Consider the following 144,179-nt stretch of genomic DNA (forward strand, 5'->3'; position numbering starts at 1 on the left):
TTTTTATCAAGAAAGGGCAAAACAAATTTGTTTAGTCTTTCAAGTTAGTATGTTTGGTCTTTCCTCCCAACCTATGAGTCAGTTCTAATTTTTCACTCTAAATTTAGTGAAATTCAGTCAAAGTTTGTTACTATTCCCCGCCTTATTAAATACTTCATCATAGGATCTTCTTCTTGTGTTTTCTGACCATTAAATTTCACCAGAGCAAACCCACAATTTGCTTCAAAACCATTGCAAGAGTTTACCAGCCTTGAACTCTTGATCATTTGTTTCAGATTTTTATCCTAACCACACATTTCTGGGTAAGTGAGCATACATATCCATGCTTTTCTGCAACATTATGGTAACAGTCTTGGTCAAGTTGTTTTCAAAGGGGGTGGGGAAGCTGTATTTTTAGTATTAGAGTGACCCCTGGGTCCTGGGTAAAATGCAGATTGCAGAAAAGAAGACATGACCAATCCAGGAACTTTGGCTGTTGGCCCGTAAATATATCTTGATAGGTTTCTGGCTGAATTTCCACAGAGATTCTTAGCACAATAAAACTGACAACCATGAGCTTTTCTCAAATGTTTACACTGTAATTTCTTAACAACGTGTGAACACAATTGAAGCATTTAGAAATAATCTTTGGATTCTTGAAATTCACAAACATTTGTCTGACCTTGAAAAATGCTATAGGCAAGGAATTTGGAATTCCTAATCTGGAATAATTGAATTAAATGAGATAATGTATGTGAAAATGCCCTGTAACTTGTAACCGCCATACTGAAGTCAGTCATTGGTATTTGTAATTTGATAATTTTCTTTTGCTCCCATGAAGTAAGGTTCAGGTTAGGTCAGTGTTATTTGGTATAAGTATGTATCAGAATGAAACATAAATTGAATGGGGTTCAGAATAATTGATTCTATTCTTGCTTCTGTATACCAGTTGTCTGTTAGTTTTGCCTGTGCAGTATTCCTTTTAGCGGACTTCTGGGGAAAGTTCCTTTTAGTTTTTTTTTCTTTCAGGAATTATCTATTCCTCACCTGAGTCCATGCTTTTTTGGTGAGGCTGACTCTATTATCCTACTCCAGGGATGACCAGCTGTCTTAATCTGACCAATCAGAATTCACTATGATTGTTCATGGGTGGGCATGTGAATAATGCTAGCTTAACTACAATCATCTATGAGACTTTTGCTAGGACTACTGGGAGGAATAATCTTATAGCTTCTAATAGTTGTGTTTTCTATCTTGTGGGGACAGCCTGCCTAAGAATGACGCCAACATGGAGAAAAGCAAAGGGATAGAGAAAAGAGACACATTCCTGATGACGAAGGCCAAGCTCAAAGTCAGTCCAGTTGAACTTCCCAGCTATGTGATCCAATAAACATCTCCACCTTTTTGTCTGTTTAATTATTTTCATAGAAGTTTCTGTTATTAGCAACTGAGCATTCTGGTTTATTCCATTCTGTCATTCATTGACTGGCTAAGTAGTTGTGCTGCCTGGGGCTTGCCACCTAACTTTTCTCAGATTCAGTTTTTTCATCTGTAAAACTAAACTATATTATTTAGAATTCAAACAGAAAGCAGATGGCACACTGAAATTAGAATATTTCAGAGAGTGTTTTTTTATAAAGATATGGGAATTGGGTAGTATTAGATGAGCTGTTATCATCCTAGGTCCAAAGGGATGAGAAGTAGAGGCATCGCTGGAACCTGAACAGAGAGAGTCTTGCAGAGGAGGATACCTTGAAGAAGCAGTGAGTTGTATCAGGGGCAAACTGAACAGGAGGGAGCCAGGGAAATAAAAGTTCACTGGACTCATTCTCTTTCCTTCCGTTTATTTCCTGCCAGGGCTTCCCAGTTGCTGATCCCAGCAGGAAGACTGAGGGTAAGGGGGCCTATTGATGTGGTCCATAGAGCTCATCCCATGGAGGCAGAGAGCAGGGTGGGGAAGGGTGGAGAGTGGATCTGGAGGAGTGAATAGAAGGTAACTGACATGGCAGGTAATCTTGCCTTGTTTTCTAGTTCTAAAATTAAATGAAAGTCAATGAATAAACTAGAATGAGGCAACTTTGGGATCAGTTTGGATTTATGTACATATATATGTGAGAGAAGAGGAGGAAAATCTTAAAATTTGTTGTTTCTTCCTGCACATTTAACATTCCAGTTCATTAAGAACACAAATAATTTGGTCAATGCCATTTTATTGTTTCTAATGACATGGAAAAATGGGTTAGCTAATTTACTAGTTGAATTAGATAATGCATTTGTTCAAATTGTTCTTGAAAATTTCTTTCAATAATTAGAGTGGGACTTTAAGTGTCAATTTTGAAAATGGATAAAAAGTACTTTTCTTTTGTATGCAGTGGAGTTATATGGCTTTCATTTACTCAACTGCATGTGCTTGGAAAAAAAAAGCAGAAAACAGACAAAAAGTGTATTTTTACAATATAGCCACTAAATGCAGGACTGGTGTTTCATCTGGTTTCTCAACTGAAGAAACAGCAATTTGTTTCAGCTGGAAGAAAAGCTGACCTGTGAGGCTTATTGCAAGACAGTAAAGTATGTACAAAACCATATATATCATTCTGTGTGGGCAAGTTAAAGAATGTTTAAGAGTAACTTTTTCTCTACACATTTTTTTTTCCCCACTGACTTAATTGCTGAGTAAGATGTGACTCCACTGTATGGCACAAGAGAATGCTCAGGGAGAAAATAATTTTCCCTAATGATATGAAGGTCTTATAAATTTAGAAAATTCCTGTTCAATTCCTGTTCTTTTATTAGAACTGTGTCCTTATAAATGTATGCGTGTTAGGCAATGGAGAAAGGCCACCTTCCTCCTTGGTGGTAATGATGGTCTGTGTCTCTAGTTAAAGGAATAGAATAGGCTGCTCCAGTCTTGGGATTGTTTTCCTGTGCCCTGCTCTCCAGGGAGGCCAACATGTGGTCAATGGCAGAAGTGCCCACTCAATTTGCGTGTACCTTGTGCATGAGTCTAACCCCAGTTCCACAGCCCCCTGAGAACTTTGTCTTGGCCACTGTGAGGTGCATATTGTGCAGTGTCTCAAGATTTTATTCAATCCCAAAGGATTTCACCATGAGAGTTTAACCCGTAGCAGTAAAAGTAGACTTCCCGGAAAAGAACACAAACTCAGGGCCTTGATTGGCTTCATGAATTTAAATTAGAAATCTTACCAACGTGAATAAGATATATTTTCATATAACTTTTTTTTATTGGCTGCCCAAGGAATACTAGCCAACACGTAAAGGTAGACAATTCGTAATCTGGAGGACTTACTATAAGCTATTTCTATAGAGTGATAGAACAGTGTAACACTTGCCACACTTATTTCTGTTTGCATTGGTGCGCTGCAGTCTTTGTGTACAATGGAAGAGTTCAAAGATATGGGATTTAACCCAGAAAAAAAATCCAACTTGTATCACTTGTGAGAAGCATGAAATTTGGTTTCACCCTAAAAATAGTCGTTTTAATTTTTTGGTTTTTATTATGAACTAGGCACTGTGGGAGATACGTAGTACACGTTGTCACATTTACATTTTTAGTCACACAACACTACATGGCGGGGATTAATATCCTTTTTTATAGCTGGAGAATCTCTTTCTCTCTTGCTTTTCTTATCCTTCCTATACATAATTTGTTATAAATTTGAACTATTCTTTTTCCTAAGTCTCCTACAGATTTGTCCATTTCTTTCCTGATCCACGAAGTGATCCATCCCTCTCCTGGATAGTCAACAGTCCCCTAACTAATATCTCTGTATCTACTTTTGGCTCCTCTAATACAGGCTTTGCTCTGCAGCTAGACTTTGCTTTAAAAACACAAATCTAATTATGTCTTCGCTCCTTAAAGCCTTGGATGGCTTCCTGTTGTCCTTAGAATAAAGTCCACGTTCCTAGAACACAGTTCATGGGTCCCTCCTAGATCTGCCCCTTGACCTAGGCTTCAGCTCATTCTTGCCCCATCTTCTCCCTTCTCTCTCCAGTCCAGCCACAACAGACTTTATCAGTTCCTTGAACACACCATGATCCTTCACTGTCTTGCCCTCTGTTTTCCTTTGTCTAGAATGCTTTTTCCTGTAATTTCCTCAGCTTTCTTCCACTTAGCCCTTAGAATTTTAGCTTACATGTCAGTTCCCGGGACAGTGGGTTCCCTTGTTTTATGCTCCCACAGGGCCCATCCTTCCCCTTTTAAGATGCTCTTCAGAATTGCAATTACTTGTTCAAATAGGTGCCTTCTCCTCTAAAATATAATCTTAATGAAATCAATGACTTTACCTGTCTTGTTTATCAAGGTATTTTCATCTTGTAATGCAGAATCTGGCGCTGAGTAAGCATTCAATAAACATTTGTTTAATACACAAAAGTTTTTAAGAAAACAGAAAACCTGAGTGGTTAAATCATCTGCCGGAAGTCACACAAGTTAATGTGGCAGCACCTGGATTAGAACCCATGTGTGTTTGACGATGTAACCTCTGCTTTCCCTCCATTGTACTGCTGCCCAGTGGAAGGGCCTGTGTGGTTAGGAAGGTCCATTTATATTGTTTTCCTATTTTCTTCCTTAGGAACAGTATTTTGGATTTAGTTTTAAATATTGAAATATTCTAAGTTCTTTGCAATAATACAACATATGTTTTAAAATGGTATTTTGAAAACTATACATGACTGCTTAGTGATGTATCTGCATATCTTGAAAAAGATATATAATCTATAACCCTCCTGTGAAAATTATCATAAACTAATTTTAATTTTTATCTTGAATTTTATGTTAAAATTTAAAGTAATTTTTTATTGTCTCCTAATCTTTCTTAAGTAAAGTTTTCCCTGAAAGATTGCTTTCAAATCACAGTTTTACTTGGGTGTTTACTTTTGCATATGCAATACCAAGAAGAGAGAGGTAGGTTGCTGCCATATAGCTATGTTTGTTTACGTCAATAAAGGAAAGAGGAGAAATTAATTTATTGGGAAGCATTTGGCATGTGGAAGGTGAATCTGGTTTATGTTTGTCAGTAGCTAGTTAATCTGTGAAGTTTATTAATTCCCCGTCCAAACGGTGGTGAGTAATAGAAGTGCAACTGTTGGCCTTGGCTCTGTTTAGCTTATTTCTGCTGATATTTATAAACACCTCTTTAGTTGTTAGTCATTTACAAAGATTACAGCTTGACTGAAACCAAAGATAATGAGGGATGTAGAAACATCCTTTCATTCCTCTTTTCAGACCTTATTTTTCCAGGCATCCCTAATGAGATGAGACTAACTGAAGACATGGAAACAAATATCTATGGCTGGCTAGTGGTGGGAAAGTAGGCATTTAAATTTGTTTTAAATTTTAGGGAGTAGTTGACATTTGGTATGTGCTGTCCAGCAGGTACCTACTTCTAACTGGTGCCAGTTCAGCTCTGGAGGGAGGTTTGGGGACAGAGGGGCTTTCTGGAATCCAATAAACCTGGCTTTCTTATTGGTGAAAGTTTGAAAAACAGTAGCTGTGGAGACCTTTCTTTTCCACTATAATTTGAATATTAGTGGAATTTATTTATTTTTCTTGTTACCTGAATCCATTTTGTAACTTTCCCTGGACATTCCCATGATTTCTAAATGAATTTAGGCAGCTATGGTGTAGCATTTGTGGTGTCTATTGTGTAACAGTAATAGTGACAATCTTTGAAGGTTGGTTGGTTTGTTTGTTGTTTGAGAGTTAAGAATATTCAGGCCAACCAAGCCACTCCTCTTAGTTTGCTCATAAAACTGACCAGTGATGGTTGCATTTAGTCTGTGAATATGCATGAGCTTAGAGCTGTCCTCAATCTCTCCCTGACTCCTCTGAAAGAATTTCTTAGATAATGACTACAGAACTAGGCATTTGGGAAATACAGCAATGTTTCAAATGACGCGTGAGTATAGAAGAAAGTTCTCTGTTGTAGTTCACCAGAAAGATGAACTTGGTTTTGAGTATTAGCAATGGAATATTGAACTTTTGAGATACTCTGTAAGATTCTCCAAGACAAAATAACTTTGTAATATGTATTTGTTTCTTTTACTAATATAAGTCTTTTGCAGTTTTAGAACTAAAAGGAATATTCTTTGGGGAAAAAAATCACTGGAAGTGACATTTTCACTAGGCACTCAAGAGTTACTCTTTGTTTTCAAATAAATAAAAATGCTGCATGTGATGCTTTTTACAGAGACTCTAGGTATGTTGCACAAGTCAGTTCTCAAAAAATGAAACTCTATTGTTTGGTGAAGCAAGGTGAAAATTCTAAGTTGTGAATCCCAATGCCTGGAACAAACTCCCAACTGTGTATATACTGAATGGAGATTCTTAATTCGTTTGGTGGAAAAAATGATTTTACTCATAACAATAATCAGATAAGTGCTACCTGCAATAGACAACTTTGTTTTTGAACCAGATCTGCCACTTGTGGAAATCAGACAATGAAGAGGCAGAAGAACAAGGTGGGTGTGTGAGTTGACAGGAAAAAGGATAATGGAAGGAATAAAGTTGTTCATTTCTCATCTTTTGTGATAACTGCTATTGACAACTTCTCTCAGTATACTCTCCCGTGGATTTAGAAATGAGGAGTTTGCATGCTACTATCTCTGGGGCAACAACTTATTGCTTACTACCACCATTAGAAACAAGATCTAAAATTCTTGAGCTGAAGTGGCAAGAAAAGTCACCACTAGATTCCTCATCATTGTTTAGATCTTGATTATATAGCATACTTTCTGCCATAGCCTCTGTAAATGCCTCACGGGTTGCAAATTTATTTGAACCCAAGGCAGATGCTTTATCAATAAGTCATTCATTCCTGCCTAAATGCTTTTGGGTGACAGATCAGAGGGGGCCCTTTATGAAATCAAAAGCAGTGCTTTCACCAAATCCTAATGGTCAGCTTACATTTAATTATAAACGGGACAGTGCCTTGAATTTTCCCCCACCATTCCATTACATCTTAATTGGTAAAAAGCAAAATGAATTTGGGATACGTGAGGCCAGCCTTTGGATGAGTCACTGCAAAAACAGCAGACGGTGATCAGGATCATCTGATATTGAAGACATTTTTGGTATCACTCATGCTGTAATACATTAATTAATTGATTCATTTCTTAATTTATTATGTTTAAATATATATTGTAAACACCTTTTCTTGATACAGCATTGCAGGATTTATTCCATGGAATACAAATAAGTAGAAAGCATATTTTCACCTTAATGGGCTCTGTAGTCTTCTTGAGAAAAGAGGACATATGATGAGAAAAAACACTTCATAGAATATCTTCTTAATGATCACAGATGATTTTAGATTTGAAAGAAACTTTGTGACCTTTCCAATCAAGGTCGTCTGCAATGTCTTTCATGGAACAGTGGTACACGTAAACATTCACATAAGTGACCCCCACTGAATCAAGTCTCCAACTGTAAGGATGCCCTCTGTTCTCCTCTAAAACATAGGTATGGGAGCCCCCAGCTTGCTGAACAGTCACCCCGGGTTGGAGATGGGGCTCTGCAGCTAGCCCATCAGAGCTCCCTCCAGGTGATGCTCACCAAGAGAGTTTTGATTTATCCTCATACTGGTTAATGCCCATGGTGCTTGCTATTATAATTGTATAATATAATGAAATACTATGTAAATCAATGACATATGAGTCTGATAAGAGAGCTATTTAATAAAAATGAAAATTGAATACTTTGGTAAGAGCCTTGAGTCTACAAATATTACTATCGAATTAGGAATGATCTACCAAATGGAAACAATTAAAAAAATTAAAATTTAGGAGTATGTACTCAGATTTCTTTTCCACTGTCTTTATATTAGTTTACTTTAAAGAAACTGAATCTAGAAATGATAGATGATGTATAATAAGTCCGATTTTTTTTTTTAAAAGGAGGGGATGTTGGAAACTCCACTCATTGGGTGAATTCAAAGTACAAGCTATGGCCACATATGAAGGGAAGCATTTATTTCTCATTTGGTGGTTGGGATTATTGTGTTTGAAGAACTTTTTCAATTAACAAAGAAACTACTGGTGCTCGTGCTGATCACTTTGGTTAAGAGGGGTTCTACCACTGACTGTAGCTTCCTCTGGGATAATCATAATGTACATTTGCATAGTTAAGGTTCTGATAACTTCTATAGAAAAGAAACTCAAGTTTGTTTGACTCAGTGTTTTACAAACCCTCTGGAATTCACAACTCTTTTCTGATTCACATTTTGGGGAATTTTAATTCCAAAATAAAGTTGTCAGTTCTCTACTATTCTGTACTATTTGTGAAACCTCAGCAGTGTTAAAAACTATGCTATGCCCTGTGAGGAAGACAAAGATGAATCAGACATAACCTTATCTCTCAGGAAGTTTACTATCTAATATGGAAAAAACACACATATACAATTAATTGTAATATGCTGAGGCTGATACAAATATGGTAAGATAGATATAAAAATATTAATTTTATATGTGAAGAAACTGGGCTACAGAGAGGTTTAAATATCTTACCCAAAGTTGGGCAGCATGGGCTAGAAGCCTGGTACATCTGACTCCAAATCTAATATTCTTTTCAGTTTAACAGCATCATATAAAGTCTGACATAAATATAAAGTCTGACAAATATAAAGTAAGCTTTCATAGTTTTCAGCTAACTTGGTTATTTTTAACTCCAAATTGAATTATAAAAATAATTTTATCACCAACTTGGATCCCCAATTTTGTTTTCTCAAATATGGAATAATAACATACAAGAAGTGCTATACCCTTTTTTAGTATGCTTCATTTTAAGTATATTTTATTGCTTTATTTATTTATTAAGTAATGCTTTATTTTTTAGCATTATTCTTCAGTAAGCCACTCAACCCACCCTGCCACCCACCACATTGGGATGGAATTTTTTTTCCTGGAGTGAGGGCCAGTTTTTTGAGGTCTTACTGAAATATACAGCATGCCACATATGACTAAGACAGCTAAAGCCTCCTCTGTCATGTTATAATATCAAGGAGTAGCACAAGTGGGTTTTTATTGAAAAAACATATTTCTGGAAAACCTTTTAATAGTTTGTTCCAATTTACTAGATTAAAAGACCAGAGAAGAGAATACAGATAGTTTTTTAAAAAAAATTCCTATCTATATACATTTAGAGAATATACTTTATTGAAATAGTATTCTTAGATAAACTTATAATAGTTATGCATTGAAATGGTTAATCTTGGACAATAAACTTATACAATGTCACAATATCAGCTTTTCCTTTTTTCTTACCATGGTAGAATTTCCTTACTAGAGACAGAAAGAGAATAATTTAAGAAAAATAAAAACATCTAAAACATTGTTTGCAGCAGATACTAAGGTCATTATTTCTTTATATAACACAATATAGATGTTTAAAGGACAAATATAATAATGTACATTTAAAATCGATGTTTTCATTTTATAAAATTGGAGGATACCAAGTCTGCTTAAAGTTTTGAAATGACACACTTGAATTTTTCATTATTTCATAACTTTCCCTTTGGCCTTTTCTCTGTTTATCTGACAATGCTTCTTTATTTTGCAGATCTGTTTGGTTTTAAAATATAATCCCAGGGCCTTAAGCATATCTCCTTGTTTCCTGGAAGTGAAATCCGAGAAATTCCTGAATAACTGAGCAGTTTTAGAATTAGTAGGAATGGCATGTCAAAAGCATGGATATGAGTAAGCTTGTCCAGAGAGCATCTGAAAGCTGAATGTTCCTAATAGCCCACTTTGCCTGGAGCACTGGGTATGTGGTTGGGGTATGTAGAATAATTTAGAGTCAGATTGTGAAGGGGCTTATGTGACATATTAATGAATTTGGATTTTATCCTTAAGGAATGGTGAACTTTGAAGGAGATGTGAAGTTAGAGAAATTTTTAGGAAAAATATGAAAGCAAAAGATTTTTTTCTTATATCTATCTGACAGGCAAGCATGGTCTAACATATTAGCTACAGACTATGAATTTTTTAGTGTAAACCAGACATCTAAACTACCATTGCCTTAGGTGTAACTATTGTGCCTGCTAAGAATAAGAAAGAAGAAAAGAAAACTGTGTCTAGTTCTCGTATTTTAATTGTTCATTTTCAAATGAAGCAGCTGCTTTAAGTGGTAGGTTTGTAGGGTTATTTCACTGAAGCAGATTTCCATGCCCTTAGACGATCTTTCTCCTCGCAAAGATTTCCGTTGCTTTCTCTACCTGAGGGCCCAAGACAGTATTGAGAAGATTGAGAAAAGACGGATTTTAAACAAGCTCTTAAGTGGGTTTGAAACATAATGCAACCTGGAAAAGGCAAACCCAGGGAGAGACCAGGAGGCTGCTGACAGTGCAAGGATGGAGGGCCATGGAGGCCAGACTAAGAAATTCACTAAAGGGAGGTGCCATGGAGAAGTTCAAAAGATGTTTTCGTAGAATTGGCAGATTTGGATGATTGTAAGGGAGAGGGAGAAAAAAAATGATTCCAGTTTGTGATTTGGGCAAGAAACCGGATGGTGAGAGGAGAGCACTAGACAGATCAAAGGGAAGTGAGGTCAATGGGTTGGAAGTGGACTGCTTGGGTTTCTGTTACCAGACTAAGGAGTTTAAAACATTTCTGTCATTCAAAGTGAGTTTGAAGCTTTCAAATGGAGAAAATCTCTCCCTTTATCAAAATTATGGGTCCAGCAAGGTCTATAATTCCTGCTTTCTGCTAAAGTTGCCTAATATGAGTTTTAGTGTTCATGCAAACCAATGAGGGAATGCTCACCCTTCCACCCTTATTTGGCCAGGGTGAAACAACCCAGGAGTATACTTGTGTTTTTTTAATGTATTTGGTTTTGTATGGGTATTTATTGCTTTGGTAGCCTAGCATCATTATGTTAAGATTTTAATATATGTAGTATTATATAAGAGATGTGGTTACCCAATAGGTATATTCAAATCCATGTACTAATAAGCTTATATGCTGCATTTTTACCAAAGAAAGTAATTATGTATCTAATTCTGTCTTTCTTACAAAGTCAAATGCCTGTTCCTCACTGTAAGAAATGTTTGTCTGAAGGACGTTGAAGACATGTATATGTATATATAGTTGGTTGTGAATGATATAAAAAATGAAGTTAGTAAATATCCATTATATTTTCTGCCAGAATTCTGACATTCATTGTAAATTGGGCAATGTTATTATACATTATTATTGAAATGAAATGAAATGTAAAATGAATGAGTTATATTTTATAAAGTATGATCACTTTGTGGGTGATATATTTGTAACAGTATTTTATTATGTGTTTCCTGATGTGAGGGAAATATAAATTGTGATATAGTATTCTGAGGTGATTTAGATTTCAGAAGGATAAATGAAATGGAACTTTAGATTGAGATGAATACATTAAATTGTTTGGGTTTACATTTGATTTTGCCTTATGTATAGACTTCATAATAGGGTTTCAAATACATAAAAGGGAATTCGTTCAATAAGCTAGAGTTAGAAATTCATTTTAAATATTTAATGATTTAATTAAGTTTTATTACTGTGATGCTCTTTGCTTTGCCGATTAAAAATTGACAAGGGTCTCATCTGTTTTTTTTCCTTTTTGGATAGTATCTTGGTTAGATTTGTTTGTTCCGTATAAACAGTGATAAATACTAATTTCTTAAAATAATTTTTTTTCACATCTACTGAAATTGCCAAGAAAAAAGATAGCAAGTAATTGTGAAGCATTAAAATCAACAGAATTTACTCGTTGCATTACTCTTTTTATTCAAAGACTGATGTACTGTGTCTCTAGAGAAAATTCGATTTGCTTTACTCCGGTTTTCTCTCTGTATAATAGTCTTTGCCAGAGTAAAGAAACTTTCCTGTCCTACCACTCAGGCTAGGTGCAAATGATGCTCATGACTACCCTGAATCTTGGGGCATGGATGGGAGTGAGGCAAAATGTTGGTCAAGCAAACTGAGAAAGAGTGAGGACTGAATTACCTGAATTATACCACTATCATCGATGTGTTTACTGTGAGGGTTTTGTAGGAAGTGGAGGTACTCCAAGTTTATACTTCAGGATTATACAGATACTCCTAGTGTATTGGTTATGGAAATACCATAGAAAATAGAGGAAGACTTTGGCCATATGCATTTCTATGGTCTCTCATATTCGTATTCCACCTATATTAATTGACATAAGAATCTATGCCCATGTAGCTCTGGATAACTTGATGGCTAGAGAAATTCAACTGACAAGATGAGGGAAAAGGAAGGGAAATTAGGTTGTAATATTTATCCAACAGGCAGCCATTGACCCTGGGTAGCAGACTTTCCTGATAACCTCCCTGCCCTTTGCCCCAGTGGTGCTCAACTGTATAAGTTACCTTCAAATGTGCTTCTGAAGGAAAAATAAAATATGTTTTAGAGATAATACATGTAGATAGTTGTCTATAAGATAGATAGATAGCCTCTTTCTTTTTAGAAAAACAAATGTAATTAACCAAATTCACACTCACTTTTGTCAAACTTTTCAAGATACAGACTACAGGCTGCCAGTAGGTACGAAGTTATGCTGAAAACAGTCTTGTATCCTATTGAAAGTAGGAATGTTATTACCAAAGATGAGAACTGAACTTCCCATTATGTTAGTCACCAGCCACAAGTGGTTATTAACATTTACGTTTAAATTAATTAAAGTCAAATAAATAGAAATCATATCCCTTCGATAGGGATGTAGGTAGTTTAGTTTGTGGCTGCCATATTGAACAGTGCAGAAACATTTCCATCATTACAGAAAGTTCTATTGTACAGCACTGGGTTAGAAAGTATATGTGGTTACGGTACCTAAGAAACAGTATCTTTACAATAGGTACTACTAGGCTTAGTAACAAACTCCATAGTTTCAGTTCTCATGAGTATTTCTTTTTTTTTTTTAATTAATTAATTTATTTTTTGTGAGGAAGATCAGCCCTGAGCTAACATCCATGCTAATCCTCCTCTTTTTGCTGAGGAAGACCGGCTCTGAGCTAACATCTATTGCCGATCCTCCTCCTTTTTTTTTTTTCCCCCAAAGCCCCAGTACGTCATAGCTACACATCCTTCTAGTTGCTGTATGTGGGACGCGGCCTCAGCATGGCCCGAGAAGCGGTGGGTTGGTGCGGGCCCGGGATCCGAACCCGGGCCGCCAGTAGCAGAGGGCATGCACTTAACCGCTAAGCCACGGGGTGGCCCTGATGAGTAGTTCTCGTTCATTTACACTCTAATGTGGGTGTTCCCAGTTGTCAGGGAGTTTTTCTCTATGTGGTGAAGATCCAGTTTCTTCCATCTTGTGATTCTGCCATGCTCCAAATCCTTGGAGTCCTGCTTCCAGCTGCTGGAAGGGGAAAGAAAGAGTGGAGAAGCTGCACTGGCTTCTTAACCATCTTGACCTGAAAGTTATAAAATCAACTTTGCCTCATAATCCATGGGTGAGAATTAGTCATATGTCCCACCTAGATGTAAGGCTTTCCAGTAGCAACTCTATCTTATGGAAAGAGAAGCCATTGACAAACTGCCACAGACAGTTTCTCTGCAGTTGAAAAACTCTGCAAAACAAATATGAATTTAATGTGGAAAAATAACTAACAGTCAAGGGACAGTTTTGTTAATTGTTAAGCTAATTGCATTTCTTCACCTTTAGCATAAATATATTATTGTTTTCTACCTTTTATAGGAATTGTTTTTCACACTGTAATTTTATAATCTCTAAGAACCAATTAATATCTTTATCTACATGTTTATGCAATGAAACTCTTTGTGCTTTGCAAATTAAGAACAACCCAATAAGACAACCTAATTTTTACTTTCTTTATTTAAATAAAAATGATTATATATTTTTATGTAGGCTTTTTATTTTATAGACAAAATCGTGATACTCTTTGTTCCTAGAAATTTTCTCTTGTGGGTTTAAGTATGATTTAATTTAGAAGAATAGAATTTATATAAAATTAGGATTACATGTATTACATGGAGTGAAGTACACTTGAAAAGAAGCCTCTCCTTGTTATATACAAAGAGTTGTTGGCAGAGCTCTCATAGAATTCTCTTGTAAATCAACTCTCGAATTAAAAGATCAAACCCAGGTGATCCGTACTCAAAATCTGCATTACATGCATGTGAATATCATAATTGGATATCCAGTGCATAGACATACAAGCATACTTTCCCTTATTGACCTTGGCACTTAGGAACACAAAAAAAGATAGTTCAAGGTTATGACTATGTCTAAATTCATTTTGACCTTTTCTTCTATTTCTTTCTATATATCTCTATCTCTATATCTCTACTTCTACCTCTCTATCTATCTATCTATCTATCTATCTATCTATCTATCTATCTACGTGTCTACCTATGTATTTATCATCTATCTACCTCTGTCCATTGGTAATCTTCACTTTGCACAGTAGCGTGGGGTTGTAAAAATGACCTTGCAAACTGAAAATGCACAAAGCAATTTAAATAATCAATAGGGAAAATTATGTTTCTTCAGTGACCTTTACAAATTTTTGTTAAAAACATTAAAAACTCTCTTACTTTCAGTCATAAATGTATAGGGAAATGAAAAAGCAGTAAAACTATTTATTCAGTATTTTATAATTTAAAACAGAAATATTGAGCATTAAAGTATTTTATTTCCTTGTATAAACCTATCAAGAGTAGTTTGAACCATGCTTGCCTTCTTTTCATCAAATAACTTACGATATGGAGCGAATGTCTTCTAGGCTGTGGCAAATTGCCATCCTCCTTTCTAAGTTTGGATCACCTTTTTTACCCTTTGTGCTTTCAATGTCGTGAAATATTACTGAGAGTTCTTTTAATGTGAAATGTATTATTTACTGAAGTCACTTCCTCTGGGACATCTTCATCCTCTTCATCACAACCACTTTCCTCATTTATGTTAGTAAGTTCTCTTTCACTAAGTTTTTATGGCTGCATGTCCAGAGTCTCTCGAATGGTGGCAGAGTCAACATTCCCACGGTCAGCTGTTTATGTAAGATTCTAATTTAACTTCCAGTGTTAGCACTTTTCATTTCTTTGCTGTACTTTCATCTTTGTTGGCCATTTTCCTCTGGATTACTCATTTTTGTAAAATATTATGTGGGATTTTCACTGGGAGACAAGGGGGCAACACGACAACGTGCTTTTCTGTCTGTGCGTGCACTGAATAACAAACGCCTGGTGACTAATCACCAACAGACTTTGAAGGAAGTGTCATGATTGGTCACTGAATAGGATGCACATCTATTCTTTACACAGTGATTTGTGGAGTGAAGAGGTAGCAGCAAAGTTTATACTCCAAATGGTTACTCCACTTTGATATATTGTGGTAACTGAAATTCGAACCATGTTGTTGGAGACTGGTATTATTTCACTAACCCACGGTAACTGAGATTTGTGTCTATTGGAATCATGCAGACAAGGATTGCTTCTGTGTGTGCTTTCCTTTTATGGAATCTCTCTGGCCCTCAGATCATTTCCCATTCTCTGCTATCATTGCTACTGCTACATCGCATATAAAACGAACCCCCTGGAATGCTTTATTTACTCTCCTGCAATGTGTTTATGACATAGGTGGGGCAAGTTTAAAGATAATAAGCATCATCATTGAGAGAAATCCATAAAACATTTACCTTTGGAAATTGGATGTTGCACTGAATTAGCACAGGCTAAAGAACACTGCATGCTGCAGGCAGAGGCGCACCCAAGTGAATCTATGCAATCTGTTGATGTGACAGCATTCTAATTTAAGAGTAAAATGTTCATTACTTGAGATAGAAAGTATAAATTGAAACTAGTTAATTACTGGGTTTGAAAAAGAGCAATGCTGATATTTACAAATAAATTAGAGGTGACTGGTGCACATTCAAAGCAAACTAAAACAATTTTAAACTATGCTTTAATGGATAAGATTTTTCTTTGGGTTATCTACAGGAGAATCTAGATTCATGCTTTTCAAACTTTAAAAATGCATTCGAATTCCACTGGGGGTTTTTGTTAAAACACAGATTCTGTGGTGGGATGGGGTCTGAGATTTTGTATTTTTAATTAACTCCCAGGAAATGCTAATGCTGCTGACCCAACATTGAGTTTGGTCAGCTACTAGATTCTGCTGTATAGATTTAGAAGCCAATGGCTTGAGCAAATAAAACTCTACCTTGTTTAAAATTGCTGTATTTGACTATTCTCCACTTCCATGAAAATGGAAAATATGCACTTGTTAAAACAACTTTGGACCTTCCCTATCTCTCAAACTTCTGCCTTGTGTTTGCCTTTCCTTTCTTTCAGCACCCTCTGAGAGACTCATCTTTCTTTACTCCTACGTCATCACCTTCCATTCACTCACCAGCTCACGAAATCTGGCTTTAATCTGGATCTAAACTGTCTGACAAAGACATTCTAAATGCAAATAGAGATCTCTGTGTAGTCAACTTTATGATGAGTGTATAACATCTGGTAATGTTGAACTGCTCTCATGAAATTCTTCCCTTCCTTGGTTTCTGGGACATCTCTTCTCTTGTTTCTTCTCCAACTTTTCTGATGCCACCTTCTCTGTCTCCTGCACAGGCTCCTCTGTTTGTCCAGCCTCTTCAATGTTAGTCTCCCTAGGGATCCATTTTTCTTCGCTTCTAACTGACTCGCTGTTCCCCACTCATCAATTCCTCCATGGCTCCAGTAACCATGTATATTTCAGTGGCTCCCAAATTTCAATCTTTCTACCTCTGAGACTGGCATAGTTCCACTCCCATAGTGACCTTGGGCAAGTTTGTTAAATATTCTGACCCTCACTTTCTACTTCACAATGTTCTTGTGGGGATTTAATGATTCACTACTTGTAAACTGCCTGGAAGAGTACAAAATGTAGGCTATTATGCATTTGTTGGAATTTTGATCCACAAAGAGGAATTTTTGTTTTTTTACACTGTATGCCACATAATTTAGGTAGATACTTAAGTGCTTTGAATAATGATCACGAAATTCCTCTGATAATAGTTCCCATTTCTCTGCATTGCAGAGGAGCAGGTTACAGTAAATATATCAATTTGAATTTCTCTAGGATGAGACCTTCTGTTTTGACTCTAATGCACTTAGTAATAGTTGATTTAATAGATGCATCCAACATATGAATATGACATATTTTTGGTCATATTTTTGGTGGTGGACATCTCTCTCCATTGAAAGCCATGCTAAGTTCAACTGTCAGTTTTTATCAAGGACTACATTATATGTCAAAATTTGTTATTATAGATGGAATTTTTGGAATTATCCACATTTAGAAAATAGTGTAACTAATTTTGAGTTTGCGATTGATAAAAATATTATTATAATGAAATATTATTGTAAGACATAGCCTGAAGAATCTTAGCATGAGAAATGAGCTTGATAACCAATTTATAAATAAATGATGCATTTAGTACATTTAATTCAACACACATTTATTAAATATTTATGAAGAGTCACTATTTGAATTTAAGTCTTACTGGCCTCAAATTATTCATGAGAAGGAGAAAAATATGTGAATAAATAATTATAGTCAGATGTGTTAATTTCCATGGTAAATGTTAGTAAAACATGCTATAGTAACCCAAAGGAGAAAACAGCTAATCTAGAAAACAGCTAGTCTAGAAAAGTCATAAGAATTTTCAAAAAGGAAGTGGACTTGGATCTGGAGGAGATCTCCGGGAGTGGAAGAGGAGGGACTTCAGGTTTGGAGAGGGGCATATACAAAGACATTAAACCCAAAAGAGGCCTGGGGGTCTGTGGAAAGGTGACAAATTCTATAGGTTCACTCTGTAATCTTTGTGAGGGCCAGACAAAAGCAACAACAAAGGTCTAGCCTGTGGCCCACACCCTTTCTCTTCCTACCTTCAGTTTGGTGCCTACTGTGAGTGGCCTTCCAGGCAGAAGTGTGGACACCTGAGCCTAGAGGTGAATACCCGACTGCCCATCTGCTCTAAGGATAAGCCTCCTCACACTGGTCTTGGAAAAGAGCTTAGGGCCAGTTAGGCAGGGAATTCCAGGGTTCCAGGTCTAGAAGGGTGAAGATATAGGCCCTGAGGAGGAACATTCCCTTGGTCCTATGGAAGAAGGCCAGAGGAGGGCTTTCTACATCCATGTCTGGGGCAGAAGTCTCATGCCAGGTCTAAGGATGGAGCACAAGTTTCTTATTTCTCATAAATAGGTTTCTTGGAGGTAGTTGGGGATGGAAGATGAAGCTGAATGTTTGGATTAGATTTTTTTTTTTTTTTTTTTAGTGAGGAAGATTAGCCCTGAGCTAACATCTGTTGCCAATCTTCCTCTTTTTGCTGAGGAAGATTGGCCCTGGGCTAACATCCATGCCCATCTTCCTCTACTTTATATGTGGGATGCCTGCCACAGCATGGGTTGATAAGTGGTGCGTAGGTCCGTGCCTGGGATCCGAACCTGTGAACCCCAGGCCACCGAAGCAGAACATGCAAACTTAACCCCTACACCACCAGGCCAGCCCCTGGATTAGATTTTTACAAATATAATGGCCATTGTCTCTGACTATATAATTAGTGTAATCTAATTTTACCGTGTAGGATCAAAAAGTTAAACTAGAAGAATTATACTCCTCAGTTTATGACTGAATGAATTATTGATTAGTAATGTTATTCATTTTCAAAGAATTAGAATGCCAGGAACTCTACTTAAGCCAGAAGTTATGTTATATGTAATTAAATCTTTTTTCCCTCCAAATTTGGTTGTTGCTAGCACTTCTAATTTTATGGTAATTCAAAAAAATAAGCATAGCCTATTAGATGTTGGTAATATCAACAAATGAAAGAACTGTGATTATGTTGGGCCTTTTAATTGTGATTAGCTTTTATTATAACTTATAGGTACTGATTTAATCTGTAGGTGTAACATAACAGTGCTTACATTATCTAAACACTAAACTTCATACCCACGAGTGAGGCCTCTCAAATACCTAGCTAAAACTCTCCATCAGGGTAGAAAGTTGTAAAGATTTATATAGCCTCAGAATAATCACATTCCAAGAGTTTTCATTTTTTTTCCCCAACTGCACTGTTTCTTTTAGTAACTATAATTTATGTGTCAAAGTATTCTTCATCATAGAACAAGACTCAAATTTACAATAAATCTGCCAGATTTGCTAAGAAATCCTGTGGCTACTAATGACACCACAGGGAAATAAAATGAAAAAAAAAAAAAGATAAAAAAAGAAAAGTAGGTAAAGCAGGAACTAGAGAAAAAGAAGAAAGGAGAAAAAAAATGGATAAAAAAGTTGTATCCATTGGATAGTGTCAGGTGGTAGGGTGATAACTACTCCTGTTGCCCTGTAATGAACAGTCACCGTATGTGTATACCTCTAATGCATTTCACAGATGGGCAGAATATTAAAGACTAAGATACAAATTTTTCTATAAAGCTTCTACTTTCCAGGGATAGTGGGCATTAAGAAATTAAAAATTAGTGATGTATTTGTATAATTTCACTCATATGTGGAAGATAAACAAAATCATGCCATTTGCAACAACATGGATGGACCTTGAGGGTATTATGCTAAGCGACATAAGCCAGACAGAGAAAGACAAATGCTGTATGATTTCACTCTTATGTGGAAGATAAACAAAACACATGGATGAGGAGAACAGATTGGTGATTGCCGGAGGGGAAGGGGATGGAGGGAGGGTGAAAGGGGTAAAAGGGCACATGCGTATGCTGATGGATAAAAACTAGACTATTGGTGGTGAACACGATGCAGTCTGTACAGAAGCTGAAATATAATAATGTACACCTGAAATTATACAATGTTATGAGATAATATGACCTCAATAAAATAATTTAAAAATATTAGTGATATATTGACAAGTAAAGTTTTGAAAAATGTAAAAACCTGAAATATGAAAACCATGCCAAAACCCTTCTTGCTCCCTTGAACTTCGCTACCAAATTATGAACGTGATAAGGAGTTCTAAACTCTACTTGGGACTAATCAACATTGCTTTTTCAGGCTCCTTTCTCATTAATCTCAGGTGACTATGATAATGGCATACTACTATTGTGCGCCAGCAAGCTCTCATTTCACATGCCCTAAAAATAGGAGGAGGAGGAGGAGGGGAGGTGGAAGGGGGAGGAGAAAAAGAAACAACCTTCTTATGATGACTGTAACTCAAAATGTTGTTTGTTATCTTTATTTTCTTTGGTTTCTTATAACTCATTTATTTTGCTAGAGAAAATTTAATGTAGAAAAGATACATTGGGTGTGGCAGGAAAAAAGTCACTTTTCTCAGCAAAAGACATTTTACTCTCAGGGCATGGTTCTAGAATAATCAAGTTTATTAAAAAGCAGGCAGCTGGACCACCCTATAAAAACAAAATGAAGTAAACAGTCCGGTTGATCAGTAGAGATTCAAAATCTTTAGTGTTAGGTGGATGAAACAGTCAGATGCCTTATAAGAAGCAACTTTGTTAAATTGTCCAGATATGTTGGCATTGTGTAGATCAAGTCTTAGTTCTCTGAAGATTAAATTAGGTGACATCAGATTTTTCTGCTAAATTGATGAATACAACTCAAATGACTAGCTGAAACATTAAAAATTTAACTAAAAAAGTACTGATTTGGCTTTTAAAATACATCAAAAGTTTAAATTATTTTCTATCGGGGTCAATTTATTTTTGATTGGTTGGGAGATTTTATGTAAAAGCTTAAAAACATGTTTAGAGGAAAAAAAAAAGCTACCAGAACAGCATAGATTTCTCTATCAAAATAATATTTTATCATTATAGAGTTCTCTGCATCTTTCAAAAGTTTCCATATATATTTTGACATTTAATTCTCCAAACAACTTTTTTGAGAAATGCAGAGAAATTATTACATTTTTCCAATTTAGAGATGAAGAACATGAGTCCCAGAGAGGTTAATTGACTAGCCTAGAGTGGCAGATTGATACAATAATGCCCTCTAAATTGTTCACATCTCCCTGTGTCTATTTTTCTGTGTTGTCCCCTCCCACACTGACTGAGTTTACTCTTAGGATTGCTTTTGGTCAATGGAACCATAACAAATATGGTGCAAACAGAGGCTTGGTTAAGTGCCTGTGCATTACACTTGCCCTTTCTTCCTGCTGGGAATCATTCTGCCACCAGGTGAAAAGGCCTAGCCTGGCCTCCTGGAAGCCCTGCTGAGGCCTCAGACATGTGGGTGGGGTCATCCTAGATCAACCAGCCCCCATGAGACAGCCAAAGGAGAGACCAGCCAGAGAACCCACAGAATCATGAACTAATCATTGATTGCTATTTTAAGCCCCTACCTTTTGGGGGGATTTGTTAAGCAGCAAACACTAATTTGTAAACCTAGAGCCAGAAGGTGGTAGGGCAGGATCAAAACCCAGATCTTCAGGATCCAATTTCAGCACTCCACTGGGGAATGGAAAAGTGGATATTTTATCTAGAAGTTGAAAAAAAATTGATCTAAAGGAGTTTAAAAATTGAAAAGGGAGAAATCAAATCCTTTTATAGTGATTATCAGAGGCCTTACTTTTAGTTTATTTTTACAAAATTCTTTTATCTTTTTAACTAAATAGCTGTTATCTATAGACCTTTTTTTCTACTTTTATATTTGTTCTGTGGTCTCTTGCATCATAGTATGTAGCTTTTATTATAGGTTAAATTTTCTAGTAAAAATGTAAAATAAAACGTTCAGGTTTATTCATTTATTATCGTGACATATTTATAATTCACGGTATATATATTTTACCTAATACAGGCCTATGGAGTTGAATAAAATAACCAAGGTAGTATAACGTAACATTTTTTATTTTCAAACTTCCCTCTGCAGTGTTTTTGCGCACTGAGATCAGTAGTTTACAACTGCTTAAAAATAAAACAAGTTATTTTTGCTGTTGTTGTTCTACATGACATCAAAATATTGTGCAAAGTATCCCATATGAAAACAAACATCCATTTTTTCAATACTTGTTGTCTTAGTAGTTGCTTTGGTGAATTTCCCTCAACTCTTTATCAAGTTTCTTCTGGTTTTGTACCAAGACTGATCATTTTCAGGTGCAAAATGATTTTTAAAAAACTAAGATTTCATTTGAATGGGAATCGAGAAGGGGGTAAAACAATGGCTTTTCAAGGGAGGCTGGCAGCAACTTTGAAGTCCAGAGCTGTAGCCATGGCTTCCTAATGCCCCACTGGAAAAGAAAATCCCGCAGAAAAGTAAACATTTTGACAAGAATCTAGACATCAATTGGAGCTTATCCAGTATTAAACAGAAACACATGCTTTGTTCAAGGCATTTGCAGAAACAAAACCATCCTGCCTTCTTTAATTATTTTTTTTTTAAGTTCAGTCTTCTATTTATGCTATGTCATGGCTCAAGAAGGCCATGGAAGTGGAAACAAAGGCAAATTCTTTCAACTAAAAGCTGAAACACTCCCACTCTTCCCTTCCCTGTGCCTTATCCATGACCTCAAGGCCTGTTCTCCCACCTTGCTCTACCTAACCCCTCCGCCTGTTACTGTCAACGTGCTTTGGCCAAGTGTTAATTATAAGTGCCAATAAAAAGGAAGCTGAACATACCCCCCTTCCTTTGAGAAATATGCTGAGAGTCACCTTTCTTTTTGGTTTAATTTTCCACCTTATCTGAGCTGTACCTCCTGGTGCTGGTGTTCCCTATGATATGGAAGCTTTCCATTCTGGAAATGGGAGTACACTTTCTCCTCTAAACTAAAAGTTTGAAAAGTTACCTCCTATAGCAGAACCAGGAGAGGGTGTACATGCTTCTTCTGGACCATACAAGCCCCAAATTTGAGGACTATGATATATTAAGTAGCAAAGACAACAGTGACACAAAACCAGAGAGTCAGGGGGCTTTGTCAATCCAGTGGGATACACTAGCATCAAATGAAAATAAATGTGCCCCAAACCCAGAATATTTTTGTTTGTTTTTCATAGGAGTGGTGCAACTGGTTAATTAACTAAAATTTTTACTTTTCAACTCATTATAGTCATATGAATTTGATGCCTTTCTAGTTCTATTAAAAACACAAAGTTGGAGTATTTGTAGAGTGTAGGTACAATGAAGCCTTGACAGTGTTTTGGCCAAATTTCTTTAAAGATCATTTATTTTCTAATTATTGTAAGTTTTTTACATATTAAATTTCTGAGTAAGGCAGTTTAACATATTAAATTTCATAATTACCTGTTTATAAAATTTAAAGGCAGTAAAATGGGGGAACATCTGTATTTAATATTTCTTTAAAATCACAGTTGTAACTGCTGTTTCCAAGGCCACCCACCTAAGGTGTAGGGAGGCACAATACGGTCATAAAAATGACTCTAGACCCAAGTGGTAATTCCATGGTTTGTGCTCGCCAATTGGCTCCTTGGAAGGAGCTTGAGTTCCTTTCCCCCTTCTTCTGGGAATTTTTCTCTCAGACAAAAGCAGAAGTAAGAGGGGGCTCACAAATATTTTCCCACCAAGAGCACCTTTTGCTGCTTAGAACTGGCCTGTGTTGCTTCTCCATAGCTATGCCATAAGTATTGCTATTGCTGGCATCATCTTTTGCATCTCACTGGCCACAGTGGAAATCCTACCCCGTCGTTACAGAAGGGCTGTGGGCTGACACGCTCCTGCATCATGCTACCTGAGGTTAGACTACATCATTTCCCTGATCCTGGGTTGGCGGGGGCCCTTTTTCTCACAGCATCCTTAGGGCCACATCTCACCAATCACCATTCCTCAGAAAAGTTAAAACTTCCCTCTCCGTCTGTATGTCAAACTCCTTTCAGTTGGACTTCAGATTAAATCCTCACACCATCCGTGTCCCAATTCATTTATTATCATAACACATTAGTCACATAGCAAGTTAATGAAAGCTTTACCCCAAATTAAAAAATTAATTAAAATATTGGATCATATAGACAAGTCGTTACCAAACTAAGGTATCCTGGGGTACATGAAGATTCCCAAGGGGTAGGCTCACGTGGAGAGTTTTAAGGGAAACAATTTTCAGATTCTCAACATCCATATGTTCTCTTTTCTAAATTTTTCTTGCTGAGAAAGCATTTGTATTTGAAGACTCAAATACAGGTCTTCTTTCCCACTTCCCTTGCAGAATTGCCCTTATCCTGTTTTACAAAGACAGGCGTGCCTTTCACTCATCCGGAATCTTATTATTGTGCAGTGCCCCAGGGTGTACAGACCTCTGGGATGCCAGACAAAAAGACCATTTGAAATACTGTTGTCGACTAAGCCTTCTTTGATCAAGGCACCATGAGCTCATGGTAAGTCTTCATGTCTTTCTGCCTTATATTTATTTCTGTTAAATGTATAGCGAGAAGAGTTGCATGTTGCAACATTCTGAATTCATGTATATTGTGGAACAGAATGGCAAGACTGGACAATTTTCATTCAACACCCTTGACTTCTTTGGCTATGCATGTGCCTGTGAACATCTATTTCAAATGGAAGAGGCAGTGTATTCATAATATAGTGATTATAACCATGAACTCTGGAGTCATGTAGATCTTATTAAACAAAATAAATGCTTAACAAATGTTTGTTTCGTGTATAAACACACTTACACATTTCCTTATTGTGAAGTTACAACAGGTGAGAATCCTCAGGCAAAACCAGCTATCCAGCTGTGTAATAAAGAACCGTATTCAAAGAGAAGTCTGGCCTTTGCCCTTGTCTCCCGGGAGGTAATCTCTAAGCTCTTAGAATGTTCTATCTGAGAAACGTTGACAAAAGTTGTCAAAAGTTGACATTGAGAAAAGTGCTTTTGTTTACCTGGAAGGCTTGGGCCAGCCAGAGAGTAACAATGTGATTTAGAGTGAAAGCTTGGATCGTGCAGTATTAGCTGGATCTCTGGAGGGGCTGAAGACTGAGATCAGCTGTATGGGCAGTCCATCTTGCCTGGGTGATGGAGCCGCAATAAAATCTCTGGATATTGAGGCTTGAGTCAGCTCCTGTGTTCAGAAATACTCTACGCATATTGTCACACATCAATGCTGGCAAAGTAAAGCTGTCCATGACTCTCTGGAGAGAGGACAGTCAGAAGGTCCACATTTCGTACTTTCTTTGACTCTGCCCTACGTGCCTTTTCCCTTGGCTGATTTTAGTCTGTATCTTTTAGCTAAACTATAACCTTGAGTATAACAGCTTTCAGTGAGTTCTTTGAGTCCTTCCAGGTAATTATTGAACCCAAGAGTGCTCTTGGGGATCTCTGAGCTTGAATTGCTGTCAGAATTGGGTGTGGTCTTGTGGACTGTTCTCGCTAAACTTTGCATCTGCAAAAGAACTTTTTCTTTGTATCTGTAAGGCTTGATGTTTTCATGTTGGTCAACTTGGATTTTGTGAAAATTTTTCTAGGGACTCAGCAATTAACTCTTATTTTCCAAATAGAGACACATATGGAGGAAAATTACTTAACCTGACTGATAATCAAGAAAGAACCTGAAAATACTCGTACATTGTTGTGGAGTCCGTTAGGGAGTTTGCAGTCTTAGAACCTACCTCACTGTGTGGATGTTGGTCCTTATGCAACTGTCTTAGGCCGTGGCTTCCAATCAGCACTACGGGGCACTTGGTATGGATAAGGAATTGGATTACCTTAGACAAGTCAGTCTCCTCACTGGGTGCTATGGTCTGAATGTTTGTTTCCCACAAAATTCGTATGTTGAAAACCTAATGCCCAAGGTGATAGTATTAGGAGGAGCCACCTTTTGGAAGTGATTAGGTCATGAGGGCAGAGCCCTTATGAATGGGATCAATGCCTTTATAAAAGAGGCCCCAGAGAGCTGGCTCATCCCTTCCATCATGTGGGGATACAAACAAGAAGTCTGTGATCCAGAAGAAGGCCCTCACCCAACCACGCTGGCACCCTGATCTTGGACTTCCAGGCTCCAGAACTGTGAGAAATAAATGTTTCTTGTTTATAAGTCACTCAGCCTGTGGTATTTGTTATGGCAGCCTGAACGAACTAAGACATTGGGCAAGATTAAGTGGGAAAAAGTTTATCAATTTCTCTTTCCCTTCCAAAATAATGAAGGTGGTACAGGCAGGATAGATATCCAAGTCCAAATTAAGTGGCATATGGGTGGTATTCCACAGAACTGTAAAGTTCCTTTTCTAATTCTCTGACATGCTCCAACATGTGTCTACACACTCATTTTTCCTACCTATTTGCACTTACTAGGGACTCACTAAGTTGGGGATTGTGACGGTTAACTTATGTGTCAGCGTGGCTTGGCTATGGCGCCCAGTTGTTTGGTCAAACACCAGTCTAGATGGTGCTGGGAAGGTATGTTTTTAGATGTAATTAACATTTAAATCAATAGATTTTAAGTAAAGCAGATTACCCTCTATAATGTGGGTACTCTCTATAATGTGGGCTTCATCCAATCAGTTGAATGCCTTAAGACCAAAGACTGAGGTTTCCAGAAGCAAAAGCAATTCAGCCTCAAGACTGCAACATAAAAACCCTGTCTGAATTTCCAGCCTGTAGATTTCAGACTCAAGACTGCAACATCAGCTGTTTCCTGAATCTCCAGCCTGTCAGTCTAGTCTACAGATTTTGGACTTCCCAACCCCCACAACCACATGAGCAAATTCTTTAAAATACATTTTCTCTCTCTCTCTCTCTTTCTCTCTGTCTGTCTGTCTGTCTCTCTCTGAATATCTTACTGGTTCTGTTTCTCTGGAGAACCCTGACTAATATAGGGGTGGAGGCCCCTAAGCATCATCTCCAGGTTATTGTTGAAGGTGAGCTGGATCTAGCCTACTGCACTACTGGAATAAAGGAAACAATAAAAACAGAATGTTTTGAGTAGAGACGACATATAGAATGCTTTTCCACTTCCCTCAACATCCCTTGTCTATTCCTGTCATTCTGCTTGTGTGAAGATAATTTATCAGGAATATGTTGTCCCCAATATATTCTCAATAGATTGTTTCCCAATGTTCTGGAAAGGATATATTCTGATAACAGTATCCACTGAAGATGGCAACTTAGAAAACCTGCTGAGAACTTCTAGCCAAAACCTACGAACTGCAATAGCAAACTACTATGAATTACTCATCATCTTCCATATGATAAACACAGTTCATGCATTATTTCATTTGGTCCCCATCACAAAAATGCACAGTAGCTATTACTTCTCCCATTTTAATGATGAGGAAACTGAGGTTCAGAAGCTTAAGAAATTGTGACACTTACGCAAATAGTATGAATCAAAGCAGGATCCACAGCCATGATATCAGATTCCAAAGTCCATGCTGTCTCCTGCCTACTATGTCATGCTGCATCTCATGTTAAAAGATTCTTTCTAGTCAAGGCTTGCTGGAGGGAAGAGTTATTGGCCCAGCGCTGAGTGGGATGCATAGATGGTAAAACTAGTGGCCACCTCACTAAAGAAGTTTTGTCTTGACAAATGAAATAAGATTGCCATGCAAGAGATAAACTTTGCACAGGCCAAAGAGGACATAAGCTGCCACCAGAAGTCTGGGTGGTCACACCTAGGGAGTCATACAGGTAAATCATGAATTATGACTACCAATTCGCAAGAGCATGATGGGGCAGCAGAGATGGAGCAACTTGACTCTGAGGCCAGACACTGTAGTCCAGTCTGAGTTCTAACATAACTGCTTTTTGATTTGGGAAACTCATTTTCCCTTCCTTAGGCCTAAATTTTCCCATCTATAAAAGGAAATTAAATTAGAAAATTCTTAACATTTCCAAAGATTGTGCAAATCTCTATGAACATGACCCCAAGCTGAGTTTTTGTTTGTGGCTTTCTCAAAAAGAAAAATACAGATTTGTTGTGCAGGTTTCCTGTTTGAATAATTTACACTCCTCATTATCTGCTCTATCTAGGTGTAGAAAAAAATCCTTAGTAGAAATAATAACTCTACTGTTATGGAATACTATTTCGTCTCTTTGGTCTTTCATTTAAAAGCCTGAGCTGTAGTCAGTGTACTGTGGTGAGAGAAATTATTTCAACGTGTTGGTATATCACCTTGAAGAAGTTTACCAGCTTAAAAATGGGTCTTGAAGTGTACAGAAAAGGCATAATTTGCATACTTTTGTTTCTTGCAACAATGTTTTTCCAAAAAACACATCTGTCCCGTCTCTATTTGCCTGAAGCAATATAGAATGCATACTCTCTTAGAAAGAGAAGATTAATAATGCATTAGGGAACTTTTATCTGGAATAGCAGTTCAGATTTAGTACAGTCATCATCTAATCCAAGATATTAATATAATTTTGGGACCATACTCCCCAAGAGGGTGGAATTCCCATATAAATTGCCGTCAACATGAATTCTCTGCTTCAATTTGACAATCACTCATTTAATATATGCTATGAGCAAGGACCATGCTAGATGAGAGATATAAAGAAAAACAACTTCTCTGAGATTTGGTTTCCTCATCTCTGACATGCTTATAATTATAATATTTACCTCAAAAAAGAATTAAATAAGACAGTGTATGTAAAATGCCAGTTTCTGTCATGGTGGAGATAATAAATAGTAACTTCGATGCAGCTGGTATAGCCCTTGTCAACCTGAAGAAACTGAATTTAAGTAGTGGAAATTGGCACTGTCCAAACAATTAAGCATAATATAAGCCAGAATGTGGTCAGTGAGATAAAAATGGCAAGAACAAAATTGGGAAACATCGAGAAGGAAGACAGTACTTTTGTCTAGAGAAATTAGGTAAAAATTCATCAAGGAGGTGACATTTCTTTTGGACCTTAGAGATTAGGTTTTTATATGCAGTGTAAGGACACTTGATTTGTAGACTGTCCTTAAAATATCAGCCATGATCAGGATCATATAGCTAAGAAGTTGAACTTCTATGGTAAAGAATCATAATCTATTGTAAGAAGAAGTTTCAAGTGGCAGAGTTCAGACCCTTGTCTCTAGTTTGTCTTATTCAGTACTTTTGTCAATAACTTGATTATCACATTATCAGATGACATTAAAGTAGAAGGGATAGTGTATGTTGAATAACAGAATGCAAATCCAATGGGTTCGATCTAATAAGATGATGTTTAAAAGCAACACATTTACAGTTCTCTAATTAGGTCCAAATAATCAGGCACAAGAGTTTGGGTGAAAAAAAACTCAATGATTTTGGTCAACTTGTATGTTGTGTGTGAGGTAGCATTTAAAAATTCATTGAGATTTTACTCTGTAGTAGTAAGGTTATTTCAGTCGATAAACATCTAATGAAGGCCTGCTGTATGCAAAGAACGTACAGTAGTAAAGAGTACCCACATGGACATTGGAATCTCAGGACTCCAATTTTCATTTCATAACTGTGAAATAAATTTCACAGTTAAACGTTGTACTACAATTGTGACAAATGTCAAGAGGGAAAAGTACAGGGTGCCATGTGTGCACATAACAAGGGACCTGAGCTTGTGTCAGGGTCAGATATTTCCTTGAGAATGTGATTTTTACTGAGATCTGAAAGATTACCGGTAATTAACCAGAGAAAAGAGAGAGAGAGCATCTTCCAGGCAGAGGAAACAGCATTTATAAATGCCTTTAGTCAAAAATGAGAATATAGAGTGAGAAGAGAAGACACACCAAGATTAAGCCTTAAAGGAATTTAGTTCAATTGGTAAGACTTGTGATGGCTAGACAACTAATGTAAGGTGGAGTGGAGTCAGTGCTGTGGAAGAGATAAGAATAAAGTTTTGCACAGAATAGGAGATATTTCTGTTTGCCTGGGGAATTAGGTAAAGATTCATCAAGAAGAGGACATTGCGGGTGGGTCTTTAAAGAAAGAAGTGATTTTGGGAGGTAGGGTAAGGGTGTCCTCAATATACAAAGACTTGTTAGAGGAGAAGACAGCAATAGTTTAAATTAAACAGAGAGACAGAGGGGAAAATCAGGAGGATGTAGGATCATGGGAATTAAAGGAAGACAGGATTACAAAAAGAGAAAGTCACAATTTGGAATGATTTGACAGCATTCAAATAAGATGAAAACTGAACAATATCCACTGTGTTTATTGAACTTGAAGTTATCAGTGAACTTGGCATGAGTATATTGAGCTCTGAGTATAAAGTGAGGAAATGGAGATAGTAGGTAGATAGCAGGAGAGAGCAGACAGAAAACTCAAATTTGTGGGATTCTAATGGCGGGATCCTTGTGGTGTTCATTTTTTGTATTTTTGGAAGGAAGTGTAGTGCGATACTCATGTGGTAGTTACACAAAAGTTAATTTCAGTCGGTGAATGAATGAATATTTGGGAAAAGAAAGGTTAATTGTACTAGAAATAGGACAAGACTTTGGGGAAAAAGAGTTAAGATTATACTCTGGCTCTAGCAAATTACTAACTTTGTGACCTTGGGCAAGTCATTTAACCACTCTGAGCCCTAGTTTCCTCACTTATAAAATAAGGATAATAATTGATCTAATTTCCCTAGGGAGTTGGTGAGAGTGTGAAAGTTAAGAAACTTGACATGAATGCACTTTATAGACTATGGGATGCTTATCTAACAAAAAGTAATATTTTAATATTAGAAGGATTAGAAGCTATATCAGAGACTGACTAGGTGCCCTGCTCATTTCCTCTTCTTCTTGGACTACATTTCCCAGTGACACTTGCAGTGAGATGGCCATGTAGTTGAGTTTGAGGCAATGACATGTGACCAGAGGTGATGTGTGCCACTTCCAGGCCTCAACTATTGAAACCTTCCACAAGGGCTTAACATGCTCCTTCTGCTTCTGCTGGCTTAATGCAGATGGGTGTGGAGATCTTGCAATATATATGCTGATGGATGTACAAATTGTTAACACCAATTTGGAAAATAATTTGACATGCATTAGCTTCAAAATTTGAACATTCTCATACCCCTTAGTCCTGCTAGGTTTATTTACTCTAGAGAAACTTGCAAATATGCATTGGGAGACATAACCCCAAACTGAAAACTGTCCAAATGTCCATCCATATGAAAGCCAAATACCCTTCAACAGAAGAAAACAATTTATATTCACAAAAAGATTAAATAACAGTGAAAATTAATCACTATAACTACATGAAACTACATAAATGAAAGTCGGAAATATAATGGTAAATGAAAAAAACAAGTCACAAGGGAAAATATATGTTGTGATAAAGTTATAAAAAAACTAAAAAAAAAAAGAAAGAGATGAAAAGGCAGGACTGAGTAATATGTTTTTCAAGTGCTGCAAGCATTTGTGATTTTTTTTTTTAAAGACAAAGGGAATTGTATAAGTAATCTATTGCCAGAACAATACTGCAAACTACCACCTCAAAATTCAGTGGCTTTAAGAAAGAAATATGTATTATTTGTCTAGCTCACAAGTCTGCTGCATTCATCTGATCTTGCCAGTGCTCAGCTGATCTTGCCTCGGCTTGCTCATGCTTCCATGGGAGCTACAGGTTACCCAGGTGGTTCTGGCAATCTTGGCTGACACATGTTATCAGCTTGGCTATTGACTGATCTAGGATGGCCAGGATCTAGTGTGAACAGCTCTGCTTCACATGTCTCTCACCATCCAGTGGGTTAGCCTGACCATGTTCTCATGGCAAGGTCCAGAGGGAAAGAACAAGCAAGCACCAACCTGCAAAGGGGCAAGGAGGAATATGTGTGTGCTCTCGAAGCTCTACTTGCCTCTCATTGGCTTACATCCTATTGGCAAAAGCAAGTCATATGACTAAGGCTGGGATCAGAATGGGAAGGCACCATAATGTTTAAGGTCAAAGGCCATGGAGGACATTAATCAGAGCTATTAATGCAATTAATTTGCCACAGGAACACTCATAACAGAATTCAGGATCACAATGACACCTGTCAGGAAGGCAGCGGGTGGAAAGGAGAAGGAACACACAGAGCTGCCAGGTTATTGTAATGTTCTAGTTCCTAAATGAGGTAGCAATTTTATTAGTCTTCACTTTGTAGTTATGCTTTCTAACCTGCATATATTACATATATTCTTTTGTAAGCACCAAATGCTATATATTTTTTTAAATATTGGAGGGAAAAAACCTTTAAATGTAAAAAACCTGAAGGGCCAATTTGGGAAGTCTAATGAAAGATAGGGCCTCTGGATTCTCTTTTTGAGTTTCTGCAAAATTAGATATTAATTGTCATTTTTTCATAGAAGATTGTGACTTTGACAAAGAAATCACTTATTAAAAGAAGTTGAAGGGCGAGCTTTGCCAAGCTGGTGAGAATAATTCTCTCTTTCTTCTAGAGACTGCAGATCAAATTTCAACAACGTAGAAAACGGTCATTTATTCTGCTTCCTTTTCCTCTCTTGTATTCTGTTTGTTTTATTCCTGGAACAAAGATACCACAGCTTGTCTTCGAAAGACTTCCACTGAGTTTGAAAGAGTGTAGAATTTGAAACATGCTCTAGTTCAGATAAAACTCCTGATTTTTTTCAAAGTGCTCCTCAATTGGACCCAGATCCCAGGCCTCCAGGGTTTAATTCATTCATCTCTAGCTGGGACTATGGTTTTTTCGCCCCTTTCCAGAAGACTGGGAGATTCACTTTAAAAAGACGCTGCTGTTGCTTTTTTCACATCATAAAAGAATTAATGTTCGCACAGCCCTTTGAAGATGTGGTGTCATGCATGTGCCTATTATTAATAATAAACTACAGATCTACTTCACACCATCTGAGGAACAGGGCTGTGCCACCATGAAAGGACTTTTATTTCAACCAGTTCTCCATTAAGCTTCGCCCAGATCCAGCTCGGCTTCCGACTGAGGTTAGTCCCAGAACACGGGGAAAGAAAGGAGGCAGCTGGTGGGACACAAAACAACATATACCACCCAATACATTAAAAAAATAAAAGTTAAAAGGAGGTTTTTATAACCGTTAGAGATCCGTGCCACCCACTGCAAGCCTTTTAGCTAGAACGTGGGTTTGGGACAGCACCTACTGAAGACAGGACGGAAAGGAGTGCATCTTTGATTCTTTACGCATCTGAAGAAGGTAAACATTTCCGGGGTTCCTGAGCCTGCACAGACAGGAAGGAAGGCGCTGATCACAATCTGCTGTTAGTCTTTCCTTTTCTATTTGCTTAGTGCTTTGAGCTGTTCTTTCTCTTTTTCTTTTCTGAAACCACTAATATCGTTCTTCCAGTAGCTTTTTGCGTTTACAAGCTACCTTTATGTGCCTGGGTTTGAGGAGATGGATGTAAAATAGGCTCCTGTAAATAACAGCCCAGTAAAGACTTCAGGACGGGTCCCATTTGGAGAGACAAGTGCAAACACACAGAGTTGAAATGTAAATGGCTTCTGTGGGCTCCACTGACAACGGCCCACCCGCTGACAACAGCAGCCCGAGAAGGAGCTGCGTTTGAGAGCTGGGTCTATTATTTTCCTTTAAAAAAATCTCTGCACCTGTCTTTGGCGGCAAGATTCTCAACTCATTCCCCTCGTTTCAGCCTTCCCTCGGCTCTGCTTGCTTTGGAGCTGGTTGCTCAAAATGGACTCCAACCTTATTTCTGAATTACAAGGGTTTGCAGAAGGGAAAGCCTTTCTTGTTCCATTTCAGGCCGCAACACTGAAGGTGTTGTAGATGGAAAAGGGAGCTGGGGAGAGAAAGAGAGAAAAAGAGAGAGAAGGAGAGAGAAAAAAGAGGCCAAAATACAAAAGTCAAGGAAATCAAGACCATGCTGTGCAAAATTGTTACAGCTGTTTCTGTTTTTATTGGCTGTTTCTTTTGGCCTCACGTTCTCAGCAACTGTGGTTCATATGAGCAGGAAGGCATACAGCATGGCCCAGCTCCACGGTGGGGGGAGAAGGCAGGACACGGCAAGGAAGGAGAGAGGGAGGGCAGGAGGTGGGTGAGGAGGTTCTGAACTGTGTACAGCGCTTGAAGGGGAGACACATCAAAGCATTTCTTTTTGATAGTTTTGTGGAAGCTTAGCAATAGAATTCAGGTGCACTTAATGGAAAGCTCCTAAAAGCATCCGTCTCCCTGGCTGGATCAGATTAGTGGTCCAGTTAAGGCATTGTACTACCCCTTGGAAATGATGTTCTGATAGCTCCGAGGAAATCAAGTGTCAGGACGCATCCCTTTCCCTCTCTCTCCCGGACTGTGATTCACCTAAACCATGGCACAGGGCTAAACATATGGAGAGTGCATATTTTCCCTGGGGACTCTATTTCTCGTGGTTACAAATGGAATGAGCTATATGCCTGCTCACTGACCCTATGAGGATATTGGCAGCTGGGATACAGCGCCCTAGGGCTTGGAGTAAGCTGCTCCCCCACCTTGATCGCCCTGCCTAGCAGCTGGAAGGTGAGCCAGAAAAGGGCACGTGAAAAAACCCACGACGGCTCGCTCTCTCTTGCTTAAAGCTGCCTATTAAATTGGTGATTTAAATGACATTTTTAAGCTTTATAAAATTGCTTAAACTGGAGTTCTTGAATTTGATACTTTCTTGACTACACTTGCCCTAACACACACACACTCTTAATCAAATTAATTCTAAAAACCCTAAGGAAATATTATTCTAAAAGCGAATATTGTGTCCCCCAGTGAGGGTAAGTGGGGAGGAGAACCAGGAGGTAAGGAATGTAGCAAGAGGAAAAAAGTATTATATTTGGCTTTCAATTATAACAAAAGGGAAAATACAATGAAATGTTGATTTAAAAAAAAACTCTACATTTGGTGAAAAACATTGCATACTCTCACGTTAAAAAAGAAAAAATCTGAGCCAATGAGCCCAGCTGTGGAATCAAAGGCAAATCCGGAGGCCAGTGCCCATGCGTGAGTTCTGCTTAGGAGGTGTACTTGGGTTTTCTGAACTGGACTTCTGACTAGGCCATAGGAGGGCAAATCACAACCTATACGCTTCAGTGTTCTCATCTAAAAATGGAGCTGGACTTGGGAAGATGGACTAATTAAATGTTACAAGCACTTTGAGACTATAAAACCCCAGGTAATTGCAAACATTAAATCTAATCACACAATTAGGCATTGAAGGTTGTGTCTTGGTCATTTTGTTTTCTGAATGCAGAAGGGACTTCTTCAAAGCTTGTTCTATTTATTTTCCCAAGGAAGTCATCGAATGACCTGAAGAAACGGTGATTTGGACTAATGCTCTTGCGAACAATTATATATTTTGAGATGTACGATGTTTTTCCTGAATTTTCTAATATCATTTCTTCTATTCATTATGTTACTTTTTTCCTGTGTGTTAATAGTGGCTGACATTACATCATTATTATCAAATATTAAATTTGTTTAAAACTTTTCAACTGGAGCAGAGTGTAGTAAATGTAGAGTGAGGCTGTCTGTTTTTGAAAGGGGGCTCACTAAACGGGAAACGAGTGATTTCACGAATTAGCATGAATTTCATGAATTAATTAGAGGAAGCTATTCTCTAGTTATAGAGATTGAAATTGTTTTTCGTGAAAGACACTAGTGAAAAAAAATACCAAATTTCATATTTAGTGCTGATACTTAAAGTTGGGATAATGAGTAGTTCATTCCCACCTCAGCCTCTGATTCAATGTAAGGGTCGGCAAAATTTTTCTCCCTCGGGCTTTGGTCACAAAATGGGTTGATAGCACCTGACCACAAATGGAGTAATTATGATGAGGTTTGGAAGCACATAGGAGTTGTATTCTTTGAGAATATTTTCCCCTTGTGCATCTGTTAACTATTTTTACGGCTTTGAGATACCATTAATCAGTGGCATCTTTTACAAATGAAGAGTAGATTTTTGCATATTGAGGTTCAGCCAGGCACCGCCATTAGTTGGCGGACATTGAAGCTCACTTGCAAAAACATGTTTCTGCTATTATCCTTACAGAAGGCTGTGTGTTCACACACATGCACAATTATGAGACTGAACACTCCCTTCTTGTTTGGGTGGCTCTTTGATCTTTTGTTGTTTTGCTGCTTGCATCCATATGGAAATGCTACCAACCAGTGGGCGATTCCTTTCCATTATAATTCCTCATCCAGAGTCTCCCCTGTTGTTTCTTATTTATGTTGGGCTCCAGATTGATGCCAACATTTCAAAGGAGCACACCTCATCGGGTTCAAAAGCTCAATTTGCTTTAAGTAGCCATCAAAGCTTACACTTAGATTTAAGTACCTGTTTATACCCAAGTTTTTTTGACATGCAGTGACAACTTGGGCATCTCAAGAGAAACACAGTTTTCTTCTGAGACTAGGGAGACCTATGGGATGAGGTAGGTAGGTCATAAATGCTGTCAGAATTAAGCTTCTTTTCAGTGCTGTGCTTTCTGCTGATTTCCATTTTGGTCTTTACCAACTAAGAGTATATACAATACACACCCAGGCACGACCTCATCCAAAGAAAATTTATTGAAAATTTTCAAACCCTAAAAAAAGCTCAATTTGTAGATGGCAATTTATATACATTCCTAAATTTTCTTCCTATCCATAGTACTCAATAACTCTAGTCCTGGAAATCCCCCCTTTTATTATACTGGAAAATACCAAAGATGTGAGGGCATAGAAGTATGTGCTTACTAAGGAAGCTTTCTTTTTTAAGAGCCTTCTGAAGCTCCTCCCTAGGAGAGATTAAAGTCAGTGCTTTCCCACTTCCCAAGTCTATCTCCACACATCAAACAAATGAAAATCCTTCCAAACTCATCTCCCTTCATGCCCACACTCAAATATGCTGTTTTATGTGGGTCGACCAAAGTCTTTTTCTGATTTTCCTCCCCATCTGTTCTTTGAATAAACATGCATCCTAAAGAGAAGGAAGACTTAAAGGATCAAATTTGGTTCCTGTATTTGGAAATGTTTTCAAAAGACCACACCGCACTTGGCTATTCGGTCAAATTAGGTTCCGTTTGCTTCTAATAGCACTTAATTACCTCCCACATGCCCTCAGACTCTTTCACTCCTAAGTCTGCACAACTTAGCTATTATGATGTCCAAAAAAGTTTTTTAAAAAAATTGTGTGAGCTGGTGGAACTGCTGCCCTTGGCTATGTCTCCACCAGACCAAGACCACCAGTGTTTTCATGTGACCAAATTCGTTATCCTGGGTGTCTGGAACTGTAGAAACTAAATAACCAGAGACATAACCAGTTGGTTTTTAACTTTTTAAGTTGTTGTTTGGTTGCCGTAGACACAGTGCCTCAATTTCTTTCTTTTGTAAGTGAATTAATATGCTCATGGGATATAAAAGCTCACTTGAATGGAAAACAATGTGCACTGTTGAATCTCTGAGAGAAAGGACAATCCAAAGTATGAAAAGTTCAGAACAAATTATCTTACTATATCTTCAAGGTGCGATTTAGTTATCCTGATTAATTAGCTTTTATTTTTCCTTCTCCAAATTAAAAGGGAGGGGAGGGCGGAGGAAAGAACTTGTGTGGAATGTAATACATGTTTTCGGTTTTCAGTATTTCCAGCTTACAACCTCTGAATAGGTTGAGAATATGTTTGTTAATCTGAATTGAATTCCAGTGGCATAACGTACAAAGACTGGTTATTTTCATTATCGCAATTTAGTTTAAATCTAGGGTTGGTAAGTCTTTTTTTTTTTAAGTGCCAGATAGTGAATGATTTAGGCTTCCTGGGCCCGGAGCAAAGTCGAAGATATGAGGTAGGTACTTAGATGACAAGAGAGAAAATTCTTGCTCTGCTGCAGTCTTTTTTGTGTGCGTCTGGGCCCTCTTGGGTGGTGGGCACACTTTGCACACAGCTGCTGTCAGCTGGAGACATTCTCTGGTTCTGGGGGGTGCCCAGTGGGCTGGCAGGAGTGTGTGGAGCACAGGTGGTGAGAATGAGTGGCCACAAGCCTGAGGGCAGGCACTGTAAGCAGAAGGAGGCACTGGGGTTGAGGGGTAACCCTAGCTTAGCCTCTGTGGCTCACAAGGTTAGCACGTGGGAATCATACCCGAGGGCTGTACAAAAAACAGGCTTTGGTCCCCTGGCTGTAGTTTGCCAACTTCTGGTTAAATAAATACCTAGATACTGATGACTCCCAAATTTATATCTCTTGTCTGAACTCCAGCTAGCTGTTGTACATTTCCTCTTAGCTCCTTGGCAGGCACTTTAAAGAAAAGACGTTCCAAACTAAACTCATTGTTACCTTCTTCCCCTGTGCCCTATTTCTGTCAATAGCCCCGCTAATCACCCAGTTGCCCAAGTCAAAAACCTCGTGTTCATTTTCGACTCCTTCTTGCTTTCATCCTCCTTTTCCTTTTGCTGTCTAGTTACTGGACTGGAAGCATTGTAAAGGCATGAACAGATCTTGCTTATATTTATATTTCTAACTCTCTGTAGAGTGCCTGACACATAGTAGGCTTCTAAAAATTGGTTCTTGAATTAATCTATCAATCACCAAGCTCAGTCGATTCTTCTTGATTATTTTATTCCTGTCAAAATTCTTCAGTGGCTTTTCATTGAATAGAGAATAAATATAAAACATTTAGCAGACCATGCAAAACTCTTCCTGTTTTGACTTTGCCTACCCTGAGACTGACCATATAGAATTATATTACATGAACCAACATCTCTCACACTTCATGTCTCTACTCAGGCAGTGCCTTCTGCGTGAAGCACCTTTTCCCACTCTTTTATATGGTAACCCCCGCTAGTCCTTCCAGATCTGACCCAGTTATCATCTGCAGGAAAGCTCCCCAGATACCTCCCTGCTCATTAGGGGTTTGCTCTCATAGTACCAGGATTCCCCTCTTTCACAACACTTCATCAGTGCTCAGAGTATTTGCTAAATGCCTTTAGCCCTCACTACATTATATACAGGCAGCCCTGGTGGTCTAATGGTTAGACCACCAGGTGGTCTAATTCCATGCTCTCACTGCCCAGGTTTGTTTCTTGATCAGGGAACCACACCACATGTCAGTTGGCTGTCATACCGTGGGGGCTGCGTGCTGCTGGGATGCTGAAAGCTGCACTACCAATATTTCAAATACCAGCAGGGTCACCCACGGTGGACAGGTTTCAGCGGAGCTTCCAGACTAAGACAGACTGGGAAGAAGGACCTGGCCACCCACTTCCGAAAAAACTGGGCTTGAAAACCCTATGAATAGTCTGGAGCATTGTCTGATTTGGCGCCGGAAGGTGAGAGGATGGCCTAGAAAGACCAGGCAGGGTTCAGCTCTGCTATACACAGGGTCGCTAGGAGTTGTAATTGACTTGATGACACTAACAACAAAAGATTATATACAGCATAAAGGAAAGACTTTATTTGTTTATGTTTCCTCATTTCTTAGTTTGGCACTTGGAACAGGGCAGACAAGAAATGATCAGCCAACTGAACTAAACACCACCCCTCAGTGGATTTGAGAAACCTCATAACTCTTTCTACATCCATGCAGATCCAAGAAGGCCTTTTCTAGGCTCCACTGGGCCTTTCCCCAACCTTCTATTTGTCTGAAGCCAGAGGGAGTAGACTACAATTAGTCTGCGTCAGGGATTGCTTTGTGTGCTGAAAGGCACAGGGCTCCAAAGGGAAAGGGCCTGGCAGGAGGGGAAGAGGAGAAAATGCTTTGAAGCCCCGAGGCATGGTCTTTGGCATCGAAATCCCCCTGGCTCTGGGTTTGTATCGCACACAAGGCAAGGCAATTGCACTCATAAGTTACCTAGATAGAAAGCAGCTGAGCCGGACTGAAGCCAGCCATCTGGGGACACCACTGAGGTGTACATTTTGTCTTATGGTCACAGCCGGGATGCTCAAACAACTCCAGAGAAGGTTATAAGAAACTTGAGATCTTTCTTTATATATTTAAAATAAGTCCAGATTGCTCATTGTAATCAGTGATTATAATACCCTGTCTGTGCATGTCCATATCAAAATAAAACAATCAAACAACAACAACAAAATCAAGCAATATACTATTTAATTTCTTTCTTTCCCTTCTGAAGTCTAGGTAGGTGAAGAATTACAAACAGGCAAATGTATAAAGGATAAACAATCATATTACTGTATTAATTTAGAAAATATAAAACTAGGCCTGGAGGCAATGACATCAGGAGAGAATATAATCCAGTCATGTGTCGCTTAATGACGGGATATGCTCTGAGAAATGCATCATTAAGTGATTTCATCGTCGTGTGAGTGTCACATAGTGTACTTACACAAACCTAGATGGTACAGCCTCCTACACACCTAGGCTATATGGTACAAATCTTATGGGACCACGTCATATATGCAGTCTATTGTTGACAAAAATGTCATTATGCAGCTCATGACTGTGTTAACTAATTAATATTTGGATGTAAGCATTATGTTGTTTAATGCATATAATTAAGCATCATTAAAAAGCTAACATGCACTGATAATTGGCATATCACGAAGGAAGAGAGATAGAGGGAAGATTATAGACTTTCAGAGGAAGTTGCTTTTTTGAATTTAATAAGGAATATAATAAAGTACTTGAGGACATTGTATTCAGACTTTCCAGGTATACTCTTTCTTTAACCTTGAATGCCTGGAAGTTAGATGAATTTGGATTATTACTATAAAGGAAGAAAAACTACAAAATTGGGTGCTTGGAGAATGCCTACTTCACTCCCTTCCCCCCTACATTTCTTTCACCCCAGTAAAAAAGGAATGAAAAATTTCCAAAAGTTCCAACTTACAAATTATTTAGAAATAGGCTATGCTTTTTAGTAACCAAGAACCACCCCCTACCCCCGCAATAATGTAATTAATTTACCAAACCTGTGACTCAATAACTTCTTTAGGGAGAAAACTTCCTATTCTTTCCTATCTTCCTGTTTTCTGAAAAAGAAAATAATTCATCATGCTTTGATCTATAATAAACTACAAGAGAATATAATAATTTTTGTCATGAAAATGTTGATTTGGGGGGAAAGTGGGAAATTTCTGTTCCTTTTTTCTTGCCTTTTTTTTTTTTTTTACATTAGGGAAGAAACTGTCAGAAATAAATGAACCACAAAATTGTCTGTGGACAAATCAGACCACTGGAATTAATGAATTCTCTCCAAGTAAACTTTCTCGGAGGCCAGGTTTAGGCTTTGGGAAAAAAAAGTATAGGCTTGCAGGGCTTTAAAGATGAAATGTTTCCTCTGCGTGGTAATGCAGAAAAAGATTTACCCCACAAAATTTCCCCCGAGTCCTCACTAATAAGATCAAGTCAGCTGAAAATCACTTTGCTCAGCATAGACTGTGACTCCTGAAAGGCTTATTGAAATTAATCAGTACATCGCTGTCTTGCACCGTCTTGGTGTTTCACATCTGAGAATGTTCATTAGGACTAAGTGAGGAAGAGATGGTTTCCCAGACACAGGGTGCTGGCAGTCTTGGCAGGTGCCACTTACTTGCAAGGCGGGCTGACACAGGCTTAAAGCAGCTCATCTTAAAGATTCAGTATGTTGCTGTAGCTGACGTACGCGATGAATGGGGCTGACAAACCTCTGTGTTATCTACTTTCTTCATTCTGGATTATTCTGCTCTGGAGTATTTCAGGCAGGCTTCCAAGCCAGCATAAAAGACTGAATGACCACACCACCAGGCAGAAATTAAAGGGAGCAGCCAGGAGTAACGTATCACGTGCTGGACGCTACACAAACCACTGGCAAAACAGTATATCCCTTTGGGAAGACCCCGAGGGTTCTCTCTAAGCCTGGTGTTTTCACAGCTTCCTTTGAGACTCCATCAAAATGACCTTGTCCTTTTATTTCAGGCGTGTCATTTTTCTCATCTATTAAAGGGTTATCTTTTAAAAGGTTGAGACTGTCTCTGGATTTCTTCAGCCTCGCCATAGAACTTTGTTCAGTGCTATAAAGAAAGGAGATACGAAATAGAATTTGACGGGCTGGCCCTGTGGCCTAGCGGTTAAGTTCGGTGAGCTCCACTTTGGCGGCCTGGGTTCGGTTCCCAGGTGTGGACCTGCACTACTTGTCGGTGGCCATGCTGTGGCAGTGACCCACATACAAAATAGAGGAAAATTGGCACAGATGCCAGCTCAGGGCGAATCTTCCTCAGCAAAAAAAAAAAAAAATAGAATTTGAGAAATTGGATTGTAAAATGAATGACTGAAATAATACGTAAACTCTTGCCCTAGAGCAAGATAGTCCTAAATGTTTCTTTCACTTTTGACATTTAAATAAAATACTTAAGATCACTTTGCATGTTTATGTGTAAGTTTTCCTTTATTTGATTACCATATTAAAAATTTTTTTTCTGGCATCTCTGGTTTCTAACTCTTTCCTCCTCTTTTCCTAGTTGAGTCAATAAATTCATAGTGAGGCTTTATGTCTCCATCCAGAAAAATTTATCCAATTCTAAAGCTTCGGCCTCACTTGCTAATTCCTAAGCTTTTGCTATTTTCTGTTGTAGTCTGGATCTACTACTTAAACATGATGTGGCTTAAGGATAAAGCTATTGTGTTCACCAAATTTCATTTTATTTTCCTCTTTCTTGGGAACACAGCAAATCACACTTCCTAATCCCTCTGAGTTGGGTGGTGGCAGTTGATGGATTCTGGCTAATGAAATGTGAAAGGAAGGAACACGGGTCAGTTCCAGGCTGAGACTGTGAAAAGCCCCTGCAGTGTTCTTTGGTCAATTTCTTCCCCTCCCATGGAGAATGTGGAGGCCTCACATTGAGACAGAATAGCCTCAAGATCAAAGCCACTTGGATCACGGTGTCACTATGTGGAGGACACCTGCCATGGAGGATGACCTGGACCCACTGCCAGACTTGTGTTTTGTTAAACTGCTAAGACTATGGGGTGGTTGTTATGCAGCATAGGCGCAGATTATTCTAGCTGACACTGAAATGATGCAGTAGGAGTGATTGTTCTATTGCCCTGTGAGTTCCTTCTGTTTCATCACTGGTGATAATGTGCACTGTAAACAACAGTCTTGAGCTGAGGATCCTACATTTTTTGAATGGTAGCCTTCTGAATTATTATTAGTGTGCTAGTCCCATTCAATCAAAGGGTAAAATAGTGAGATAAGATATGCACCAACGACAAGATGCCACAGTGGAAAAAATAAGTATGTTGAAGTAAGTTAGCCCTGGATAAGATTCCCAATCTGCCTCTCATTATCTCTATTCATCTGAGATTTGTACTTTACTTTCCGTATCTCAGTTACCTCATAATTAAAATGAGAATAATAATTTTTGCTTTATAGAATTGGTGGGAGGATGTGTTGGCATATGCTTAGTTCATAATAAAACTCATTGGATTTTGGTTTTACCACCAGTAATATGTGACCTTGAGAAAGACATGTGACCTTTGTAAGCATGAGTGGGTTTTTTTTTTTTTTTAATGTTTAAAAGTAGAAGCAATATGTGTCTTGAGGGGTTGTGGTAAGGATTGAGGAAAATGTATATGTTCTTTGGTGTCTGGCACGTGCTAGATGCTCAATAAATGACGATTCCTACCATGACTCGATGAGCAGACTCATTGGGATTTATCCTCCATAGCAGTAACTCCAAGGGTTGGGTCTTATACTTTGATCTACGGCATGAAGAGTTTCCTTTACCCGAGACTCCATATAGAGCCAAACAGTTCCTTTTTTGCTGTTTTTTTATTAGTGTGGTGGTGCAGATTAATGAAATGAAACTATTCTTTGCTGTGCTTAAGCCCTATCATTCAATGTGTTTATAGACAGCTCTTCAAGTCCATTTTTGGATTCCACATGGAGAGAAATAGACTTCAAGTATGCTGTCATCCTGGGATTATTACATCATAAAGACAAAACCTAGTTTCGATTTTCCTGGAATTTTCGAGAAAGCATACACACACTTGAACCCTGTACTTTCACTTGTTAGTTTTTTAAATCATCCTAATCTGTTTTTACTAAAAAACACACAATGGAAAGGTAAGATGAAGAGAGAGTTTGCTTTCTCACGTCTGCTGACAGCCTTTCTCATCCTGATTTGCTCCCTATTTTTGACAGTTGTGTTCATTTGAGAAGGGGAAGCACAAATATCAAGCTAGCATCTTGCATACAGTATCTTGCAATAACTCACAGTACAATAAACTGCTGCTAATTAAGGATCTCAAAGCAGAGATATCTGGTTTTATGATGTACTGTATACAACTAATTAAAAAAAGAAATCTTTATTGCCTCTTATATCCATCCAGCCCTTTCATATTTATGTCTTTTAGCATTTTTTTCTTCAAATTTTGTCAGTGATATTGGCCCACATTGACTTGTGCTCTAGATGGATTAAGATGTGACTGGATTCTCTTAAATTTCTAAACTACATTTTTTGCCAGCTTTTTACATTTTCGGCCTTCCACTTTTCAGAAGCCCCAACACCCTCCAGCTGTTTTGGTCCATCCGCCAGCAATCTGTTAAAAGAAATCATTTTAGATTTGTAATAACTTTATTATACATGAAATAACTGCATGAATTTGAGCAAGTCACTTACCTCTTGGTGTATTTCCTCATCTGTAAAATAATGACATTTGATGAGATGACATACTATAAATCTTTTAAGGGTGAGGATTCTGTGGCAAACCAGAAGTGATGTCAAGAGCATTAGGTCTTTCAAATAGAAGACTGGAGGGAGGGGATGCGGAATTTAACCAAAATAATTAATTTCTAACAGTAAACTGTGTTATAAGCGTCCACAAATGTTTGTTGAACACATCCCATATGCATGGCACTATGCATTATGGTGAAACACAAAAAATGAAGCAGACATTGTTTTTGCCCTGGAGGGGTTTTCAATTCAGTAGTGGAGACATGTATATGACTAACTTCATGTCATAGAATTTAATTAAATTAATTAATGTTATAATGGAGTCACAATCGGCACAACGGCTGGTTTATGTCCATTTTGCTTAGCTAGAATTTGGTAAATAATTACAGCTCCTTACTGAATCAAAAATAGGATCACTTTTGAAAGTGAAAACAATTCTTGAAACAGTTGCCCACATTCTATTTAGAGATTTGAGGTCTACTTGTGTATTGCAAAGAAAATGTTTCACATGTTAAAATCTGGAAACACGTTAAAATCCAACACATCTTCCATTTTGAATTTCCAGGAAGCAAAAGGATGGACTCAAGATAAAAGGAGACAATTTAGTGGCTTAAAATGGCCATTTCATTTTGCTCACAATTGTGTGTGGGTCAGGGATTTAAGAAAGATCCAGCTGGGGAGTTCATCTCCAATCCACATGAGATCATCTTGGGTTGGAGGATTCACTTCCATGATAATTCTTCATACACGTATCTGGGACCTCTGTGTTCCTTGGTCTATATTTCTCGACATAGTGTCTCATTTTCCAAGGCCTCTCCATGTGGTTTAGGTTCCTCATGGCAAGGTGGTCTCATGGTATTCTCACTTTTTACCTAATGGCTGGATTCTAAGACTGCAGAACAGAAGTACCCATCCTCTTTAAGACTAGGCCCAAGCACTGGCTTAAGATCACTTCTGTCATATCCCATTGGCCAAAGCTGTCAGAGGGAATACTCGTCTTGATGGAAAGAGTATCACAGAATTGAAGCCGTCTTTAATCTACCACACACTCTGGGGCACGTGGTCTAGTATAAAATAATAATGCCTTGCTTTTTCATTTGCTCAACTTTTTTTATGAGTAGGAAATAAATAAATGGTTAATCCAACCAACTTTCTTAAGAGGGGACTACTGGCATTTTGAGTGAGACAATTATTTGTGTGGGTGTGTGCTAAAAGTTACAAGTTATTTAGTATCCCTGATGAGCACCTACTAAATGTCATTTGTGACTTACTCTTGTCTTTGGACAATAACACATAATCTAAAACATTTCAAAACTCTCTGTGGTAGAGTGGACAGTACTTCTCGCAGATGAAAACCACAGGGCTAATGTCTTAAGATGGTAGATCTCCTAGTGGGGTGTTGATGAGATTATGATTTGGCCTGATTGATATTTGTTTCTGTTCTATTCCAATCCACACAATTCAAAGTTTTTACTGAATACCTATATCTTCTGTGTTTCTATCAATGCGAGTTGCTGCAGAGCTATAGGAATATATACCATGCACCCTGTCCTCCAGCAATAATGTCCAACATTATTGGAGACATATTAGTATTCAATCTTCAATACAAAAATATGTCATGCTACTTTCAATAAGAAAAAGGCATTTATTTATTATAGAACATTAGAAAATATAGAAAACTAAAGAAAACACACATACTTTGAATCACATAATTCCGGTGTATCACTGTTGACATTTTGATGAATATCATGCCAATTATTAATATGTATATCTATATGGAAAGATTTTACATATATGTATAAATAAATATATATATAATAGATAATATATATGGTACTTTATAATACTCTCTATATAATATTATATATAGTTCTTTTTATAATATGCTTTTGATAATTCTTAACACTAAGAAAACAATATAAAACATTAATTAAATGAAAAACAGAATCAAAGGGTAAAAGTGTGTATGGGGATGTTGTCTGGAGGCATTGGGGAAGGCTTCACGTGGTAATTGAAGCTTCACCAGGAGCTTGAAGAATGGGTAGATTTAGGATTAACAAGGTCCTAATCAATAACTCCATGATAAGAGTGAGCGTAATATAATTGGAAGACAATCTAGTTTGTGTTATTTTTTTCTAACTTTGGTAAATATGATGTTTTGATTAGGTTTTACTGTACAAAGCTTTGAATTTGAAAGTGGTAATGCATTCAAGAGATATGGGGAAATTGGGAGCAAGCATTTTTTTTTTTAATTGGTAAGTTGTTTTATTTTATTTATTTATTTTTGTTTGTTTTTTATTGTGGTAACATTGTTTTATAATATTATATAAATTTCAGGTGTACATCATTGTATTCCACTTTCTGTATAGAGTACATCATGTTCACCACCCAAAGACTAATTACAATCCATCACCACACACATGTGCCTAATCATCCCTTTTGCCCTCTTCCTCCTCATTTCTCCTCTGGTAACCACCAATCCAATCTCTGTCTCTATGTGATTGTTTTTATCTTCTACTTATGAGTGAGATCATATGGTATTTGACCTTCTCCCTCTGACTTATTTCACTTAGCATAATACCCTCAATGTCCATCCATGTTGCCACAAATGGCTGGATTTCACTGTTTCTTATGGCTGAGTAGTAATTCATTGTATATATACCACATCTTCTTTAGCCATTCGTCCCTTAATGGGCACCTAGGTTGCTTCCAAGTCTTGGCTATTGTGAATAATGCTGCAATGAACACAGGGGTGCATGTATCTTTATGCATTCATGTTTTCATGCTCTTTGGACAAATACCCAGCAGTAGAATAACTGGATCATATGGTAGTTCTATTCTTAATTTTTTGAGGAATCTCCATGCTGTTCTCCATAGTGTCTGCACCAGTTTGCACTCCCACCAGCAGTGTATGAGAGTTCCCTTCTCTCTACATACCCTCCAACAGTTGTTTCCTGTCTTGTTAATTACAGACATTCTGATGGCATGAGGTGGTATCCCATTGTAGTTTTGATTTGCATTTCCCTGCAGGCATTGGTTTTTAAAATGATCTCTTAATGATGTCATTAAAATCCGAATAGTGTTCTAAATAAACCAACAGATGGATTCAGTGATAGCTGTGATGTACTGTTCTTGCATGGAATGGTGTATGGGGATTTCAGGATTTGGTGAATGGGGAAATAACAAAAGACACCCTCTTAAAAAACATCCAGAATTCACAGTGAGACCAGCTCTAGAATTTCTATTTTATTTTTGCTGAGGAAGATTTGCCCTGAGCTAACATCTGTTGTCAATTTTCTTTTATTTTGTATGTGGGCTGCCACCACAGCATGGCCACTGACAAGTGGTGTATGTTCGTACCCTGGAACTGAACCTGGGCTGCTGAAGCGGAGCACACTGAACTTAACCACTATGCCATCGGGGCTGGCCCTAGAATTTCTATTTTTTACCTAAAGTGAAAGGAATGAAACAAAGCCTTCTCTTTTTGTGTTCAATTTACTATTATCATGATAAAGAAGATTAGATAGTTATCAACAACTACCTAGGCAAAAAATATTATATTTAAGCAATATGAATGCATTTACTAATATTACTTAATATATCAATAACAGAATGACTAATATACTAGTAAAATAATGCAAATGAATATAAGTTATATGAGAGCAGAAACTTTATTTTGTTCTTTTCTTCTGTTTAACCACTCAACAGTAAGCAGCATATAATAATGCTGAATGACTGATTGAGTGAATGAAAGTCTCCACATTAGGAAGAATGTACTTCCTTATGAAACATGGGAAAATAAATAAATGTCATGAGCAAAAATAAGGAATTTCTTCTATGGCAAATATGAATTTTTCATATAAAAACTGGCCAGTAATGCTGTTTTTATACTATTACAACTTGATTGAGTGTAATCTACCCAACAGCAAATCCAGAAAATCTTTGTGTAAGCAAAAGGACCTGGAGATTCTTGCCTGCATCTGTCTAGCTAATTAGCTATAGCTAATTTAGCTATAAATGATTTAAGACAATGTATTAAAAATGACTGAAGGATTATTTGGTTACAATTTAAATGTGTGTGATTGTTATTAAAATTCTTGCAATTATATAAAGAAGAAAAACAGAATATGGTGGAGAGAGAAACAGAATACATTATTTTGAACAGCACCTTGTATAGGGTAAATTAGATAATAAGCACTATATAAACACTTATTGTTATTGAATGAACAAATAGTTTGTATTATATCATAATGAAGATGAGTCCATAGGAAAAAGGCTACTGAAGGTGGTTTCTAAAAGAAATAAGCATATTAAAATAGTAGTTTTAGTTCATACTTATCAACTTTTTTTACGCATAATGATAAATAGACTAATGAATTTGGCCAAATGAAAATAATATTTCTTGGTTAATTGGTAATTCTAACGCCTCACTTGAAAAAGTCAATATTGCAAGTAACATTGTTATTCTACATGGTAGGAACCATGAATAGAGCCACTATTTAGGCACTGCAGTGGGTACATCTGAGTGGTCAGAAGAGTCAGTTGAGAAAGTTGTTAAACGTCAGATTCCTGGACCTCCACACTAAATGATTCCCATTCAGCAAGTCTGGGGTCAGGTTCCTGAACCCGCATTTCAGGTGTCTGCTGTGGAGTTGAGCTGCAGTCTACATTTTGAAAAACAGTTCTTGGAATTCCTGCTGCTATGTCTTGCTCAGAAGATTCAGTTCGTTAGTAATTAATGGACCTGATGTACCTTTCCCGGGGTCATTTTTGTTGCACCTTCTGGGCGTTCTTTTGGGGCTTGCCTTCCAAGTAGATCAAATTCTCCTATAATATGCTTTGACTCTCTGAAATAACTACCCTCACTCACTCAGGATTTATGTTCACAAGTAAGACTGGTCTGAAAATTTTTTTCTTGTGTAATCTTTATTGGGTTTTAATGACCATGTTAAACATGTCTTTCTTGCCTTACTATGCTATGGAACAGATTAAGCAGCATTATAATCAACTGCTTTTAAAAGTTTGTAAAATACCCCTATGAATCCATGTGGACCTGGTGCATTTTATAAGGAGGAGACTAGATCTTTGAGGATTTCCTCTATTTCTTTTATTTGTATTTGAACTGTTGGGCTATTTTATCACTTCTAGAGTATATTTTACATTTTTAGAAAATTGCATATTTCATCCATGTTTTCAAATTTTTCTGTCTGTGTAGCATTCAGCAAACTAGTGTTATATGCTTCTTTGAATTTCATCCATATTTATGAATAGTCCCCTTTCTTATTTGGTGTAATTTTGATTTCTCTCTCTTTTCCCTTCAATTAGCTTATAAGCGAGCCACGGAGAAAATGGCAGCAAACAATTTAAAGAGAATAATTTTTAAAATGAGAAAATTTAAAGCAGTTTTCCTCAGAAGATGAGGAACGTATATACCAACACATATACAAGTACATATGAATCTGCCATTTTCTATTTCAATTAATCTGGTAGTGTCCTTTACAAATGAGTTCTAATGCATTTATACTATATGTATTGTAAATATGCAATTCTATTTTACTAATAGTGTATGTTGATCATAGACTATTTAGTTTTAATTTTTGACATTGATGTGTCAATGTTGATTACGTTATGAATATCAGTTTCTATATCTATCCATACATTTAATAGGACTAAACTTTTTTGGTCATGTTTTTTTTTTTTTTTAAAGATTTTATTTATTTAATTTTTTCCCCCCAAAGCCCCAGCAGATAGCTGCATGTCATAGCTGCACATCCCTCTAGTTGCTGTATGTGGGACTCGGCCTCAGGATGGACGGAGAAGTGGTGCCTCGATGCGCACCCGGGATCCGAACCCGGGCCACCAGCATTGCAGCGCGCGCACTTAACCACCAAGCCACAGGGCCGGCCCTGGTCATGTTTTTTGAATGCTTACAGATTTGTAAAATTCTCCTAAGCATCTAACCAAGGGCTGAGATCAGGAAATATGGCAGGATGAGAGATAGGAAAGCAATGGTTTGTGTTCAATTCATGTTATTGTCAGATTGGTCATTTGTCCTCACTAAATCCTCCCTAAATCTTAAATTTGACTGTTATTAGTCATCATTTTGTTGACTTATCTGAAAAAGTAGGAGAAATAATGTAATATTTAGTATCTTAATTATATTGGATAGTATTAATCACATTTTACCTATTTCATTCTAATAGGTATGGTTCTGTTAATCTTATGGAGGGTACGAATTTGGAGAAAGAAGTTACTTGAACTTGGTCTTTTCTGTGTATAAGTGAAATTTTCTCTTCTACAAACTCATTTGTAGCACTAGAGAGGTGGTTTCCTATCTGTAGGTAAGTGATGGGTTGAAGGCAGAATTCTAATAACTTTTTCAACACGTGTTGACACTTGTAGTCTTTTCTTTCCCTTGGCAGGGGGGCAATGGTGACTCTAGTTATGTCCAGAATTGCTATGAAAATGCCCATGGTAGTAATAGGTGCCAGGTGCACTGCTAGTGTTCAATAACTAATGGATAATGATTGGATATATTCACACCTTGAAAATGAGGTGATGAATTTTTGAATTTTCTTGTAGAGTTCAGCACAATGAGAATCCCCATGGAGATCCACAGGGTGAAGATCTGTCCCATTGATAAGAGGTGATGACAGAGGGCTCTGTTTCAATATGTTTTGTGCGGGAAATCACAGCTTTGGTCTGCTGAAGCTGGTGAGTTTTCATCAGTTATACACCAGTGGCGTTAGAGACTTGTGGAATCTGTCATTCTGAAAGGATTCTGAAAGCCAGAGAGTGACTCTTATTCCAGGTGACAGCGGCATCCCCTAGCATTGACAATTAAATGTATGAAGTGAGAACTTCTCTTAAAACAATAAAACAAACAAACACAATTTTGAGGGCAACGAGAAGGTGGTGGTGTTTTTCAGGTTGAGGATGGAAAGAAAGAGCTTTCGATCTCACCTATAGCAACTTGTATTACTACACAAAGCATAGACAGATAAAATCAGTGTTCAGGGTGGATTTAATGCTATTCAAATTCTTTCATAATTTCAGATTCTTCTAAAAAATCTTCTACTAGACAGTTGGAATTGGAGGCCAGACTGGTGTCGAAAGGCAATTGTTCCCCTACAAGAAAAGGTGGAATTGTAAATATATTAGCACCGCAGTGGGAATCTCTATTGGAGAGCTTTATTAAAAGTGAACCTGATTTCGTAGTTTTGAATTTCACCATGAAGACTGTGAAGTCTATTAATATTTAGTGGGCCTCATCCAATATTATGTGTGAAAAGTGAAGGCAACTCCATTGGTTTTGGGTTTTCCCACTTGTACACTAAAGGGCAGCTCATTTCTGTAGAGTAAGGAGAGGACAGATGGAACCAGTCCACCTGCCCAATTCCTCGCAGAGTCATCTCGCTTAGGTCAGAGAGCCATGGTAACTAAACCCTTCCTACGCTCACTAAGTGAGTCACCACTTGGCTGTGCATTCCCGGCCAGCTCCTGAGGTCCTGCCTGACGTAAACGTCTGTTCTCTATGCATTGGGAGAAAGAACAGGGTCAGCAGAGTGGTCTCACTCTAGGTCATGCTGACCTGTGGTCCTAAGATACAGACATCGGGCTTTTTAAAAATAATTATTTCCCTTCTAATCTTTTCCTCATATATATTTTTGTCTTCTCTCATTTGCCCCCGTTCCCTTCACTGTTCTGGAAACAGCTGCTTTCCTGAACCCGTTGTTGGGGTAAGCTTTGCTTTCACAGGCCATATCTGTTTTAGGGATTGTAGAGTACTCTTTGAAAATGTTTTTAGGTATTTTGGGATGCTTTAGTTATTTTGCCAGCAAGATTTCAGCCCTTAAATATGATATTTCAGGTAGCCTTATGAAAATGCTGTTTCACTCCTGTGTTGCAAGGCTGTGGGTTTATAGCAGTCCTAAATATTTAGATAGACCATGAAAAAGTAGTCAATTAAGACAAGAGTGATGTGTCTTAATGACAACGCTCATTCAATTATTGGGTCTCCATTTCCTTTCTCTAGGACGTGAGTAGATTTTTTTATTTAACTTGGTTGATTTCTGGTCCTCTGAAGATAGTGTCTGTGATTAAACCACATCCTCTCTCTCCCAGACCCTAGTATCTACCTCTAATTTGTTCCTGGTGAACAACAGCAAGTTCACAGCCTAGGTAGCTTTTTACTTCCTTCATTTTTCAAAGCTGCCTTATCTTTCCTTTCTGTGTGTCTTAAGGTTTTTTGGGGGCATGTATTTGAGGATTTTAAGGGTTTTGCCTTAAGATCCTTGGATTGGAGTCTTTGATTTAAGTTCCTGCGGAGGACCACCCAGGAGTCAGCGGTTTTGCCTCTCTGCCCTGCCCTGTCTGCAGGATCATTTAGTGGGGAGACCAGGCCCATCCTTGCCCCTGGAAGGACTGCTGAGACAGCTTATGTATAAGTGTGCATGCTCACGGAGGCACCTTGGGGCTTCCTGGGGGCCTAAAACTCCAGAGTTTACTTTTGGGGTTTAGAAAAGTACTCTGAGATTCTACGTTATATTACCCATTTGCAAAATACTGACCAGTTGGAAAATACAGAAATCAATCAAGTTTGTAAATAAATGGAGAATGAGATCACGTGACTATGTCATCCTCTTCCTTATTAGTTTTCAGATGTTACCGTGGAGGCTTGGAATAGGATTGCCTAAGTGTGGAGGCGTTAGGCCTTTAGGTTGTCCAGGCAGCTTAGTTAAGGGGCTTTTCTGAGCAAGAGTGCTAAGATTTCAAACAATTCCTTTCTTTTTGACCTAATGATCAACGTTGATCTTTTTCAATTCTAAAAGTTTTACCTATGGATGTACAGTCCAGGGCCCATAATATGTGATGGACCTGAGGGGGAGATGAACCTGAGGGGGAGATGAATCTGAGCTACCAGAGTTCTGAGACAGAACTGGAGGGACTGATGCTGCAGATGTGGTCACCCTGACGACCACTGCTTGAGCCAAGCACTTGTCACTGTGTGTCTGCGTATGAAAGAACCCAGGAAACAAAACTTGCATTCAGCGACATGGCCTCTATTAGGCTGTTGGATCCTTCCTTTTATTTACATGCACATGGGCCTCAGGTGGTCATAAACATGTGCTACTCGGTTAGAGAACAGATGTTTTTAGATGAGGTAACCTGAATGTCACCCAGCTGAGATTGTTTTGGGTGTGTTACAACACGGATTTCGTACAGTAAGCTTTCCTAGGAACCAGTATCGGTTTAGTATATAGTTAGAAACAAAAGGAAAGCAAGGAAATTAGAGAGGAACTGCCAACGTAGGAATTCAAATGACTGCTCTGACGAGGAACCTCATTTCCAGAGAACTGAGGGAAGAGGAAGCACAATGTTGAAAGGATTTGACAATCCTCAGAGCACTCTCCAAACAAAAACAGCTCAGGAAAATTGAGACAAAGAAAATGAAAGGAACTGAGGAATATAAACCATTTCCCATTGCCTCATTATGGAATTATGAAAGATTTAGAATGTAGGCAAACCAGACCACTGTAGTTCAGAAAAGCCACTATGTCTCCTTCGAAGGAACACTGCCCTTTTTCTCTTTGGGTTTCTTTATTTGTAATTAGTCTTTGAGATTTTAACATTTATTGTCCACATGATTATAATCTTTTTTGGGGCACCAAAATCATGAGACCTGTCTACTTTCAGACTCACACAGCAAGATTATTTCTTAGAATTCATTTCTCCAAACGTATATCACGGACAGTAATTTGCACACGTTTCAACTGAGAGTTTTGTAGCTGTGGTTCCTGTCAGTGGGATGGCATTCGTTGTTAGGCTGGTTCAGCATTATATTGATTAGTTCTTCCTTCCATACACCAAGGACTCTGGTTTTTCTTTGCAGAATATATCTTGAGTCGGTGTTAAACTTTCAGCGTTAAATCTACTATAGACCTCTCTTTTGTATTGCTGAAGGGAATTTTCAACTTACCCAGCATTCTCGTATCTAACAAATTACATTTTGTGTTCCCAAATGCCTTGTATGGTTGGCATTGTTTATTTTGGCTTGGGAGTCCTAGGGACCTGTAGATCTTACATTTCTCCTAGAAGCCATGCAGTAGATTTCCAAAATGTCCATTGCATTGAAAGATGATTTACATTCTCCACAGAGTTTATAATTTAAGAGGTTGTGATCTTCTCTTTCCAGATATGCTAATACAGTCATAAAAATCTCTCATATAACTATTTGTACCTCTCCTCTTACCATTGCCTTCCTTGGCCTACTGATTAAAAATAATTAAGATTTTTTTAAAAGTCACTTGGATAAATCTAACTAGCAGGCAGCAGACAGAGAAACTGGAGCTAGCATATCATTTTTAAGTTAAAATGTCCTACTTTTTGTAATATTTTCATTTTAAAATGTGGAAATGGATGACATTTGGCTGTCAGAGATAACATTTCTGACACATTTTGCATTTCTACCCTTGTGGTCTTAAAGTTTTGGTTATGAAGTTGACTTAAAGTATCTTAGAGCATTAGTACAGGATTTATAAAAGTTATTTCTTTCACTATATGTATTTAAGATTTTTGCTGCTAGATATACTAAACTCATAAAAGGGTTTCTATAATCTAAATCACCAAACTTACTTCAGTTTTATCTATTCTTTGAAATATACTGCATTAAATACTGTGAGATTGTGCTAAACTTTTACTTTATGTAGTACTGCAGAGTAAATCACCACATCTACATCCCTTCCCATCCCCTCTTTCCTCCAAAAAAACAGTCACAAGACCCTTCAAACAGTATGCGTTCTATAAGCACGAGGATTGTACAATGTGATGAAGTGCTGTTGAGCTGCTTGGCCACTCCATCCCATTCCTGAGAACTCCTCTTTATCCTGCCCTGCTGGGGTGGCTGTCTGGAAGGGTGACCAACTATCGTGGTTTGTCTTGGACTGTCCCAGTTTTAGCACTCATAGTCTCATGTCCCAAGAAACACCTCAGTTCTAGGCAACAAGGACAACTGGTCACCCTACCCTGCAGCCATGTTCTGGTTCATGAGCCTCCCCTAAGGCCATGACTGATCCAGCGGGTGGTGTACATCCTTGTCAAGTTGGACCAATCCCTTCTCTGTCCTTGGGCTTCCGAATGCTGAACTGAGAGAAACATACTGAGACTAGGAGTTGTTTGCAGCATAATTAGGTTAAATGCAATCTTTTAGAGCAGGTCAATGACGATTGTACTTTAAAATCACCTGGGACTCCTAAAACATACTGCTGAGTGGGCCTTTGCCCCCAAAACTCTGATTTAATTGGGGGATGGAGCCTGGGTATGGTACTCTAAAAAAACTTATCTGGTGGTTGCAGGATGTGGCCAGGGTCCAATCCATTGCTCTAGAAGGAAGACATACTAACTCACAAACTCTTGGTATTGAGGCTTCTGGAATTGCCTTGATTTCTGCCATTTCTGAAGCTTACTTGTTCAACACTTTCTTGGATTCCATAAGATACTCCAGTATCTCTCTAGTAAGTCAATTTTTTAAAAAATCTACTTTAAATTCTTTCCTATTTTTTGCAACCAAAAGAAACACAAATATTATACAAACATAGTCAATTTGTCTCAGTTTTCTGCTTCGGATAAGGCAGATGGCGAAATAGATTGAAGCAGGGTACAGTAACGAAGGAGAGGCTTGTGCTCAGGCCCCAAGGCGTAATAGTCTTGTAGCTAAGGCCGGAGCCTCAGTATGGCATGTACTAAACACTCAAGCAGCGTTAATTGAATTAATTAATTAACTATTGCCTTCCATAGTTCCTTGCATCAAAATCTATATGATTTAGAATCACGTTCTAGGAAAAATTTCCACCCTAGGTGAACTAATATGCTTTACATTTTAAGAATAAAATATTAAAACAATTGTTGCACTCTATTTTCTTTTATTTTGCCTTGGTTGCCAGGAAACTTAGAACCAAAATTATGCTCAATTAGTAAGAATATTATTCGATGTTTAAAGCATTTTTATTTTTTTTTTCTTCTCCACAGTTTACAATTTTTTAAATTCAAATTGGCTTATTTTATGAGTCCTGTATATTAAGCTCTTTTAAAGTTTCTTTTGACTAAAGATGTTACAGACTATGAAGAATAAAAAATACAAGGGTGAACTGTTCATAAGATGAAAGCCACTTTACTAGTTATTAATACTTATATGACATGGCTTTCAGAAATTAAAGACCTTCTTTTAAATTACAAATGCTGATAAATAAGTGCTATGGTAATAAATTTGGGGAAAAAGATCACTAGGCAAACTGGTAAATATTTTCAAAACACGTTTCATGCAAAAAGTTAATATTTTTAATATATAAAGAAGTTTTATAAACAAAGATATAAAAAGATAAAGACAAAACCAATAAACATCGGGCAAAAATGATGTGTCACAAAATGAGAAAGATTAATAATCATATCAAAACTTGTTCAGCATTACTAGTAGTCAAAATAAAGCAAATTAAGACAAGAATGAAGTATTTTTGTTTGTTTTGTTTGTTTTTCAAATAGACAAAGATTTTTAAAATATCCAAGGTTGGCAAGAATTTTATATAAAAATGTAGAACTATTGGCTGGGATTAATAAATAGAAATGGAACAATATTTCTAGAGGACAAATTGGTAATATAGATTAAAGTATTTGTACACTTCCACCACTCTAAAAAGTTAGTGCACATACATCATATATATTATGAATGTTATGTATAAATTAAAAATAAATACATATGATATATTTACACTGTGTGTGCAACACTCACACAATTAATCAAAATTTTACTAGGTCATTGATCTTTGCTACCTTTTTAGGTGATTTTTATTTACCTTTCTGTAATTCCTATATTTCTTTAATAAATGTGTTGTTAAAAAAAGCAATAAAATTATATCTAAAAAAAGGAAACCAAATGTGTAAAAAGGCATTCTCTGGATTCCGTACTATTTTTTTTGTGTGTGTGCGAGGAAGATCAGCCCTGAGCTAACATCCATGCCAATCCTCCTCTTTTTGCTGAGGAAGACTGGCCCTGGGCTAACATCTGTGCCCATCTTCCTCCAGTTTATATGGGACACTGCCACAGCATGGCCTGACAAGCAGTGCATCAGTGCATGCCTGGGATCTGAACCCGGGCCACCAGCAGTGGAGCGTGCACACTTAACCACTACGCCACGGGGCCGGCCCCTCCATACTGTTCTGAAGAGTTCACTACAGTCTTTACAGTTGTATTAGTCATTTCCCACGGATATAATGTAGTTGAGAAATGGGTTATGTGTATGCAGCTACCATCCTATGACAGAGGCTGGACAGTCTTTGCCAGACTCTGAATTTATTATTAGCAGTTGAAATTTATCCATGAATTGAGAGGGAAAGAATGCACGAGGAAAGAAACCTAACAAAATCATAAATTGTGAACTTTTAAATTCTTTGCATAAGTACGGATATGTGATTTGGTTATAAACATCATAGACAATCATAAATTTATTTTTTAACTTGTTTGTTAGAATTAATATGTTTTTAATACCATTCCAGAAAATTAGGATACAGACCCTAATTATGAGAACTCACAGAAAATCTCCTTTGTGGATTACAAGTCATGATCAAAGCCTTTATGTGAATAGTTACATTTTGAAATAGAAGGCTTTATTTAAAAGTTGGGAATATATTGATCATTCTTTTTTTTTTTTTTTTGAGGAAGATCAGCACTGAGCTAACATCCATGCCAATCCTCCTCTTTTTGCTGAGGAAGACTGGCCATGAGCTAACATCTGTGCCCATCTTCCTCCACTTTATGTGGGACGCTGCCACAGCATGGCCTGACAAACGGTGTGTCAGTGCGCGCCTGGGATCCGAAACCAGGCCGCCAGCAGCGGATTGTGCCCCTTAACCACTACGCCACAGGGCCGGCCCCGGGAATATATTGATCATTCTTATTTCACTGTGAGAGTTGTCTGTCCTTTAGATTAAATATATTTATATACATGTGACTAACAGTACACATAAAACCACATTTTGTAATGATTTAATAGGAAATTTTTGCAATATTTATTAATTTTGGTACATTATTAAATGCTAGGTCTGGGGCTAGGTGCTTTACATACCATGAAACGTTCTCTTATCAACCATCTCTTACCAACTACACAACACAAGGTGTGTAGCATCATTCCCATTACAGAGACGATGAAAATAAATAGTGTGCTTACAAACGAAGTTTTTTTTTTTCTGAGGAAGATTTGCCCTGAACTAACATCCGCTGCCAATCTTCCTCTTTTTGTATGTGGGCTACCACCACAGCATGGCCACTGACAGATGAGTGGTGTAGGTCCACACCCAGGAACTGAAACTAGGCTGCCAAAGTGGAGTGTGCCAAACTTAACCACTACACCACTCGGGCTGGCCCTCAAATGAAGTATCTTGTGTCATCACATTTATTTTAAAAATATATAATTGGAATCTAGAATCTTCTATGATTGTCTTATACACTTATTTGGTCCAATAGATTCTTTCTCGCAGGATATGCATTTTAGGTGATCATAAACTCTATGTATGTGTTAATATATTTTAGTGTAAGTAGAATGTGAGGTTACTGCTTTTGAGTTGTTTGCTCATAATTTTGGAATGTGTACTACTGCAAATTTATTGCAACTATCAACAAAAAAATTAGTGACCTATCTGAAGAACTCCATTGAGCATGGAACGTGGTGGTTCAGACTCACTATTTTAAAACATCAAATATAACACAGGGGAAAGTAAACTATAAAACAATAAATTACCCACGTGTTATGTTTTTTAAAATATTAATAGTAATATGAGTTATTATTCTATTTTGTTTTACTAGAACTTGCATTTCCAAAAACCTCCCCCAAGAATTTTGATGCAGCCAGTCTATGTTATGCTTTTTTGAAATCCCTAAAGTGTTCCATGATTAAATAAGTTTGGAAAGTGCTAGATTAAGTTAAATTAAACAAGTTATTTTGTGTGGGACTTCATAGAATTTTTAAATGGCCAATATACTTTGCAAATCTCTGAAACTATAGAATGCACTATTTATCAAATGTATTCAACCACAGAATCCTATTTAAAGGGAACATACCAGGGGACTTGTGTCCTGTGAAACACTCTGAGAAAGTGTTTATGACAGCTGGACCTGTATTGCTAGAGTGGAAATAATGAAAATGGCTTTATTTTTGGCAACCAGAAAGCACCCTCCGGTGACACCACCATCCCCAAATGGGGAACTATTTCTTAGCAATAGCTATTATACATAACGAGCAGTACTCATATCCCTGTTGGTTTCTATCTCAGTTTATGATTTGAATTTAAGGGCCATTTGAATGAAGTCTATTAGCATGTGTATAATGACGATTGTTAAACAAAACAAAATAATACATCATCTAACACAGTTCTTAAGCCTATAGTGGATTAACATATCTCGCTAAAAATTATTACCTTATAACATCTTTATTGAGTAGCAACAGATATGTTTTTAATCAAAATTCAGCATCAAAAGGGACAAGCACAGAGGATTTTTAAGGCAGTGAAACCAATCTGTATGATACTATAATGGTAGATGCGTGTCATCATACATTTGTCAAAGCCTATAGAAAATACAACTCCAAGAGTGAACCCTAATGAACACTGTGAACTTGGAGTTATAGTGATGTGTCATTTTAGGTTCATTGATTGTAACAAATGTACCACTCTGGTGGGGGATGTTGATGGGGGGGAGGCTGTGCGTGTGTGGGAGCAGTGGTATATGTACCTTCCAATCAATTTTGCTGTGAACCTAAAACTCTCTTAAAAATGGTCTATTTAAAAAAAGGTGACAAGTATGTACATTTTCAAAACATGAAGAACCTCTTACTTCTCTCCCTTCTAATGGGGGCATAAGGTGAATGAAGATGAAGGAACAGTGTAGGTGGGGAATCTAATGGATTTATAGAAACTTTATGTTCTAAGCACGTTTCACATAAAAATAGGTCAGTAAAAATGTTGCACATGGATGGACAACAACAACACTGCTGATACTAGATGTCTCAATGTCCAGAACTTTTTCAGATGCCTTTCTTTTTTCATATAGTTGTTACCTATTGATGGGAAAATCAGTTTTTGTTTCAGAAAGGAGCAAATATGCAAAAAAAATCCCTAGAATATTACTGGTATCCAAATTTGACATTTCTTGAAATTAAAATTCATCTTAATACATTCAAAGCTTTTATTTAAGAGTACAACTTTTCCATATAGCTCTTGAGTTAATAATAGAAATGGGGAGGGGAGAGGATAACTTGGAGGACATGATGATGAGTTTAAATGAAAGATAATTTAAGGAAGACTGTGGACCAAGCACATGAAAACAAGAAAAGATTTTAGCATTCTACTTGATTGAGTCATTCCAGATTCAAGTCTTATGTATAAATGTTGGCATCTTGGGGATGGGTGGTCATCTGTTTTTAGTTAATTTCAAGCTATAAGGTGTTTGGTCTCCTAAGGACATATTATTTCCATTCTTTAAATTCTAGCACTTGTACTAAACTCAGGGAAATTACCAAATGACCAGGCAGAAAAAGAGATACTGCAAAGCCTTCCTAACTCAGCCACGGAAGTCCATCACCTTAAGCCTTCTTAACACCTAGGTTCTTCATGAGGAGGTCAATGTACTGGGGTGCAACAGACAAACAGAAAAGCATTACTCCAATCAGTTACCCTGCCTCTTCCCCGCGTTCCGAGGATGGTGCCCTTATGATCTGAGGATCCTTTCTTGGGTTGGCTTGGCCAGTGATGCATGTGATGATAATGACTTAAATATGATTTTGGCTTACTGCCACTAGGCCCTCATCTGAGAAGCTTGCTTGAGACCTGATTTCACTTTAACCAAAGTATCATGCAAAGGAGGCACGCTGCTGTGAGCCTCGTTGGAGACCATTACTATTCTTTGCATTTGTCTTCAGTAGCAGGCTTTTTACAGGCTTGTTTCTCCCTAGATTCTCATTGCTTTTTCACTCTAATTGTGACCTCCGGCTCTGATGCTTATACCACATTTGCTCAAGTGTTTCTATATAATTCTTAATAAAACAAAATTTAGCATAACTCCAAGGCATCTTTTTTCTTTTTTTGGTTAACAATAGCCGGTAAAAGCAAGATTAATTTTGTTTTCTTTTTAAATGAAGCTTTCAATAATTATTCATCTTTAATTTTTCTTTCATTACTTTATCCCTTAAGATAAGAAAAACACAATAAAAGTTGTAAAGACATCCTTTATGCAATGAGAAAAATATTTAGTAGTAAGTTTAGGAATATTAATCAATAACCACAGATTTGTGAGAAAATTAGTGAATTTCCCCAGTATTAACTGGCTGATTAATTCAGTAGCTTGAAATGATGGCACCTTTGAATGCCAGTATTGGGTTGGGCTGTCTTGAGAATCAGAGGTGCTTTCTTTCCGGCTCAGTGGTTCACAGGGAAAGTCCTATTGGCATGTGGGTAGGAAGAGACTTCTTTGGCGGAATGTCTAGTTACTGCAGAATTTTTAATGTGCAATTTTTGTATGCAATTAGCTCTCTCCAGGCATTGTGATGACTAGAAACCCGCTCCTTTCCACACGTTTCCTGATGACCCCTAGGAGACACGCTGCCGCTCCAGCCGAGAAACTTTGCTCTAGTAGGGTTATAGTAACCTAATTTATAAGAGAGTTAACTCCGAAAACATAGTTGTATAAACTGGTGAATATTTGATGAATCAGAACACATCATTGCCTATCCTTTAACTAAGCAATTTACTATACTTTGTTTCTGGGTGCCAGTGATGATTATATTTTGTCCTAATGAAAACCAAACCAATTTCCCTCTCCACATGGTCCCTTCATCACCCCACTGAAAGTCATGCTGATGTAAGGAAGGTTGCTGAGAGTCCTTTAAACGTTTTTTTTTTTTTAATAATTTTATTTATTTATTTTTCCCCCAAAGCCCCAGTAGATAGTTGTATGTCATAGCTGCACATCCTTCTAGTTGCTTTTAAACGTTTTTAACATTAAAATCTCTAGAAAATCTGCTAGAAAAATCTATTTTACTTTTTTAATATTATATATGAGAAAGCAATTGGCTTATTTTTTAACAAATGTAATAATTTTAGTATAAAAATCACAAATATTATAAAAGAATAACTATTATTAAGATCAAAATTTTAATAAGGAGATTAAATCTAAGTAAAAGAGTAAGATGGCACATTATCTTAAAAAAAAAAGTGAGTGTTATAGGAGACACAGCTCCTAAGCCTGGTGCTGCTTATAAATAAGTTCTTGGGTGACCTGGATTTTATCACCACCTCATCAGCCCTCAGTTTTCTCATCTATAAAATGAAGGATTTACATGTTATCAGTTAGACCTAAATTTCAATCTTCCTGTAACGTCCAGTTAATCTGTAGAAAAACAAATAAATAGCAGCAATATCTAGTCTGGAATTATAGGTTACAACTGTCAAGGAATGAGACTTGGTTCAGGAAAAATGGCCAACTGACTTTTGTTTTCATAATACTACAGCCATATTAAGGAAAAGCTAATTTACATAATGTTAACTCCTATCGAAATTCTGGGCAAGGTAGCAATGACATCATTCTTATTTGGGGGTCAAATTTCTTGAGAAAGTTATGCTATGATCATACGGATTACTGTGGATTTATTCAGCCCTTTTTTTATGTGTTAAATTGTGGTTCATGGTACAGAAAATCGCATGAAGTCTAGACATTATTTAATTGCACAGGCAGCCAAATCGTGCTAGGGGCCCCTTTTGTTGCTTTTCAATTGTGTTTGGAGGTGACAATTCAAAATGGAAGACAAGTGAAGTATTGTATAAACCCTTATCTTTTTTGTTCCCCTAGTAGAATGGATTAATAATTCTTATCCCAGGAAAGGCTGAAAAATTTAGCACCTGCCAACAGTGTGTTTATGCTGATTTTCTTCACTTGAATATTCCTGATATGGTTAATGAATTCCAGGGATAAAGATCTTTTTCACTGATTGACCTAAGGTATGTCAAGTTCCAAAGAAACAATGGTTAAATTAACTTATTTACTTCACTCATTCATCCCCTATACCTTTTGAGATTCTACTTTATACCAGCCACTGTGTTAGAGGATTAAAAAAAAATGTGAACTGGACTACCCTTAAGGGTGGAACAGTGGACAGGGAGAAACAGACATTCAAGCAAGTGATGGCAATTCAATATAATTGTTATGATGGAGGAAAGTGCAGTAGTAGAATGGAAAATGGTATACTAGAGTTCATCTGGATGATCAGGAAATATCTCATGGAGAAGATAGTTCAGACTTCAGGGAAAATCAGAAGATGCGCTGGAATTTGATCTCCCTGAAGGCATGGAGGATGGGAGAGCCTGTGGTATGTGAGACACTGGAAGCCTTTGGGGACTTGTAGCTTTGTTGCAATAGGGGAAGTTGAGACCGAGCAGGCCACAGAAGTCAGGCCATGAATATTTTTGCATTTCACGCTGAAATGCTGAGATTCAATCATATTGCCCTTGCTTCCCAATACAGAGTTAATTTAACCTTGGAGTTAAATGTGAACACATCATTGGATACTTGGGGATGCTGGGTATCAAAGCATCATTGTCTCTGAACAGCAATCAAACTCATCTTAAGCAATTTGAAATTTTTATTATTTGACACAAATATATATATTAAGAACTAGAAAACAAACTTGTCATAAATTTTAGAGATTAAACAGGAGATTTCAAAGAAATTTCTCTAATGAAGGTGAAGTTTATAGCTACATGCCCAGAGCTGAGAGGGTTCGCCTTTGCTCTCCTTTGGCATTAAGGCCTCTTTAGCACAAGGGCTTATGAAAGTTTCCTGCACAGTGATGCATTAGTGGCTTTCAAAAACAAATAATGAAAAAAAAAAATAGATAAAGCTATTATTTACAATGAAATGGAATTTAACTTTTTTCTTGTAACAATAAGAAATATTTCTAGCAAAATAATTAAGCTTTGTTGTTGATATTGAAAGCCTTGTTCATGATAATACTGTGCTTATCAAGCTTAAGGAGTCGAATAAAGGGGTTCTTTGTCATAGGAGACACTCTAGTAGCATTTGGCATTGCTCTTTAGAACTTGAGAATTAAGGCAGTGTGGAAGGCAGACATATGCCTCCATACAGATCTTCCAGTCAGCATGAGGAGTTAATGACCAAGATCTAGGCAGTTTTGTCACGCTGAAAAATGCCATTTTATATTTCAGCACTATTAGAAAATGGCAAGCAGTTAAACAAACATTATCTTAACATGAAGCCAAGAGAGAGATATAGCAATAATGATTATTTTCTCTTGAGTTTTTCTTATTCATGGACTTTGGACATTATGGACTTTATTTAATTTTTTTGGGATGTGATTGATAATCTTTTTATTTAAAAAATGATTACCTCAAAGGAATTCAGTAACAAATGTCACACGTTAAACTGAGTTTCTAATTACTTAGCTTAATTGAAAATAGTGATAACACGAAGGGGAATGTAAAATCATTTCACTCAGTATCATTTCAACAAACTGGTAAGGAAAAACATTTTGTAATTTTTTAAAATCAAATGTTTAAAGTTCCAGTCACCTTAAGAGAAGCCAGAAAGCCTTTGTTTATTTCTAAAGGTAGACACAAAAAAGATGCTAATGAAAATTCTGCTGTCTGTTCCTACTTCTCACGCTTGAAATCTCTTTGACTCCAGCAAAGGTGCTTGGCTTCTCAGCCTCTTTTCTCCATTTGTGGAAAGGATATCGAAGTTTACCTTTTTAGTCTATGATTAAATAAGATAACGTCTGCTGACTAGAACATTTTATGCAAACGTAAGGTGGCATTATTATTCTGTTGGTTAGTGACCATAAACAGTCTCTCACAGATTATGGTAATTTTCCGTCCTTTTTGTGGAATTTAAATGACCAGTTTTGTGCAGGCAAGCTCATCATGCTTTAGATGGATTCTTCCACATCTTGAAATTGAATTTTAATTCATAGTTTTTGAAGTTTTCATGTTGTCTTTTTATGATTTTGTGGTTGCCGTATTCTCACAATTCAGAAAATTAATGTCATAAGATAAAAATAAAAGTAATACAAGTGTATTGCAACTACATGTCCCCCCAAGTTAAAAAATATAGGAGAGAAAGAGAGAGCAGCCGTATCATTACTATCCAGATGTAACTGCTGTTAGCTGCTTGTTATATTTCCACCAGTCTATCCTCCTATTTATTGTAATAGTGTATTCATAGAATTTTTCATGGAATATTATAGCTTAAGAATTTTTCTAGGTAGTGCTACCTTCCTGCTCCATCCCTATCATCTAAATCAGGGGTCAGCAAACCTTCTCTGTAAAGGGCCAGATAGTAAATATTTTAGGCTTACAGGTCATAGGGTCTCTGTCACATCTACTCAACTCTGCCATAGTAGCAGCCACAGACAATACGTGAATGAGTAAGTGCTGCTATGTTCCTATAAAAGTTTATTAACAAACACAAGTTAAGAGTAAGATTTGGCCCCTGGGCCCACAGTTTGCTAACCCCTGATCTCAATGATTACAAGTTATTTTATTATTTAACCATGGAATTATTGTACTTTTCTATAGTTGTTTTATATTTCTTTCTTCCTCAATTGGAATTTGTCTTAAATCCTCATATTTAACATTGACCTTAATTTTTTTCCCATAGTTTCCGTCTAAGAACATTGTTGAAGTAAAAATTGTATTGGTAGTTATACCTTATTTTTTGTCTACTTCTGAGAACAATGTATTTTTTTTAATTGAATAAATTTGATATGTAACCTTGTGTAAGTTTAAGGCATACAATGTATTACTTTGATATATTTATATATTGTAATATGATTGCCATTGTAGCAATATTTATCACATTACATAATTATAGCACAATATTATTGTCTATGTTGTGTCTATACTGTGCATTAGATCTCTATGGCTTTTTTACTACTCGTTACAAGTTTGTAGCCTTAAATATCATCAATCTTATCTCCCCTCCATCCCCTCGGTAACCACCATTTTACTATCTCTTTTTTTACCTTTGATATTTTTAGCTTCCACATATAAATGATATTATACAATACTTGTCTTTCTCTATCTGACTTACGTTGCTTAGCATAATGTGCTCAAGTTCCACCCATGTTGTCACAAATGGCAGGATATCCTCCTTTCTCACAGCTGAATAATATTCCATTGTGTATATGTATCACATTTTTTTAATCTATTCATCCATTGATGGGCATTTGGGTTGTTTTCGGATCTTGGCTATTGTGAACAATGCTGTGATAAACATGGGGGTACATATATCTCATTGAAATCCTGTTTTCATTTTCTTAGGGTACATACCCAGAAGTGAAATTGCTGGATTGGATGGCAGGTTCATTTTTAATTTTTTAAGGAACCTCCATGTTGTTTTCCATAGTGGTTGGACCAATTTGCATATCCCGCCAACAATGGAGAACAGTGTATTTTGAGGAGGCTAGAATTCAGATCACCAATTTACTTTTCAAATATTTCTAACTTCTGACATAAATTAAATGAATAAAATGTCACATTTGAGAAATTTTAGTTGATTTACTCACTGCTGATATACTCTTCACTTGAAAAAATCATTCAAAAAATCATTGTTAATAGTCATATGTGCACATGGGGCAAAATTCTGAAATATACAAAAGGACAAATGATAACAATAAATCTCCTCACACCCTGCTCCTCAATCACCAGTCCCCTTTCCCAAAAAGCACCACTTTTATCCATTTCTTGGACGTCCTTTTAGCTATAGTTTATGCATATCTAAGTTTGGTAGAGAATCTTGATGAACAATACTATTTCTTTAATGATTATTGGTCTTACTATTTTTACAGGTTTTTTTAGCACAATATTTGGCATTTAAAAAATTTTCAGAAATATATACAATTTATTAGGACTTCAAATTTATTTATATTTGTAGTTTATAGTATTCAAAATATTTAAAATCTTATTTGTTTATAAATACTTTCCCTTTTTTATTCTACATTGTGTTTATCTGCAACTGGAATTAATAAGGTTAATAAGTAGAAAACCTCTGTTTTGTGTTTGTGTGTGTGTGTGTTGATGATTCTTGTTTTCATTGATGTTTTTTGCTTTTTATTGTCTTGTTTTAATTAGATCTGTAAGTCTCTGTCTCGTGAGGCTGTAACAAATTGTTTTTTTACTAAATTACTCATAGTAAGTTTTATTTCTCCCATCTTGTTTGGCGTTTTCTATTGAGCATGGTTCTTTATTCTTTGTTTTTGCCCTCATTTCCTTCATTCTGTTGGATACATTAAACGTTCTTTTATTGGTTTGAAAGTTATATATTCTGCTCTTTGTCTTCTAGTGCGTGTACATAACTTATTAAAGCTCATTCTGAATTTCTTAAACTTAGTAATCTATATTTTTCCCCCCAAGTAAAACATATCCCTACACATATGCCCAGCTCATTCTGCTTTTTCCCATTACTCCCAATATTCATATTTCTAGAACTTATTTTTGGATTGTTAACAACACACTTTTGTTGTTGTTTTTCCTTGCTTATTTTGACAACTCCACTAAGTTATTTACTTAACCGTATTTTTCATGTGAGTCGTAGCATTCTCTTTGTTTTCAGAAATAGGCTGAATCCTCTGAAGCCTTGTATACTTGTTTTACCCCATCATTTAAATGATATTTAGCTGTTTATACAATTCTGGGTTTGAAGCTTTTATCCCTCATTACTTTGAATATATTAATCTAATGTCTCCTATGACCTGGGTTGCTTTTAAAACCTGATTTTCAGTCTAATTTTGTCCTTTGTAGATGCTCTGATCTTAGTCTCTGGAAGGTTTTAGAATTTTTTATTCACCCTTGTTTTCTTAAAATTTTCTGAAATGTTCCTAGTTGTGGGATGTTTTTCCCTATTATTTATTTATTTGATGGTATTCTGTGAACACTTTTAATAAAAGGATAATGTTATCATAAATCTGGGAAAATCTTATTCCTTAATTCTTTAAATATGTCCCCCCTTTATATTATTTTGTTTTTATTTGGGAATTTCTATTATGTGACTGCACTTCTCCTTCTATATTCTTGTATCTTAACTTTTATTTCAGAAATCCTATCCTTTTATTCTTTCTGGGTGCCTTTTTGAGTTACCCTACCTGACCTTCCAGCTTTCTAACATTTTTCTTTGCCAATATTCATTCTGTTATTGAAACCACTTATAGAGTTCTTTATTTGAATTATTTCATTTTTCATACCCAGTATCTCCATTTGGTTTTCCAAAGGATGACCCATTTCTGTATCTTATCTCCAATATCTTCCCTTATGTCTTCGAGGACATTTGTTACTCTTATTTTAAATGCTTCTGTCTAGTCTACTAATTCTGCTTTGTCTGTTGTACTTTTTAAATTTTATTCAATTTTTAAAATAGCAGTTAGGTTTAAATGTCTCATCATTTTTTTTCCTCATGAGATCCTTTCCCTGGGGTATAGTAATGTGTTCTTGGGAAAAAATATTGGCAAAACACTAGATTGTATCCCTCCTGGAATATTTCCGGAAGGCGAACATGTTTCAGGGAGAAGATTTTTGGTATTGTAATCCATCAGGATGGACCACGCTCATTTCCTTCCACCTGCAATATTACCTTGCTCTAGGAAATTTCCCTATACCTTGAACTCAGTCAGTCACTGTTCCTTCCCAAATGCTGGCTCTATGAGTTGTAATCTTCTAGTCCTCAAGGTATTTCAGCAAGGAGACGGAATGCTCAGAGTCTACAGTGGGCCTGCACAGCTCTTATCCACTCCCTAGCTGGGCCAGAACACTGCTCTCAAGTTACCTTGTCATTCCAGGCTCATGCTAGGCTGGTATGACTGTGGATTTTATTTTATGTTATATATTTAATTTTACTTTTTATATCCCACAGAGGCAATGGAGTGCTCAACAATGTGCTAAAGTGATGTGAGGAGGAATAACAAAAAATGACTAGAAAACTCTTATTGCTGTATGTTCCCAAATGTGGCTCCTAGCCTTCTCACTCTGGATTTCCATTCCTGCATATGTGCTGGGACTCAGGCTCCTTCTATTTCTCCAAGAGGATTACCAAGGTTTTTGTGATATTTTCTCACACCCATCAGTCTCCCTCGCACTTCTGTGACATCTCCAGTGTTGCATTGTGGTGGAGGAGGCTACCTAATTCCATGTCAGTTCACCATCTCATCAGGAGGAGAAATCCAGTTGTTTCTTTAAGAAAGGCTTATGAGGTGCTGACCCTGTGGCCTAGTGGTTAAGTTTGGCACGCTCTGCTTTGGTGGTCCAGGTTTGCAGGTTCAGATCCCAGGTGTGGACCTACACCACTCATCAGCCATGCTGTGGCAGCAAACCACATGTAAAATAGAGGAGGATTGAGGGCTGGCCTGGCGGTGTAGTGGTTAAGTTTACGTGTTCTGCTTCAGTGGCCTGGGGTTCATGGATTCAGATCCTGGGCGCAGACCTAGGCACTGCTCATCAAGCCATGCTGTGGCAGCATCCTGTATACAAAATGGAGGAAGATGGGCACAGATGTTAGCTCAAGGCTAATCTTCCTCAGCAAAAAAAGGAAGATTGGCAATTGATATTAGCTCAGGCTGATCTTCTTCACCAAAAAAAAAAAAAAAAATAGAGGAGGATTGGCACAGATGTAAGCTGAGGGCTAATCTTCCTTAAGCAAAAAAAGAGGAAGATTGGCTGCAGATGTTAGCTCAAGGCAAATCTTCCTCAGCAAAAGAAAAAAATAAAAGAAAGGCTTATGAAAACTATGACTCTGAATTCATGTAAGCTGAAAATGTCTATTTTATACTTGAATGCTATTTTGGCAGGGTATATTAATTTAGGACCACAATTTCTTTCCTTGGGGCTTCATGTGTATAGCTTAAAGGCTGTAAGACATTCCGAGAACTGTCTGATTATTTTCCCCTTTAAAGTGTCTTGGTTTCCCTGCTTTGATTTTTAAGATTGTTTCTTTATATGTGAAATCTAGTCGTGTAATAGTTTTACTATTAAACTATTAGGTCTGGATGTTAATAGTATAGTAAAATTTTTTCCCTGAATTATTAAGTGCTTCTTAAAATTGCAGATTTAGGGACCACCCCCGTGGCGTAGTAGTTGGGTTTGTGCGCTCTGCTTTGGTGACCTGGGTTCATGGGGTCGGATCCTGGGTGCAGACCTATGCACCACTTATCAAGCCATGCTTTGGCGATGTCCCCTATAAGGTAGAGGAAGATGGGCACAGATGTTAGCCCAGGGCCAATCTTCCTCAGCAAAAATGAGGAGGATTGGCAACAGATGTTAGCTCAGAGCTAATCTTCCACAAAGAAAAAATTTGCAGTTTTAATCATCTTTAGTTTCTGAATTTTTTTTATTTATTTAGTTTTTTGGTGAGGAAGATTGGCCCTGAGCTAACATCCGTTGCCAATCTTTCTCTTTTTGCCTGAGGAAGATCATCCCTGAGCGAAAATCTGTGGCAATTTTCCTCTATTTTGTATGTGGGATGCTGCCACAGCATGGCTTGATGAGTGGTGTGTAGGTCTGTGCCCAGGATCCAAACCTGCAAGCCCTGGGCTGCCAAAGTGGAGAACACAAACTTAACCACTATGCCACCGGGCCAGCCCCTGAATTATTTTGAATTAAAAATAAAAACTTTTTTCTGTTTTATTCATTTTTTTCTCACTTTTTTGAGATACCAATTATGCCTAAATTGAATCACTTTTGTCCATATTACATACATGCCATTTCTTTAGAAAAATTTTTTAAAATTATTTTATTGAGGTCACATTGGTTTATAACAAATTCTTTGATCAGTTGTTCACTTCTGTCAGGCTTTTCTTCTATGTCCCTCTTATTCTTCATTTTTCTGCTCCAATGTAGACTCATTTTGTGAGTTTTATTATTTATATCTTCTCTCATAAGTTCTGCCAAATTATTTTTCATTTCCTAATCCAGTATCTCATTTCTTTCTTCATTACTTATATCTCTGCTGTGATCTCTTATTCTATAGACCTGGTATTTTCTTAAATTTCATTTGAGTTCTTGGAAATGGCATAGGTCATGAATTTTATTCTATTTTGTAGAAACATGTTTTCAGAGGTGTTCTCTGCCATTTATTTTCCTTATTCCTTTCTTGATTTTTGAAGAGACTTAAAAAATATATATGCTGCGCTTGTTCTCTTTGATTATTACTTATCTTCTTTAGTATACAACATATAAAATTTAATAGCTAAAATGAGCCTAAACTATATGGGAAACAAAAAAAGGTCACATAAAAAGAATACCTGTATATGCTTTCCTAGTTTGACTGATCAGCATGCAGAGATTAAACATAATGATATTTTCAAATAGCAATGATTGCCACTAGACCTCATTTTTAGCCTTTGAATTATTGATGACATAGGGGTCTAGATATACAGCATTTTTTGTGTTACTCACTTATTCTTTCTAGAAACAATGGTTTATTCTTCATGTAGATCCAAGTTTCTGACCTATATCATGTTCCTTCTTTCTAAAGGACTTCTTTAAACATTTCTTGCAAGACAGGTCTACTGGCAACAAATTCTCTGAATTTTTGTTTGTCTGAGAGCGTTTTTATTTCTCTATCACTTTTGAAGGATAATTTCACAGGGTATAGAATTCTAGGTTGGTGATTTTTTTCCTCTCATCTCTTAAACATTTCACTTACACCAGTCTCATCTTGTGTGCATGGTTTCTGAGGATAAGTCACATGTAATTCTTATCTTTGCTCCTTTATAGGTAAGGTGTTTTTTTCTCTCTCGTTTCTTTCAGGATTTTTTTTTTTGTTTTATTTTTTGTAGTTTGAAAATAATATGCCTAGGTGTAGAGTTTTTTTTTTTTTTGGATTTATCCTGCTTGGTGTTCGTTGAGCTTCCTGGATCTGTGGTTTGGTGTTTCACTTTCATTTTGGGAAATTCTCTGTCATTAGTGTTTCAAATATTTCTTCTGTTCCTTTCTCTTTTTTATCCTTCTGGTATCCCCATTACACATATTTTACATCTTTCTTAGTTGTCCCACAGTTCTTGGATATTCTGTTCTGTGGGGTTTTTTTTAAGTCTTTGTTCTCTTTGCTTTTCAGTTTTGGAGTTTTCTACTGACATATACTCAAGCTCAGAGATTCTTTCCTCATCCATGTCCAATCTACTAATAAACCATCAAGGCATTCTTCATTTCTGTTACCGTGTTTTTGATCTCTAGCATTTCTTTTTGATTCTTTCTTAGAATTTCTATCTTTCTGCTTACATTGCCCATCTATTCTTGCATGCTGTCTACTTTATCTATTAGAGCCCTTAGCATATTACTCATAGTTGCTTTAAATTCTCAATAATTCCAACATCTCTGCCATATCTGAGTCTGGTTCTGATGCTTGCTCTGTCTCTTCCAGCTATGGTTTTTGCTATTTATTTTGTCTTATAATTTTTTCTTCACTACTAGGCATAATGTACTGGGTAAAAGGCACTGCTGTAAATAGACCTTTAGTAATGTTGTGGTAAGGTGTGGGGGGAGGAAAAGCATTTTATAGCCCTATGATTAAATATTAGTCTGTTAGTGAACCTATACCTCTGGACTGTGAACTTCACATGTGCTTCTCAGTCCCACCCTCACCCCTCCCTGCGTTAGGTGGGACAGGATGGCTAGAGGGGGCTGGAGTTCAGTATTTCCTTTCCCCCAGGGGAGTTAGGCTCTAATAAAACCCCAGCAGGTTAGGCTGTGGTTAAATGGTTTCTCCAGAGGGAGGATATTTTAAGAGGAACAGAATGCTCTGGCATATTTCAAAATGCTTTTTTTTCCCTCCCCTGCTGGAAGCATGAGGGGATTTTTCTCCAATATTCACTGTGAGAGCCTAGTAAAGATGCAGGAGGTAAAACTCACAAAAACGTGGAGGCTCCCCAATGACTGAGTGCCCCTGGGGTTTTTACCTCTCAGAATTGTTCACATTGAGCTTCCAGCAATTCATCAATTACAGTTCAGATTTCCCAGCCCCACACTGGTTCCCACAGATGTTGCTGCTCCAGTAAATTGTGATTCTATGTATTTTCCTGTTGGTCTCTCCAATTTGGGGGGGGCAGCAGTTTGCCCTGTGATTTCACTTCTCTTACAGATTTAAGAAGAGTTGTCGATTTTCCAGTTTTTTCAGTGTTGACTTGTTAGGATGGAGTGACAACTTCCAAGCTTCTTACATGCTGTTCTGGATACAGGAAGTCCTATTACTCGTTTTAAAATGTGCAATAATGGTTTGTCCTTGCATTTCTGCCATCTTGAGGGGGTCAAATAGGTTCTGAGGTGCTTCTGTAGCCAATCCTTTTACCTTAGTCTTTTTCTCTTAGTAAGAGAATTTTGTTTTGGTCCTTCATAGCATGCCATCTAGCTGAAGAAACCTGTGCCCCACACTCTCTTTTTGAGGTCACAGCTCTGGGCACGTTCTCTTTGTGACATTTTCCCACCAGCCCAATTTGACTGCCATTCAGAGTCCTTTGTCATATATATTAACTTTCAAGGTCTTAATGTTAACTTATTCAAAAATGGGAGAGAAGGAAGCAGGGATGTTAATAAACTGCCATCTTAAAATTGGAAGATATCATGAGCCAGCCCTGATGGCCTAGTGGTTCAAGTTCGGCACACTCTGCTTTGGCAGCCCCAAGTTCGGTTCCTGGGCGCAGAATGACATTACTGGTCTGTCAGTAGCCATGGTGTGGTGGCGGCTCACATGGAAGAACTAGAAGGACCTACAACTATACACAAATATGTACTGGGGCTTTGAGAAGTAAAAAGAAAGATAGAGAAAGATTGACAATAGACGTTAGCTCAGGGCAAATCTTTCCCAGCAGAAAAAAAAAAAAAATTGGAAGATACCTATTTTATTTTGCAAAACATTTAACACCTCTCCTTTTTTTCTATCTTATGGAAACATCATGCTGTAGATGTTTTCCTAAAGAAAAGAGCTATCTACCTAGATCTCTACCCTTAACCAGAATGAAATTGTCAGGAGTTTTACAATCGTGACTCTGCTTAATCTTCTCCAAATTAAATTCTTGGACAGATCTCCATCTCGTACGTTTGTCTCTGTCTCACACTTGGGAAAAAGAGAAAAGTTTATAATCTTAATGTTCAGGACAAATCCCAAAGGCATTTCTTTCCCTTCTCTTTTCTCATTACATAGATAGAGCAAGTAAGATTTGTTAATCAAGTAGTAATGAAGCCTGAGTTTTTCTAACTTCACTGCTAATAATGTTCTTCTTGCCCAGTGGTCTGATCATCTCAGGAACTGAGAAATAAAAAGCAGTTCTTGTCTGTGAAACTGTTGGTTGTCCCTGGGGACAGTGAAATAACTGACTAATTCAGAGGAGGAAGGATAACTTCACCATGATCTGTGGGAATCATATACTGAATATATGATGCTGTTTCCTATCCCCCAAGAAGTGATGATGAGATTTGCAGATATATTCTTGCTGATATATAGCCCAAATAGGGAGTAACTTGTGCTGTTGTGCTTTTTTCCCCTAAATTACGATAAGCACAGAGCACAAAAAAGTTCAAAATGTGATTCAAAATTTCTACCAACACGCCAAATCATCAGTGATGCCTTTGCCTTAAATTTAATATAGTTTTTAAAAATTTCATTAACTTTTAAATTAAAGGTAAAATTGTTTTCATACTCATTTCCTTCAAGTGAAAGGAATGTTTTCTGTATCATCGGAAGGAGGATAGAGGAAAGAAGGGAAGAATGAGCAATTAGTATGCCATTAATTGCATTACTTATTCGGATAAGGGACATAGCATGGAGAGCACCAATATTGCATCAGCATCCAAAGTCCTGTTTAGTGCCAATCTCCAACTTTGAGTTAAATTGAAGAAACACTACAAGCCTTAAGTCTTCAGTTTCTGATAGACAAGCCTGATAAACCTACAACAAAACATAAACAGAAGATTAATTTCAAAGACATAAAAATATCTCAAAGACAACCAAAAGGATTAAGACCTCTAGGGTCAGATTGATGAGACTTGCATATTTACATTGAGTTGTCACCAAGGAGATTTGTTGCTTCTCTTTTGCTTACATATATCTGTGTCTAATGAATCATTCACGAAATATTTATTGGGCACCTACTGTCTAAGAAGTAGCTATGCTAGAGACATAGTGACAGATATAAAATAAATCAGGCATGGATTCCTCCCTTTAGTAATTTACAACGTAGCAGAACAAAGACTCAACATAACATAAAATAGACAGTAGAAGATAGTGTTAGTGAAAGAGTTCTTGCAAACACCTGGCCACTCCGTGTATTGTTGTGCTGTATTGTTCTACAACATCAACTCAATATGAGGTTCAGCCCTTTCTATGATTTCCACACCAAATATACAACCAACAGCAAAAAGAGCAAAAATATGTACACAGACTTTGTAGATAGTTTGAGGGTTTGATGGAGATAGAGAATGGATTATATCACATAAATAAACAGAAACTTAAATTTCATATTAAATTCCTTTAATTAAAATTTATTTGGCCATCCTGCTATATTGATACCCATCCAGTCTTTGTATACGAGTACCATTCTCATGAAGAAGTAGTGTGTTTTTAAGATTATGTTCTCCATTCTGTGTCAACAGCCTGCAAATGAGTATAATGTCTGTATGTCTAATAAGAAAAAAATATTAAGGGCAAATAAGATTTCCAGTCTTTCATTACTTTGCATAGAATCCACAAATGCTCATAGTAGACTATTTATGAGGCGTGGGACATACATAGGGCATTGCTTTTCCATGGGGATCCAATTACTTCTATATGGTCCCCTTATGTGGAACTGGTAACCTAACAACATTTATTCATGAAATGAAAATTGGTCATATAAAAAATGGCCCATGTGAAAAGTCTTAGAATCACAGGATATTAGACCTTGAAAGGATCATAGAGATCTGAGCTTAACCTCCTTATGTTACAGCTGAGAAACTGAGACATGGAAAGGTCTACCCAAGGACACCTGGCTATCTTATGGGATCAAGCAATTTGTAACCTTCTCCTCTAGTTCCTAAGATTTACATGCCATAAAGTGGTGGTGTGAAGTCATAATACAGAGGTTGTAGGACAAGATTTCACCCTTGAGAATTGTTTTTAAGACCCTTAGAATTTATGTGATTTTCCATCTCCCCAGATTGATCATTTCTGACGCTTTATAGTTGTGAGTTAATGCACAACCCAGATCCAAATCATTTCCATAGGAGAGCAAACATCAATTCACAATATAATGTAGAATTTGCTTTTAATTTAAAAATCAAAATGAAAATGCTGCTCAGAATTAAAATCTTTTCTTCTCTAAACTTCCTTAGCACTTACCTGTCTCTTTAATATTGCTGTCATATCTTTACTACTTATGTAAGTATTTACATATTATAGTTCTACTAATCGACTATGAGCACGCTGAAAACAGAGACTACCATATTGACACCTCCCTCAGGGGTTAACCCCAGTGCTTTCACATAAACGTTTGCTCCATAAATGTTTGATGCCTTAATGAATACATGAAAGGAACTTCTACCTGCTAAATTTAAACTTCCTACCTGCTATCCTCCTTTAAAAAAGGGTATATGGTAATAAAGGTAAAATGGAACAAAGACCTACACTGCAGGTGAATGACTAGCTTTTCCGGCTGATTGAAGTTAACCTTTTGTCACAGTGAAATATCTAATCATAAGTGGGACTGATTTTTCTATTCATAGCTACCAAGCATTTTATTCTTTCCCCTGGTCAACATGCTTTACTTTTATGATGCTCCTTTATTTCAAAGCACTTAATACATAATGACTTACTACATGGCTTTCTGTTCTTTTTCTTACTATATGACGCTGTTTCTTTCTAGACTTGACTTGCAAGGTGGATTCATTTTAGCAGAGTCACACAGTGAGCTCATGAAGAAGATGATTGTAGGACTTGGTATTTTTCATTTTACATCGTTATTCCTAATTGCTGACTCTTGGAATTATTTAGAAGGATTTTTCATACACTATCTGCAAATTCATCCTTTGGACAAGTTTCCACCATAGATGAGGCTGGTAACATCAACCTCATTTCATTAGGATTATCAGGGTATAGTCAAGCATGAATATCTTTTAAAAGTGTTATTCCACATTGGGCCTTTGCTTACTTTCATTTTTAATGGAAAAAGCTTAAGGCCCTTCAGGTCAAACCCAGTTACAATCAATAGTACAAAAAAATCACTAAAAAAGTAAAACAATCCATTATTGGTGAAGCTGGATGATGGCGTCATCTCATGTTAACATACATAAGTTCCAACGGTTAATAATAAATCTATAGAGTGGGGAACATAAAATATTTAAAAAATGAATAATTAATTTTTTAGAGGATCATTCAGTAAGGTGAGAAGTAATTCACCAATATGGAAATGAGCAGGTAGAAGTAATACTATAATTCATTCCTGAGAAATAACTATTTGGCTGAAGAACAGAAAAGATCTAGAGAAAATGAGAGAAAAGTTATTAATCTCAACTAATTCCTTTGAAAGAAAGTTGTAGGTTACAAACAAGTGGCTGAAGCTTTATTTCTGTTGTTAGCTACACTTCTGAAATCTTTTTAGGGTGACATTTTGCTCTGTGGATCAGAATCAGTATAATAGAGGGGCTGATATATGAGCACCTTAGCTGTTTGTGTATAGGACTAAAAAGCACAGTGCAGTGATATTCCTGCCTATATACTATTGAGAGGGATGTAGGTGACATTTTCAGGTCCAAATTGGTTTCCTGTTTTGGGGAGATCTGAAGATTATTTCAAGAAAGGAAGACTGTATTTCTCACCAAGAAAGCCAAAACTGGATACAACTGGGTTGAATAGATGTATCCTTTTCCTGGCTCCTGCCAACTTCTACAAAGACACTTGACCTAAGCACAGCTTCTTCCCAGGACACTTCAGTTTGAGGAAATGACACGAGGTGCAGGGTCAGATAGAGATTTTTTTTGATGCTGTGTTGGAATTGGGAATCTAGTGGTAGAACAATCAGAGACCAGAGTCAGCATCCTTTCTGTAGCAGCATCTGGGCTGTGCTCTGCCCCCCTCCATTCTTCCTCAAGCCTGATTTTTCTACCATTACTACAAATGCCTTCAGTCACCTAATTTCTGATTAAATTAGCCAGAGTCCCAGTTGATTTATCTGCACTACATTTTCTTCATCAATAAAATGGAGATTAAAAATTGTACCTATCTTATCAGATTGTTTTGAGGATTAAATGAGATAATGTGAAAAGTGCTTAGACCTTGACTCATAGTAAGCACTCAATAAATGTTGGCTATTGTCATTTTCATCAATATAGCAACATAGTTGATATCAATTAGATTCTGCCAAAAAAATATTTTGTCTTGGATGGATTCATTATTTCCTGCTTAGTGCAATAGACTAGACCAAATGACCTTTTATAGCTTCTTTCATTGATTTCCTAAAGGCTCTTTATTCCTCTGTGGCAGCAGTAGCTTTTGGATTCTTGTGCAGGATGAGGATGTGGTTCTCAAATTAGCATAGCACGTTCAATACATAAGAAGATGTCATTAGAAATGTAGTAAATACAGATCACAGGGTAATTTGAGAAATACCAAATCAATGTTTTAGGTCAAAGTTGAGGAAATTTTATGGTTGATTTTGTAATTATATTTCAGTGGGTTTGGAACAAACAACTCTTTGTGGCTGCTTTGGGTGGCTTGGCCAACGTCCCACTTTTTCTGAGGTAGGATACTGAGTCCAGGAGATGGCTAAGGACTCTCTCTACCCTCCATAGGTCACGGAGTCAAAGGTTCATATAAGACCAATATTCCTAGGCTGTTGGGGAGGAAGTTAGATTCTATTTCCTTACAAGAGTTACTCTGTCTAACTGAGTCCTGAGTCTACCCAACATTAATAGCTACATCATGTTCCTCAGTGGAAAATGAATATATCATTTGGGCTCACGTAGAAATTAGTATTTTCACCTAAAGTGCTTTGTGTGTTTCAATTAATCCTATATACCCATACCAGGAAGGATTATTACTATTTATAAGTGGAAAAAACTAGGCATACAAATGTTACATGCTTCCTCCACGTGAGATAATTTCAGAGTGAAGCTGGGAATGAAATATTAGTTTCTTGAAACTAAGCTTAAAGTGTAAGTATATGTTTGGTCTTCGATAAAAAGAGGTCATTTTTCTAAAACTTTATTCATTAACTTTTGATGGAAACATCATTTTTGGGAAGCTTTGATTTCTGAGGTCTAATTTTAACTGATAGAAGGGTGGCATTCTCTTAGTCAATATTAGTCTAACTTGAGGATATGCTCTTTTAACCAAAATCTCTTTGTCATCCTATTCTTCCCTTTCCACTAAGCTTCCTTCCTTCATTCTTCCTTTCATTCGTTTAGTTATCCCACAGTTTTTGCATGCCTGTATTGCTACTATGTGTCATGTACTCAGCTAGTTTCTGGGAATTTCAAGATAAAAAAGCCTTGTTCTCACCTAAAAATGTCTCACTTCAATGTGGAAGATGGACAAGACAGTAGAAGATTATAATTTAGCAATAGATTATTCCATGCCTACCCTAGCAACTACTAGACTGTGCTCCACGAGAGCAGAGACCATCTAGTTTCTAGCACAATGCCTAGCATATGGTAAGCACTTAATAACTATTTATCGAGTTGACGAAATAGGTAAACCAGAGGAGGGGCAGCTTATCTCAATGGATAGCTGATTTTATATATCTTCCACAAAAATTACCAGGGGATTCCATTGTACACTTTATTCTGTAATTTACAGATCTCATTCCATCCTAATAGATGAATATATTCAGTGCTTTGCTTCCTTGTTGGGAATCTGATTTATATATATCAGTAAGAAACAGGGGTAGGAAACAAAGAATAGACACAAACCAAGAATATGTGTTTTGTTTTTTAGGTTTATGGTAATTGGGTAATTCGCTATTTATGTCAATTCTGTGTCTTAGTACCACATGAATGATATAATTGGAAGTTTTGTCCTTGCCCTGACTGGTCTCACCTAGTGCCCAAGCAGTGTACATCACTGTTATCCATTATGTTGCCTAGTCTACATCCCTGTAGGTTAAGGATGATTTTCAGTGACGGATGTTTTGATTCTTTGTCCAGTCTAACATTACAACTCTTCAGATTACGCCCTTTCTCAATCTGACATCTCCCACTGTCAGCAAATTCTTCCTGATATTTAGATGAATGAATACTCTCCTCCTACTGTATTCTGACCCTTTGTGACAACATACATAATTCTTCTAAATTTTTTTCATTTACTCTTATAAAAATGTGTACTAAATATTAAAAATCGTTAAATATAATAAGAATATAAATATGTGTAGACTCACTAACCTTCATTTATCTAACCCTTTCCTATTGTAGTACTATTGAGTCAAGTTAAATTGAATTTTTTCTTATCACATTTAGAGGGGTCAAAAACTCATTTAAGTTTTGTAGAGGATTAGCATAAATTGCAAAATTACCTTAATATCCTAACCTAAGATTAGTTAATTCAGTTAATAACTGATTCAGTTATTTAACTAATTCAGTTAATAACTAAAATAAAATAACTATAATAAAAAAACTGAAGTTATTTTCTTTGTCTTGTACACACTTTTCTTGCTAAACAAACTAGAAAACAGATATTCTAGATCTTTGCTCTCTGGTTAAATGAAATGTATACATAAATCCTTAAATAGGTCTTTAACAAATTTAATTATTTCAGTCATTTCCATCTACTGTATATTCTTTTATATATGCATTTACTCATTCATTCATTCAACAAATATTTACTTATCACTGGTAAGACACAATGCTAACAGTGCATACTAAGAATAGAATAGAGAAAGACTAATTGCAGGGAAAAATCATGAAGATTGCATCACCTACCAAATGCAGTATTCATTTTATTTATCAATATTAAATTAGCATTTAAATTATTTGTGCACATTTGCATTTTACATTCATGTGGAATATTTCACATTTTTGTTTACAAACATTCAACATGAGTAATCAATAATGAACTCTCCCGTCAAATTCCTTCAAATAAAAAAGATGCCTTATCAATGTTGATAAATACCAAAGGTGAATCAAAGTTTTGAGCTTATTGTTCACCCATTGTTCATAGGAATATTAGTCTAACTTTACCAAAATGGCAACTTCATCCTCCCCATTCACATAATTTGCACATGCTTTTCAGTCCTTTATATTCTTTTCATCTCAAATTTCACCTTTCATTGAGATCTACTACCTTAGTCCAGGCTATGGATTTCTGCTTGTGTTAGAATAGGCTAGGGTGTGCTAGAGTTAAAAACTAAATCTGGGGGATGGCCCTGTGGCCTAGTGGTTAAGTTTGGGACCCTCCACTTCAGCAGCCCAGGTTCGGTTCCCAGGCATGGACCTACACCACTTGTCAGCAGCCATGCTGTGGCAGCAACCCACATACAAAATAGAGGAAGACTGACAACAGATGTTAGCTCAGGGGAAATCTTCCTCAGCAAAAAAAAAAAAAAAAAAATCTGAACTCTCAGTGGCTTAACACAATAAAGATTTATTTCTTGTTCATGCCATGTGTCCTATATGGGTTGATTTGGGGGATGGAGTGGAGTTCTGTTTCACAGTCATACAAAACCCAGGTTGACATTGCTAGTCACTGAGGCATGGGAAAACAGAAACTGGAGAATTGCATAGAGTCTTTTTACTGCCTCAGCCTGAATTAATCACATAGCCCAGGACTATAAGTGTTTCTTTCGTAATGTAGTCTCTATGTTCCAAGTCTATACATCCAGTCTTTGCTTTTTTTCTTTTTGTGAGGAAGATCAGCCCTGGGCTAACATATGTTGCCAATCCTCCTCTTTTTGCTGAGGAAGATTGGCCCCGGGATAACATCTGTGCCCAACTTCCTCTACTTTATATGTGGGATGCCTGCCACAGCATGGCTTGATAAGCTGTGCATAGGTCCACACCTGGGATCTGAACCTGCGAACCCCAGGCCGCCAAAGCAGAGCAGGCAAACTTAACCACTACACCACTGGGTCAGTCCCACTTGTTTTTTGTTTTTTTTTTTTTACAATTTTCAGTCTTCTACTTCCAACCTCTTATGAACATTTTTACTTGGATATCTTTCAGTTTCTTCAAACTCAAAACTTGGCTTCATATTCTTTCTTCCTGAAGCAGCTCCTTCCCTGAATTTCCAACTTGTCACTCAATGCTCCCAGTTAACTAACTCAAAAACTTGGAGTTGCTTTAAATTTACTTCTTTACATCTCTCTACATCATTGCTCATAGACTCAACTACTAGTGGCTGCCTTAGCATGATGATTTCTCCATCTTCACTCTCCATTGCCAATGTGGGATCCAGTCTGGTCTTTTCCACTGTTCCCTGATGCTTAAGCTACTAAAATAGCTCCTCAAGGCTCCAATCAAATCTACATAAAAATTCCAGAGCAATCATTGCTAGGATTGTGCTTACATTCACAAAAATCTTGATCTCTTTACTAACATTGAAATTGCTGCCCTTTTTTCAAGGCTTTCCCTAAGTTGTTTGATACTCTAATATGTACCCATTTCTCAACATACACGCTCTAATTTCACCAAGTTGGTCAATTTTCTATTTTACAAACACGTTTGTCTCTGCCTACTTTGGGCTTTCTCATCTCACTTACAGTTGCTCAAAGCCAACTCCATCTCTCCAGGCCCAGCCTAGCAATAGTCTTGGAGTCTTCCTGCCCTCTATTCAGTTCATAGACACTCTTCTGCTCTGAACTCCTCAAGCCCTTGATTAGCACAGGGTTAGCATCAAATTGAATGTTATTTGAATTCATTCATTCATTCAATTAGTATTAATTGACTGACTATATGTGAGAAAATATGCACATTGCTGCCTATGCAGGGGCAAACAAATCAAAAAATGTTTCAGCTGTCACAGAGGTTACTATGTAATTGGGCAGGCCGACATTAAACAACAATTATCCCAAATAAATATATAATTGTAAATGATGATTATGGCCATCAGGGAATGTTACAGGATGCTCTGAGAGAGAATTACTGGAAGAGCTAATTTAGAGACGCAGAAGAGTAGAGTGCTAAGTACACAGACCCTGCACGGAGGGTGCTCAAGTTCAAATCCTAGCCTCACGACTTATAAGCAATGAGATTTTATGCAAATTGCTTAACCTGTCCAGGCCCCAGTTTCTTTAGTTATGTCATGGGAATGATAACCATACCTGTTTGCAGACTGTGTGGATTAGCTTGCACAAGGTCCATTTCCAACTCCACCTCTCTTATTTATTTCCACTATGGTTATGAGAAAAGCTAAACATTCTCCCAGCCTCCCTTGTAGTGGGGTTTGGGGGTCATGTGACATAGTTCTGGGCCCTGGATGAGACTACTAGTGGATGTCTGATAAAGCTTTTGCTTTTCTGATATGGAATATGCTTTTCGAACATGGTAATAAAAATGTACTTGTTCTTTATGAGGTTCAGTGTGTGATGGCTAAGGCCATGCCCTGTGGTTTGTCCCTTTCCAGTGGAGTCTTACGGGAAAAATCCATGACCTGAGGTGACTTGATTAGAAGCCTAACATACCCACCATGAAAGACAGTGGACTGAACGTGTGCTCTGTGTGCCTAGAGAGTTCTCTCTGTCTGCTGTAGTTTCCCCCATGCTCAGTGCCAAGAGAGATGATGCAGCACTTTCTCCTCAAGCTTAGCTGCTGAGCCACACAGAGCTCAGATGGAAGGGCCAATGTCTGAGCATCCTTTCTCTGACATTTCCTTTACATGCCAGTGTGGAAAATTGGGAAAAGTACCCAAATAGTTCTAATACATCATCTTCATTTACGTCTTTAGGAGGAAACAAGAGAAACCTTTTGTAGCAATCCCACTGCTGGCACAATACTGGCTGAATATTTGCAACTCAAATGTGGCACTGGGCCATGGTATAAATTACAGACATTAAAGAAGCTCCTGCCCTCGGTAAAATGGGTTCAGGCCTTTATGTGCTGTCCTTGGCACCTCTTCTCTCTGATAATCCACGCTTTAGCTCACAGTGACCTCTGGCTGCCCAAATAGCTCCGTCGTTGCCAGCCTAGGCCTGCCCTGTTCGGCAGTGCCCAGTGCCCTCAAATTGACTTTGTACACGAGGTCCGTCCAAATAGGCTTGTCTTTGTTTTCAGTTCCTCTCAACACTTTGTTCTTGGCTAGAGTTAATAGGTTAAACTAAATTATCCTCAGGTATTAATGGGGTTATTGCTGAAAGCATCACAGATCCCAATAATTTATTTGTAGGTTAATAGAAGTCCTAATGAGAAATCTGAAGGCATCAAATTTAGATACAAATAATATTCATTGAACACGTATTATGAGTTAGCCACTGTGCAAGGAGACTTTATGTATGTCTATGTAATCTTCCCAACCTGATGATATGGGTATTATTATTCCTAAAGAATAAATGAGGAAGAAGTAAAGTTATAAATTTTTCATGTAGCTAATTAGTGTTGAAGTTTCGAGATTCGAAGTTGGTTCCTTTAACTCCCAGTCTAGTGATATTTCTTTGTTAAGGGTGAAGGATAGCCTAATGGTTAAGAGCATGAATCTGGAGCCATACAACTTGGTTTGATCTGGCTTTGCTGCTCATTAGCTTTGTGACCTTGGACAAGTTATTTAATACCTCTGCACCCCAGTTTTCTCAAATGTAAAATGAAGATGATGATAATGATAAGAGCTACCCTATAGGATGATTCTGTGAGGATTAAATGCGTTGGTATCTGTAAAAGGCTTAGAATAGTATGTAGGCCCCAGTAAATGAGGATCAAAGTGCTCACAATTACACTGGACAATGAGCTGTTAGTGACTGGGCATTCCTGGATCTCTAAAACAACATCACATAGAAAACTGTCTACCTAGTAATGCTAATGCTTTATGAGATACAAGAAAGTGTTGCTAAGGGAAATTGTAGAATATTCTCCCAGGTAGACCCCTTAAAGTAGAATAGACAGCTCAGTATATTTGGGAGATTTTAGTTACACTGCTCAGTAGAGGCCAGGAGAGAAAAGTACCACTTTTAAATAACCTTTTAGCAATGTATCTATGACTCCAGCTGGTCAAATATCAGCTTGTTTTCCACAAGTCTTCCAGGAACTTCCAAAGCAATTTAAGTGTCATTTTCTGAGAAAACCATCTTGGCCTATTAAATTCACATTTCCATCCATGAAAAGTTTTCCAAACGCATCCCGTATTGCTAAATTACAGTCACATTGATCTTATATACATCACTTTTATGGCAAAGGCATCTAACTTAGAGTACAAATATCTTGTCCTTCTAATGTGCTTTGCGTGCAGTGATATATGGATAAATGGAGCTGGGAAGGCCTTTGCATAATTCAGAGCATGCAGTGGTGCCCACTATATCTGGTGCCGATGTGATTTAGGCTGATATCAAGGTGGATGTTCTACAGCAAATCAGCCCCTTTTATCAGCCTAAAAGGTATCATCTCATCCCCTGAAGAGTGTATCTGCACACACATTTGGTTGTGAGAGTATCATTGAGGCCAGGCAGCATTACAGGAGGAAGTCCGTGGTCTGCACCTCACATATTCTCCATCAATTTGCAAATTTGGGTTCAATTCAACGCAACAAACACTTATTGAAGAGCTTTGCCCTAAAAATTCTAGTCGTATTAACAGAATTGTATAAATAATGATACTATAGCCCATTAATCGTGCTGATTAGAAGTAAGTATCAAAAGCAGTAGAAATAAGGATGAAAGGGCACATGGGAAGTTGTCACATCCAACTGCAAAATGCTAGCTGGCTCCAAAGCAGAGCAATCTTAATCAGCAATGCAGCAACTCACTATTTAATGCAATTAGAGCACTTTATGTACATTGTCTCTTTCAATATTTGCCTAATACAGTGAAGTAGGCATTACTTTCATGCCTTTTAGATGAGTAAGTGGATACTGAGGTGCCTAAATAACTAGCAAAAGCTCAACATATAGCAAACCACTGAGCCAGATTCAAATTCACACAGGCTGACTCCAAGGTTCTAAACTCTCTGTGCTATTGAACTTGAATAAGACTTGAGGTTATGCTTTGTACTATGGTGGAGACTATTTAAACCGTTTCGTTGTCTCATTTTGTCATCTCTTTGGTCCAATGACAATCAAGGGGGAGAAGTAGGTATTACCATCCTTATTTTCCAAATGAGTAGACTGAGGTTTAGCGTGGTTCAGTAGTTTGCCTAAATCAGCAAGTTAGTAAGGCAGGAGCTAGGGTTTCAACCCCAATTCTAACTCCAAAGATCATGCTTGTTTTAGGGAAAAGAAAGCCACTATTTAATGTATGAACCAGTCAAAGTTTGGGTTTGCTATCTCTAGTTCTTCTTTATGGCTCCTATCCCAAATTTTGTTAGGTGGTCCCTCATCGCTAGCTAATCCAGTAATTATTTTGTTCCATGCTGTTCTCATCAGTGAATATCAAGAGTAACACTTGACAACAGCGTTGGTAAGATTTCAGCCACTCAGAGTTATTTTGGACTGGAGATTCTCTTTGGTCCACCTCAGAAAAAGTATGGAAATACCCTGCCCAATTCTCAGCCTGGACTACAGTAATCCCCCCATAATTATACACATCGTGTTTGCAGACTCAGCCCACCTCCACTCTGGTTGCTTGCAGTCTCAGACCTTTTGCTGAATTCTTATCACAGGATGTCTTCTCCCCACCCCGCTCCAGGCACAGACATCACCAAACACACATACACACACACACTTTTGCCTTAATTAGTGTTGTGGCATTGTGCCAATTATCCAGTTCTTCCTTGCTCTGGAACATTCTACACTCCTACCAATGAATGAAATGCTGACAAGTAGTTGAACCTTGCTACCTGGTACATTAGTTCTCTATGCTGTGTAACAAATTACTGCAAACTTAGCAGCTTAAAACAATACACATTTATTACCTCAGACTTGCAGTAGGTCAGAAGTCTAGGCGCAGCTTAGCTGTGCTCTCTGCTTCAGGGTCTTACCAGGCTGCAACCTAGGTAGTGGCCAGGCCTGTGTTCTCGTCAGAGGCTCAAATGGGGAAAGGTCGAGTTCTAAGCTTTATCAGGTTGCTGGCAAAATTCATTTCCTTGCATTTGTAGGGCTGAGATCACAGTTTTCTTACTGGCTGCCTTGGCTGGAGGCAACTCTCAGCTCCTAGAGGTCATCTCCAGTTCTTTGCCACATGACCCTCCCCATAGGTCCTCTCTCAACATGACAGCTGACTTCAAAACCAGGAAGGGGGAGTCTCTTGCTCCAATCTATTTAGACAGAGCATTTTATAATGTAACGTAATCACAGGTATGATATCCTGTCACCTCTGCCATATTCTGTTGATTAGAGGCAAGGCACAGGATCTGCCAGGATCCTGGGGGAGAGGATTATACAAGGGCATGACTTGGTAAGTGTCAATTGCTAAGTGTCAATTAGGGTGTGTTGGCCACATCTGGTAACAGTTTTCTTCAACACCAAAGGCCATGTGGGTTTCTGGGACCTGTTACTCTGAGACCTTGGTTTCCCATCTCTGTCCATTTGATGGCTGAGTTGCATTGAAGTACAGCCCAGACAGGGCACTGGATGGGGCAATGATCTCTAAGGGGAGCTAACCATCACTGAATTAATCAGAAATGTGATGTCAGTAAACTGAAATGTTCGCATCTTTCATATAACAATTGAAATGTAATTAGAACAACAGCCTCTAATGAAAATTTTTGAAAGCTTTTCATCTGTCCAAACCTGATGATGTCAAATGATTTTTCAATGTGCAAGTAAGAGTCACAAGTGGTAATTCTACCTGCCCTGAGACCAGCCTATTACCTGGCAACTGGTTTCAAGTGAAATTCCAAAACTAAACCATGCTTGACTTGCTACAATTTGTCATGAATAAGTGATTTCTTTATTATTTGTTTTAAGCCATTTTATAGACCTTTCAAGTGTTTGTCTATTGCACAAAATCATAGTTCTAGGGCAATTCCTAATAAAATGTTATTTTACATGAGTGTATGTAATGATTTCCTTATTTTGAAGATTAGGTATTTTTGTTAAAAGAAAATTAGTTTCTTCCAGTCCTCTAAATAGATGTTAAATAAAGATTTAAGGATATTGCTTTCAAGGGACACCAAATTCTTACTCTGACTAGCATGTCCATAAGTCTCCATAGGGCCATGCCTGTCAGAAACTACTCTCTCTACTTACTTGATTCCTTATCACCAACTGCTTGCCTAACTTGCGACATGGTGGTGATTACACCCCTTTGGTCCTCTGAGGGTCTGCTGCTCTGTGCCCCACTCCACTTGTAGGTTTAGTTCCTGGGGCCTGTCGCCTCTTAGCCCCATGCTCTTGTTCTACACCGAGCTATATTTGGAGGTATGATGGAGTTGGGCAAGCAAGCTCTGAATGACATATTACACTGCACTACAATTTATAAACACATTAGCATGCTTCATCTCCCTTGATCCCTCTGGTGGGGGGGTGTTTCCAAACTTTGCATATGATGGACTTCATTGAAAATGAGGGGAGGGAGACAATGTAGTCTGTAATTGGTTATTGTGTTTCTTTTTGGAGAAGAGAGGCCTGGAACTGACCGCTCTATGATTTAACTTTTCTGTGATATTAACCTGGCCTAAGCCCTTCATAATATCATTGTCTTAACTTGCCACAGGTTGAGGGATATAGACTTGAACAAACAGCATCTTGATCCCATCTAATAACACTGAAACTCATCTCTGCCTAACTTAGCAAGATTGGTGACCAATGCAATTGGTTTTTTATTTTCACATGACACCAACGGAAAGAGAAATTACCTTTTTTATTATTTTGAGTGAATAAAAAATGCATAAATACCAAATTTAGAATTTCTTTCACTCTGCCAAAGGAGCAAATTGGAGACTGGAAATGCAGCTAAAACTGATAAAGGATGGAGGTAGACTTGAAAGGGCAAAAATATAGATCAGCTGAAGCAAGTTATTAGAAGAGAGGAAGCTAAGCGAATTCAACGTGCCTAGACCTGTCAGAAGTGCTTTCTCCTGCTAGATATGATAGAATGTGATTCACACAGAATGAATGAATTAGTGTCTTCAAACCTGGAAACTCTTTCTCCTCTCTCTCTCTCAGACACACAGTTATTTACATAATGAGATTTTATATAATTCAAAAACACACTCATTGTCAGAATGAAGATGCAAGTTCACTAAAACCTGAGACTCTCTTAATTACTTTCTTCAGCGATATTCATATCCAAACATTACGTGGTTGTTTTCTATGTGTTATGTTCTGTGGTAGGTGCTGCTAGGTGTAGAAACATGAATAAGCAACTGTCCTGGCCCTCGGAGTGTCCAATTCAATTCAACCAAATGGAATCGCCAGTAGGATGGACAAAAACTTACGTTCTACAGCAGTCTCTAAATTCAGTTTGTAAATAATAATAATTCAAAACAAACATAACAATGTCTGTGCTACATAAAGCTAACCTCCTAAATTCTGTGGCTTCATTAGTGACTACTACATTTTCCATAAAAATCTTTCCTGTACTAACTTCTCTGACACCATCCTCTGCTGATTCCCTTTTGCATCTCAGTTGCTCTGTCTCACTTTCATAATCTCCTCTTCCTTTATCTACACATTAGATGTCGGTAGTTCCTTGGTTTACACTTAGCCACTCTCTCTTTTCAGTTTCATGCACTCCCATGGCAACTTTTTAAATGCTCTGCATCCAAAGCTACCTGGATGCTGATGACTGCAAATCAATATCTCCACTCCAGGCTTCTTTCCTTAACTCTCTACCTTTTTTTTTTTTTTTTTTGGCTGCCTTCTATTAATTACTAATAGGATATCCTACAGGAAAATCCGACACATTTAAAACCAAAATTATTATCTTTCTTCTTAGAATTGCTCTTGCTCTTATATTATGTATATAGCAAAAAGTCTGAACATAATTACACACTTCTCCCTTTCTGCCAATACCTAATCTCTCATATCCTTCTGGTCACTGGATATTATAGGTTCTCTTTACTTAACATCTCTCAATCTGTCATCTCTTCTCCAATTCCAGCACTACTGCCCTATTTCAGGTCTTCATTCTCTCTCTCTTGTGGACCATTTTAAGGATTTCCTCACTGATCTTTCTCTCTATGGTTTCTCCAAGTCTATCTTCCACATTGCTGGTGGTGAAGTTTTTTTAAAAAATGAAAACCATATTATTTTACTTTCATGTTTCAAATTCACTGGCTACAAAATAAATCGATATCATCTCTGCAAGCCATCCAAGGTCTTCTATGAATTGGTCTTTGTCTGCTCACCCAACTCATCTTCCATTTTCTCCTGTGGTCCAGCTCTGCTTCCCTCGTAGGTCCCTGGGGGCGCCTTGCTCCTTCAGGTTGTCATGCTTCTGCATTTATTCCCTCAACGTCAAAAATTGAGGCCTTCTCCTAATACTCCCCCTCTGCCATCTGTCTGGTGAATCTCTGCTGATTCTTTAGGACCTAGATCAAGCGTCATCTCTTCTGTGAAGAATTCACATCTGTTTTGTCCCCATTCTCCTTGCCAACGGACTTGATAATTTCTTCTCTTGTGCCACAATAATATCTTATTTGTTCTACTGGGTTAGTCTTTTAATACAATTGTTTATTTACATGACCATCTTCTTTAATCTCAGTTTCTGGAGCTAATAAACCAAATATTGGTAATTTCTAATGTTAAGACCTATCACAAGACAGTGTGATTCAGAGTAGTTGAACGAATTAAAGTAGGAGCAGGCAGTGGAAATATTTTATCAAAATATTTAATATTTTTATCAAAAATTTAAGTGAAATACAGTATTTTGGAAAAATGATATATTCCAATAGAGTTTGCCAATAGAAAGTAATACTAGTAATATTTTTTGCTGAGACAATGGCGTTTGTTGTGGGAAATGCACAAGCATATTTACAGATCTTTCTTTTTCTCTTCTTCCTCCTTTTCCATTTTCTCTAGCTATTTCTTTCTCTCACTAATTTTCCAAGCTCACACTGAATTATTACTTCAGTATTTACCAGATATTAAGCACTGTGCCTTCTTCATAATTACATATTTATTGGATAATTCCAAGTATACATGAAAGAAAAAAGGCCATCTTGACATTTTTTTCCTCATTAAATTATACATAGGCATATGTGGACTTATCTTAATGAAAAAGCAATGATTCAATAAGTTAGCTATTTAGGGCAGCAACATTGCAGCCAAGATGAATTGAAATAAATGACATGACTACCTTATGCCTCAGCTCATTTTTGCTTTTGTTGACTGTACTGCTGAAGTGTGGTCTTCAAATTTTATCATGATGTTTCTGAGTCTACCATGGAAAGGCCTTTGCTTTTCTATTTGAATATTTTATCTTAACAATTGTGGCATCTAATCTAGTGTCATAAAATCTGATGTTCTGGGAATTTTAAAGGAGGTGATGATTGAAGAACCCCACAGGGCTAAATACAGCTAGTATGGGAGATGTACATGTTCCTGTACATAAGGTATTTGTCTGGGGCTCTGATGCTATGGAACACATGTCATTCCATGTGTAACCATGACAGCCAGGCACTAAAGTTTCCTTCCTGAAGCAATTTCCAATTTCATTATGAATGTAACTAGAAAACCCCAATCTGAGGTGCATTCTTTCAGGATAGGTAAAAGAAACTCCTTCATGTTTTTGGTTTGCAACCAGAAAAAAAAAATACATCCCCTGGCAAGCAAGGAGGCAATAGGTGAGTCCTGTCTTATACAGAAGGTACTGTAACACCAGTAAGTAACTGGTAAGGAAAGGATGCATGCAATTCTAAACTGCCTCTAGAAAATAGAGAGACTTGCAGAGTGCCTCAGTGAAGCCTTTGATTTTGCATCAGTAGACCATGAATCACGTATGTAATATATATTTTCCCTTTCATCCTCCTCTTTTATTGAAAATGCTGGAAAAAAGAGGCTTATCCTATGGGAGGAGCTGCGTTTGTTTGATAAGTCTCTGAAATTACCCTTCTCTGGTTCTCACTAACAAAAACATGAATGCGGTTGTTGCTGTGTACCAAAACATTCATGTATTGAACACTCAATATAGGAACATGAAATGTATATTTTTGATTAGTTCCTTCATTTAGAAATGTATTTCCTAAAACTTCCTATGAAGAACTTTTTAGGTATCCTCAACCATGTAGGTGCCCTGTTATCTGTCATACTATCTCGTCTTTCCAATAAAAATGTTCTCCCGTTGATTACTTTTTATCTCTTCCTTCATTTACTGGAAATGTATTGAGAGCTATTATATGCCAGAAACTACACCAGGTCCAAAGATAGAGTTGAACAAAACCAGAAAACATCTCTGCCCTCATGGATCTGACAGTCTAGTGGGAGAGATATGCAATCAAATATTTCATCAGCAAATATAAAACCATGATCGCTATTGGAAGTACATGGCTCAACGTATGAGAAGGGTTCTACCTGGTCAGGAAGATCAAGATGGTGTCTCCAAATAAGGGAACCTTGAACTGAAGAGATTCAAGGAAGGGAAGAGTTGACTAGGTGGTAAGAGAAGGAAAAGTATTTTAGGCAGAAGGAACAGTATTTATTCCATTTCAAATATGAGTTTCTGATGTAACGTGGAAGCAACATCTGCATTTGTCTCACATTTTTTTCTTTCTTTTTTAAATTGAGATATAATTGACATATAACATTGTATTTGTTTTAGGTATACCACATAATTATTTGATATATGTATATATTGCAAAATGATCACCACAATAAGTTTAGTTATCCATCACTACACATAATTATGAATTTTTTCTTGTGACGAGAACTTTTGAGATCTACTTTTAGCAACTTTCAAATCTACAATACAGTATTGTTAACTATAGTCCCTATGCTGTCCATTACATGCCCGGGAGGTTAGTCTCACATTTGAATCTCATTTTCTACTTGACCTGACTGAATGGCCTTGGAAAAGTTTTTATTTTTCACCCAGAGAGAAAACATACCTCTGTGGCTTATTTAAGGATGATAATTAGGCTAAAATTACTAGTTCTGTTTTATTTCTTTGTCATCTTTCCTGCTTTATTCAGATCAACTTTTCTAAATATAATTCTTCTCTGTTAGCCATTAGGAAAAAGGGGCTAAGCAAACAAGAAGTATGCCATCCTGCTCTAGGATATTGAGGAAAAGTTTTGAAGAAAGCCTCTTAATTTTCAACATCTGCTTTATTCTATTAATTTACTGTCATCTTTTTCTTTTCTGTAGTACTTTAGAGTAATAAACCCAATTTCCTCTCAAAAATCTGAATTATCTCATTTTATTTTGATTTTTGTTGTTGTCATTTAAAAACATAAGGTCGTGGTGGATTGGTTGTATTAATGACTCCAATTCTTCATCCTTCCCGTTGCTACACCTTTAGTCACGTGACTTTGCATCTTTTCTCACTAAAGGGGTGGAGTCTATTTCCCTGTTCCTTGGATCTCAGCTGGACTTGCAACTTGCTTTGGCTAATGAGATGTCAGTTAGCAAAGGTGACACAAGCAGAGGCTGGAAAAAGCCCTTGTGTCTCAGCTTGTCTCTTGCTCCTCTGAAATTGTCATGAGAACATGCCCGGGCTAGGCTGCTGGAAGGTGAGACACGTGGAGGAAAGCCAAATCATCCTGGTTGTCCTGGCTGATGCCATCCTCATCAGCAAGAGCTGGGTGAGCCCCTGGCCAGAACTGTCCAGCCAAGTCCAGCTGAGCCCACCAGAGTCACTGATCTGGAGACTTATGAGCAAAACAGATGCTTATTATTTTAAGCCACTGGAGTTGGGTGATTTATCATACAGCATTACTCTGGCAGTTTCAAACTGATACAAGAGAAAATTCTCATTTGTAACTTTATGATTTCTTCATAACTGTCTTCAGTGATTTGCATTTGATTATCCAATGGAAGACAAGAAGAAAACTGTAAAATAGATATTTGGCTGTGAGCAACCTTTCAGGAGGCTTTATGTTCTGTGAAGTGGGGTATACCTATAGTTAGACATTGAAAATTTAGGGGGAAAAAAAAAACTCTTCCTTTTTGCTAGAATATACTAAAATCTGTAGCCAGTTTGTCCCCATAAAATTTATTTTTTATCTATGAAGAAATTCAGATCACCATATGACTATAGTCTAGAAAGGAGAATGCCATATGAAGAGAGCATGACCGTTTGCTTTATTATAAGAGGTGCACAAAACTATGCTGGTTTGAAATTTTATTGAATATAAGCTCACGTTAGTTTTATGAGTTGTAAAGAAAGTTTCTCATATTCCTACTGTTTAGAAATGTGCCTGTCTTCTTAGGCATGGAAATGGGACTGCAGTGCCAAGTTTGACAGCTGATTCTGTATAACCACCTCATTCCACGTCCCTGAAAGGAAGTGATTCTAAAAGCAAACAACTGGGAATGCTCTGAGTTATATAAGTTAGAGTGCTGTGCACAACCAGCAGAGTCACACACTGTGTGAGTGTTACTTATATTTTTAAACTAGTTTATATTAAAGAAAGTTGTGAGGTTATTAAGAGAACTTTCAGTTTAATTTAGATTGTTTTTCCCAGCCACTCACGTGTATCGTGTATCTGGCTTTCTCCCTGCCAAAAGTCCAGAAGATGGGAAAACTGCCTAACCAGTAAAGCTCCCCAGCCTTGGGGGAAAGGTTGCAGAAAGGGAATATAGTGGAAGGAGGCTGTAGACTGTGCGAGAAGTCCTGACCGTCTCTGAGGGCTGCTTTATTTTAACACAGCTCATACTTTGTAGGTCATGGCAATTGACTAGATAAAGGTGGCCTGTTTTTCAGAAGATTAATTCCTTTATCCAGCACACCATTTCTGTGGATGTACAGCTAGTTACAATGTCTTCCAGTTAGTCAAAGATTTACTTTCATCTTTAGATAATGTTGAAATGATTATTTCATAGACCATCCATATGATGGAATATTATACAACATTAAAAATGATGCCTTTAAGGAGAATTTCGATGGCTTGAAAAATGCTTTATGATATAGATGAAAAAAGATGATTTTAAAACTGCACATGTGGCATAGTCATAATTATATGCATTTATTTATTTGTCCTATGAAACAGACTAGAAGGAAGTATACCAGAGTGGTTATCTCCATGTAATGGATTTATGATTGTTTTATTAAACTCCTGCAAATTTTTTTGGATTTTCCAGTTTTAAAAAGTGATTATGTAAGAATTTATGATTAGAGAAATTAACATATTAATTAAAATATATCAGTTTAGGAGCACTCTGAGGACAAGAGATGTGTCTTATTTATTTCTAAATGTGAACACTCCAGCACCCAGTGCTTGGAAAGCTGGAGGGACAAAATAGAAAACATACTTGAGCAATGAAAAGGAGACCTTAGATGAGGATTCTGTAGGCTGAATAGGGCCTCAGTTAATAAAGCAGAACACCAAGGCTATTTTAATTTGCACTTATAAGAAAGCAGAGATCCCATTTCTTTAATAGTTACTGTCATCCTTCTCCTAAAATACCAGGAGCTCCCTGAGATCTAGGAGCCATTTTTTCATCAGTTGACAACCTTTGGATGGCCTCCTAATTGCTTCGTGTTATGTTTTTTCTATTGTCAAAGAGGTATAATTATTTCTGAATGCAGCCTTTCCCTAGAGTAACACTACTTTAACGGGTATATAACGTAAGAGAGACTATGAATGACAAAGAAAATAAAGGAGGCATTTATTCCTATTTGATGAAAACCTCATTCCTTTCCTCCAGGAAGTCTTCCTTGATTACTGCAACTATCATTCTGCTTATGTATATCTTTATTACATATTGCCATTCAGCCAAACACCACGCCAAATTCATACTTTGTTTTCCGTTTATTCATTTTGGTATTGTTCCCCACAGGCAGGAATCATTGCATACAACGTGTCTGTTCTACCATAAAGTGAAAGCTCTGTGGTGGACTAACATGCATGGAGTTGCTTACTCTGTGCTGGACACTGTTTAAAGCCCTCTGCACGTGTTGGCTCATTCATCCTCTTAACAGCCATGGGAAGCAGGTGACCCTTCTCGTTCCCATTTTACAGAGGAGAGAGCTGGGCAGAGAAGTTAAGGACCTTGCCAGGGTCACATAGCTCATAAAGAGTGGAACTTTGCTCTGAAGTCCCCACTCCTAATCACAAGATTCACTGCTTCTTTAATAATATGCTTAGTCAATGCTAGCATGGTGCTTAGTGCTTAGTCAACGAGTGTCGATTGCTTAAAAAGAAGGCCCAGATATTTTTGTGATTCCAAAATCATCTTAGACTATAAATGGAGAAGAGTAATGGTATCTGACAAGTTTCATAGAAAAGTTTGCAAGCTTGATCCTACTTTAAATAAGTCACAAGCAAATGAAATTTTAGGTATTGTTTGAATTACATGAGAAGTTGTACCTTTGGGATGAGTATGTCCATGTGGATACGTTAAAACACCTTCTTGTGCTATTAAGAGAAATAAACATTTCTGTCCATTTTTTTAATTCTGCATTTTGTTTTGGTTCTTATTTTGCATAGGCAGCAGATTTATAATGCATGAAAAAAAAAGAAAACAATGGTAAAGACAACCTGTATACCTGTTTAAATCAGGAGATACGTTACTGGGATAGAAAGGCTTTGAAACAGTACATTGAGTGCAGAGAGTTCGCCCCGTCTCTGCAGCTCCTGAGAACAGAGCAGTCAGTGTATTTAGACAGGAGGCCCCAGTGGAGTGGAATAATACTCTGAGGACCAGAACATGATCTGGGAAGGCAGGCTTCAGTTCTTTCTTTCAGCTGTGCCTCAACTCACATGTGTGCTCTGGGTCTAATCATTTTCCCTCTCTCTGCTTGAGTTTTCTTATCTGTCATTTGGGGAATTAATAACTGGCCTTTCCTTGGAAAGCATTTTGAAACCATTCCTTGAAAGGTGTTGGTTGTCCCTGTTGTTATTAATATAACCGTATCACCGTTACAGGCCAGCCCTGGCTTGGAATGGAAAAAGTGAGCCGACCTTGCCTGACGTTATTGTAACCCTATGAGCCAGGCAGCTTTCTTTTATATCTAACCCTGATGGCCTTGTGCTACCCGATGGCGCTCAGTCTTTTGACAGCTGGCCCAGGGTCATCTGGTTCAGAGCAAAAGTGGGCCCTGCGGACACAACACTTGGAGGGCTCTTTGAATGATCCAGCTGGGGTGGGTCCAGGTTCTTTTTGTGCCAAATGGAAAATGAAGTCTGCGTCCGTCCTAGGGAAGCATAGAATGGGGGAGCAATGCACTGTGTTCTTGCCCTTCTCCCTAAATTCATAAGTCTCAGCTGCTGCCTTTATATTCTTTATTACCTACTACTAACCACGGACATTTCCAAAGCCCATGTACTTTGCCTCTTGGCTTTGAACTCTTCAGCTATGACAGAAACTTTATATTTTTATGTCTGCTTGGCTGAAGTCTGCTCCTCCAGGAGGGAAGACAGTAATTGCCTTTTGGGTGATTTCACCTCCACTAATTTTTTTCACATTCATAGAGGGTTTCTGATAGAACTTGGAGAAACAAACCTGCATCCTGGGCTACAACATTAGAAGAGCAGACTTCAACGGCAACCCTGTTTATAATCTCCTGGGCCCGTTTCTGTTTTCATTTTCCTGAAGATCGAAGTGGATGCAGCACAAACAATAGCAGGATAATACTGTAATCCTCTTGGTGCCCACGTGGTAGTCACTAGCACGCGTGCAGAGATGTGTGTCAAAATCTTCCGTCCTTAGACCTGCGGGTAAACAGAGGATCCCACAGTCTGTTGCCTATCCCTGGGGAATTAAAAACACATGTATATACTATAATATTCCCGAAGATTAAGTTATTTGAAAGGCATTTTATTTTATAATCATGCAAATACATCTGTTCTTGTTTTTCAGGCTGGTAACCAGATCTCAGACTGCCAGTAAATAATCTCTCTTTTCCTTTCTTCCTGCTCCTCTACCCCGTCTCTCTTACCCTTTGCTCTTTGATGCCTAAGATGGGAAGGGTGGGTAATCAGGCACTGAGAATCCACAATTACTGAGGGTCATTTTTCATCTATTATTTCTTCTGATGCTTTTACTTTTCTCGACTTTACATGGTTAAAGAAAGGAGAGGGAAAGAAGTTGATGAGAAGGTCAATTGTGCTGCCTCTAGATTCTGTGTATTTGCCCTTCCTAAGTCTGTTTACACTCTGAATCACTTGACACGCTGCACATTCTTCTATAAAATCTAGCTTTGAGCAGCAGTCTTTGGGCACTGGGGAGGCACACCAAGTAATTCTAGGATCTGAATAGTTAACAGAACTCGGGGGGACATTTTTTCAAATGACTCGAAGCCTAGGAGAAGATAGTTTCCCTAATTTGTGGTGATCAATTCTGTAGTTTTTCTTTTAAATAAACTAAGATAGTTACGCATAATATGTAGAAGCATTTTTCTTTTACAGTAATAAAGTTCACATGGACTATATCCATTTCTGGTTTAACAACTGGAAGCAGCCATTGTGAATGCTAAGCACTGCCTTTATTTGCATAAAAAATATAAATGATAGAATCAAATGTTACAAAGGGCCAGTGGAGATTATCTGATCAATTATTGGAATTCTAGTAAAATTATATTTAAAGAGTTTGGTTAGAAAAGGAATTTATTTAAGAATACATTAATATGTATTTCATAAATATATCTTGCAACTAAAGACAGAATGGTAGTAATTCATAAAATATATCTACCTATTTGCAGATTTGAAAATTAGAGATTAGTATATAGTTTATTTTTGAAGAATAATCAAGTGCTGTTTTAAGACTTTAAGTTGATTACACGCATCGGTATTTGAAAACATTGACTGAATCTGGCTGGAAATATATGATGTATGAAATTCAAACACAATGAAAATCTAAACATGTTTATAATCACAGGTGGATATTAAGAAAACTTATAATGATTAAAATGTCTTCCTGATTTTTAAAAATTATTAATAATCATGGGTAGTCAGAGATTTCTAGGCAAATCATCACTCACAAGGAAGAAAGTTATTGTGTTTCCAAAACAAACTTCTTTTAATCATTTACTAAGTCATATAATTTATGTTACCTCATTGTAAAATAATCCATAATTTAACTATTTTAAAAATTGTTAACCAAATCTAATCTCTCCAGGGTCATTAAGGCCTGACTAAGTGGAAGTGATATTTTATTAAGTCTAAATCTTTTAGTTTATGCTTGAGTCTGGCTCTCATTGGCATTTTGCTGGGTAATCTTGCCAAAGGGCTTTGCAGTAAATCCAAGTGTATTTCCCTCCTGAGCTGCAGCCACATGAAACCAAAAGACTTCTGTGTGTCAGAACATGGATCTTGCTCCTGATTTGAACATTAAAGCCAATGGTTGAATTAAATCTTTTTTTTTTCAGCTCAACATTCTACTGGAATCATCATATACTTCATATTTATATTCTTCATAATAGAAGAATATATGGAATTATAACGAATGAGTGGAAGTTTCTAATTGCTTTTCCCTGCAATAAACAGTATTTTGTGTTTAGTCCTTAGGCATGGAATTCATTTAGAGCAGCAGTTCCCAATGTTGCAGATGGAGAGTGAGTTGGAAGAAATGGTATATTAGAATCTCTGGGAAGGAGGTTTGAATTGGGTGTTGGGTTTCAATAAATATGCTTACCTACTTGAGAATTGATTCCATAGTGAAACTCTGTCACTAACGGGATTATGCTAGGTGAAAGTGATAGGCTTGAAGCCATTGATTTAAAGTATTTGTAGCAGAGTGGTCAATTTAAGTGAATGCAAAGATCTCCTCCTCCCAGGAGGGCTATTTTCATGAGTTGATATGCAATGAGGATTGTGTGTGTGTGTGTGTGTGTGCGTGTGTGTGTGTGCCTGTGCATGAAGAAAGTTTGGAGAGAGAGTAGTGTTATTATCTCACTCCAAATGATAGGAAAGACAGGAAACTGGAGAACAGGGTGGTGTCTCTTTCCTGTCCTATACTCAGAGACAATCCTGACTCTGATACTGACGGGTGAGGGGGCTCTAGCAACTCTCAGAATACTTCGAGACACCTCAATGGTGGTCTGAGATCCTGTAATATTCAGGTCTCAGAGGTAACCCTATGAAATTCAGATATTATGGTCAATGTTTCAATTTCTCATAGGCTTGTGAGACCTGGAAAGATTTGGGTAACTTTCTTTTTTAAACTTTACAATAACAATTAAGATAATCATTATACTAGTAATTCAAAAATCTATGTAAGTGTCATACTCTGAAGGCTGAATTTTAGACAGAGAGAATCACTGGCATTAAGAAGATATAAAAATCTTGGGTTTTTTTTAATGAAAAAGGAGGCTTACAGCAAAATAACACATGCTGAGAAACTTTTCACGTGCAGATGATAGCCAGTAAGTATTTTAAATCTTTAGATAAAAATTAATGACCGGGATTGTTCCTGACTCCAACAATTTCTTGTCTGTGTGACTTTTGACAAGTCTTTTAGCTCTCTGTGCCACAGTTTCCCCATCAGTGGAAGAAGGTTAATACTGCTCTGCATACTTCAGGAAACCTGCCTTATCGATGTTTTATTTTCATTCCGTAATCCAGTGACTGAAGCGAGAGAAAGCTTACTTATGAACCTAATTTATCAGAAAACAGGGAAACCAAATTTGAGAAAGTCATCTGCGAGTTTCCAATGTTATGGCAGAATTCTCACAGGAATCCCTATCCCCACACTCCCCCTGACCGTCCCCCAAAACACCTTTGATACCATTGAACTTCATGCATACTAATTATTGTAATTAAAAAGAAAGTTTCTCTTTGCCAGTGGGTATCAATATTTACATATATAAAATTTCTGAATGCAAATAAGGTGAGCACTTTCTGCCTCGAGAAAATTCCTGGACTGCAGCAAAGGGAGGGAGAACCCAAACAGAATCTAACAATCTTGCCGAGTTGAGGAGACAGATACTAGAGTTCAGAGGGTCAAGGAGTCTAGAATTTGTGAGGCATACTACTGGGAGGAGGGAGCTACACAGAGAAAGAGTTCCTGAAATGTGCATAAGGGTCCCCTTGAGACTGCCGGAATACAGTTTGCAAATGCATAGAGTGAAACTATACAAGACCAGATAAGAACAATTTCCAAAGAAATAACTATTACTTAGGGCTATAAGACAGAAATTCCCAGAGCTCACACAGGACTGAGAAGTCTATGTGTTCCTTCTAACTCAAGCCAGAGTGAAGAGAACTGGGGCATTCAGTAGCTATCCTAGAAAGGGTAATACTTAGAAGTGGGGCTAAATTAGAGCTAAAATAAAACCACCCTAGTTATGACCCAAAAGAGTTTAAAATAATATAACAAGTGGATCAAACTAGCCCACAATTAACTTAATTACCTGCTGGAAAAATTCTAACAGTTTTTAAAGAAATACAACAAAATCTGTTGCTCCAAAACAGAAAAATATAAATATACAGCCTCTGATAAAAAAAAATTACTAGGCATTTGAAAAAACAGAAAATATAACACATAACCATAAGGAAATGAGTCAATAAAAACAGATCCAGAAATGATCAAAGTGAAGAAATTAACAGAAAAGAAAATATGCCTCATATGCACAACATGTAAGGAAACCATGACCATGATGAGGAGAGAAATGGAAGATATAAAAAATAATGCAAATATAACTTGTAGAGATGAGAAATGCAATATCTGAAATGAAAAATACACTGGATGGGAATTATAGCAGAATCCACTTTGGGAATAAAAATCCCAGTGAAATTGAAGGCATAGCAATAGGGAAAATCCAAAATAAAGCATGGCAGATTAAAAAATAAACAAAGCCTCAGTGGCCCATTGAACAATATCCAGTGGTATAATATGTGTTTAATTGGAGGCCAAGATCGTGAGTCAAACAATATTTGAAGAAATGGTAAAATTTTTCCAAATTTGATGAAAATGATAAAGCCTCATATTTCAGAAACTCAGTAAACCCAAACCAGAGTAAATATTTTAAAAGACACAGAAAAATGCACATAATAAAATTGCAGAAAACTAGTGGTAAATACAAAATGTTAAAACCAGTCAGGAATGTCACATTATATAAAGACAGGAAAAAAATGAGAATGACAGTAGACTTCTATCAGAAAGTATGAAAGCCCAAAGAAAATTATATTAATATATAATTTTTATATATTAAAAATGTCAAATTGGTCTCTTATACCCAGTGTAAATATCTTTAAGTAATGACTTTTTCAGACTTGCATTAAATGCACTGCTGAAGGAAGTTCTTTATGTAGAAGGAAAATGACACTAAATAGAAATTCAGATCTGCACAAATAAATGAAGAAAATCAAGAATGGTAAATATATGGGTAAGTGTGAAAGATATTTTCCTCATTTGTAAATTTTTAAAAAAAATATTGTCTAGAGCAAAAGTGATAACAGTGTATTATGCGATCTATAACTTAAAGAATGGCAGGGCTGAAATAGAGCATATTGTTATAAGGTTCTTAAACTGTATGTTAGTGATGTAATATTTTAAGATCGATTATGACTAGGTAAAGATGTATATTGTGAATACTAAAGCAATCACTCAATATTAAATAAAACAATAGACTTAATAAGTCAACAGAGGGGATAAAATGGAACAATAATAATAATACGCTCAATTAATTAAAAGAACATAGGAAAAAGAAACTACAAATACATGGGACAAATTGAAAACAAATAGCAATGTAGTAGATTTACATTCAACCTTAATGATAATTCTGTTACATGTAAATAGTTTAAAAATGCCAAGTAAATGGCAGAGATTGTCCAATTTGAGGAAAAAAGCAAGCAAATACCTACTATATGCAGTCTACAAGAAACCCACCTTCAATATAAATATAGATGGGTTGAAAGGAAAAGGATGGGCAACGAAAACTATCCAAACACTAATCCAAAGTAATCTGGAGTGGCTATATTAACATCAGACAAAATAGATTTCAGAACATAAAAAATTACCAGTGATAAAGACAGTCATTTCCTAAGAATAAAGGAATCTCATCAAGCAGATATAACAATCCTAAATGTGTATGTAGTTTCAAAACACATGAAAAATAGCTGACAGAACTGAAAGAAGAAATAGACAAGTTAAAATTAAAAGTGCAGATGTCAATACCCTTCTTTCAGTAATTGATGGAAAAAGTAGACAAAATTTAGTAAGGATATAGAACGGTTGAACACTGTTAACCCGACTGGCCTAATTGACATTTATAGATCTCTCCACTGACCAATAGCAGAATACACACACTTTTCAAGCACACATGTAGCATTCACCAAATAGGTCATTTAAAACATCCAAAATATTAAAATAATACAAACTGTATTTTCTGATAATAACAGAATTAGATGAGAAACAAAAACCAGAAAGATATCTGCAAAACCTCCACATTTTAGAAATTGACATCACTCTTCTATATATGCCATGGGTCAATGAAAAAACTACAAAGTCATTTATCTGCATGAAAACAAACAAAAGGCATGTCAAAATTTGTGAAATGCAGCTAAGGTAGTGCTTAGGATGAAATTTATAGCATTAAATGCTCACATAAGAAAAGTAAATGGTCTAAAATCAATGATGTAATCTTCTGTCTTAAGGGAAAAAAATATCAAGTTAAGCTCAAAGTAAGAAGTAGGAAGGAGGGCCAGCCCCAGTCGCCTAGTGGTTAAGTTTCGCATGCTCCACTTCAGTGGCCCAGGTTTGGTTCCTGAGCGTACACTGCTCGTCTCTCAGTGGCCATGCTGTAGCAGCAGCTCACATACAAAATAGAGGAAGATTGCCAACAGATGTCAGCTCAGTGCGAGTCTTCCTCAGCAAAAAAAAAGAAAAATAGGAAGGAAATAATAAAAAGTATAGAATCAATGAAATAGACTATGGACAAACAAAAAATTAAAGAAGCTAAAATCTGGTTCTTCACAGAGATTAATAAAATTGCTAAATGTGTAATTCAGAAAAAGAAAAAACAGAAATTACCAATATCAGAAATGAAGGTGAGAACCTAAGTACAGATCCCACAAATGATGAAAAGATAAGGAAATGTTATAAACAAGTTTATGCCAATTGTGACAAGTGGGATGAATAGACAAATTCCTTGAAAGACAAAAACAAAGAGATACAAAGCTTACCCACAGAGAAAGAGATAGCATAAATATCATTGAATTTGTAGTTAAAATTCTTCTCACAAAGAAAATCTAGGTGCAGTTGTCTTCATTGGTGAAGTCACCAAAAATGTAAAGATGTAATATCAATAGTACACAAACTCCTCCAGAAAACTGACAAAAAGAGGATACTTCCTAATTCATTTTGTTAAGCTAGCATTATCCTGATATAGACAAATACAAGAAAGTTGCAGACCAATAGACTTCATGATCATAGGTACAAAAATCCTTAACAAAATAGCAAACCAAATTTAGAAATATTTAAAAAGAATAATACATTATGACCACTTGGAGCTTATCCCCTTAATGCAAAGTTGGTTTAGTATTTTAAAAATCAATCAATATAATTCACCACATTAACAGACAAAGATGAGAAACTGTGCAGTTGTCTCAAGAAAGGAAAAACAAAACAAAACATGACAATCAAACCTTTTTAGTCAACTCACTTTCAGGGTAAAAACTCTCAGCAACCTAGGAAGCCAGAGAATTTCCTCAATATGACAAAAAGCACTTCCAAATCACTATGGTTAACATCATACTTAATAGCAAAAGATTGAATATGTTTTCCATAAGAAGGGGAAAAGAGCGAGACTGTTCACACTAATTACTTCTGTTTAACATTGTAGTGATGGTCCTAGCCAGTGTGAGGTAGAAAGAAAAGGAAATAAAAGGTACATAGATTGGGAAAAAAAGGTAAAATTCTTATTATCTTAGGAAACATGATCATTTATTTACAGAATCACAAGGAATTTCTAAAAAAGTTACTAGAATAAGTGAATTGAGTAAGGTTGCAGGGTACAAGGTCAGTATACAAAAATAATCGCATTTCTATATATTAACAGCGAATAATTAGAATTTGAAATTTAAAAAGATAACATCATTTACAATAGAATAAGAAAACCTGCAATAGAGAGAGATAAATATAACTGAATGCAGTCATGCACTGCATAACCACGTTTTAGTCAATGACGGATCGCATAAACCATGGTGGTCCTATAAGCCTAGTACCATATAGCGTAGGTGTGTATTAGGCCATACCGCCTAGTTTGTGTAAATACACTCTATGATATTTGCACAATGACAAAATCACCTAACGATACATGTCTCAGAACGTATCCCCATTGTTAAGTGACGCATGTCTGTATGTACAAAACCTGTTACCCCGACAACTTTAAAACTTTGATGAGAAACATTAAAGATTATCTAAATGAATGGAGAGATACAGTATATTCATAGATCAGAAGACTCAATGTTTTTAGATGCCATCTTCACAAATTGATCTATAGATTCAGTGAAATTCCAATAAAAAATCCCAGCAAGCTTTTTTTGTAGAAATTGACAAGCCGATTCTAAAATTTACATAAAAATGCAAAGGGCCTAAAATAGCCAAAATGACGGAAAAAAAAGAACAAAACTGAAGGACTTGAACTACTTGATTTCAAGATTACTATGAATCTATAAAAATAAAGATATCATAATAATTGATATATGAATTGGTGAAATAAAATAGAGTCCAGAGATAAATCAACACATACATGCTCAATTGCCAAGGTAATTCAATAGAGTAGAGAAGAGTCTTTTTCATCAAATGGTGTTGGAACGAAATCTATACCTGTAGGGAAAAATGAACCTCAACTCTTACCTCACACTGTATACAAAAATTAACTCGATATGGATTACAGATCTAAACATATGTGCCAAACTACACACTACTAGAAGAAAACATAGGAGAAAAATTTTGTGACCTTGGGTCAGACAAAGATTTCTTAGATCACAGAAAACAATCACAGACTTAAGTGTAAGAGCTAAAACTGTAAAAGTTCTGGAAGGAAATCTTTGTGACTTTGGGTTAGACAAGATTTCCTGATATCACACAAACAGCATGTGCCATAAAAGAAAAACACAATACATTGGGCTTAATCAAATTAAGAAGTTTCACTCTCCAAAGTACACCATTAAGAAAATGAAAAGGCCAGCCACAGAATGGGAGAAAATATTTGCAAAACATATATCTGAAAAATGATTTGAATCCAGAGTATATAAAGAACACTTAACAAGTCAATAAGTAAAAGTCCAACAACCGAATAGAAAAAACAAGCAAAAGAATTAAATAAATACTTCAGCAATGAAAGTATATAAATGGTCAATAAATACAAAATGATTAGCATATTTAGTCAATTAGCATCATTAGTCATCCAAATGCAAATTAAAACTACAATGAGATACCTCTACACACACACACTCTGGAACTACTAAAATTAAAAAGACTGAAAATACAGAGAGCTGGTGTTGGTATGAAGCAACTGGAAATATCATACATTGTTGATGATGATGTCAAATGATAAAGCCACTTAGGAAAACAGTTTGAAAGTTTGCTATCAAGTTAAATAGCCTCAATAAACCTAATTTAAAAAAATTTTTAAATGCACAGCTTACTATACATTTATATACTCACCCTCTTACTGATTTAATTATGTGAGCAATGGTCTGGTAATTAGGGCCACTGATACTACAACATGGCAAACACAACTTAGTGCTGAAAGAGCTTACAGTTTAGTTGAGGTGACAAATAATTGGGCTAATACAATACAGCATCCAGAAGTGTCCATGTAGGAAGATTGTTGATACTAGATTTGTGAGATAAGGGAAGGCTTTTTGGAGGTAACGCCAGTCAAGTGGAAACCTGAAGGCTGCCTAAACACTGTACCATCCAGCTACTGTCTTTCTATGCTTCAGCCCAGGTAGCTTTTAAAATTTCTGCATGATACACCCCAAAGCCAAGGGATCAGAACTGCACCACAAAATGATTTCCTCTCTAGTGAGATGAAGGTAGGCAAATGGACAATGGTATGAACCGTGAGCTTTATCACAAGACTAGACATATTTGTGCCTTGGTCACCACTATTCATATGTGTATGCTTAACAATCCACAGAATAATTGAATTAAGCAGAGAAGTGCTCTATGAATTATCTGTTGAATGAATACGGAGGGGATTGCTGGGTAATACATGAATCAGGAAGTGAATCCAGTGGCAATGAGGCATAATGGATTATCTGGGGATCCTGGGTCTGTGAGTGAATGGTAACTGCCACTGTTTATAATGAGGCCTAGTTGGTCTGGTGGCAGCGTCATATCTGACAGGATGGCTTTTGAGTGCTAGATTTTCAGGCAAAATTTAGGGTGACCCACCTCTGCTCTTACTATGCATATTATTCTCCTCAAATAGATAAACACTAAGCCTGGAGAAAAGCTTTCTAACCCTTTCAAAGTTATATAATGGTAGGAAAAGCCCAGATCTCTCCAGACTATTCTTAATCCACCTTATGGAACTGAAGATTCCTTGATATATATATTTTATAAGAACATAGGACATGTACATTATTTTAAACAATTTGGTTTATAGATACAATCAAATAACAGAAGTGTTCTTATTCACAGCAATTGATTTAAAAATAAAATTTCTGGTCGTAGCAATTTAGAATGTTTCTTTTTTGAGGAAGATTGGCCCTGAGCTAACATCTGTTGCCAAAGTTCCTCTTTTTCTTTTGCCTTTTTTCTCCCCAGAGCCCCAGTACATAGTTGTATACGCTAGTTGTATGTCCTTCTAGTTCTTCTGTGTGGGACGCTGCCTCAGCATGGCTTGATGATCGGCGTGTAGGTCCACACCCAGGATCCAAACCGGTGAACCCTGGGCCACCAAAGCGGAGTGCGTGAACTTAACCACTATGCCACTGGACCAGCTCTGAAATTTGGAATCTTAATGTTATTCAGATTGTGTTAACTGAGAAAAACATGTAATATTTGGTCTCTAAGAAAAAATAACAGAGTCTTATTTTTTTAAAACTGGTTGGATAACCCAAGGTGCTGAGGTCATGGAAGTGAAAACAAGGGATTTGGTGGTGTTCTTTTCTTTTTTCATAAAATATAAATCTCTTTTTGTTTTCTACCTTTCATAGTGTCCTTTATTATTCTTATTTTTATTTTTATTTTTTGGTGAGGAAGATTCACCCTGAGCTAACATCTGTTGTCAATCTTCCTCTTTCTTTTTTTTTTTTTGGCTTGAGGAAGATTAGCCCTGAGCTAACATCTGTGCCAATTTTCCTCTATTTTGTATGTGGGATGCCTCCACATGGCTGAAGAGTGGAATAGGTCCACGCCGGGGATCCAAACCTGTGACCCTGGGCCGCTGAAGCAGAGCGCGTGGAACTTGAACCACTCTGCCACAAGGCCGGCCCCCATAGTGTGCTTTATTATTTAATTTTTTCTGTACTTCTTTCTTAATCCATGTCTTTTCATTTCCCATTTTGCTTTGTTCATATTCATTAACATGTGGAGTTTCCACATTCCCTGCTTAAATCAATGGTTCTCAAATTTGAGTGTGCATTGGAATGACTTAGAAAGTTTAGGAAACACGCATTGCTGAGCTACAACTCTAAGGTCTCTGATTCAGTGGGGAGACAGAAGGGATGTGTGTGAAAATTTGCATTTGTAATAAGTTCCCAGGTGATGCTAATGCTGCTGGCACTGTGACCACACTTGGAGAATCACTGCCTCACAAGTCACCTTACTGGTAGCAGCGAAAGAGGTTGTGAGTGTTCTAGAATGGGCTAAAATGGAATATAAGTGGTCTGGAAGCCTAATTGCGTGAGAATCATGTAATAAATCTACACTCTCAAGGCTAATTGCTGATATTGTTTTTAGCCTTGAGATGGGAGATACTTTGAAATCTTTTTATAGCTTTTCCAGTCTATTATAAATTTAGAAAGTACATAGTTTTGAAACTTTTATCATTATTGCCTCTTCCCCCGATAAGTTCTTTTTCTTGATTTGCATAATCACTTTGTAATTTTTAAGCTTTGCTGAATATTTTCCACTGAAAACATCATAAAATCGATCACATCTTCTCATCAAATGGTTCTGACAGCTGAAGAACATGAAAAGGAATATGTCTACATTTAACAGGTCAAGAATGGAGGAATAATTGGTTCATAGAAATGAAAAAATGCAGAGATCTGTATTGTCTGTACACTTTGCATTTCACAGGGTTGAGAAAATACATCTTTACTTGCAGGCTTGGTAGTTATATCCTTTCTAGATGTTTTACCAACACTAAATGTAATAAGATTAATAAATAAAATTGAAAAGCCAGAATCTTCTTTTAGAATTTCCATTAGGCTTCAGAAAAATCACTTTCCTTCTATTATTTTGTTCATACCAGTTTTTGCTTTTCTTCATTTGACTTTCCTGAATTTAATTATGTTTGTGGATTTGCCATCCAGTCTTTTTCTTATTCATTCTTGAGGGTTTTTTTTGTTTGTCCTTCACAATTAAGTTGGTTTCTCTCTTTATTAAAACTCATTTGAAGCTTCCAGGTTTCTTTTTACTCCTGTGGACTTTTAGTCTTGTACCTGAAGGGAGTATTGTGTATTTTGTGTAGTGCATTGATAGCTGGAAACAATCGAGTCCCTATTAGCCAATTAAACCTGGCAAGATATGGACTGTTGCCTAAGTGCTAGGACCTTTTGATCCAGACATGTGGTGCATACCATTTGAACTTAAGAAAATTCTCTGCTTCTTACCCAGCTGTCTCATTGTTTTTGTTGACTGGGGTGGGGGACGTAGATGGTGGGGAATATGGGCGAGTGAGAGAAGATTCTGGAAGAAATAGAAGCTGCTCATCCAGCATCTTAGGATACTTTGTTTACCATTAAAGAGCAAACTCACTCATGATTAAGATTTGTTCTTTGTTCTCAAAATGCTTTTACGTTCCTCATTCACCTAAAATTCAGGTCAACTGCTGGAGAGGACCATGTCACAAACACTTGAAAGTGTTTGACTGTGTGCTTAGGAAAGGGCGGTCAGTGCATACCAACCATACCAGCAACCACATTACACCTCGGGCCCTCTTCGGAGCCCTTCAGGAAAGTCAATGGGAGCTTTGTGTAAACGGGCAGCAAAGAACTGGGCTCATTGTGTTTGCTTCTTTGCCTTCAGTCACTTGGGTTGGATTTTAATCTCCTGAACTAAACCTTTGTGAATCATTATGGCTTGATTATACTCCCATTCTATTCATTCTTCTTCCTTGGGATACCTTAGTAATTTCGATTTTTGTGAGAGTTCAAATTGGTAAGTGTTCCTGCTCCCAGATAATGTATTAGAGATTAATAAATTGTGCCTGAGACTGACATTGTTTAGGAGCCAGCAGATGTTCAGAGATTAGTAATGTGAAGAGAATGAGAGGAAAATGAGAATGGATAAGAGTTAGTCATTGCAATGTGGAGGGGGTCCTATTGAAGGCTTCATAGAAGGTTTTTAGGCCACGAGTTTTAGAAGTCCATTTTCAATTCTAATTAATCCAATATGTTTTATATTCACATGTTGCATGAAAACATTGTTTTATTAGAGACTTCTTAATGTTCAGAAATCTTTGTGTGGACTTTCTTCCTTCACTCTGAGATTTTTTTCCTTTCTTTTTTTGACATGAGGAAGTTTTGTTTGGCCTGGAGTAAATGAAACTCGGATCCCCAAGGCTCGGTTAAATCGAGCTTGAAACTGAAAACCGATGATGCTCTAGTGAGTGCTGAGCAAAAAGAAGATTTGCTGTGCTTTACCCCAGTGGAATCATCTAACTTTTCTATTTTTATTTTCTCTTTGCCTTCAGAACTAGAAGATAGAAAAAATTATGAATATACAAAAATAAACCTTCCGAGATATTAAATTCTTATAAACTGGAACTCTTTAATAACTGATGCAATGATTCAAATTAAACTAATGTTGGTTGTGAGCAAACTTTATTGACCTAGTTGCCATGAAATGCCCTGGTACTTTATGTCAGCTTCCAATTGGCCATCACACAAACACCACACTCACTACTCACAGCCATCAGACCTGTGCCAGTCGGCAGCTTTGGCCGCAAGTCCATAGGTCTAACGGAGGTGGAGAAAGCATTGTCCCCCTCTTGCCTACTAGACTAGTCCCATGCTCAATTCAGGATCGGGACAGCCCAGTACAGGCCCTAGATAAATTCAGGGAAACTCATATTAGTGGCACCTGTTTAAGAACTTCAGTGGAATTGAATATCTATACCTGTCAACTCCCTGCAATAAATTAGTTTCCATGTCAACATCAAGCCTGATAGAAAATTCCAGCTGAAGTTAGGACATAGAAATGGCAATATTTTCTTCATTGTAAACTAAGATTGGTGTGCAGAAGAAAGGTTTTAGGGAAAGACTTTGAAGACTGGTTGGCATTTTAAAATTCGTCTCTGCCTATTGGTTTGGTTCACTCTTTATCATAAACCTTCGTAATTACATTTTGTACATCCCTGGAGGCGTCAAGACTGACAGGACTGTATTTAAGGAGAAGGAATGGAAAACTCCCCACAATACTTGAATTCAGCTTACTTGGCTGTAGCATTATGACAACATCTTTCATCACTGTAGTAATCTCATATAGTAATGTTGGGCAGCATAACAATAAATTGCTTTTATCTTGCCTTTTTTTGAGCTAAGAGATTTCTCTTGTAGCAAACATTTTTCTGTAGAAACCACATACATTTTTCTTAGTGTTTCTTTCCTTGGGGGAAAAAAGGATTGGGTAAATGGATATGTTTTTGCATCTATTTGATATTTTAGATTTCAATGAAGAAAATAAACGCTCACATTTTCAAGGCTTTCCTTTGTTCTAAACATTTTCTCTTAGTACATGCACATAACTGTCTTTATAGGATTCTTCTGAAAAGGGCCTAACTATAGTCATCCCTCATTATCTGCAGTGCGTTTGTTCCAGGATACCCCGCACATACCAAAATCTGCAAATGCTCAAGTCCCTTAACCAGGGACTTAATAAATATTTATGCTATCTAGAAGATTTTAGGCAACATTTTTGTTCATATAGTCTTAGTGGCTGATTGATACTGTTGGTTTTTACTCCCGTTATGAAGTCAGTCCTGTTTATACACGAAGAATGTTGCTTTGTTTCCATATTGCTTGAACTAGAAGAGAAATTCTAGTTCTTTGCGAATCTCCTGTGTTCTCAGGAATAGCAAAAGCAGCATTCAACACCAAATCAGAGTCTCCTTCTACGAGATGGCCATTTGGATTCTAACCCTCTTGGACCAAGGTGAGTAATTCATTTACCGCAAGGTAAATAAACCTCATAATAATAATAACAATAGCGTATGTTAAAATTTTCAGTTAAAATACAGTGAGCGTAATTTACTTATTTTTTTCCCCATTTGGACATTTGATGATTTGATAAATTTGGCGTCTGTTGAAATAGCTAAAATGCTAGTATGTCTGAGATGCTTTAACTATGTCATCTTCTTGGCTCTAATAACAACTCTTGAGGCAAATACTATTATTGTTCCCATTTGTAGATGAGAAAACTGAAGCATTGCAAGTTAATTAACTTCTTCCAAGTTGACCAGTTAATTAATGGTGAACACAAGATCCAATCCAGGGGAATCTGACCCAAGAACTTTTGCTTTCAAATGTTATCCGTTAGTGTTGGAGACGTGAATGTGTCTAAGGTTCTATTGCTTCTTTGCAAACAAACCAAGTCCAATGGTTATGTTTTTTCTTATAGATCAACTGTCTATTGACCTTAATATTACAACAATCCATGTTATTTCAGTGATTCATAAGTTTTCTTTTGGATCCCTCTCTGGGTGGTAGGACTCAGTGAAACATGACAGGAGATCTCAATTGTTAAGTTCCTGCCCCAGTCCTTACCTTAGGATGGAGTTTTGATATCAAGATGACCAGAAAGTAGCATCGCCCCTCTGTGGCCCCATGCAATGGGACCCCTGGGAGAAACAAACTTTCTCAGAGAGTTAAGATTGGTCCCTCCATTCAGATCCTTGTACTAAAGTTTTCCAAATAATTAGTGTGCATTTCTCAGCCACAGGTTGCTCAGCCTTAGGCCTAATGTGTAAAGTTTCTTGAAAGCTTTGGTATCCACAGTGTGGTGCCAGGACCACCCAGCCATCACCTGGGAGAATGTTACAAATGAAAATTCTTGGGCCCCACCCCAGACCTAGTCAGCCAGAGTCTGCATTTTAACAAGACCCTTCAGTGATTCATATGGACAGTAAAGTATGAGAAGCTCTGCTTTAAAGAACCTGAGTGTCTGCACTGCCAGAATGTGATCCAAAGACCAAGATCCTGCCTCTGTCAAATATTAGCTGTGTAAATTTAGGCAAGTCACATAGAATCTGTGAGGCTCAGTTTCTACATCTATAAAAGAGAGAAAATAACCAATAACATAGATAACATAGGGTTGTTCAAGGCTGATAATAGAGACTCTATGTAAAGCCCTTGAAATGGTTGTTAAATGACTCTGCTCGGCTTATAAGCCAGGCTGACCCTGTGTGGATGTGACACTTTATGTCAGGCTGATCCCGAAAGTTCTGCTCATGGACTTTACCAGGGCAGCGTGGTGTGGGCAGCAGTGGAGGGGGTAGGTGGACTGGCAAAAGGTCACATATTCACGATGGCCAGAGGCCTGGAACCTCTGATGTCAAGGAATATTCCAGAAGCAGGAGGAAGGTAGGCAGAGTTCAGGGAGACTTGCTTCCTTTAGCTTTATTTGTATATTAGCTTTATCAGTATACTAACACATGTGGGTCTTGACAAAACTAGCCCAAATCCAGGAGCCTGTCCAGTGTAAAAACTGAAAGGGAGAGACGTAAGTCAGCAATAAAGGACTTAAAACATGAGAGAGAGAAAACTAAGAAGGTGACAAAAAGGGAGTTCTGACCACACCCAAACTCTGAAAGAGCTTTGAGGATATCCATGCACCCACGAGAAGTGCTCTCCAGGCAGATCTGCCCCACTTGCTGCCCTCCCTGGGCTTTGCAGGTGAGTGCATTGATGGAGTGGGGATTTTCCTATTGTCACTGAAGGGCTCAGGACACATTTTCAGAATGCATTATAAAAACAGCACTTCCTCAACATCCCTCACTGTGGTCACACTTCCTGATCAACATGGGTTTTGTTATAATAGTTTCTTTCTGTTGACAGAAATGTAGTTGGCGACCTCAGGCAGCCAGCAGCTGGAATGTGAGCCAAAACAAACACGCCATTTGGCTCCTCCTAGCTTCAGATGATTGTAGTTTTTGAATATGTGCCCTGGCAGCCTCCATTGCTATCATTGTTTTTATTTCAATTTATTGTTAAACTTTTTATAAGTCTAGTAAAGATATATATTCCATGATACGATAAGGGTTAGCTAAGTTCACTGAAAGAGGAGAAAATGCAAAGAGAAGTGTAAAATGGCCTGGGGCAGAGCTCTTTGCAAACAAGGGGATTCACGACCTCCTAGATCACCTTCCTAGTGTCCTGCAGCCTGAGTTGGTTTTCAGATTATATGGGCCACAGGAGCCACTGCATGTAACATATGCCAATATGATCCAGAGTGTACTGGTTATTTTCTCCACGTGGTTTTAATTCTGGCCGCCATCAAGCAAAATAAAATTAATAAAAATAAATAGGGGCTTCAATTTCATTTTTTTCTTATTTCCATTTCTATTTTTGTCTTTACATTTCTCTGCATTAGATATTAACGTGAACCATGGGATTGTGGCAAGTAGAGTGGAGAACAGGCCGTTTTACTCTCTCTGCCTGCCTACAATCTGTTCACTCACTGTCTCTTTCTCTCTCCCTCTTTGAGATACTTGCACCGTCTCCCTGACTCTTCCAGGCCAGAAGCCTAGCAGATGTGTATGTGCTGGAAACTTCCATTAAGGCTTGTCCACTGTGTCCTACGTCCCACTTTCCACAGCATTACTTCCTCATCCTTTGCCCATTTCCTGCATATATTTTTATAACTTTCATTTAACACTTGTCCCCTGCCTTGGGTTGTTAAGATGCTGGTTTCTCTGACCAAGAGGTGTTGTCACTTTTTAATCTTCCTCATTTGCATCTTCATTTGAACTGGTAACATTATTTTGAGCTAAGGAGCTGTGAAGACAAGTTTATAGAGTTCCTTAATGCTATCATATCCTGCTCTGGGTGAGTAAAAGGATAATGAGAGAACGTGATAATGTCTCTCTACAATTTCCCAAATGCTAAGAGAAGTAACGAAACTCATGGTATCTCACAGAAAACCTTGATAAAAGTAAATGGAGGCGTTACCAAGCAAGCAAGCAATTAGTTCCCTATGACCCTACAAGCTGGTTTGTCTCCCTTTTACTGTCTTAACTTACATGGCCTAATTTAGATAAGAAGCAACAATTGCATCAGCCTGTGACCTGTGACACTGGTCAACATTGTCAGGATATATGTCTTAGGTTTTTCCTTCCAGGTTCTGGAGTGAGGAGCAGAGCAGCAAGTAAATGACCCTTCTTCACCAAGTAGGGTCTCAGCTAGAGGGGAGCCACTATTGACCACCAAACTGCCTCCTATGTATAACTCACCTGTAAAGGTATACACTCAATTTTGTAAACTCACCAAAAGTACATCTATAAGAGAAATCTGCCAAAGAACTCAGGATTGTTTCTTCCCTAATATTCCTTGGGTTGCTTTGGCATATTGTCACCACAGCCCTTCCCATTTGTTCCTTGAGTGCCCATGGTAACTTATTTTACTCTGCCAGCTTTTGTGTGTGTGTGTGAGGAAGATTAGCCCTGAGCTAACATCGGTTGCCGATCCTCCTCTTTTTGCTGAGGAAGACCGGCCCTGAGCTAACATCTGTGCTCATCTTCCTCTACTTCATATGTGGGACGCCTGCCACAGCATGGCTTGATAAGCAGTGTATACGTCCACGCCCAGGATCTGAACCTGGGAATCCTGGGCTGCTGAAGTGGAGTGTGCGAACTTAACTGCTAAGCCACTGGGCTGGCCCCACTGCCAGCTTTTTTTTTACGTGGTAGAAAAATAGCCTTGCTAGTGACTCAGGGCCTCAGATATATGGAGCACTAAAATCCTTCACAGAAACCATAATTGGGTTTGACAGTTCTTTGGGGGAGACTAAAAATATTGGCAATTACACATAGTGTAATAACTGCTTAGAGTAGGAGTGTGTGAGAGATGCTAAGCATGTAAATTTTGTTGAGGCTTTTTTGAGCTTTCTCGAAGCTCTAGGGCAGTGCTGTCCAATACAACTTCCTGCGGTGATGGAAATGTTCTATATCGGTGGTGCCATATGGTAGCCACTAGCCACATATGCCTACTGAGCACTCGAAATATGGATAGTGCAACTAAAATTTTGTTTTTATTTAATTTTAATTTTAATTAATTTAAACTTACATAGTCACCTATGCTATTGGCTTGTGTACTGGACAGTGCAGTTCTAGACTGTCAGTCATGTACAGACATTCTTGGTAGCCCAAGTAGGCATCTCATTTCCTGGAAGATATGAAGGACACAAGTATACATGGCGCACACTTTTCCCCAGCATCACCAAAGGCATCAATAAGAAGCCTCTAGACATGTACTTATACTTCCTGTAGGAAATCTTCCCACACCTGAGTGCTCTCATAGCAATTGGTACTTACCCCCTCCTGGCATTAAAATTGTCTATTTATTTGTATCTTCCCCACTAAACTGTACCTCTGAAGAAAGGGACTGTTTTTGTCTCATTCACCACTGTATACTTACTGCAGACTATAGTGCCTACCAGAGAGGTATTTGGAAAACACCTGTTGAAAAATGGTTTTCCACGTGGGTTATTCATAGAATCATAAAATGTCAAAGCCAACAGGGACTTTTGTTATCATGGTGTAGCCCACTGTTGCCCACCCTAAATCACTTTTTATTTCTTCCTTTTGGCTACAAAATCCAGTGATGTTGGGGTATCCATGTCTCCCCCCTATGACTCACTGAAATGTGGCCCTTTCTCCCCACCTCTATGGGTAAATCTTGATTGGTATTAACAAAACATGGCTGTCTGGCCCAATTTTCTTGGCAATAGTCTGTCTGAAGGTGGACATGTAACTGTGTTCTGATCAGTAAGATGTGAGGAGTTTCTTCTGGGAGTAGTTGTGGACAAGGTTTAGTCTTAAAAGGGATGTAAGGAAGAGGTGGCCCATCTTTTGCCTCTAGGTATTCCTATGTCTGGATGTGAAGCCTGGAACTGCTGCATCCATTTTATAGACACTAGGGGAATTGAACTGAGAGTAGAGAGTTGGGACAGTACAGCATCTTTGGTGTTGAGCTGCTTAATCAACCAATCCTGAAATCTGCCCAATATTGGGACATTTTGTTATGAGAGATAATAAATTCCTTATTTTTAAAGTCAATAGAATTAGAATTTTCACAGACTGACATCTGGACATGGCTTGACTGAGTCCTCTGCAAAGCTATAATCAAGTGGTCGACCAAGGCTGGGTTCTCATCTGGAGCCCACTGGAGAAGAATCCAATTCCAAGCTCACATGGTTGCTGGCAACATTCACTTCTTTGCAGGCTTCCAGGGGGCTTCACTTTTTTGCTAGCTATTGGCCAGAGGCTGCTCTCAGCTCCTTCTTGTATGGCCTCCATGTGGCAGCTCACATCTCAGCCTGCTTCTTCAAAACCACCATGAGAGTCTCCTCAAGTTAGCTGTGATAGTTTTATGTAATGTAATCATGGACATCTTGTCACCTTTGCTGTATTCTGTTGGTTAGAAGTAAGTCTCAGATCCTGCTCACACTCCAGCTCCCATACCAGGGCTTGATCATGGGGCCACCCTAGTGTGTGTTTTCCAAACTTGCTCATTTTAAAGATGAGGGAATAGGGCCAGAGAGATGATTTGGCTTTCCAGAGATATAGCTGCTCGGTAGAAGATCTAGGAGCAGATGCTTCGCTTTTTTATTTCAACAGTACTTAAACCACAAACTAGCTCTGTGAAATTATCCATGTTACTTAATCTCTTTGAGCCTCAGTTTTCTAGTTTCTAAGACAAGGTCAATGATATATCTCTTTAAGAAATTGTTTTAGAGCCAGCCCTGATGGCCTAGTGGTTAAAGTTTGGCACTTAGTGCTGTGGTGGCCTGGGTTCCTTTCCCGGTCAGGGAACCACACCACCCGTCTGTCAGTTGCCATGCTGTGGCTGTGGCTCATATAGAAGAACCAGAACAACTTACAACTAGGATATGCAACCATGTACTGGAGCTTTGGAGAGGAGAAAAAAACAGAGGGTGGGTGGGGGGGTGGGCATTGATAACAGATGTTAGCTCAGGGCAAATCTTTCTCTGCAAAGAAAAAAAAGAAATTGTTTTATACAGTCTCATTTAGTAACATTTGTATGTGCTTCTCATGGTTTCTGCAGATACTAGATGTTAAAAATATTAGTTACTTTATGCTTTCTTCCCTTTTCTACTGCATCAAGTAGTCTTTCTCTTAATCTCCTTAGTAGGAAGGGCTAGAATGTTTAAATCGTTGTGTTTTACCTTTAAGTTTTAGAATGTTATCTGTTAGGTTGAAAATGATGGTAAGCAAAGGCGTTTTGAATCATCTCAAGAGTAAAAATCTAGGTCCACAGTCAAATAGGGATCCCTTATTTAAAAGGTGCTAACATAACTGTGTCTATGCTTTGGCCACAATCTCTGAACTTAAAGTCAAAGCAATTGTATTGCTGAATTGAACTCTGGGGACTTTCTCCCTAGCATTTTTGTTTTAGTTTTTTAAATCAAGGTCAACCAGCTCCAGTGGAGGGCATTTTTTTGATGCCAGCTGATCGTTATAGATAATACACCAATAACTGCTTTAAAAGGAGGATACAGGCTGGATGGTTAATGAAAATTTTTAAAGTGCTGCTGTTATGATACTTGAAATGAAATTCAGAAATTTCCATGGGTTCAAGATAAGTTCACTTCATAAAGTCTGCATGAAAATTCTATTCCTTTTCTCTGACCCATGCTGAATTGTTTTATAGCAGAAGGTCAACAAGGTATGCGTTCTTTTTCACTACACTATCAGACTGTTGTCCTTTGGGGACAAGAATCTTTATACACTGGTGAACTGTCATGTGTGATATGAAAGTAATGTCTTATGATAGACTTTGACAGAGTTAAGAGCCAGACTATTGTCCCCTTATTTATTAAGTTAGGCTCCTGAGGGAGAGATGTGTATTAAAAATGTTCCAACAATACTCATGGACATTTCTCCTAGCTTCTTAGTTCCATGGTGTCCTTCTGGTCTTTACTGTAAATCTGAATTGCTTTAGCTAAAATGATTTTGTAGTCTCTATCTTGTTATTATAATAAAAACAGCTAACATTTATCGAGATCTGACTATGTACCAAGCCAGGCTTTATTCTACATGCTTTACAAGTATTAAGTCACTTAGTTCTCTCAAATAACTCTTGACATAGGCACTACAATCCCACGAGGTATGTGTTTTTTGAACAGATACAGATACAATATATTCCATCAACTTAGATTTGCCTCTTATTGTGTCAGCAAAATGCAAAATATTATTCATGATACTGCAGGGTGGAGGCAAATCCATTCTTCTTCTTGTCTGTACTTGTGGAATGCCGCAATTGTTTGATTTAACCTGGCCTCCACCAGAGTAAGAGAGCCAAGACATTCAGAGTCTCATCGTTTATTGTGCTGTTACAACCCCAGGTCGTAGAGGGTAAGGACCATCTTACACCACTTCTTATTTCGTTGCCCATAAATATCGTTCATTAAATATTGTAAAATTAGAATTGGAGTTAATATAAATATGCCTTATAAATTATCAGTGATTGTCTGATATACTGTTGTGCTGGCACCAATAGTGCTGTGCCTCCCTTTCTCAGCTGATTTTTGCCATAGGAGAGGCACTCACTCATGGTTTCCGTATCACACACAACTGTACCATCACCTATTTTTGTTGGATTACCACTAACTAGAGCAGAATTCTAATTCTTCCTCTTGAGGAGTAAAACAGAATCATATGCCTCTAATTTTGACTTTAGAACAACTACCAAATTTTATAGTTTGAGTAATCGTGTTTTAATGGAGGACTCCAACTAATCAATCATCATCAGGATGGAAAAAACCCAATAATACTCTACTGAAATATTCTGTGACCAGCAGATATTTTGAATAAAGAAGCTGCTTGATGATGAGGGTATTTTTAACTAATAGCTGTGACTGATACTTTAAAGCTAACTAATGGTTTTAAGTTGATGCCAAGACCTTTGTGATGTAATAGACTGCTGAATTCCACCTGGTTTAAAGTATCTTAGCATCATCTAGAGGCCATATGGAAACTAAAATCCAGTGTCAGAAATTCTTTCAAGGAAATAATACCCATATTATTTTGAGACCTATTAAAAGAACCTAGATCCAGCAGAGCTTCAGAGTTACGTATCAGTAACTTGATAAGTTCCTTTATGCTCCTCACTGTTAGAATAACTGGGTGACATGGAACGATGGATTTACTTGGCAAGTTTTATTTCTCCCATGTGCATGATTGTTAGAAACATAGAAATGGACGTGATTCTTTGCATGGCATCTTCATACCCAATAGACAGCTGGCATTTTAACTGAACAGATAGGTTCGTATGTAGATTGGGTGCTAACATATGGTGACATTTCCAATTATAGGTCCTTACTATATAGTAGAACTTTTAATTTTTCTTTTTAAATTTACTAACACAAAATAAAGTTCTCTTAATGTCCATTTCTTATAATGTCTAAAAGAAGTTGCAAAATAGTTGGTGTGTAATATAACTAAAGGAAAATAATTTACTGCCTTAGATAATCACAAAAATATGTTATATTTAGAAAAATCAAGGCATATGTATTGTGGAAGAGATTTACTGTCTTTCAGAGCCTTATACCTGGTTTTGATTAGATCTCAGACACCTGGATCAAATTAGTATATCCCAGGAGAAATCAGCAGGGCAGATTACATTCCAGACTGAAAACGTCTGGAAGAGGCTTTTCATCTTGGAGTCTAGTTTGTGTGGAGTGGGGCAGCTGAGTACCCAACTCTAAGGAGATGCTTATCCAGGAAGTCAGATACAAGCATAAGAATCTGGAGAGGATTTAATTCCAAATTTCTAATGTGTAGTTTTAATTTTTAATGTGTAGTTCCATATTGTGTATGTGCATATGTGTAAACTTTACAAGAACTGGGTTGAGGAGGACCTTTGTAAACTTTCATGGTGAGCTACTTTTATTTGTCCCTACATGGAACATCATGGCCACTTTCATTAACCCAAATCCTGCCTCTAAAACTTTCTGCTGGTCAGAGAAGTCTTCAGATTCAATTACTTGTCAGTATTTCCACCTCATTTGGAAATTAAATTTTCTGGTCTCCAAGTTCAAAGTCAAGTTTTAGGCGTCTATTTCATTTGTAGTTTCTAGACGAGGTTCCCTATTGATTGCCAGAATTTCATGGCTTTGATTCCTTAAGTCCCAAGTCCAAAGAGCTTTGGGTGACTTAAAATACAAGTCTCTGAGAAGATACTGATTTGCAAAGTAAAGGAAAAAAGAGATGAGAGGACTGACGAGAGTAAGGAGAAAAAAAAGTTGGAGAGGGCAAATAGACCAAGAAACAAGGGAATAAAAAACAAGTGAAAAAAAAAGAGGATAGGAGAAAGTATAGAGGAGAATGTGTTATTCATTTGCAATGTTCTAAATTATATCTATATTGGAATTTTTAAAGACCGAGGCTAGTTTCTTAAAGTATTGAGAAGAAACCACTCAAACTAGTCAAGTAAAACAGCTTGTAATTATCATTAAAAAAACCCTCAAAGTATAAAAGTCATATTAAGAAAGTAGAAATAGAGAATTTTTTTTGCATGGGTCCTTCTGATAATAATTAAAATAAGGCTTAGCCATGTCCATTAGATACTCTATTACCTATCATAAATAAATCAAATGTCTATTTCAATTTTTTTTCTTTGAAGTATATTTTAATTTGCATTTCTCTGTGTTATATTTTGCTTTGAACTAATACCTATAGGTGTAACTATTTGGCATGCTTCTTTGAATTCTAACAGTAAAAGTGAAAAAAATGATGAATGTTTAATTGATGCCAACAAATTTATGAGAATTTTGGTCTTAAAATGATTTCTTTGATTTTAACCAATATTTGTAATTTACCTTTTTTAAGGTTTTTTTCCCATGGAAAATTTCCTAATTAACTAATTAACCTGATGACATTTCAAATTAATTTTTCCGTCTAAAACACGCTGTTATAATTAGAGTTATAAGATTGGTTAGGATTAAGGCTTAATCTTTACACTGTCTAATAATAAAACTATTTAAAAGATGGCATCCATTGTTTGTTGCCCAGTTTCTCCATGTATATGCACTGCGAGAGTAAGTCCATGGTGTATGTTAGCCAGGTTAGGCAGACACAGAAATATGTCCACAATCAACAGTAAACATTTGTGTGTGGGAGCTTCGTGTTGGTTTGTATACAATGGAATCAATTTCCATTGGCAATTGCTTAATTTTCAGCATGAAATTGCCAAGGGTATAGCCCAGCTTTACAAATTGTTGATCCTTTTCTCCCTGCATTTTATAATTTCTGAAATTCAGCCTTTGTTCTTTTGGAAGCAGATTTACAAAGGTTAGTTTTAAACACCATGCCACTTATGGTTTGAAGTTTAGCAGCATTAGAATTGCTAGGAAAATAGGTTTTCATTATGAAATTAAATCTACTTTCTTCCGTACAGAAATTAGACTCAGTTCTGGTTTGTGGGCTATCATGTAAGTAGTAAAAATGATCTGAAGTATAGTCTTTAATTTGAAAAATATGTAGATCTTTTCAATAAAAGCCTACTAGATAGCACTTTAAGTAGGATTAACTTCAAGTTTCTCCATGGACATAAGACGAGGAATCATTAAAATAGATACTTCAAACTCCTTGCTTAACAAATGAGAATAAAATTAGAGTGGCAGTCCAGACCTTAAGCTTACACGGATATATGAATGGATTTGTCTATAAAGTTTAGGAATTTGCAGGAAGGCACAGTACAGGAAGGCCAATTTCTATCTTTGATGTTGGAGGGCAAGGAAAGAAAGGAAGGGAAGAATGGGGTATGGGAAAGAGAAGGCAATGCATCTGTCTCTTCCCTGCATAACTCTATTCACAAGAAAACATTTAATTCTCTCACTAGGGCTTGCTGATTTGAAGATACTTTCAAAAGCCTTTTATTATCTTCCTACAATGGGCACAGTAGAATGCGCGATGAGACAGACAATAAAAAATGGTTTCCCGCCTTCCTGGAATTTCAGTAGATTGGGAGATCAATACGCCTGTAAATAATGATTACATCTTCTATTGTTCCCATGTTTCAAGGTACAACATTTCTTGTACCCGCAACAAACACAGAAATGGTGAAAAACTGTTTTGAAAAAAACCAGAAGAGAAAAAACAAAAGCAATACTGCATGAAAATGGATCCATAATGTCTGAATGAGTGAGAGCAGATGACATTATCTTCCCTTCTTGATGTCATCCCAAAGGAAGCCGGAAGCTCAGAGTGTTGAAGGCTCACCAATCCACCCCACGAGGGGACTTCAATAGAAGAGATGAACTCCAGGCTTGTGAAGTTAATACGCTCTACTCCAGGAACTCTAGGAAGCTTTAGCACTGAGAGAAAGGAGGACTTCAGTTTAGTTTTCAAAAGAACTATGGAAAATTAACTCTTTCTGACAATCTTTTGCAGTTTGTGATCTAACCCTACTAAAACTTTACTTTTTTCTAAGCTTGGTATATATAGTCAATATTTACACTTATTTCAGGTTCAAACAAGATTATCCAAATTCTGAGATCTAGTAGTTTATCAAATTACCCTTAATTTTTCTCAGTATGCTTTTTTTCACTGCTCAATGTTTTAGATTAGTTTATGTTTATTCATCTCCTTTAAAGGTTGATCTCTTTCTCTGGTAGGTGCTTGCATATCTGTGTGTATATGACTCTTTTAGAATAATGAACAGGCATTCTCTATCATATATTTTTTAACGAATAATGTCTAGTAATCTATATACTAGAAATAGCAAAGGTGTGTGTACATTTGAGAACTTGAGAATTTCTTCTAATGAGAAAATGAGAGATTTTGCATATTGAACTAGTCTAAGTGATTCTGAATCACTTATTTATTGAAAAAAAAGCTTCATAGAGTTGGATGAATCCAGATGTACTTTCAGATTGTGAAACAGCTCAAGCTATTATATAAATGTTTGGGTTGTGGTAGAAACCATAATATATTTTCCCAAAAGGCATTGCTCCTTCCATATTAAACTTATGTGCTCTTTGAGGGAAATTTAGTCCATGTGTTTGTGATTCATTTACACTTAACTCATCAAAATAATGTTTGCTAAGAGCTCTTGGGTCTCCAACCAGCTTCTTAATCTATGTGGATTTTTTTTTTTTTGACATTTTTTTTTCTCCTTAAAACCAAGAAGTTGAATTTGATCAAACCACTCAAGTTTTTGTTTTTTTAATTTTCCAAAACTTGGGAACCTAAAAGATATAGTGGATTCAAAGCAGTAAGATACCTGCTGTCTCTTATCAAACAATTACTTTCCTAAGTCTGGGATTCTAAGAGAAATCATTAACTACTAAGAAGTGAATTTTCTAGAGTTGCTAAAACAATTAGGTTACTACAGAATGACTAAAACTTCATGTGCTGAATGGCAGTGATTAAAGAATATAGTGGCGAGGCCTGGCCATTTAGAAGTAATATTTCCCTTTCTTTTTACAAACACATTTAAAAAATAATCTAGCAGGTCAAATACCGTATGATTTCCTTCATTAAATAGTAGATAACAACAACAATAAACAAACACATAGAGACAGAGATTGGATTGGTGGTTACCAGAGGGGAAGGGGGGAGGGAGGAGGGCGAAAGGGATAATTCGGCACAGCTGTGTGGTGATGGGTTGTAATTAGTATTTGGGTGGTGAAGATGATGTAATCTATGCAGAAATAGAAGTATAATGATGTACACCTGAAATTTATACAATGTTATAAACCAATGTTACTGCAATAAACAAAAAATTAAAAAAAAAATCTAGCAGAGTATATAAAAGAAATTGGCAGCATGGTGACTATAGTTAATAATACTGTATTGTATACCAGAAATTTGTTAAGAGAGTAGATCTTAGTTGTTCTCACCAAAAAAAAAAAAAAAAGGTAATTTTGTGAAGTGATGGATGTGTTAACTAACCTTATTGTGGCAATAATTTTGCAATAAATATATATAACAAATCATCATGTTGTACATCTTAAACTTACACAATGTTGTATGTCAATTATATCTCAACAAAGCTGGGGGGAAAACAAAGAAAACAAGAAATAGACCATCCTTAAATGGAGGTTTGATAAGGCAACATAGACATGACTGCTCTGCTTAGAGAGGTCAAAACTCAAAGGATGCATAAAACATAGCATTGTTCAGGAGCATTCTCTATGGAAAAACAAGTGCTTTCAAAATACTCGAATCTAAGAAAAAAGATATTTATGTCATTCTTTAGTTGATAGGTAATTTCTTCTCTAAGATTTTTATAAGGTTGGAAAATTATATAGATAGGGAGATGAATTTTGCCTTTTCTGGGCAAAAAAAGGGATGAGAGCTTTTGTGATACCAAAATTCAAACTTTACAGGTGTTACTCAAAAGGAGTGAGGGGGAAGTGTTATCAAGAATAATATCTGCCACAAGATCAAAGGGGTAGGCAGGAATCAGTTTGTGCAGTCCCCTTTGGGCTGTGATAGGAGCTTAGATTTGGTTTCAACTGTGATGGAAAACTACTTGCAGATTTTAGCAAGGGAGTGACATAATTAGATTTATGCTTCATAGATCACCGGGCTGCTCTATGGAGAATGGATCACAGAAAGGCAATAACAGAAAAAAAGAGACCAGTTAGGTGGCACCTGGAATGGTCCAGGAAAGAGATGATGGTGATTTGGCCTATGGTGCTGGCAGCTCAGTTAAAGAAAAATAAACAGATTCATATTGTACTTTGAAGACAGAATCCGCAGGACTTGCTGACAGGTTGCATAATGGAGAAACAATAAAACCAGAGGTGACTCATTGTCTGGCTTCAGCAACTGGAGTATGGTGGTATCATATACTGGGAGAAATGGGTGTGGTTAGAGGGGTCATTTGTTTTGGTTTTGCTAAGTTGCTATGTGGCCTACCAAGATGCCCGTTAGATACCCATGTATAAATGTCAAAGTGTAGATAGTGATAATGTGTATTAGGTAATCTCAATAAATATGATTGCTGTGAAAAAGGTTCTCAGATAAAAGTATTCCTACCTGTACTCTCTACATCGACTCTTCAGATTATTTTAATGAAAACTAGGACAGTCAAAGTGGTAGACTTGGATAATCCTATCCGAACACTTCAAGACACATCTACTTAAGGATTTTCCTAACCTAGGAGAGGAAGAATTAGAATCATCCATCTGTTGTTTATTGCTTGTGGAGTACTATTAATTATTTCATGCTTAAATTAACTATTTGCTGTCCTTATATAATTCATTACAAAATACCATACTCGATTAATTCTTTTATTATAGTCATAGAGATCTTTGGATATTACTGAAGATGAGGACCTCTTTAACACTACCACACACAAGATGGATTTATTAAAATGGTGTTTGTTTCTGAAAAAGTATATATATGTAAAACATAAATTTTATATATAGCATATATATATACATGTATAAATATATCTCTATTTATACATAGATCCATCACATAATAGCTATTTCTGACCCCCTTCTTCCCCCAACAATCCCTGAGTCCTATTGTACATTCTCAGCCAATCAGTGCTTTCCAGGATTTTTTGAGTTCAATATATTTTGCAATGAGTTTTGTTTATTCTGCTGCAGCCTCTCCTGCTGCCAATTATGTGTGTTCTGGCAAACAGTTTTGATCCATAAAACTTCATAAAAGTGATAGTGCTGGACCTATCACAAAGAGATTAGTATTATAGTTGTTAAAATGCGTCTCCTGGTAACTTGAAATACCTTCAAGAAATAGCGCGTTATGCAGAGAGAAAGATCACTAGGCAATAAGGGATAGGTGCAAGTTCTCTGACACTACCAAGGGCTTCATTCATATCACTGCAGCCTGGAAGAATTTGCCTACCATTATGTGAGCTATAGCTGGGAGAATCTATGGCTGGGCAAAATGCATCCTTTTAGGGATTATTCTATTATGACACCACATATAGCTAGTTCAGTTAGTGATACCATTTCCAGGACTATATGCCTCATGCAAAATGGGGTGTTTATTTATATGCATATCTTCTGAACTGAGTGAACACCAAAAGAACCCAAAGTAAGTAGACCTGGTAAGCATCCCTCTTGAAGAAAGGGTCTGAAAAAATCTTGTTAGATGTTCAGCCTGCCTCATGTTAAAGGAATTCACACAGGACCCCTTGTTGAAGCAGCAACACTCAACTCATTTTCTTCCTTCATGAGACACAAGTTGAATGATATCTACTGATGTAACACTTTCTGATGTGAAATTCCCAATGTCTCAGCTGAAACTCTCCCACATTTTTCCTACTCAAGAAAAGTTATATATATAAGAATACAAATGCATGATAATAAAAATATAAAGATACTCATCATTGCTCTAATTTGTATTAAAACATGTATATCATTCATAAACTTTGATTCTTTGTTGTTAATACTTAATTGCATTGAACACATCTCACAGCTAATGGCTGTATTGATGAGTGGTTCTGAGATTCCAAGTCCTATATAGCAAATCCAAACACTTTAACCTTCTGTGTGGGACATCTCTACCTAGAATCAAGCCAATTCTAAGACTGAATATTCCATGATCCACTCTTAGGATGCAGCTTTTTTATATTATAAAATTTGGCAGCTTTTCCTTTACGTCTTTTGGGTTGTATGCCATACTTAGAAAAGCTTTTGCTTTTCCAAGATTATATTTTTAGAAATAACTTATGTTTTCTTCTAGTACTTTTATAGTTTAATTTTTTTTATGTCAGTATTTGGAACCTCTGCTCTAATTGCGCTTTGAAGAAATCCTATCACAAGCTAGCTACTTTCCTTAAAATAGCCAGCTTGAAGACTTTTACCACATATTAAATTTGGAAACAAGGGTTCACAGACTTCAGAGATAATAATTAGGTTTTAGAGCTAGAATATGGTATAAAGATCATCTGGTAAAATGTCCTCGTCTTCAAGATGGAGAAATGGAAATGAATGTAAAGAATGCCAGAGTGGTAAAATGTCTTAGTTAAGGCCCCACGGTGTCAGGTGCCAGAATGAACATCTCTTTCCGTGCTCATGAGGTTCCTCACTTATTACATTCATCCCTCTGCTTTACCATCACTTAATGAGCAAATCTGGACCTGGGCATCACATGATTCTAGTTGGCCACATTTATTGATTGTCTTGTTTAATTTAAGAGGATAAAATGTACTTCAGGATTTTAAAGCCTTTTGGGTGTGTGTGTGGGGGAAACCAGTAGGTCCCAAGGGTCAGATTGTACATATTTTACTTCTTGCCCAGATTCAGAATATTGCCACTGGTTATTATAAAGTCCAAGACTTAGTTATAAAAATATCCCTGAATGTGACACCAATCTGGTTTCTCCCTGAGCTTTATTTAACACTGGTAAGAAGGTTGAGAAGAGGAGGGTAAGGAGTTGAGAACCCCATTCACTACCTTCAGCAACATCACAGCATCCTGAATGAGCAATATATTTCCAGCATTATTCCAAGTCTCAGTGGATTACAGAGTCAGCAAAAAGATGCTTTCAGAGGGAGTTGAGATTTACTGAGATGTAAAATGCAGAACTCAGTTTTCTATGGAACAGACATTCTCCAGTCTCATTTTATTCTCATGCATATAGATAGGTATAACTATTGACTGCATGGTCTATCTTAGGGAGGCCCATGAAAAGACTAGGTCTGTTTCTTCGGGGAATATACTTCCTTTGCCGCGACTAAAGATTCATGGAGCCATCTCTCTGAAATATTTTCCCTGGGACTCAGTACTTAAACTTACAAAGCTGTGTGCAGATAATTCTCACCAGTGATTATTGTTTCAAAGATACCATATTGCTCCCCGTCCCCCCACCTTTCTTACTCCATAGTAGTGTCTCAGGCTGTTTAAAAAAAAATGACAATGGGTATAAATAGTAATCTAATTATAGTTAGAAGAGATTTACAGCTCTAATTACAACTGCTGTTAAATTTCAAAGGGACTGACATAAGCAATCAACACATCCCATACAAGAATCCATTTTTCTATTATAAAAGCTACCTGCCAATTGTTTGTCAGTTGAATGACATGGAACACTGCACACATTATCTCCTGAATTAGTGATACCGACAGTCTTGCCATGTTTAATGTATGTAGGCAGTATAATGCAAAGGCATGGAGCCTAGGAATTACTCAATTAGGGACTGCCACATTGCCAATAAATTGCATATTTCATCAAATATGTTATCATCTCTTCCTCTCAATGGCATTTCTTTTAATTTAACTCAATCAATTACATATTCAGAACTTCCCTATGGTAAAAGTGACCATTGTGAGAAACATACACACACATACACGCACAGCCTCTTTGTTAGACATCTAGACAAAGTATATACATACTATATAACGATTACAAGGTATTTGCTACGTGTCAAGGTAGAAATTTTATAGTAGTCCCATTTGAGACTCAGGACAATCCTTTAGCATATATACTATTGTGTCTATTCTTTTGGATAATTTCTGTTATGGCATGAATATCATAAACTTTTGGGGATGGGGCGGATGTGTGCTTTTTAAGAAGTTTGCTGATAACTTCTACAGTCTGAGGAAAATTGCTCAAACCATATCGCAGCCCTCACCTTCATCAGCCTGCCGTAGCTGGGCACACTGACCTCTACATCTGAGGTTTCAGCCTTACTCTGGATTCCTGAACCATCTGGACAAGGCATATTTAATTCATTGCAGACCAGTTATGTAATGGGGCCTCACATTAATCATGCTCTGCGATCTGGAATTTGGGAGTCCCAATGCAAACCATCCGGCATCCAGTACTATTCTCTAACTCAGTGTTCCCCATTTCCCAGGCCTGACTACTTGTCAGGGCTCCTCCTGCCCTGAGATCCTCGCCAGGGACAGAAACTCTGCTAATAAATTGCAGCCTGGGGGTGAGCCCTGCTGTCCTGTGTTCGGACCCAATGATGACAACTTCTTACTAACATGTTACTTAGGTATCACTTTCCACAGGTGTGTTGCCAATACTTCGTCTTCCAAATCCTTAGAACCTGCTCTTTTCTGGTCTGGAAATCCTGGTCTGTCTGTCAGTGAAATCACACTTTGTATCAGGATTGACATTCAGATATTATGAACCATGGTGGGCATATCAGTTGCTGAAATAGTGAGATACTTCCCATACTTCCCACTAGTTGGTAAATGACCTCCCTTCTATTGACCTCCCCTTTTACCCCCAAGTGCTTCTCACTTCCCTCAGCTATCACAGACTCTCTCTCAGGACTTCCAAACATGCATATTATTCAGCAACCAAAGGTGGCCCACATCTGGAGACATGTGGGACACTACTCCCGCTATAACCGGTATCCATTCTGCTTGGTTGCTGATTGTACCTGCTGTGCTGGGTCTGTTGTTTTGAATATTACTCCTGACTTTTACCTTGCCTTTTTGTCTTTGGTTTGGACAAATTAGCAACCCTAAGTTTCAGGCTACAGGACAGGTTTTCTGCCAGACCTTTACTTCTTTTTACTCCTTATGTTCTCCACGTTGCCATGAGAAATCAGATCGCTCTCATACAATGCCTACCTCACAAATGATGGATTGATATTTTCATTTTTTTAAGTACTTTTGTGTATCTTATTTTTTATCATGAAGCTATAGGCAACACAGCTCTTTAGTCAAAAAATAAAAAAGAATAAAGATGCACTAAACTAGTAAAATGAAGGAATTTTAAAACAGGGGTTTGGCAATGATAGTGCAGTTTAACTAGATTGTAGGTCAAGGCAGTTGGTCACATCTCTGATGCAGTGACATTTGAAAGACATAATTACAGTAAGACAGCCGCATTCATGCCAACATGAATAGTTTCTTTCTTGAGATAACTGATCCCAAAGGATGGCAGAAATTATTTTCTTATGTATTCTACTGGCATTTGTTTTGTCAGAACATAACGAATTATACATAAATCCTGTTTTATAAATGGTATGCTGTGCTTTAAATACAGCCCAATATGTCATTCTGTCAGAGATTAGCAATAACAAACTGTTTTGTTGATTGATTCATTATTCTCAGTGCCCAATTGAAAAAATTATTACCGAATTTATGATGAAAAATTTCCTTTAAAATGAATTATTTAAATAGTTTATGCTGAAATAATAATAAAGCCATTTTTATTTTTTCCATGTTAAAATTGTTACTGAGGCACTGACGGGCCTTCCTCATCATCCTGAGAATTCCCTATAGTATTAATGATGGATTAGATGGCCTCATAAATGATTTTTGGTTACAGTTAATGTGACAGCATGAGTTACTTTTTTAATAGTACCTGGAATCTTTCAGGACACTCTGCAACTTTACATCACCTCAAATTTCTTATTTTTTGTTTCATCCCCATTCATCTTTATTTTTAAATGTCTAATTGCCCTCACTGACTTAAGAACACAGCTTTGGCAAACCCAATACTTGAACTTACTATGTAGAAGACTAAACTCAAAGATTACATCAAAATGGCACCATTGAATCAGAGACAGAATTAAGCCTACATCATCACTGAATATTTGTCCTTTGTCTTTTTGGCAGCAAATAACTTGGTTGTCTGGTTTTGAATAATTAAAATAGTAAGTCCTTGCTCAGGTTTTGTCTAGCCGATTCCTTTAGGAATCCACAATTTTAATTCTCTGGGCTGAAAACTTATCATATTCACCTTATTTATGGTTTCCTGGTCAAGATTTCTATCACTACATCTTCCGAACTCTAGGCTAACTACCATGAATTCAAAAATCTGAGTTTCGTTCTTTGTAAAATTTTGACCTAACTTTTTCTCTCTTTGATCACAGAACTCTTTCCTTTCGACTCAGTCTAAGCAACAGTAATTATGGAACTTTTGGGTTACTTTCTGTTCTAAGAGGCCAGATAAGGAAAAAAATTTGATCTGTCTGTGTAACAAGGCATGGAGTTCCCTTTCATCTTGTTATGGATTAGGCAATGATCCTCTGATGATGGAGGAAATCCCAATATGGATTGAATGAGTCCCCATTTTACCGATTTGGTTTCAACTTGGAGACCAAAGAAAATCTCCAAAACAGATGACCTTGAAGAGCCTTTTTTACCTCACTTATTCTGTTAATTTTCTAGAGGAGCTCACATTATGATCTTCATTAGTTCTTCAGCATTAAAGCTACTTTTAGCCTGAATAAACTTTTTCACAAAATTTAAGATTCAGAAAGAAAGTTAGGTCACTTAGACTGTTGAACTTACACTAACACACACACACACACACACACACACACAAACCAAAAAGAAAGAAAGAAGCATAAAAAGCAACCTTGTTTTGAAATCTTTTAAACTGTGAGTGGGAAGGAATGAACTTCTCACAAATGTCCTGAAGAAAGCACTAAATCTAAGTCAATAGAATTCACTGGAGAACACTTGGCACCAAATAAAAAGGTTGAGGCATTGGACAATAACCTGAAAAGAAGTAACTTGAGAATCCTAAAGTCCAGCGGAACACCCTGCTGTGATAGAAAGCCTCAATTGAGTTGAAAATAAAATTGAATCTCTATTAGAGCCAAATTGTATACCTTTTTTAGACATTTATAAAATTTCTGGGCTTTATGTTAAAAGTCTAGATATGGATTGTCTTGCACTTTAACGGTGTCTTAAAAGTGTCTTCTGACAAAGACAGAGTCCTTAATAAAAGCCCGATGAATGAAAAATTTCACACTGGAGGCAGTCGATATATTCTTGGACTAAATCTATATGACTCCTCTTAAGAGAAAAAGATCTGAGCAGTTGAAAAATGTTCTCTTTTCAGAAGAAGTAGAAGTCAATTTTTGTCCTGTTTAGAATCTAAGTTAATTCTGTAAGTATACCTAAGATGTAAAATTGTTAAAAATTTTCAAATTGTTAATAGCTTTGGTATTCCTAAAAATCTTATTTTTTCTATGGTTAGTGTGAGTTGACAAAATTGCATCAAAAGAAATTTATCCTAATGTCATTGCCACCACTCAAACCTGATTTCATAAAAACTAAATTATTTACCTTTTCATCCCTATCAGTGCTTGTCTTGAATGACTTTACATATGTGTACGTATATCTATCTATATCTATTTCTATATCTATATCTATATATCTATTTCTACATCTACACCTATGTCTATCTATTGTAGGAAATATATATCTTAGGTCACATTTCTTGCAAACAAAGTCAAGACTTTGTTTATAGGGGAGTGTTCTTAAAAACTCCAATTGTGGGGGAGTGAAAGAAGCAGTATTGGGCAGAGAGAGGTGTTGAGCTGTGATACAGTCACAACAGAGACCTCAACTGATTCTTTAGGAAGCTCTGGAGGTGGGACGTCACTTCAGAGCTGTCCCAAATTGAAGCAAGAGGCCTTGCCGTTGTACCCTGCATCAACCAGTCATTGGCCATGGGCTGCACCTGGCCAGGGTTTGTAACCTCGGATGAGGCAGCTCTCTTTGTCCGAGGGCAATTCTCAGGGAGAGATTCAACTGTGAACCACCAGGACCTGACACTCTGGCAGCTTCAGTCCTCAGAGGGTAACTGGGCACCATTTCCATCCACTTGCTTTGTAAATTAATTTCATAATTTCACCTGAAAAGACAGGCTTCTAGTTTGTTTCTTTCCCTTTGGAAACTTATAACAGGAAGATCAGCAGGGAAAACAGCAGCTCCCACTGCTGTGTATGGCATGGCCTTGCACCAGAACCCTAGGGTTCTATGTTATGATCTTTCTACTGTGACTTTCCATCAACTCCATTGATTGTTTCCCATCACAAATATCTCTAACTATGTAGAGTCAATCAGGTTATATGACCCAAACGGCAGGGCTGCTTACACTTTAGGCTGGTCCCCCTGAAGTGCCCCTGATACTCACAGCTGGCAGCCTTCCATGTCACTCAATGAGTTGGAGCAATATTCCCAATTGTGGAATGGGATGCTTCCAGAATCTAAGGTGGCCTACTAGGTAGTGTGCTTCTTTCTTCATAGTGGGAATTGTAAGGTGAAAGAATGTGTTCTTTACTTTGGCTTACTTCAGATCACTGGGTCCATAAAAACTTCAGTGATGCAGCGGGTCCTGAAATCTTCATCAAGTTTATAAGCATTCCTTGTTTTCACTAGGAAGAAAAAAACAACTTTCCAAATCATACTCCAGGAAATAGACTTGGAAGTAATTAGAATCTTGTTATTTTCTTAGAAAGGCAAATAGATAGTAATATAAGATAGTAAGAATGGCAAAGCATAAGGAGAAATTTTGAGGGGAGGGATTGTTATGAATCAGGTGATTTCACAGACAACCAGATTCTTTTCTGAGCCTTATTATGACTCTAGACTTTTGAAAACATGATCAGTCTATCAGTCATTATTTTGATATGCTTGGTTTCTATGATCCTCTGTTGAAATATCTTTTTCTTCACCTATATATCCCTTTAAACAACATTCACTTATTTAACAAATATTTACTAAGTCCCACTTTGTTCCAGGCCCTGTTCTAGGTTCTGGGAATATAGCAGTGAACAAAAAGGCAAAATTCTTGCCCTCATGGAGCTCAGGTCCTAGTAGGGATAAACATAAACAAACAATTAATTTTTTAACTCTCTCTGAAAACAGTGAGAGAATAAACCATGCAGATTTCTAGGAGAAGAATGTTCCAGGCAGAGACAACACTGAGTGCAAAGGCCTTGAAGCAGGACTATGCCTGTCATATTCTAGGAACAAGGATGTAGTGTGACCGAAATGGATAGAGCAAGGGAGAGAGTATTAGGAGATGAGTTCAGACTCGTAACAAGGGGCCCAATCTTCTAAGACCTTGATGACTATTGCAATGACTTTGGCTATATTTGGACTAAAATAGGAGGCCATTGGAGGGTTTTGAGCAAAAGAGTACCAAGCTCTGATTTATATTTTGAAGTAATCCCTGTGGCTTCTTCTATGCTAACAATAGGCAGCAATTATTGAAGCAAAAATGTGAGTTGGAGGCTATGACAATAATCTGGTGAGGATATGATGTTCTCTCAGGCTAGAGTGATTGTAGCTACTAAGTAGTAGAATTCTGGGTTTATTTTGATTCTGGGTATGTAATTTTCTAATTATTTGTATATAATGTGTGAGAGAAAGAAAGTCAAAGATGATTCTAATGCTTCTGGGCTGAGCTATTGGAGGTATAGATAGATGTAACACATGGGGAAAGACATAATGAGTTTGTCTGATATCAAAAATATTGGAGTTGTGATATCAAAAGACATGAGATGGTGGTCAGAAAGTGGAATGTATGAAATTGAGGTTACAGGTTGTTTAGAGTTCAAACGAATTACTAAGAATAAGATTTTGATTATGGGAAGGATTGGCTGATGTAGTGTGGAGGACAAGTTCTTTGGAGGAGATAAAGTCAAGGAAGAGGACAAGGCATTGGAAGGATCATCTACGTGGATACTGAAATCACCAAGAATGTTGACAGGAGTAGTGTTGGAGAGAATGACAGTGGGCCAAATGCAAATATTTACAGGGAATGAGTGAGGTGCTGTGATTCCGAAAGTAGGAACGTCATGAGATTCAAACCCGGGGTTCTAGGAAGGAAGGAGAATGATCTCTACATGGCAATACACAGCAAAAGGAACATCAGGCCTGGAAATAAGAGCCATGACAGAAAAACAGCCCCCTCTTGAGGGTGCTGCAGAGGAGGCCATGTTTTAGGGAGAGCTTAGTTTAGAGAGTTAGGTTTTGGGTAAAGCAAGAAGATGACATTCAGAGTAGTAGTGGAGACAACAGGGAATTTTGCTGATGAACTGTCTCATATTCCAGACGGCACAGTGAAAGAGTTTCAAGAATTAGGAAGGAGCGGGAGATGGAGTCAGAAAAGGTAGGTAAAAAGCCATATAGCAGTGAGCACTGGGGGATAAGGAATGACCTGGGAGTTCTGGGCTTCTTATATGAGTGACAAAGAAGGATTAAGGTCCTGGTCCATAATAAGGATGATGGTTCCAAGGCAGGTAAGAGTGGTGAAATTGTGGGCATTTGAGGAGCAGAAGACTGAGATTCTGGCAGGAGCATGTAGAGATTTGGAGCTCCCACTAATAAGGGATTGTGGCCACTGGCAGGTGGGCACACTTTTGATTGATCTATTATAACATCTTTCTTTTCTATACATTGGATTCTGAAAGAAAAGGGAGGCAATAATAATAATGTAGAGACAAAGTAATGAAGCTCTCGACCATTCCTCTCTGTTCCCAGAAAGTGTGCACATCATTACCAAGTTAATCTTTGTGAAACTCTGAGTTTATCATGTCATTTTCTTACTTAAAACCTTCATTATCATCTTACTTTTACCTGTGTAACATTCCTAGTTGTTGCACTTGATATTTAAGTCCTTCTCTAAAATGTCCCTAACTACTTTTCATTTCTCATTCTTTGGTTTATTCATTTATTCTTTTACCTATATGTATTGAGCACCTACTTGATGCAGGCACTGGTAATACAAATGGTGAATATTCACTGCCCCAGGCCTCTGGATAGTCTTTTTGTTGCTTTATTTTTCTAAATGACACTGCACTTGAGACCACTATTCCCGCCCTCCTCCCTCCATCATATGCTGAGGAAATATTCCACATACTCATGTTTGAGCTCTTGCCTAAGTGTTTTCCTGCCAGAACACCTCTCCTAGTCCTCTGCGTTTATGTATCATTTACTTATGCTTTAATGGTAAGCTCAATTTCAGCCTCCTTTTGCAGAGAATATTCCAATCACAGGAATATCTTCCTTTCTGAACATATAACGTTGTTTTCATCACTAGAACAAAGCTAACACCAAATATTTGCTCACTAAATATTTGATGTTGAATGAATAGCATCTGTTCCTGCATTATACAATATACTCTAGAAAAACTGAAATAAAGTAGACAGTGATAGTGTATCTGTGCATGCTGTCGTTTAAAACTTACCTATTGAGAAGCTATTATGTGTCAGATATTATCTTTGCCAAGTTCTTTTAAGCCAAGACGTCTTCCAGTTCTTCTAACTGACAAACATCTTTTCGAAAGTCTTTAAAATTCATTTTTTTTGAATATTGTTGTGTAGTTTTTTTTTTTTTTTGAGGAAGATTGGTCCTGAGCTAACATCTGTTGCCAATCTTTCTCTTTTTCTTTTTTCTCCCCAAAGCCCCAGTACATAGTTGTATATCCTAGTTGTAGGTCCTTCTAGTTCTTCTACGTGGGATGCTGCCTCAGCATGGCTCGATGAGCAGTGAGTAGTTCCACGCCCAGGATCCGAACCGGCGAACCCCAGGCTGCCGAAGCAGAGCACGTGAACTTAACTGCTACACCACCAGGCCGGCCCCTAAAATTCATTTTTAATGAAAAACGAAATTGACATATTCCATCATATAACACTATTAAGGTATGTTTAACATTTACACAGAAGTAGGTTTCCATTTGGAAATGGATTTATTTTAAAATGTCCTGTATTAGTAACCCACTGCTGCTCTAACAAATTACCACAAATTTAGTAACTTAAAACAATACAAATTTGTTATATTATAGTTCTATAGTCCAGAAATCTGAAATGGATCTCCATGGGTTAAAATCAAGGTGTTGGCAGTCCTTTCTGGAGGATCCAAAGGAGAATTCATTTTGTCACCTTTTCTGGCTTCTAGAAGCTGCCCACTCTCCTTGGTTTGTGGTCCTTTCCCATGTTCTGCCTCCCTTTTCCACACTTAAGGAGCATATAATCACATTGTGCCTACCTGTTTAATCCAGGATAATTCTTCCATCTCAAAGTCAGCTGATCAGAATTCCTACTTGACATGTAACCTAATATATTCACAAGTGGCAGAGATTAGAACATGGACATCTGTAGGGGCCATTATTCCACCTACTACACGCCCTTATGGAAATAAGGCATCAGATATCATTATCTTAGAGGTATCAGGATTCTGAAGGTTTGGCATTGTGCTGCCCATCAGTCAACCTGTTCGCCTCTGCAGGTTAAATACAGAGGTGGCAGGGGCCGGTCCAGTGGCGTAGCAGTTTAGTTCACGTGCTCCGCTTCAGCCCGGGGTTCGCAGGTTCGGACCCCAGGTGCAGACCTACACACCGCTCATCAAGCCATGCTGCAGAGGCGTCCCATACACAAAATAGAGGAAGACTGGCACAAATGTTAGCTTGGGGACAATCTTCCTTAGGCAAAAAGAGGAAGGTTAGTAATGGGTGTTAGCTCAGGGTCAATTTTCCTCCCCCCAAAAAATTTTTAAAAAATAAAATAAAAAATAAGAAGGGAGGTGGGAGTGCAGGTTAAAAAGTCTCCCATCAGCCAGCATTCACTCATAATCACTGGGGACTGAATATCATTTAGACATGAAACACTCAGTATCTAATCTTGCAGGCCTGGTTTAGGGAAACCTAAGGTACTACCATAAAGCTTGTGACATTTTGTCTAGATAGAAGAACTTAATAGAATTAAGCAGAAAGAATGCTTGAGGGAATTACAATAAAAGAAGAAAATGATGAATTTGGCAGTGAGACAGGTTGTATTTTGGTTTACTTACTGGAAATAATTCATTCTCTTTTAATCAAAAAATAATGGCAATTCTGTTCAGATGAATGGAGCTGGATATTTATTTGAAATTAGGAATACTACCCTCTTACTATAGATGACAGGACACGTGATTGCAATTTGCCTCATCTGCCCAAACGGTAATGCATACTGGCCACCTTTCAGAAGGGGGTTTTGTGTTGGTTGGTTCCATCAGGACTTGAGCCATGTGTCCCCAAGGAGAAAAGGTTTAAACAAAAGGAAAAGAAAATGCACTGAAAGGCTGAAATGAAGGGAACACTCAGGTCAGGAAAACGAACTTCCTACAGGAGATATTACACGACAGACAATTGTTGGTATTTTTTTAATTAAATGAAATTATTCTCCAGAGAAAAGGCTAGTTGGAGGCTTCTTCTAGTAAAACAGAAATTGAATGTCTAACGTGAACACCGAGATGAAAATCTACTAAGTGTACTCTATATGGAATTAGCCAGACTCTGTTAAAAATTAATGTATTAATTATTAAAATAAAAACTATTTTAAAGGGCTTTCTGTAGCCAGTATATTTAAAGATGATCAAATCTATACAGTCCTTTCCTAAGATGTACATGTTAAGAATGGGGAAGTTCTTCTCCTATCAGTATTTTTATTATGCCAGAAAATACAAAGTTATACACACACATAAAATTTTCACTGCAACTTTATTTCCTTTGGCTTTTTTCCTTACAGACATCTTTGGTCATTGTTTCTTTCCAAAATCTCATTTATGAGACCATTTTTCCAGTCCACAGTAAAAAGTGAATTGTACAGAATATCTTTTACTTTTCTCGCTTAAGACTTGATCTATTTGTTATATGTTCATTGAATATTGGGGAAATATGTGTTGTTTAATTACAGAATCCTTTGTCAAACTTGCATTTAAATTGAAGACATGCTTTTGGAAAACATATCTTAGCATTTCCAAGATGACTGACCTTCATTTCACTTTTGAAAACATAGGTTAATCAGAAAATCATGGCATTGTGGGATTGAAATGCAGACATAATTCATAAGGAAACCATCTCTATCTCAATTCATTAACTTGATGTATTCATTTTTACCAACTTGGACACAATTTGATCCATTCTCCTTGCCCTCGCCTCCTCTACATTTCATAAAGCTGATTGTGATCTTAACACATTGTTCTTATTTCTGACAGTATTTTCAGTTGTAACATCTTCAAGAGCACATTCTTTTCCCAGTGCTATCGAATCTAGTTCTGTGAGGAGTGGAGACACCATGCTCACCACCGGGATTTCGTTTCTTAATGACAGGCCTATAAAACTGTGGAACTGGAGGAAGCTTTAGAGTTCGTAGAGTTCTGGAAGATCTCTGAGACTCACCCTCAGTCTTTACCTCACTCTCCTCTGGGAAGAGAAGGAGATGTTTTAAACATGCATCCCAACATGACTTAGCCCAGCTGAAGAGGGGGCTTTCTGTCTGGGAAACCTCAGAGAGGTGCACAGGGGAAACCTGCCTGGATTCCTGCTGGTCACATCTGTATCCTGGGCTTCAAGGTGCCTGTCTTTCTCCTTCCATAAGAATGCAGCTTCCTCTTCACTTCATCCCGAAGGAGGCTCTGTCAATTATTGACACACCCATAGGATGATATTGTGAATATGACATTCCAAGTTTTGGTCAACACAGTATGCATTTTCATGCAGCTCTTTTGCTCCAAACTGGTATCAAGAGTACACAAAATATGAAAGGAGAAAATTAAATATACATAGTCAAGGCTTAGAAAAAGTGATAGTATCTTCACAGACCAGAAATAAAATAGAAATGCGGAAGTGTGAGAAGCTGAAGTGAACAGTCTGCTGGAGTCTGGGTCCAGAAGTAGCTGGGAGCCCTGGGAAGTTCAGTTTATGTGGAGCCTGAAAGTGCTCAGAAGAAGGGGTTCCAGAGCTCAGCTCACAGGTGGAAGCCTGGTCCTGACAGGGGCACTGCATCTCAAAGAGTACCTTATTCCCAGCCTGAATTTATGTAAAAGGCTGAAATAAACTGCTGCCAAACTGCTGTTTTTGGCTATAGATGATGGAGCTCACTTAGGTGATCAGGAACTAAAACAGGTTAGCAGCTAATTTTATAACTGGTCCTGAAACATCCTCAATCTCACTGCAAGGCAGGGGCTTAAACCAACCATTCTAAAACCTGCTTCTGGAATAGGGACCCAGAGACGAGAATGGACAGAGCTAATTTAAAAACAATAGCAACATCAACAAAACCAAGAATTCAGAAAGAAGAGAAGTGAAACCAGAATAAAGATATAAAAGAAATGGGACAACAGAATTGGAAGGCTTGATCTTATAGGCTTGATCCAATAGGTATGTGAAACAACACCCACTCCCCATAAAGAATATATAATACTTTTTAAGTACACACGGAACATTTGCAAATATTGGCCACATACTGAATCACAAAGAACATCTCTACAAAGTTCAATGAATAGGTATCATGCAATCTAACGCTGTAAATTTCACAACAGAAATTTTTTCATCTTTCTAACCTTACTTTACTGAATGAGCTACCTTGTGAGGCTCCTGTTTCTTGTGTTTGAGGCATCATTGAATGTTGTTATAAGGGAAGTTATCAAAGGATTGAGAGTATGATGGTGGGTTGACCAAAGGTCAGATCTGAGGCAGGGAGATCCATTTAGGGAGCTGTGGAATTAACCCAGTTCCGGTAAAAGAGGGTTTTTACCCAGTGTGATGGGAGAAAGGCAGCTTAGTGTAGCAGTGTAAAGACTATGGGCCTTGAATCACGCAAACCTATGTTGACTTGGAGCTTCATCAATAGCTTATTAAAACTTTCTGAGCCTCATTTGCCTCATGTGTGGAATGAGGATAACAGATCCTACTTTGCAGGGTGGTTGTAAGAAAGAGATAATATAGGTAAAACAACTTTGCCGTTCCTCGCACGTAATTACCACTCACCAAATGTTAGACTGGCGGTCGTGGGGAGCGAAGGTTAGGGGCATATATATGTATGATGCACCTATGTGAAAAATAGAATGAAAATTATTTCGTAATTGACCCTATTTTTGAAGCACAGAAGATTAAAAGACAATTCCAGGAGCTGCAGGAACTCAATATTGGAATAAAAATTGAATACAAATATGTTTTCTACATAGTTCCAAACCTCTAGGCATTTGTAAATGTCTAGATAATTAACTAATTTTTTTCAGCTTTTATTCACACATTTGGAGTCATGTCAATAACCCAGAGCCTACAAATCAACCTGGCAGTTCTGAGTCTTATTTTGACCAGAGCTAATGATTTTTTACAAGATATAAAAATAAATACAATGCATCTAAAATTTAAAATCTAAGTATTTATTTAGTGTTTCACCATTTTCAAATTGTACTCAGTGCACAAATCAGCCTCAGGTCCCTTAGTAATAGGCACATGCACTTTTCCTTGAATCCAATGTAAATTTAGTTAAATTGTAATTCACTTAAGTATTAATAAAATGGAGCTTTATCTGAAGTCTATATTTATTTATCTCAAGTCCATATATCTGAAGTCCAAAACATATCTTCTACATTTTAAGTAGTTCACAATATAAAATTACGAATACCTTAAAACATTAGGCCTTTTTTCAACTAAAAATTGAAAGAATTAAAATCTTGATATTTAAAATCCTTTTATTAAAATAGCTTTATGATTTATCTGACTTGTACATGGGCTAGAACAGAGATGATTAAATAATTTATTTTAATTGATAACCATGAGGGGAACAATTATGAACCATGAACAGAAAACACAATCTATATGAGATGCTACAAATAAAAATATATCAATATACTTTAATATATTGTATCACTAGTTAGGCAGGGACACCAAAAGAAGACGGAGAATAAATCAACAACTCAAATAAGCAAATAACTAAACATGATAGAAAGAAAAGTATGGAAGAAAGATGTAAAGAAACACAAATACAAAATAAACAAAGAGCTTTGTAACTCATAAAAAGGGAAGCAGAGACACACTTAGGTACAGCCTTCTTGGGAGGTAATGTGATGTGAAGTCCCAGTATATACTATACTTTCTTCCTCATTTAAACATCTCCTTATCTGTACTGACTACCATTCTTTCCAGATGCAGAAGGGATGATATTTCTCCATTTCAGGAAATTCCAACTGGTTCTGCTTTCAAACATTTCACCTTCCTTCTGTTTATGAATTACTCCAAAAAGTTTTCTTTTTTCTAGTATCTCCAGTGTCTTCTAGAAATCTGTTTTGAGATACACTGATGCCTCCTATACTGTTTTGCTTTGTTTACACTACCAAATCTCTTCAATGAGCTTAATACATCTGCTGTTTCCATTTCTTTGATATCTGGTCCGTTCTAAATTCCAATTAAGCTTAATTCTTGCTGAGCAACAGTAATTCAACCAACAAATCCAATAGTCTTTTTAAAGTCTTTTCTTTGTTTTCTCTTTGCCTTTTAATAATATCAATACCTCCCTTCTTGTTTAAGATCTCTTCATCTAGGTTTTGTAAAATCACAAAACCCCAGCTATTCACCACTTTGCCTTTTTTTTTTTTTTTCGTGAGGAAGATCAGCCCTGAGCTAACATCCATGCCAATCCTCCTCTTTTTGCTGAGGAAGACTGGCCCTGGGCTAATATCCGTGCCCATCTTCCTCCACTTTATATGGGATGCTGCCACAGCATGGCTTGCCAAGCAGTGCGTTGGTGTGCGCCTGGAA

Source organism: Ceratotherium simum, chromosome 13 (assembly GCF_057802395.1).
Source record: "Ceratotherium simum simum isolate JZ-2026a chromosome 13, ASM5780239v1, whole genome shotgun sequence".
In the NCBI taxonomy this organism is placed as follows: domain Eukaryota; kingdom Metazoa; phylum Chordata; class Mammalia; order Perissodactyla; family Rhinocerotidae; genus Ceratotherium; species Ceratotherium simum.